The following is a 142,696-nucleotide window of genomic DNA, read 5'->3' as shown; positions in this document are numbered from 1 at the left end:
CAGAGAACCAGGTCAGCAGAGCTGTTGTAGAGCCAGAGAACCAGATCAGCAGAGCTGCTCTGTAGCCTAAGAACTAGGTCAGCAGAGCTGCTCTAGAGCCAGAGAACAAGTTCAGCAGAGCTGCTGTAGAGCCAGAGAAACAACGCTGAGCAGAGCTGATTTAAAGGGAGAAAACCAGGTCAGCAGAGCTGCTTTAGAGCCAGAGAACCAGGCCAGCAGAGCTGCTCTAGAGCCAGAGAACCAGGTCAGCAGAGCTGCTGTAGAGCCAGAGAAACCAGGTCAGTAGAGCTGCTCTAGAGGGAGAGAACCACAACAGCAGAGCTGCTCTAGAGGGAGAGAACCAGGTCAGCAAAGCTGCTCTAGAGCCAGAGAACCATGTCAGCAGAACTGCTTTAGAGCCAGAGAACCGGGTCAGCAGAGCTGCTTTAGAGCCAGAGAACCAGGTCAGCAGAGCTGCTGTAGAGCCAGAGAACCAAATCAGCAGAGCTGCTCTGTAGCCTAAGAACTAGATCAGCAGAGCAGCTCTAGAGCCAGAGAACCAGGTCAGCAGACCTGTTTTAGAGCCAGAGAAACCAGATCAGCAGAGCTGCTCTAGCTGACACTGACTGACTGACACTGATTGACACTGACTGACACTGACTGACACTGATTGACTGACACTGACTGACTGTCCGACATTGACTGACTGACACTGACTGACTGACTGACACTGACTGACTGACTGACACTGACTGACATAGACTGACACTGACTGACTACTCTCTACTACTCTACTACTCACTCTCTACTACTCTCTCTACTACTCACTCTCTACTACTCACTCTCTACTACTCTCTACTGCAGAGCCGCTCTAGAGCCAGAGAACCAGGTCAGCAGAGCTGCTTTAGAGCCAGAGAACCAGGTCAGCAGATCTGCTTTAGAGGGAGAGAACTAGGTCAGCAGAGCTACTTTAGAGCCATAGAAACAGGTCAGCAGAGCTGCTCTAGATGCCAAGAACCAGGTCAGCAGAGCTGCTGTAGAGCCAGAGAAACCAGGTCAGCAGAGCTGCTGTAGAGCCAGAGAAACCAGGTCAGCAGAGCTGCTTTAGAGCCAGAGAACCAGGTCAGCAGAGCTGCTCTAGAGCCATAGAACCAGGTCAGCAGAGCTGATCTAGAGGCAGAGAACCAGGTCAGCAGAGCTGCTCTAGAACCAGAGACCCAGGTCAGCAGAGCTGCTCTAGAGCCAGAGACCCTGGTCAGCAGAGCTGCTCTAGAGGCCGAGAACCAGGTCAGCAGAGCTGCTGTAGAGCCAGGGAAACCAGGTCAGCAGAGCCGTTGTAGAGCCAGAGAACCAAGTCAGCAGAGCTGCTCTAGAGCCTAAGAAGCAGGTCAGCAGAGATGCTCTAGAACCAGAGACCCAGGTCAGCAGAACTGCTCTAGAGCCAGACACCCTGGTCAGCAGATCTGCTCTAGAGGCCGAGAACCAGGTCAGCAGAGCTGCTGTAGAGCCAGAGAAACCAGGTCAGCAGAGCTGCTGTAGAGCCATAGAACCAGGTCAGCAGAGCTGATCTAGAGGCAGAGAACCAGGTCAGCAGAGCTGCTCTAGAAAACGAGGCCCAGGTTAGCAGAGCTGCTCTGGAGCCAGAGACCCTGGTCAGCTGAGCTGCTCTAGAGGCCGAGAACCAGATCAGCAGAGCTGCTGTAGAGCCAGAGAAACCAGGTCAGCAGAGCTGCTGTAGAGCCAGAGAAACCAGGTCAGCAGAGCTGCTCTAGAGCCATAGAACCAGGTCAGCAGAGCTGCTGTAGAGCCAGAGAAACCAGCTCAGCAGAGCTGCTCTAGAGCCAGAGAACCAGGTCAGCAGAGCTGCTCTAGAGGCAGAGAACCAGGTCACCAAAGCTGCTTTAGAGGGAGAGAACCAGGCCAGCAGAGCTGCTTTGGAGCCAGAGAACCAGGTCAGCAGAGCTGCTCTAGAGCCAGAGAAACCAAGTCAGCAGAGCTGCTTTAGAGCGAGAGAACCAGATCAGCAGAGCTGCTTTAGAGCCAGAGAACCAGGTCAGCAGAGCTGCTCTAGAGCCAGAGAACCAGGTCAGCAGAGCTGCTTTAGAGCCATAGAACCAGGTCAGCAGAGCTGCTCTAGAGGCAGAGAACCAGGTCAGTAGAGCTGATTTAGAGGGAGAGAACCAGGTCAGCAGAGCTGCTTTAGAGCCAGAGAACCAGGTCAGCAGAGCTGCTCTAGAGCCAGAGAACCAGGTCAGCAGAGCTACTTTAGAGCCAGAGAACCAGGTCAGCAGAGCTGCTCTAGAGCCAGAGAACCAGGTCAGCAGAGCTGCTGTAGAGCCAGAGAAACCAGGTCAGTAGAGCTGCTTTAGAGCGAGAGAACCAGGTCAGCAGAGCTGCTTTAGAGGGAGAGAACCAGGTCAGCAGAGCTGCTTTAGAGCCAAGGGATCAGGTAAGCAGAGCTGCTCTAGAGCCAGAGAACCAGGTCAGCAGAACTGCTTTAGAGCCTAAGAACTAGGTCAGCAGAGCTGCTCTAGAGCCAGAGAACCAGGTCAGCAGAGCTGCTGTAGAGCCAGAGAAACCAGCTCAGCAGAGCTGCTTTAGAAGGAGAGAACCAGGTCAGCAGAGCTGCTTTAGAGCCAGAGAACCAGGCCAGCAGAGCTGCTCTAGAGCCAGAGAACCAGGTCAGCAGAGCTGCTGTAGAGCCAGAGAAACCAGGTCAGTAGAGCTGCTCTAGAGGGAGAGAACCGGGTCAGCAGAGCTGCTCTAGAGGGAGAGAACCAGGTCAGCAAAGCTGCTCTAGAGCCAGAGAAACATGTCAGCAGAGCTGCTTTAGAGCCAGAGAACCAGGTCAGCAGAGCTGTTGTAGAGCCAGAGAACCAGATCAGCAGAGCTGCTCTGTAGCCTAAGAACTAGGTCAGCAGAGCTGCTCTAGAGCCAGAGAAACCAGGTCAGCAGAGCTGCTGTAGAGCCAGAGAAACCAGGTCAGCAGAGCTGCTCTAGAGCCAGAGAACCAGGTCAGCAGACCTGCTGTAGAGCCAGAGAAACCAGCTCAGCAGAGCTGCTCTAGAGCCAGAGAACCAGGTCAGGAGAGCTGCTCTAGAGGCAGAGAACCAGGTCACCAAAGCTGCTTTAGAGGAAGAGTACCAGGCCAGCAGAGCTGCTTTGGAGCCAGAGAACCAGGTTAGCAGAGCTGCTCTAGAGCCAGAGAAACCAAGTCAGCAGAGCTGCTTTAGAGCGAGAGAACCAGATCAGCAGAGCTGCTTTAGAGCCAGAGAACCAGGTCAGCAGAGCTGCTCTAGAGCCAGAGAACCAGGTCAGCAGAGCTGCTTTAGAGCCATAGAACCAGGTCAGCAGAGCTGCTCTAGATGCAGAGAACCAGGTCAGAAGAGCTGATTTAGAGGGAGAGAACCAGGTCAGCAGAGCTGCTTTAGAGCCAGAGAACCAGGTCAGCAGAGCTGCTCTAGAGCCAGAGAACCAGGTCAGCAGAGCTACTTTAGAGCCAGAGAACCAGGTCAGCAGAGCTGCTCTAGAGCCAGAGAACCAGGTCAGCAGAGCTGCTGTAGAGCCAGAGAAACCAGGTCAGTAGAGCTGCTTTAGAGCGAGAGAACCAGGTCAGCAGAGCTGCTTTAGAGGGAGAGAACCAGGTCAGCAGAGCTGCTTTAGAGCCAAGGGATCAGGTCAGCAGAGCTGCTCTAGAGCCAGAGAACCAGGTCAGCAGAACTGCTTTAGAGCCTAAGAACTAGGTCAGCAGAGCTGCTCTAGAGCCAGAGAACCAGGTCAGCAGATCTGCTGTAGAGCCAGAGAAACCAGCTCAGCAGAGCTGCTTTAGAGGGAGAGAACCAGGTCAGCTGAGCTGATTTAGAGGGAGAAAACCAGGTCAGCAGAGCTGCTTTAGAGCCAGAGAACCAGGCCAGCAGAGCTGCTCTAGAGCCAGAGAACCAGGTCAGCAGAGCTGCTGTAGAGCCAGAGAAACCAGGTCAGTAGAGCTGCTCTAGAGGGAGAGAACCACAACAGCAGAGCTGCTCTAGAGGGAGAGAACCAGGTCAGCAAAGCTGCTCTAGAGCCAGAGAACCATGTCAGCAGGACTGCTTTAGAGCCAGAGAACCGGGTCAGCAGAGCTGCTCTAGAGCCAGAGAACCAGGTCAGCAGAGCTGCTCTAGAGGCAGAGAACCAGGTCACCAAAGCTGCTTTAGAGGGAGAGAACCAGGCCAGCAGAGCTGCTTTGGACCCAGAGAAAACGGTCAGCAGAGCTGCTCTAGAGCCAGAGAAACCAAGTCAGCAGAGCTGCTTTAGAGCGAGAGAACCAGATCAGCAGAGCTGCTTTAGAGCCAGAGAACCAGGTCAGCAGAGCTGCTCTAGAGCCAGAGAACCAGGTCAGCAGAGCTGCTTTAGAGCCATAGAACCAGGTCAGCAGAGCTGCTCTAGAGGCAGAGAACCAGGTCAGTAGAGCTGATTTACAGGGAGAGAACCAGGTCAGCAGAGCTGCTTTAGAGCCAGATAACCAGGTCTGCAGAGCTGCTCTAGAGCCAGAGAACCAGGTCAGCAGAGCTACTTTAGAGCCAGAGAACCAGGTCAGCAGAGCTGCTCTAGAGCCAGAGAACCAGGTCAGCAGAGCTGCTGTAGAGCCAGAGAAACCAGGTCAGTAGAGCTGCTTTAGAGCGAGAGAACCAGGTCAGCAGAGCTGCTTTAGAGGGAGAGAACCAGGTCAGCAGAGCTGCTTTAGAGCCAAGGGATCAGGTCAGCAGAGCTGCTCTAGAGCCAGAGAACCAGGTCAATAGAACTGCTTTAGAGCCTAAGAACTAGGTCAGCAGAGCTGCTCTAGAGCCAGAGAACCAGGTCAGCAGAGCTGCTGTAGAGCCAGAGAAACCAGCTCAGCAGAGCTGCTTTAGAGGGAGAGAACCAGGTCAGAAGAGCTGCTGTAGAGCCAGAGAAACCAGGATAGTAGAGCTGCTCTAGAGGGAGAGAACCGGGTCAGCAGAGCTGCTCTAGAGGGAGAGAACCAGGTCAGCAAAGCTGCTCTAGAGCCAGAGAAACATGTCAGCAGAGCTGCTTTAGAGCCAGAGAACCAGGTCAGCAGAGCTGTTGTAGAGCCAGAGAACCAGATCAGCAGAGCTGCTCTGTAGCCTAAGAACTAGGTCAGCAGAGCTGCTCTAGAGCCAGAGAACCAGGTCAGCAGAGCTGCTGTAGAGCCAGAGAAACAAAGCTGAGCAGAGCTGATTTAGAGGGAGAAAACCAGGTCAGTAGAGCTGTTTTAGAGCCGTAGAACCAGGCCAGCAGAGCTGCTCTAGAGCCAGAGAACCAGGTCAGCAGAGCTGCTGTAGATCCAGAGAAACCAGGTCAGTAGAGCAGCTCTAGAGGGAGAGAACCACAACAGCAGAGCTGCTCTAGAGGGAGAGAACCAGGTCAGCAAAGCTGCTCTAGAGCCAGAGAACCATGTCAGCAGAACTGCTTTAGAGCCAGAGAACCGGGTCAGCAGAGCTGCTCTAGAGCCAGAGAACCAGGTCAGCAGAGCTGCTCTAGAGGCAGAGAACCAGGTCACCAAAGCTGCTTTAGAGGGAGAGAACCAGGCCAGCAGAGCTGCTTTGGAGCCAGAGAACCTGGTCAGCAGAGCTGCTCTAGAGCCAGAGAAACCAAGTCAGCAGAGCTGCTTTAGAGCGAGAGAACCAGATCAGCAGAGCTGCTTTAGAGCCAGAGAACCAGGTCAGCAGAGCTGCTCTAGAGCCAGAGAACCAGGTCAGCAGAGCTGCTTTAGAGTCATAGATCCAGGTCAGCAGAGCTGCTCTAGAGGCAGAGAACCAGGTCAGTAGAGCTGATTTAGAGGGAGAGAACCAGGTCAGCAGAGCTGCTTTAGAGCCAGAGAACCAGGTCAGCAGAGCTGCTCTAGAGCCAGAGAACCAGGTCAGCAGAGCTACTTTAGAGCCAGAGAACCAGGTCAGCAGAGCTGCTCTAGAGCCAGAGAACCAGGTCAGCAGAGCTGCTCTAGAGCCAGAGAACCAGGTCAGCAGAGCTGCTGTAGAGCCAGAGAAACCAGGTCAGTAGAGCTGCTTTAGAGCGAGAGAACCAGGTCAGCAGAGCTGCTTTAGAGGGAGAGAACCAGGTCAGCAGAGCTGCTTTAGAGCCAAGGGATCAGGTCAGCAGAGCTGCTCTAGAGCCAGAGAACCAGGTCAGCAGAACTGCTTTAGAGCCTAAGAACTAGATCAGCAGAGCTGCTCTAGAGCCAGAGAACCAGGTCAGCAGAGCTGCTTTAGAGGGAGAGAACCAGGTCAGCAGAGCTGCTTTAGAGCCAGAGAACCAGGCGGGCAGAGCTGCTCTAGAGCCAGAGAACCAGGTCAGCAGAGCTGCTGTAGAGCCAGAGAAACCAGGTCAGTAGAGCTGCTCTAGAGGGAGAGAACCGGGTCAGCAGAGCTGCTCTAGAGGGAGAGAACCAGGTCAGCAAAGCTGCTCTAGAGCCAGAGAAACATGTCAGCAGAGCTGCTTTAGAGCCAGAGAACCAGGTCAGCAGAGCTGTTGTAGAGCCAGAGAACCAGATCAGCAGAGCTGCTCTGTAGCCTAAGAACTAGGTCAGCAGAGCTGCTCTAGAGCCAGAGAACCAGGTCAGCAGAGCTGCTGTAGAGCCAGAGAAACAACGCTGAGCAGAGCTGATTTAGAGGGAGAAAACCAGGTCAGCAGAGCTGCTTTAGAGCCAGAGAACCAGACCAGCAGAGCTGCTCTAGAGCCAGAGAACCAGGTCAGCAGAGCTGCTGTAGAGCCAGAGAAACCAGGTCAGTAGAGCTGCTCTAGAGGGAGAGAACCACAACAGCAGAGCTGCTCAAGAGGGAGAGAACCAGGTCAGCAAAGCTGCTCTAGAGCCAGAGAACCATGTCAGCAGAACTGCTTTAGAGCCAGAGAACCGGGTCAGCAGAGCAGCTTTAGAGCCAGAGAACCAGGTCAGCAGAGCTGCTGTAGAGCCAGAGAACCAAATCAGCAGAGCTGCTCTGTAGCCTAAGAACTAGATCAGCAGAGCAGCTCTAGAGCCAGAGAACCAGGTCAGCAGACCTGTTTTAGAGCCAGAGAAACCAGATCAGCAGAGCTGCTCTAGCTGACACTGACTGACTGACACTGATTGACACTGACTGACACTGACTGACACTGATTGACTGACACTGACTGACTGTCCAACATTGACTGACTGACACTGACTGACTGACTGACACTGACTGACTGACTGACTGACACTGACTGACATAGACTGACACTGACTGACTACTCTCTACTACTCTACTACTCACTCTCTACTACTCTCTCTACTACTCACTCTCTACTACTCACTCTCTACTACTCTCTACTGCAGAGCCGCTCTAGAGCCAGAGAACCAGGTCAGCAGAGCTGCTTTAGAGCCAGAGAACCAGGTCAGCAGATCTGCTTTAGAGGGAGAGAACTAGGTCAGCAGAGCTACTTTAGAGCCATAGAAACAGGTCAGCAGAGCTGCTCTAGAGGCCAAGAACCAGGTCAGCAGAGCTGCTGTAGAGCCAGAGAAACCAGGTCAGCAGAGCTGCTGTAGAGCCAGAGAAACCAGGTCAGCAGAGCTGCTTTAGAGCCAGAGAACCAGGTCAGCAGAGCTGCTCTAGAGCCATAGAACCAGGTCAGCAGAGCTGATCTAGAGGCAGAGAACCAGGTCAGCAGAGCTGCTCTAGAACCAGAGACCCAGGTCAGCAGAGCTGCTCTAGAGCCAGAGACCCTGGTCAGCAGAGCTGCTCTAGAGGCCGAGACCCAGGTCAGCAGAGCTGCTGTAGAGCCAGAGAAACCAGGTCAGCAGAGCTGCTGTAGAGCCAGAGAAACCAGGTCAGCAGAGCTGCTCTAGAGCCAGAGAACCAGGTCAGCAGAGCTGCTTTACAGCCATAGAAACAGGTCAGCAGAGCTGCTCTAGAGCCAGAGAACCAGGTCAGCAGAGCAGCTCTAGAGGCAGAGAACCAGGTCACCAAAGCTGCTTTAGAGGGAGAGAACCAGGTCAGCAGAGCTGCTTTGGAGCCAGAGAACCAGGTCAGCAGAGCTGCTCTAGAGCCAGAGAAACCAAGTCAGCAGAGCTGCTTTAGAGCGAGAGAACCAGATCAGCAGAGCTGCTTTAGAGCCAGAGAACCAGGTCAGCAGAGCTGCTCTAGAGCCAGAGAACCAGGTCAGCAGAGCTGCTGTAGAGCCAGAGAAACCAGGTCAGTAGAGCTGCTTTAGAGCGAGAGAACCAGGTCAGCAGAGCTGCTTTAGAGCCAGAGAACCAGGTCAGCAGAGCTGCTCTAGAGCCAGACAACCAGGTCAGCAGAGCTGCTTTAGAGCCAGAGAGCCAGGTCAGCAGAGCTGCTTTAGAGGGAGAGAACTAGGTCAGCAGAGCTACTTTAGAGCCATAGAAACAGGTCAGCAGAGCTGCTCTAGAGGCCGAGAACCAGGTCAGCAGAGCTGCTGTAGAGCCAGAGAAACCAGGTCAGCAGAGCTGCTGCAGAGCCAGAGAAACCAGGTCAGCAGAGCTGCTTTAGAGCCAGAGAACCAGGTCAGCAGAGCTGCTCTAGAGCCAGACAACCAGGTCAGCAGAGCTGCTTTAGAGCCATAGAACCAGGTCAGCAGAGCTGATCTAGAGGCAGAGAACCAGGTCAGCAGAGCTGCTCTAGAACCAGAGACCCAGGTCAGCAGAGCTGCTCTAGAGCCAGAGACCCTGGTCAGCAGAGCTGCTCTAGAGGCCGAGACCCAGGTCAGCAGAGCTGCTGTAGAGCCAGAGAAACCAGGTCAGCAGAGCTGCTGTAGAGCCAGAGAAACCAGGTCAGCAGAGCTGCTCTAGAGCCAGAGAACCAGGTCAGCAGAGCTGCTTTAGAGCCATAGAAACAGGTCAGCAGAGCTGCTCTAGAGCCAGAGAACCAGGTCAGCAGAGCAGCTCTAGAGGCAGAGAACCAGGTCACCAAAGCTGCTTTAGAGGGAGAGAACCAGGTCAGCAGAGCTGCTTTGGAGCCAGAGAACCAGGTCAGCAGAGCTGCTCTAGAGCCAGAGAAACCAAGCCAGCAGAGCTGCTTTAGAGCGAGAGAACCAGATCAGCAGAGCTGCTTTAGAGCCAGAGAACCAGGTCAGCAGAGCTGCTCTAGAGCCAGAGAACCAGGTCAGCAGAGCTGCTTTAGAGCCATAGAACCAGGCCAGCAGAGCTGCTCTAGAGGCAGAGAACCAGGTCAGTAGAGCTGATTTAGAGGGAGAGAACCAGGTCAGCAGAGCTGCTTTAGAGCCAGAGAACCAGGTCAGCAGAGCTGCTCTAGAGCCAGAGAACCAGGTCAGCAGAGCTAATTTAGAGCCAGAGAACCAGGTCAGCAGAGCTGCTCTAGAGCCAGAGAACCAGGTCAGCAGAGCTGCTGTAGAACCAGAGAAACCAGGTCAGTAGAGCTGCTTTACAGCGAGAGAACCAGTCAGCAGAGCTGCTTTAGAGGGAGAGAACCAGGTCAGCAGAGCTGCTTTAGAGCCAAGGGACCAGGTCAGCAGATCTGCTCTAGAGCCAGGGAACCAGGTCAGCAGAACTGCTTTAGAGCCATAGAACCGGGTCAGCAAAGCTGCTTTAGAGTCAGAGAGCCAGGTCAGCAGAGCAGTTGTAGAGCCAGAGAACCAGGTCAGCAGAGCTGCTCTAGAGCCTAAGAACTAGGTCAGCAGAGCTGCTCTAGAGCCAGAGAACCAGGTCAGCAGAGCTGCTGTAGAGCCAGAGAAACCAGCTCAGCAGAGCTGCTTTAGAGGGAGAGAACCAGGTCAGCAGAGCTGCTTTAGAGCCAGAGAACCAGGCCAGCAGAGCTGCTCTAGAGCCAGAGAACCAGGTCAGCAGAGCTGCTGTAGAGCCAGAGAAACCAGGTCAGTAGAGCTGCTTTAGAGGGAGAGAACCGGGTCAGAAGAGCTGCTCTAGAGGGAGAGAACCAGGTCAGCAAAGCTGCTCTAGAGCCAGAGAACCATGTCAGCAGAGCTGCTTTAGAGCCAGAGAACCAGGTCAGCAGAGCTGTTGTAGAGCCAGAGAACCAGATCAGCAGAGCTGCTCTAGACCCAGAGAACCAGGTCAGCAGATCTGCTTTAGAGCCATAGAACCAGGTCAGCAGAGCTGCTCTAGAGGCAGAGAATGAAGTACTGGGAATTTTAAGCCCAGCGGTGCAGGGGAACACACCCTAAGACTTCGGGTTCTTCCTGTTTCAGACCTACAGAAACACAGAGTGTTCTAGGTGAAGTCAAGGATCGATTTATTGGCTGCAGACCAATTACAGGTATCCGAGAAGCACAACACAATGTATGTTCTCAGGAGACTGCTTAAAGTTACAGAAACGGGCTTCTCCTTAAATACAAAATATCATGCTTCAGGCATACATTCCTTGTTTTACGATATGGTCATCTACATGTATCCATTACAAACGAAAAGGCAGAGTCATGATGACCATCCCACATTCCAGTTTAGCCAGCCCACAATTATTTACCCAGCGAGGCTCAGATCCCACATTAGATATCAACAGGCCCCAATAAACACGGGCATCTCCTGTTTGTAAAACAAGCCATAAAGCAGGAAGAGTCAGGTGTGAAAGAGATTAGCCGGAGGCTTGTGTGGGATGAAAAGGCTTTATGGTGTGTCAAACCCTGATGCTAATCACAGGTGGCCGTAGGACGGGGAGCTCGTGAGACCGGACTGAACTGGGGCAGCGGAGCCAAGCTGCACAGGTCACAGAGAAGTCAAACAGAAAGTACAAGTGTTCTAAAGGCCCATACATGCTCGTAATGTGTAGCCTATGTGAGGGCAGCCATAGGATGGCCACCGCTCTAAGATGGAACCCACGAAGTCAATGTATAATATCGTATACTCAGTGCATTTATCGCTAAAACGTTATACAAAGCGCTTGTACATACCGCATTGACCATTCGCGGTTCGCTAATACCGGGATAGACTGGGGTAGGGCCCTGCCTTCCACGCGGTCCCAAATTCTAAAGTACCACAAGAACCAGGTCAGTAGAGCTGATTTAGAGGGAGAGAACCAGGTCAGCAGAGCTGCTTTAGAGCCAGAGAACCAGGTCAGCAGAGCTGCTCTAGAGCCAGAGAACCAGGTCAGCAGAGCTACTTTAGAGCCAGAGAACCAGGTCAGCAGAGCTGCTGTAGAGCCAGAGAAACCAGGTAAACAGAGCCGTTGTAGAGCCAGAGAACCAAGTCAGCAGAGCTGCTCTAGAGCCTAAGAAGCAGGTCAGCAGAGCTGCTCTAGAACCAGAGACCCAGGTCAGCAGAACTGCTCTAGAGCCAGAGACCCTGGTCAGCAGAGCTGCTCTAGAGGCCGAGAACCAGGTCAGCAGAGCTGCTGTAGAGCCAGAGAAACCAGGTCAGCAGAGCCGTTGTAGAGCCAGAGAACCAAGTCAGCAGAGCTGCTCTAGAGCCTAAGAAGCAGGTCAGCAGAGCTGCTCTAGAATCAGAGACCCAGGTCAGCAGAACTGCTCTAGAGCCAGAGACCCTGGTCAGCAGAGCTGCTCTAGAGGCCAAGAACCAGGTCAGCAGAGCTGCTGTGGAGCCAGAGAAACCAGGTCAGCAGAGCTGCTGTAGAGCCATAGAACCAGGTCAGCAGCGCTGATCTAGAGGCAGAGAACTAGGTCAGCAGAGCTGCTCTAGAAAACGAGGCCCAGGTCAGCAGAGCTGCTCTAGAGCCAGAGACCCTGGTCAGCTGAGCTGCTCTAGAGGCCGAGAACCAGATCAGCAGAGCTGCAGTAGAGCCAGAGAAACCAGGTCAGCAGAGCTGCTGTAGAGCCAGAGAAACCAGCTCAGCAGAGCTGCTCTAGAGCCAGAGAACCAGGTCAGCAGAGCTGCTCTAGAGGCAGAGAACCAGGTCACCAAAGCTGCTTTAGAGGGAGAGAACCAGGCCAGCAGAGCTGCTTTGGAGCCAGAGAACCAGGTCAGCAGAGCTGCTCTAGAGCCAGAGAAACCAAGTCAGCAGAGCTGCTTTAGAGCGAGAGAACCAGATCAGCAGAGCTGCTTTAGAGCCAGAGAACCAGGTCAGCAGAGCTGCTCTAGAGCCAGAGAACCAGGTCAGCAGAGCTGCTTTAGAGCCATAGAACCAGGTCAGCAGAGCTGCTCTAGAGGCAGAGAACCAGGTCAGTAGAGCTGATTTAGAGGGAGAGAACCAGGTCAGCAGAGCTGCTTTAGAGCCAGAGAACCAGGTCAGCAGAGCTGCTCTAGAGCCAGAGAACCAGGTCAGCAGAGCTACTTTAGAGCCAGAGAACCAGGTCAGCAGAGCTGCTCTAGAGCCAGAGAACCAGGTCAGCAGAGCTGCTGTAGAGCCAGAGAAACCAGGTCAGTAGAGCTGCTTTAGAGCGAGAGAACCAGGTCAGCAGAGCTGCTTTAGAGGGAGAGAACCAGGTCAGCAGAGCTGCTTTAGAGCCAAGGGATCAGGTCAGCAGAGCTGCTCTAGAGCCAGAGAACCAGGTCAGCAGAGCTGCTGTAGAGCCTAAGAACTAGGTCAGCAGAGCTGCTCTAGAGCCAGAGAACCAGGTCAGCAGAGCTGCTGTAGAGCCAGAGAAACCAGCTCAGCAGAGCTGCTTTAGAGGGAGAGAACCAGGTCAGCAGAGCTGCGTTAGAGCCAGAGAACCAGGCCAGCAGAGCTGCTCTAGAGCCAGAGAACCAGGTCAGCAGAGCTGCTGTAGAGCCAGAGAAACCAGGTCAGTAGAGCTGATCTAGAGGGAGAGAACCGGGTAAGCAGAGCTGCTCTAGAGGGAGAGAACCAGGTCAGCAAAGCTGCTCTAGAGCCAGAGAAACATGTCAGCAGAGCTGCTTTAGAGCCAGAGAACCAGGTCAGCAGAGCTGTTGTATTGCCAGAGAACCAGATCAGCAGAGCTGCTCTGTAGCCTAAGAACTAGGTCAGCAGAGCTGCTCTAGTGCCAGAGAACCAGGTCAGCAGAGCTGCTGTAGAGCCAGAGAAACAAAGCTGAGCAGAGCTGATTTAGAGGGAGAAAACCAGGTCAGCAGAGCTGCTTTAGAGCCAGAGAACCAGGCCAGCAGAGCTGCTCTAGAGCCAGAGAACCAGGTCAGCAGAGCTGCTGTAGAGCCAGAGAAACCAGGTCAGTAGAGCTGCTCTAGAGGGAGAGAACCACAACAGCAGAGCTGCTCTAGAGGGAGAGAACCAGGTCAGCAAAGCTGCTCTAGAGCCAGAGAACCATGTCAGACGAACTGCTTTAGAGCCAGAGAACCGGGTCAGCAGAGCTGCTTTGGAGCCAGAGAACCAGGTCAGCAGAGCTGCTCTAGAGCCAGAGAAACCAAGTCAGCAGAACTGCTTTAGAGCGAGAGAACCAGATCAGCAGAGCTGCTTTAGAGCCAGAGAACCAGGTCAGCAGAGCTGCTCTAGAGCCAGAGAACCAGGTCAGCAGAGCTGCTTTAGAGCCATAGTACCAGGTCAGCAGAGCCGCTCTAGAGGCAGAGAACCAGGTCAGTAGAGCTGATTTAGAGGGAGAGAACCAGGTCAGCAGAGCTGCTTTAGAGCCAGAGAACCAGGTCAGCAGAGCTGCTCTAGAGCCAGAGAACCAGGTCAGCAGAGCTACTTTAGTGCCAGAGAACCAGGTCAGCAGAGCTGCTCTAGAGCCAGAGAACCAGGTCAGCAGAGCTGCTGTAGAGCCAGAGAAACCAGGTCAGTAGAGCTGCTTTAGAGCGAGAGAACCAGGTCAGCAGAGCTGCTTTAGAGAGAGAGAACCAGGTCAGCAGAGCTGCTTTAGAGCCAAGGGATCAGGTCAGCAGAGCTGCTCTAGAGCCAGAGAACCAGGTCAGCAGAACTGCTTTAGAGCCTAAGAACTAGGCCAGCAGAGCTGCTCTAGAGCCAGAGAACCAGGTCAGCAGAGCTGCTGTAGAGCCAGAGAAACCAGCTCAGCAGAGCTGCTTTAGAGGAAGAGAACCAGGTCAGCAGAGCTGCTTTAGAGCCAGAGAACCAAGCCAGCAGAGCTGCTCTAGAGCCAGAGAACCAGGTCAGCAGACCTGCTGTAGAGCCAGAGAAACCAGGTCAGTAGAGCTGCTCTAGAGGGAGAGAACCGGGTCAGCAGAGCTGCTCTAGAGGGAGAGAACCAGGTCAGCAAAGCTGCTCTAGAGCCAGAGAAACATGTCAGCAGAGCTGCTTTAGAGCCAGAGAACCAGGTCAGCAGAGCTGTTGTAGAGCCAGAGAACCAGATCAGCAGAGCTGCTCTGTAGCCTAAGAACTAGGTCAGCAGAGCTGCTCTAGAGCCAGAGAACCAGGTCAGCATAGCTGCTGTAGAGCCAGAGAAACAAAGCTGAGCAGAGCTGATTTAGAGGGAGAAAACCAGGTCAGCAGAGCTGCTTTAGAGCCAGAGAACCAGGCCAGCAGAGCTGCTCTAGAGCCAGAGAACCAGGTCAGCAGAGCTGCTGTAGAGCTAGAGAAACCAGGTCAGTAGAGCTGCTCTAGAGGGAGAGAACCACAACAACAGAGCTGCTCTAGAGGGAGAGAACCAGGTCAGCAAAGCTGCTCTAGAGCCAGAGAACCATGTCAGCAGAACTGCTCTGTAGCCTAAGAACTAGATCAGCAGAGCAGCTCTAGAGCCAGAGAACCAGGTCAGTAGACCTGTTTTAGAGCCAGAGAAACCAGGTCAGCAGAGCTGCTCTAGCTGACACTGACTGACTGACACTGATTGACACTGACTGACACTGATTGACTGACACTGACTGACACTGATTGACTGACACTGACTGACTGTCCGACATTGACTGACTGACACTGACTGACTGACTGACACTGACTGACATAGACTGACACTGACTGACTACTCTCTACTACTCTACTACTCACTCTCTACTACTCTCTCTACTACTCACTCTCTACTACTCACTCTCTACTACTCTCTACTGCAGAGCCGCTCTAGAGCCAGAGAACCAGGTCAGCAGAGCTGCTTTAGAGGGAGAGAACCAGGTCAGCAGAGCTGCTTTAGAGCCAGAGAACCAGGTCAGCAGAGCTGCTTTAGAGGGAGAGAACTAGGTCAGCAGAGCTACTTTAGAGCCATAGAAACAGGTCAGCAGAGCTGCTCTAAAGGCCGAGAACCAGGTCAGCAGAGCTGCTGTAGAGCCAGAGAAACCAGGTCAGCAGAGCTGCTGTAGAGCCAGAGAAACCAGGTCAGCAGAGCTGCTTTAGAGCCAGAGAACCAGGTCAGCAGAGCTGCTCTAGAGCCAGACAACCAGGTCAGCAGAGCTGCTTTAGAGCCATAGAACCAGGTCAGCAGAGCTGATCTAGAGGCAGAGAAGCAGGTCAGCAGAGCTGCTCTAGAACCAGAGACCCAGGTCAGCAGAGCTGCTCTAGAGCCAGAGACCCTGGTCAGCCGAGCTGCTCTAGAGGCCGAGACCCAGGTCAGCAGAGCTGCTGTAGAGCCAGAGAAACCAGGTCAGCAGAGCAGCTGTAGAGCCAGAGAAACCAGGTCAGCAGAGCTGCTCTAGAGCCAGAGAACCAGGTCAGCAGAGCTGCTTTAGAGCCATAGAAACAGGTCAGCAGAGCTGCTCTAGAGCCAGAGAACCAGGTCAGCAGAGCTGCTCTAGAGGCAGAGAACCAGGTCACCAAAGCTGCTTTAGAGGGAGAGAACCAGGTCAGCAGAGCTGCTTTGGAGCCAGAGAACGAGGCCAGCAGAGCTGCTCTAGAGCCAGAGAAACCAAGTCAGCAGAGCTGCTTTAGAGCGAGAGAACCAGATCAGCAGAGCTGCTTTAGAGCCAGAGAACCAGGTCAGCAGAGCTGCTCTAGAGCCAGAGAACCAGGTCAGCAGAGCTGCTTTAGAGCCACAGAACCAGGCCAGCAGAGCTGCTCTAGAGGCAGAGAACCAGGTCAGTAGAGCTGATTTAGAGGGAGAGAACCAGGTCAGCAGAGCTGCTTTAGAGCCAGAGAACCAGGTCAGCAGAGCTGCTCTAGAGCCAGAGAACCAGGTCAGCAGAGCTACTTTAGAGCCAGAGAACCAGGTCAGCAGAGCTGCTTTAGAGCCAGAGAACCAGGCCAGCAGAGCTGCTCTAGAGCCAGAGAACCAGGTCAGCAGAGCTGCTGTAGAGCTAGAGAAACCAGGTCAGTAGAGCTGCTCTAGAGGGAGAGAACCACAACAACAGAGCTGCTCTAGAGGGAGAGAACCAGGTCAGCAAAGCTGCTCTAGAGCAGAGAACCATGTCAGCAGAACTGCTCTGTAGCCTAAGAACTAGATCAGCAGAGCAGCTCTAGAGCCAGAGAACCAGGTCAGTAGACCTGTTTTAGAGCCAGAGAAACCAGGTCAGCAGAGCTGCTCTAGCTGACACTGACTGACTGACACTGATTGACACTGACTGACACTGATTGACTGACACTGACTGACACTGATTGACTGACACTGACTGACTGTCCAACATTGACTGACTGACACTGACTGACTGACACTGACTGACATAGACTGACACTGACTGACTACTCTCTACTACTCTACTACTCACTCTCTACTACTCTCTCTACTACTCACTCTCTACTACTCACTCTCTACTACTCTCTACTGCAGAGCCGCTCTAGAGCCAGAGAACCAGGTCAGCAGAGCTGTTTAGAGGGAGAGAACCAGGTCAGCAGAGCTGCTTTAGAGCCAGAGAACCAGGTCAGCAGAGCTGCTTTAGAGCCAGAGAACCAGGTCAGCAGAGCTGCTTTAGAGGGAGAGAACTAGGTCAGCAGAGCTACTTTAGAGCCATAGAAACATGTCAGCAGAGCTGCTCTAGAGGCCGAGAACCAGGTCAGCAGAGCTGCTGTAGAGCCAGAGAAACCAGGTCAGCAGAGCTGCTGTAGAGCCAGAGAAACCAGGTCAGCAGAGCTGCTTTAGAGCCAGAGAACCAGGTCAGCAGAGCTGCTCTAGAGCCAGACAACCAGGTCAGCAGAGCTGCTTTAGAGCCATAGAACCAGGTCAGCAGAGCTGATCTAGAGGCAGAGAACCAGGTCAGCAGAGCTGCTCTAGAACCAGAGACCCAGGTCAGCAGAGCTGCTCTAGAGCCAGAGACCCTGGTCAGCAGAGCTGCTCTAGAGCCAGAGAAACCAGGTCAGCAGAGCTGCTTTAGAGCCAGAGAACCAGGTCAGCAGAGCTGCTCTAGAACCAGACAACCAGGTCAGCGGAGCTGCTTTAGAGCCATAGAACCAGGTCAGCAGAGCTGATCTAGAGGCAGAGAACCAGGTCAGCAGAGCTGCTCTAGAACCAGAGACCCAGGTCAGCAGAGCTGCTGTAGAGCCAGAGAAACCAGGTCAGCAGAGCTGCTCTAGAGCCAGAGAACCAGGTCAGCAGAGCTGCTTTAGAGCCATAGAAACAGGTCAGCAGAGCTGCTCTAGAGCCAGAGAACCAGGTCAGCAGAGCTGCTCTAGAGGCAGAGAACCAGGTCACCAAAGCTGCTTTAGAGGGAGAGAACCAGGTCAGCAGAGCTGCTTTGGAGCCAGAGAACCAGGTCAGCAGAGCTGCTCTAGAGCCAGAGAAACCAAGTCAGCAGAGCTGCTTTAGAGCGAGAGAACCAGATCAGCAGAGCTGCTTTGGAGCCAGAGAACCAGGTCAGCAGAGCTGCTCTAGAGCCAGAGAACCAGGTCAGCAGAGCTGCTTTAGAGCCACAGAACCAGGCCAGCAGAGCTGCTCTAGAGGCAGAGAACCAGGTCAGTAGAGCTGATTTAGAGGGAGAGAAACAGGTCAGCAGAGCTGCTTTAGAGCCAGAGAACCAGGTCAGCAGAGCTGCTCTAGAGCCAGAGAACCAGGTCTGCAGAGCTGCTCTAGAGCCAGAGAACCAGGTCAGCAGAGCTGCTGTAGAGCCAGAGAAACCAGGTCAGTAGAGCTGCTTTACAGCGAGAGAACCAGTCAGCAGAGCTGCTTTAGAGGGAGAGAACCAGGTCAGCAGAGCTGCTTTAGAGGGAGAGAACCAGATCAGCAGAGCTGCTTTAGAGCGCCAGAGAACCAGGTCAGCAGAGCTGCTGTAGAGCCAGAGAAACCAGGTCAGTAGAGCTGCTTTACAGCGAGAGAACCAGTCAGCAGAGCTGCTTTAGAGGGAGAGAACCAGGTCAGCAGAGCTGCTTTAGAGCCAAGGGACCAGGTCAGCAGAGCTGCTCTAGAGCCAGGGAACCAGGTCAGCAGAACTGCTTTAGAGCCATAGAACCGGGTCAGCAAAGCTGCTTTAGAGTCAGAGAGCCAGGTCAGCAGAGCAGTTGTAGAGCCAGAGAACCAGGTCAGCAGAGCTGCTCTAGAGCCTAAGAACTAGGTCAGCAGAGCTGCTCTAGAGCCAGAGAACCAGGTCAGCAAAGCTGCTCTAGAGCCAGAGAACCATGTCAGCAGAACTGCTCTGTAGCCTAAGAACTAGATCAGCAGAGCAGCTCTAGAGCCAGAGAACCAGGTCAGTAGACCTGTTTTAGAGCCAGAGAAACCAGGTCAGCAGAGCTGCTCTAGCTGACACTGACTGACTGACACTGATTGACACTGACTGACACTGATTGACTGACACTGACTGACACTGATTGACTGACACTGACTAACTGTCCGACATTGACTGACTGACACTGACTGACTGACTGACACTGACTGACATAGACTGACACTGACTGACTACTCTCTACTACTCTACTACTCACTCTCTACTACTCTCTCTACTACTCACTCTCTACTACTCACTCTCTACTACTCTCTACTGCAGAGCCGCTCTAGAGCCAGAGAACCAGGTCAGCAGAGCTGCTTTAGAGGGAGAGAACCAGGTCAGCAGAGCTGCTTTAGAGCCAGAGAACCAGGTCAGCAGAGCTGCTTTAGAGCCAGAGAACCAGGTCAGCAGAGCTGCTTTAGAGGGAGAGAACTAGGTCAGCAGAGCTACTTTAGAGCCATAGAAACAGGTCAGCAGAGCTACTCTAGAGGCCGAGAACCAGGTCAGCAGAGCTGCTGTAGAGCCAGAGAAACCAGGTCAGCAGAGCTGCTGTAGAGCCAGAGAAACCAGGTCAGCAGAGCTGCTTTAGAGCCAGAGAACCAGGTCAGCAGAGCTGCTCTAGAGCCAGACAACCAGGTCAGCAGAGCTGCTTTAGAGCCATAGAACCAGGTCAGCAGAGCTGATCTAGAGGCAGAGAACCAGGTCAGCAGAGCTGCTCTAGAACCAGAGATCCAGGTCAGCAGAGCTGCTCTAGAGCCAGAGACCCTGGTCAGCAGAGCTGCTCTAGAGGCCGAGACCCAGGTCAGCAGAGCTGCTGTAGAGCCAGAGAAACCAGGTCAGCAGAGCTGCTGTAGAGCCAGAGAAACCAGGTCAGCAGAGCTGCTCTAGAGCCAGAGAACCAGGTCAGCAGATCTGCTTTAGAGCCATAGAAACAGGTCAGCAGAGCTGCTCTAGAGCCAGAGAACCAGGTCAGCAGAGCTGCTCTAGAGGCAGAGAACCAGGTCACCAAAGCTGCTTTAGAGGGAGAGAACCAGGTCAGCAGAGCTGCTTTGGAGCCAGAGAACCAGGTCAGCAGAGCTGCTCTAGAGCCAGAGAAACCAAGTCAGCAGAGCTGCTTTAGAGCGAGAGAACCAGATCAGCAGAGCTGCTTTAGAGCCAGAGAACCAGGTCAGCAGAGCTGCTCTAGAGCCAGAGAACCAGGTCAGCAGAGCTGCTTTAGAGCCACAGAACCAGGCCAGCAGAGCTGCTCTAGAGGCAGAGAACCAGGTCAGTAGAGCTGATTTAGAGGGAGAGAACCAGGTCAGCAGAGCTGCTTTAGAGCCAGAGAACCAGGTCAGCAGAGCTGCTCTAGAGCCAGAGAACCAGGTCAGCAGAGCTACTTTAGAGCCAGAGAACCAGGTCTGCAGAGCTGCTCTAGAGCCAGAGAACCAGGTCAGCAGAGCTGCTGTAGAGCCAGAGAAACCAGGTCAGTAGAGCTGCTTTACAGCGAGAGAACCAGTCAGCAGAGCTGCTTTAGAGGGAGAGAACCAGGTCAGCAGAGCTGCTTTAGAGCCAAGGGACCAGGTCAGCAGAGCTGCTCTAGAGCCAGGGAACCAGGTCAGCAGAACTGCTTTAGAGCCATAGAACCTGGTCAGCAAAGCTGCTTTAGAGTCAGAGAGCCAGGTCAGCAGAGCAGTTGTAGAGCCAGAGAACCAGGTCAGCAGAGCTGCTCTAGAGCCTAAGAACTAGGTCAGCAGAGCTGCTCTAGAGCCAGAGAACCAGGTCAGCAGAGCTGCTGTAGAGCCAGAGAAACCAGCTCAGCAGAGCTGCTTTAGAGGGAGAGAACCAGGTCAGCAGAGCCGCTTTAGAGCCAGAGAACCAGGCCAGCAGAGCTGCTCTAGAGCCAGAGAACCAGGTCAGCAGAGCTGCTGTAGAGCCAGAGAAACCAGGTCAGTAGAGGTGCTTTAGAGGGAGAGAACCGGGTCAGAAGAGCTGCTCTAGAGGGAGAGAACCAGGTTAGCAAAGCTGCTCTAGAGCCAGAGAACCATGTCAGCAGAGCTGCTTTAGAGCCAGAGAACCAGGTCAGCAGAGCTGTTGTAGAGCCAGAGAACCAGATCAGCAGAGCTGCTCTGTAGCCTAAGAACTAGGTCAGCAGAGCTGCTTTAGAGCGAGAGAACCAGATCAGCAGAGCTGCTTTAGAGCCAGAGAACCAGGTCAGCAGAGCTGCTCTAGAGCCAGAGAACCAGGTCAGCAGAGCTGCTTTAGAGCCATAGAACCAGGTCAGCAGAGCTGCTCTAGAGGCAGAGAATGAATTACTGGGAATTTTAAGCCCAGCCGTGCAGGGGAACACACCCTAAGACTTCGGGTTCTTCCTGTTTCAGACCTACAGAAACACAGAGTCTTCTAGGTGAAGTCAAGGATCGATTTATTGGCTGCAGACCAATTACAGGTATCCGAGAAGTACAACACAATGTATGTTCTCAGTAGACTGCTTAAAGTTACAGAAACGGGCTTCTCCTTAAATACAAAATATCATGCTTCAGGCATACATTCCTTGTTTTACGATATGGTCATCTACATGTATCCATTACAAACGAAAAGGCAGAGTCATGATGACCATCCCACATTCCAGTTTAGCCAGCCCACAATTATTTACCCAGCGAGGCTCATATCCCACATTAGATATCAACAGGCCCCAATAAACACGGGCATCTCCTGTTTGTAAAACAAGCCATAAAGCAGGAAGAGTCAGGTGTGAAAGAGATTAGCCGGAGGCTTGTGTGGGATGAAAAGGCTTTATGGTGTGTCAAACCCTGATGCTAATCACAGGTGGCCGTAGGACGGGGAGCTCGTGAGACCGGACTGACCTGGGGCAGCGGAGCCAAGCTGCACAGGTCACAGAGAAGTCAAACAGAAAGTACATGTGTTCTAAAGGCCCATACTTGCTCGTAATGTGTAGCCTATGTGAGGGCAACCATAGGATGGCCACCGCTCTAAGATGGAACCCAACGAAGTCAATGTATAATATCGTATACACAGTGCATTTATCGCTAAAACGTTATACAAAGCGCTTGTACATACCGCATTGACCATTCGCGGTTTGCTAATACCGGGATAGACAGGGGTAGGGCCCTGCCTCCCACGCGGTCCCAAATTCTAAAGTACCACAGACCCTCCTTTTGCCCTTACATAGGCAATAACTATATTCACATCAATCCGAGTGTAGGTCAATATTCACGAAGTCATGGAGATGTTGCTGTAGCATCATCCTATTACTTAGCTCGTCCCTCGATACAGGTTTCCTTACACATAATGTAGCACAGAGGCCACATATCGCAGGAGCACACTGTATGCACAGACAGAACAGGAAAAGAATGGCTAAGATCATTCCAATGACCATCAGAATCTTCCAACCCCAGGCAGATATCAGTTCCCAGAACCACCCCACCAGTGACCAATCTCCTTTATCCACGTGTATGGATTCAGATATTTTATGCAGTTTGGAGATGGCTTGATAAACTGTTGGAGCGTTATCTGGTATGAAAATGCAACAGCTAGATTGGATAACCTTACATACCCCACCGCGGTCTGCAAGTATGACGTCTAGAACCATACGGTTCTGCAAAGTCATGAGGCGATCCGCTTGGAGCTCAGCTGTCAAATTACCAAGGGCACCAGCCGTTACATTAACGGTGGATTCAACCACACGAGTCAGTTGTCTCAGGTTCCTACTATTGACCATAGGTCCCCAAAAAGGCAGGAAACCCAAAAAGAAGTCTCCTGCTTCCTGACCGGCAGTATTATCCTTACTAATCACTCCTCTCACAACTCTGGTTTTGTGATAGTCAGAGGCAGCAGTAAATGTTGGCGGTAGCAAATTTGCAATATAACATGTGCCCGAGAAATCAGGGGGCAACCATGTATATGCTCGGTCGTTGCAGACAAAATAGGTACCCTTGGCAGCCAAAAGCGCAGGGGAAAACTGCGATGGAAAAGTGTACGTTTCAGTACAGTCACTTCTCCCCAGTTGAGCTCTTGGATTCTGACCATTACCTTGTAAACAGAACCGACCCATGTGGGGTACGACCCAAATTGGGGATGAGATTTTTCGCTGTCTTTCACCCAGACTAATGCTATACCCCGTCACGTTCCACCCTACATATGCTCTCAATTCATCCTTGGGAATAGATGAGTACGCGTCGGTATCTCTGCTCATATCGGCAACTCCTTTCATTAAAGCTTTATTATTGGTGCTAGGTCTGATGGAACGGGGTTGTCGCGGGGAGTAGGCATCTAATGCAAAAACGAACATGGTCTGGAATGCCCATGACGATCCATTGTAACTAAACGGCAGCACTAGATAAGGAATACCCTTATTAATGGTATGTGGCATTAACCCACACACCCAGCAATTGGTTGTATTCATGACTAGTTGGTGCTGGTGCAGGAGCTGAATAAACGAGTTGTTTACAAACTCTGATCGTCTAGCTTTTTTTTTTTTGTTGAAACATTTTTATTGTTTTCCAAATCAACAATTACTGTTCATTACACAGCGTGGCCCTGTGTCCAAAAGGAGTATCGTCCCTCCTAACCCCAACTCGTTCCCACCCCTCCCCACCCCCATGACAGTGTGCCTTCGTCCCCTGCCTCTCCCCCGATGTGCCCCCCCTTCCAAGGAAATCATGTACGGACGCTCAATCCCTCTCTGTGCAAGCAGATCTTCCCTCTTGTCCAGGCCTCTGGTATGTGTCCAAGGACCTCCTTCCTTCCTATCACTTCTTATTCCCCAGTCCCCCTCGCCTCTTGCCTATCTGACGTGCTCCCTCCGTCCCCTACCTCAGATATCAACCCCTGGAGTTCCACCACCAACGCTTCCCATGCCCTGGCCGTCGCTAGCGCCTTCTCATCGTCTCTTCTAAGAGCCAACTGCACTCGGAGCGTACCCTCCGCCCCCGCCCATCTCACTAACGCTGCCCTCCACCGCAAAAAGCTAGCCCCCCCCCCTAGATTTCCAGTGCATGGTCAATTCTCTCTTGGCCAGTATCAACCCCAGATCATAGAACTTGCTAGTGACCTTCGTGCGACGGGTGTGGGGAAACCATAGCAACAAGCAGGCCCCCATCTCTGGAGTAATAGAGCGGTCTGTCACCTGATTCAAGCAGTCCACTACCTCAGCCCAATAGTCGCCCAACTGCGAACAGGCCCAAAACATGTGGCGAAAATCTGCCCCCTCTCCTCCAAATCGTGGACATGGAGAGTGTGCCCCTCCGAAATATTGCAAGACCTTGGCCGGCGTCAGATACGCCCTGTGTAACGTGAAAAACTGAACTAGCTGAAACCGTGCATTCCTTGTTCCCTTCCAGGCCCTCCGCACTAGCGTGGACCATGTGGTCTCAGGGATCGCTTTCCCGAGGTCCGCTTCCCACTTTCCCCTCAGAGCATCCAGAGGGTGCAAGCCCTCCGTCGACAATCTTCGATACAGGCAAGTAATGGCCTTGGTCGTCCCCGCTGCCATCATGACATATTGGCAACCCGCTGCAGTCGGCGGTTCCGACAGCCCCATATTCCAGTGTTTCTGGAGGCTCGCCACCAAGGCCGCATGAAGCAAAAAGTCCCCCCGCGGGAGCCCGTAGGCATCCTGCAAGTCCTGGAAGGACAGTAACACACCGTCCCGGAAGAGGTCCCCTACCATCTGTACTCCCAGCTCCTCCCAAACCGCTAGCCCGGACCAATCACCCCCATGCGGGAGCGCTGTACACATCCCCAGGGGGATTTCCGGGGCGTATGGGCGGACTATGGCTGCCCGCCTCTGACACCTATTCCAACACTGCCGTAGTGTACGCTCCTCCAGGGTTAGCTGAGTTAAGTCCAGTCGCTGCTGGAGAACCATAAAAGCCAGCACATGCCGCGGGATCAGCCTGTCCTGCGGGCCATCCGGGCCTCTACACTCCCGGGCCACCGCCTGCGTAAGCCACTGAAGTTGGGCCGCCAAATAGTACCATTCAAAATCGGGGGCTGCCAGGCCCCCCTCCGCTCGTGGCCGCCGCAACGTGGCGAGCGCCACCCGTCTCCTTCCCGAACCCCAAATGAAGCCCGTCGAAAGCGCCCGCAGTCGCGCAAAATACGACGCCGGGATCCATATAGGAAGTGTGCGGAAAAAATAGAGAAGGCGTGGCAGCACCACCATTTTCAGCAACGCCACCCTCCCGGCACACGAGAGCGGGAGTGTACTCCAAAACCCCATACTACCCCGCAGACCGCGAAGTGCTCTGCCAACATTCCCTTCCAACAAATCTGCCTATGTATGATAAATGTTAACCCCCAGGCAGCGCAAACAGCTGCCTTCCCACCGGATTCGTCCCCCCGTCTGCGGTGTCCCGCCGCCCTGTGACAACGGAAACAAACACGTCTTACCCCAATTGACCTTCAGTCCGGACATGCGGCCGAACTCCTTCAACAGGGCGACCGCTCCACTTAACGCATCAGTCGCATCCCTCAAAAACAGCAGCAGGTCATCTGCATACAGGGAGATATAATGGGCGTCCCCACTCAGGGAGACTCCGGAATAGGCACATCTCCGTCGGGCGTGAGCCGCCAGAGGTTCAACAGCCAGCGCGAACAACAAGGGGGAGAGAGAACAGCCCTGCCTCGTCCCCCTCCGCACGTGGTATGAGGCCGAAATAGTAGCCCCCGTCTTCACCCGGGCCGTGGCACCACTATATAGCAAGGTGGTCCAACGTACAAAGTCCTCCCCCAAACCGAACTCCCGCAGCACTCGATACAAATATGGCCACTCCACACTATCAAAGGCCTTTTCTAAGTCGACCGACAGTGTGCAGGCCTCCGGGTATTCATCTCGGTCCAGTTCCATCACCCGCAGCAGCCGCCGAATAGAGGTGGCCGTGCTGCGCCGCGGAATGAAGCCTGCCTGATCCGGGTGGATTAAGGCGGTCATATGGGTCAAGAGGCGCAACGCCAACACTCTGCTCAGAATTTTGTAGTCCACTGTCAGCATAGAGAGCGGGCGGTACGCTGTGCGCGCACCCGCCTCCCCACCGGGTTTCAGCAAAGGTATCACGATCGCCTCCCGAGCGGAGGCGGGCAACTGCCCCAACCCCCATGCCTCGCTATACAGGGCCTGCAGCTGCTGTGCCAGCAGATCCGGGTAGGCCGAATAAAACTCGTCGGGCAAACCATCCGCCCCCGGGGTCTTTCGACGGGCCATATGCCTAATTGCCCCTCGGATCTCGCTCAGCGATATTATGCCCCCAAGGTCTTTCCCAATGTCCGGATCCAATCGAGGCAGGCGGGCTTCCAACAAAAAATCAACCAGGCCTTCAGGTTCCCGCTTCATAGTACTATCATATAACCCAGCATAATAGCTGGCGAACCGCATATTAATCCCCACCTGGGAATAGACCGGCACCCCCCCTTCCTCTACCAGGGAGAGTATTGGATCACCGCGCGCCGCCGGGTTTGCCAACCACGCCAGGAGGGATCCAACCTTATCCCTTTCCGCCTGCGCTCGCACGAGATAAGTTTTATGATCATAACAACGAAGCTGCTCCATTCGGACCGCCACGCTCTCCCGCGCCTCTACAACCGTAGTCACCTCGCCGTCCCCTTCCTGATGCACCGGCTCCGCCAGCCGCAACCGTGCCTCCGCTCCGTCCACCTCTTTTAACAAGGCCTTCCGCACCCCGGCCGTGGATGAGATGCAAACCCCCCGGACGACCGCCTTAAACGCGTCCCAGTCCGTCGCTCGGCTCGCCGCCGTCCCTGAATTATGCCCAAAGTACTGTACTATACAGTCACTAACCTCAGCCCGGAATACCGGGTCCTCTAGCAGCAAGGGGTTAAGGCGCCAAGTAGGAATCGCCTGCCTCTGCCTGGACCATTGCAGCATCCCCACGCAGGGGTTATGGTCCGATATGGTCCTGGCTAAATATTCACTATGCCGCATCAGAGGCTGAACATCCGGTGAACATAATATGCCATCCAATCGGACGTGCAACTAATGAGGGGCCGAGTAGAATAAATAATCCCTGTCTTGTGGGTGGTGGGTACGCCACGTGTCCACCAAGCACCAAGTAGCCTGCCAGGCCTGCCTACTTTTGGCCACCCGACAAACCACCGACTGTGCAAGGGGCGGATGGGACCTGTCCATCTCAACATCCATCACTGAATTGAAATCTCCACCCAACACCACCGCCCCCGTTAAATACTCCGCCAGCTGACCCGACAGTCTGGAAAAGAACGCGGCCTGGTCCACATTAGGGGCATACACACTACACAAAGCTATATCCCTCCCATCCAGCCGCCCCTGCACTGCCACAAACCTGCCCTCCGGGTCCACTATCGTCCTCAAAGGCTGGAAAGGGACCCCCGCCCTCACCCAGATCAGGGCACCCCGGGCAAACTTCGAGAAAGTTGTGTAATACAATTGACCCCTCCAGCGTCTATGCAGCGCCTTGCCCTCCTCTCTATCTAAGTGGGTTTCTTGGAGGAATGCCACCTGGACCCCTCTCCGCACTAAGTACGCGTGGACTTTATGTCTCTTCACCATAGAGGTGAGCCCCCTCACATTCCAAGTCATAAATCGCAATTCAGGTGGGGTCCCCATCCCATCGTTGAACCAACCACCCATTTCGGGCCCTCCGAGGCACACTGTCAAACCCCATAAACCCCGCAACCACCCAACTCCCCGAACTCCCTCCCCTCCCCAGAACAGGTGCTAAACCGCAGTAACCCATCCAAATACTACCCCCAACAGCAACCAAACTCTCTGGTAGCCACCAGAGTCTCACTATGTCCGTGAGGTTGAGGTGGCGGCTCACTGCCAGACGGGCTTGACGATAGTCCTCATCAAAGCATCCCTGCCCAGTCTCAACCAGTTCACCCCCAGCGCTCCGCTCCTTTCAGGCCCCCCCACTCTCCCCTCCAGGCCCCTCAGCCGCAGAGCCCCATCCCATATCATATCAGTTCCCCCCCTAACCCTGCATGGCCCAGCCCGGCCTCACTTTCAAAACACCCCAGCTCCACACTGTCTGTGCCCTCCAGACCAGGGCCCGAAAGCGCCCCAAACCTTCAAGCGTCCAGCAACTCATCAGCAGTCCCAGGAGTAACATCAGGTATCATCTCCGCCTCCTCTTCAGCGCCATCAGAGTGGGAGTCCTCAGTGCCCTTCCGGGAGCCCGAATCCTCGCTGGGCTGGGAGGCCACCGCCCCGGAGATCACGGAGACCGCTCGCAGAGCAGCCCGCCGCTCCAATACCGTCTGGGAGGCACCGGGTGAGCGGACCCTCGTCTGCCGTGCTTTATTACGTCTGCTGCGACGGGGCTTTGCCAGCGTTCCCGGCAGTCTCTCTCCATCCGTGTGCGCCGCTGCGCGGGTCCTGGCCGATTCCAGCCAACTCCAGGCCTCTGCGGGGTCAGTGAAGAAGGATGTTGCACCGTCCAGTACCACTCTGAGGCGGGCCGGGAACAACAAGGAGTACTGCAGCCCCTCCTCCCGTAGCGCCTTCTTCACCGCCTGAAAGGAGGAGCGTCTGCGTTGGACCTCCATGGGATAGTCCGGGTAAATGGAAACCAGGACATTCTGCACCTGGAAGGGGCCCATCGTCCGAGCCCTCTGTAGGATAATGTCTCGATCCCTGTAGTGCAGCAGTCGGGCCACCACCGGCCTTGGCGGACGGCCCGGATCCGGGGGACGAGCAGGCACCCTATGCGCCCTCTCCAAGGTGTAGAACCGGGTGAGCCCCTCCGGCGCCACCACCTCCTGCAGCCAGGTCTCCAGAAAGGTCAGCATGTCACCCCCTTCAATCTTTTCCGGCAGCCCCACCACTCGAATGTTATTGCGGCGGTTACGCCCTTCCGCGTCCTCGGCCCTCTTTTCCAGTACCACGACCCTCCGCAGGAGATCCGCCGTCAGGCCCTCCGTCACCTTCTGGGCTGGAGCCATCGAGTCCAATCTGTCCTCCGTTTGCTTGACCCTATCCGCCAGCTCCCTGTGGTCCGCCCGAAGCAGCCCCAGATCCGTGGACACTTGGGCAATGTCAGCCTGCAACGCCGACTTCGTGTCCGCTATGGCCTGCAGGATTTGTTCCAGCTGCCGTTGTTGGAGGCCCACCGCGGCGTCCGCACTCGTTCCGCCCTCCCGGCCAGCGACAGTGTCCCCCGCCGGATCCGCTGGGTTCCCTCCCAGCTTGGGACGCGGTTTGCCCATGTTTCGGAGCCTGACTCTCGTAATCCGGCGTAAGGCCTAGTCCCCGAGGCAGCGGCTAGCACCCGGGCCCAGTGTGCCCCACGACCTCTGCAGGGACCCTCTTCGCACTGCCTCCGGTCAATTCCCCAGCCGGGGTGTCCCTGCCGTCCTCCCTGGGGCACCACGATGTGCTAGGGCCTCACCGCACACCAGTGGCCGCAGTCTCCGCCGGGTCGGGGGATCTATCCTAAAATCAGCTCCTCAGGCCTGCCGCCCCAGGTCAGACAGCTCCGCACCACAGTGTCTCCCGCAGGACCAGTCGTCTCCCTTGTGGCCCCGTACGCCTACCAGATCCACCGAGTCCGCTGTCTCCTCTTCGGCGCCAGGGTCCTCGCCCCGACCGCAAGCCCAGCTCCTTCCTCCTGTGTGCCGCTCCACCACCATGCAGCCTCCGCTGCCAGTGCCAGCCAGGGATCCGCTGCGCCGAACCTCCCGCTGCGGGTATTCTCCGCCTCCTTCCGCTGCCCACCAGCGTTCGACCGGCACTTCCGGATTTGCCAGCCAGGTTCCCCGCACTTCCGGGCGGCCTCCAGTGTACTGTGGGCCGCGGCTGCCCGTCCCCTCGCAGGCCGCCCAAGATGGCCGGCCGCCACCCGCTTCCGCCGCGTTTGTAATCGCGGCTCCAGCTCTCGGCGCCGCGATCCTTGCTCTCGGCCCGCTCCAGGGGCACAGACCAGGTGGGGGAAGCCCTCCAGGAGCTCCGGAGCGCCGGGGCACCACGCTTCACAGGATTTTGGCCGGGCTGGATGCGGAGCTCTTTGCTCACGCGTCCATGCCCGTCGGCTGCCAAGCCACGCCCCCCAACTCTGATCGTCTAGCTTGTTCGTGTTCAGGCAGAGGGTGGAAAGAGTGTGAGGAGACAGTAGGAGGAGGTATAGGCTGTACAGTGGGTGCAATGGGCTCCTGAGAGGAGAAGAATACAAATCCTACAGTAAACACCATCATACTACATAGTATAAACAAACATAATAATATAAAACGTTTGCTCTTCATTATTTTACATATTTTCGCTTTAAAGTTCATTTCCTCAGCGAGTCTCTCCATCTTGAAAAACTCCATCCTCTAATCGTGCCGCTCGCGGCGGGTGAGTATCTTCTGCTGAGGAGTACGCCTGTCGGTCCAGGGAACGCCCTAGACCAACCAGAACCGTTGACCTAACGTCTCCGGCCTGTACCCCAAAGTCTTGGCACCGCGACCCTGCGGCTGAACCCGGATGGTGGTTCGAAAAACAAAAATCAAGAAAGTCCTTCAGATGGGAGAGCTATGATATCCAAAAAAATAGTAAGGGAAGGGAATTTTTATTTGTCCATTGGCCTTGGTCTCAGGTTGTAGCGGTTTCTACCAGCTACTGTCTGGTCTTGAAACAAGAGTTCAGGCTCTGTGGTGTCCAATCGAATTGACGGTGGCACAGCTTCTTGTAAAATATCGTCACTCTCTTGTGCTGAAGTTGTGCCTCTTACGCGTGCATCACTCAATGGTACAAAACGGGGTACAGTGTCTGTTTCAGAATCAGCGATACCCTCCTGGACCCACTGGTCATATGGTAGAGGCAAAGGGATCCTCTTGCAGTGGGCGCCGTGAATCCAATTCTTCTTCCCCTTTACTCGAACAGCTGACCTTGTCGACAGAAGTACGAGGTGAGGGCCAATCCAACGGGGCTCATCGTTGCTCTTCCGCTGGAAGTTCTTTACAAGAACCCACGTGCCAGGGTCGATAGGGTGTCCTGGAGCTTCAGAGGCCGGGAGGAGAGTATCATGCACCTGTTGGTGTAAAACACGCAATTTAGCCGTAAAATTCACACAGATAATCAAGCAGTACTGGGTGTTCGATTTCGCTGAATTTCGTCGGTCTTGGCACACCCCATACATTGGCCGGGCGGCCAAAAACCACCTCATATGGACTGAGTCCCACTCGTGAGTGCACAGTCATTCTGGTGGATAGGAGTGCTAGAGGCAGAGCGTCAGGCCATTTAAGACCGGTGCTCGCCTGGATTTTGGCTAGTTTGAGCTTTAGAGTGCCATTGTAGCACTCTACTAAACCAGCTGATTGGGGGTGATTTGCAGCGTGAAACTTTTGCTTTATCCCTAATCCCTCACACACATTCTTCATCACTCGACCCACAAACTCACTCCCATTATCACTCCACACCATTCTTGACATTCCAAACCTAGGGAAAAATTCCTATCACAAGGGCTTTGGCTGTGGATAAAGCAGTGTTGTCTTTCAGGGGATATGCTTCTATCCATTTTGAAAAAGCCCAAACAACAACCAATACATATTTCAAGTTGTTGCACCTTTCCATGTGGATAAAATCTAGCTGCAAAACTTCAAATGGATATGATGGAGGCCCAAAATGACCAGCTGGAGTTGGGGTTCCCCTACCAGCGTTGTATTTCAAACATACCATACAATTCTTGACCACATTCTCTGCACACTTGGGAATTCCAGCATTCTGCCATACTGGGGCCAACAACTTACAGATTCCTTTCATACTGATATGTGCCATTCCATGTGCCATAGTAACCACTGGAAGCACATATGCATCAGGTAACAACCATCGCCGATGTTCTGACAACTCAACCCAACAACCATTCTCATCTAATTTACCCGTACTTTCTCTCCACTTGCTCAACTCTTTCTCTGTGGCTTCAGCTTGAAGGGACTTCACACTCTCTATCGTGTTTTCACACATTCCAACATTACCAACCCATCTTGCAGGGCCCGCAACATACATTCGAGTCTTCACATCTTTTGCTGTTTCTTTCGCGATTTCATCAGCAAATGCATTACCACGACCAACATCATCAGTGACTTTCTTGTGCGCACTGCATTTCATAATCGCAACTTGTAACGGTAGGGTCAGTGACTCAAGGAGATCATTCACCAACTTGCCATTCTGAATTTTAGCTCCATGCGAAGTCAGGAATCCACGTTCTTTCCACAATCGCCCAAAACTATGAGCCACGCCAAAGGCGTACTGGCTATCAGTATATATGTTCACTTTCATTCCTTCAGACAACACGCATGCTCTTGTAAGGGCAATTAATTCTGCTGCTTGAGCCGAATTATGTGGCACTCGTGCAGTTTCAACGATCGTGTGCAAAGTCGTGATAGCATATGCAGCAGTGGTATCACCATTCGGAAGCTTGAAACACGAACCATCCTCCCATAAGGTCCCATCACACTCAGTCAGGGGAGTATCTTTAAGATCTATTCTCCCTTTTGTCTCTTCTTCTGTTCTGAACAGACAATCATGTTGCTCAAGCTCATCTAGGTCTGCTGGAATCGGCAATAATGTAGCTGGATTCAACGTGTTGCATCTCTTTATGTGTATATGATTTGCTAACAGTGTCAATTCATATCCTGACAATCGCGCACTAGTTAAGTGCTGTGTCTTGGTCCTGTTTAACAATGTGTCCACAGCATGTGGAACCATAACAATCAATGTATTATCCATCACTAGTCCAGCAGACTGTCGAATAGACATAGCTGCTGCAGCTGTAGCTCTCAGACAACTTGGCAATGCCCTAGCTACCGGGTCCAAGGTTGACGAAAAATATGCGCATGGACGCGGTCTGTCGCCAAAAGGCTGTGTTAACACTGATAATGCGCAACCATCTTTTTCATGAACATACAATGTAAAAGGCTTGCTGTAGTCAGGGGTACCCAACACAGGAGCTGAACATAATGCATCACGCAATTCCAAAAAACTTTTCTGACACTCTTCAGACCATGGGATAGGATTCGGTGTGTCTTTACATGTTAGTGCTAACAAAGGTTTTGCCAGCAAAGAAAAATTCGGTATCCAGTGCCTACAGTATGAAGTAATGCCTAAGAAAGCACGCACTTCTCTCTGTGTTCTTGGCACGCTCAATTGTGCAATGGCTTGAATTCTTTCTGGGGTCAGTTTCCTTCCCTCCTTCGATAAGAGATGACCTAAGTAGGTCACTTCTTGTCGACAATATTGCAGTTTTGAGAGAGACACTTTGTGATGGAAGGCAGACAAATGACGCAACAATGACAATGTAGCTTCTTTACAGATCTTTTCAGTATCCGTGGCGATTAGTAAATCGTCAACGTACTGAATGAGGATAGCGCCACTAGGTAAAACAAGTGCATCAAGCTGCGCTTTTAAAGCTTGACTGTATATTGATGGACTTTCACAGTAGCCCTGGGGTGCGCGTTTAAAGCGGAAGCTTCGGCCTCCTAGACTGAAGCCAAAAATGTCTCTGCTCTCCTCTGCAATTGGGATGCTAAAGAAAGCATTCTTTAAATCGATCACTGAGAACCATGCAGCGGAGGCTGGAATCATAGTTACAAGGCAGTTATATCAGGGACAACTGGAAACTGTGGCACAACAATCTTATTTACCTCTCTAAGATCAATCACAAATCTGTAAACAGGTGGCTGTGAAGGGTCCGTTCGTTTTAAGACAGGTAAAACAGGACTATTGCAAACGTTGCCTCTTGTCTCTTCAATTACACCCTTTTTAATCAAATCACTGACAATTGCTAACAATGCTTTCTGACCTTCATTGGAGATCTTGTACTGGGGAATACGTGGCAATCTGACATTGGCTTTCAAAGTGACCACGTATGGCGGTATTTCCAAGAGACCCACATCATTGGGACCAGTAGCCCAAAGGACATCCGGAAGGGATGACAATTCAGGTGGCATTGCATTCTTAGACAAATACATCGGGGAAATCACTTCTTTACCTAATGTAAGTTGTACTCCTGAGGGAGAACAATATAGCGTTGCATGCAATCTTTTCAATAAATCCAATCCTAACAAATTTTCACCACAACCTGTCGTTAGGATGAAGGGTGCTTTTAGCTCGCAAGGTCCAACAGAAAGTGGCATAGGACTAGAAATCGGGTTTCTAACTGGGGCGCCAGAAAAACCTACTGAAACGTTCATTTCGCCAGACAAAGGCGCGCCAGGGAGTTTTGAATGCATAATTGAACTCTTTGCAGCACCAGTGTCCAGCAGAAAGGACTCTGTTACACCCGCTGTAGTCACTTTAACATATGGTCCGCTCTGATCCACTGGTACTGAAACAACTCCCTCTCTCTGTCTATGGCTGTCCTAGTAATCATTACCTTCCACATTGTCGTCTTCTGCATAATAATCATTATTATAGTACTGAGCTGTATTACCAGTAGCATTGGCTTGCTGATCAAAGCTATTTATCGTATTTTGAGGCGGAAGAGGACGCGCGTTCTGGGGAGCATTTCCACGCCCTCTACCTCTAGGAGCCTGCTGACCACCTCTACCTCTTGCGCCATACGCATTACTAGTACGCTGTATTAATTTAGGACAGCTATACTTGAAATGACCTTCCTCTCTGCAATATGAACATTGATTGGGACCTACAGGAATACGTGGTTGATAATACCCATTCATTTGCTGGTTATTCTGAAATTGTTGGGGCTGCTGATAGATACCTTGGGTTTGCCTATAATTATTCTGTCCTCCACGTGGCGGATAAGCCTGCTGTAAAAGGACCTTCGTTTTCAGTTCTTTCGTTTTCTTGTCTGTTCTATCTTTCTCGTCTTTATCTCTATTTTCATAATACTGTGCAGTAGCCAGTATTTGCGCTGAAGAGGAAACAGCCCAAGAACTCTCTGAATCTTTTAATTTCTTACACAACTCGGGAAGTAGATTCTGCACAAATTTATCAACAAATAACCGTTGGCCACCTTCAGTACTCATGTCTTGACCACTATGGTCGATAAACGTTTCTTCAAACCTTGTAAAGAAATCGGACACTGTCTCATCTTTCTTCTGCTTACATGCGGATAGTTTATCCCAATTCACGCGCATCGCGGGCATTAAAGTTTTCATGTAGGTAATAATTCTACCAGGGAGGTCTGCTACCAAAGGGTCAGGCTTCGCGCCACCAACTTTGCCAGCGTCTGCAGCAATAATATTAGCCCATGTGCCCCCTAGTTCTGCAGCATGATCCGTATTACGGATGGATCCCCATAAAGGCTGTGGAACAACATTCCCGAACAACATATCTATGTCAGCCAGATTCATGACACACGATTCTGCAGTTTGTGATAACTCCTTATAATATCCTGCAGGGTTTTTACGGGGGTCAGGCAATGTCTGCTTAAGTGCTAACACTTCAGAACGCTTCCATGGAACATGTACCCAAACACGCTGAAAATGAGCTGGAGCAGCAACAATATTTCGAGCGGCATCAGCCGCAACGGCTTCCTTCCATACCGGAGGGACTTCTCTCATAGGGTATTGTCGCACTTTTCCCTTTTTCCCCACAGGGAATTCCTGTTCGAACAATGATTGTTGACAATCGCCATTCCTGAAGGACAGTAAAGTCGCAACTGCTCTATCTACATCGGGACCCACAATTGTACCTTTTTCGAAATCAAACCGCATTCGACATAACTCCTGCGGGTTTTGGTTTGAACCATGATCCTCCAATTCCTCACAGAGGAATTCACACATTTTGTCAAAGACATACCTCTGTTTTGGGGCATCCCATTGGTGGAAAACGTTAACAACTGATTCCACATTATAGAGTGAAGGGAAACCAATCCACCTACGCGCCAGATGATCCAGTACGTCTTTCTCTTCAGGATTAGGCAGCTGACTACGCAACTGCTTACGTTGTAAACCAGGGGTCATGCTAGATGACCCAAAGAGAGGCGACATTAAACTAGTAACTACATTAGCTAGACGTTGTCGTGCTGAAGGAGAAGTTGAGGCGAAAACGGGGGGATAGACAGAGGGAAGGAAAGCGGATTCAGATACAGGTACCTGGGTAGTGTAAGAAAGAGAGCCAGGGGAGGCAGCTGATGTGCTAGGCAAAGTCGCAGGAAGCGCGGGGGCAACAGGTAACAAAACTGGCGGCCCTTGGGAGGGCTGCACTGTAGGAATAGGAGCCAGCTGAGGAGGAGCTGGCGGTTGTGGGAAGGCTTGCGGCATATTTACTGGAGGCTGCACATTTACGAGCTGTGGAGGCGCTGTGGCATTTTGCGCATACGGGGGTGGCGAACTTAGCAAATGGGACATTAGGGAATCCTTTTCTATCTCTTTTGTCTCATCGTGCACAAGGGGTGACAAAACAGGGTAACATCTATCGATCCCTAGTTTGCGCTGTCTATGTAACTGTTCATTCATTTGTTCCTCCTCATTATCTTTAAATTGCACAGCTGCTTGCATCATTGACATACCTCTTTCTCTCTTATTCCTTTTCGCTAGCTTAATTTCCTTCTGTTTGGCTTCCTTTCGCCATAGGCGGAAAGAATCAAACATCGCCGGCCAGGCTTTCTTTTTAAACAATTTAACTTCCAAATTATCTAAGATATCTGTATCGAAACTACCATTTTGGGGCCATTTCAAAACACCGTCCTTTCTGGTGTATCGGATCCATACTTCATTATATGCAATGGGGCCCACGCCATGTTTTACTTAAAGCTCATAAGTTGGAGTTCCAATTGGAGGAACCGGGCACGAATCCTCTAACTGGGAATCCCTTCTACAACCCAAACAAAACAATCTTCCAAATACACTAGAACCAGGCATCTTCGCTCACTAGTCTAGTTTCAAACTTCAAAGGATTATCAAATATGATAGTCTTGTGAATACACGAGTCCTCTGGCTTTGGCGCTTGCAAGCTCCAAATCAAAATGATCCCGAAGGATACCAAATTCCCGAAGGATACCAAACAAACTGGGAGACGCTCCACTTATACTTAACTGAATATTGATGATCGATGACGTCACCAGAAGACTCTCTCGATTGTTTCGCTCTACCAAAATCGTCAAGGGTCCAAAACAGGGCGATTAATCAGAGCAGCAGTCCTTCGTAGCCGTCGGGACGCGGAGAACCTCGCAGAAAAGACTTTCGGACCACGTCGACATGCAGGGGTCGATGAAGTGGCGGCCTTCCTCCGGAATTTCCACACAAAGCTCCTCACGAACCTCTGGCTTGGACTGGTACCGCTGAAATCGTCCCGAGTTGGGCGCCAACTGAAGTACTGGGAATTTTAAGCCCAGCGGTGCAGGGGAACTCACCCTAAGACTTCGGGTTCTTCCTGTTTCAGACCTACAGAAACACAGAGTCTTCTAGGTGAAGTCAAGGATCGATTTATTGGCTGCAGACCAATTACAGGTATCCGAGAAGTACAACACAATGTATGTTCTCAGGAGACTGCTTAAAGTTACAGAAACAGGCTTCTCCTTAAATACAAAATATCATGCTTCAGGCATACATTCCTTGTTTTACGATATGGTCATCTACATGTATCCATTACAAACGAAAAGGCAGAGTCATGATGACCATCCCACATTCCAGTTTAGCCAGCCCACAATTATTTACCCAGCGAGGCTCAGATCCCACATTAGATATCAACAGGCCCCAATAAACACGGGCATCTCCTGTTTGTAAAACAAGCCATAAAGCAGGAAGAGTCAGGTGTGAAAGAGATTAGCCGGAGGCTTGTGTGGGATGAAAAGGCTTTATGGTGTGTCAAACCCTGATACTAATCACAGGTGGCCGTAGGACGGGGAGCTCGTGAGACCGGACTGACCTGGGGCAGCGGAGCCAAGCTGCACAGGTCACAGAGAAGTCAAACAGAAAGTACATGTGTTCTAAAGGCCCATACATGCTCGTAATGTGTAGCCTATGTGAGGGCAACCATAGGATGGCCACCGCTCTAAGATGGAACCCACGAAGTCAATGTATAATATCGTATACACAGTGCATTTATCGCTAAAACGTTATACAAAGCGCTTGTACATACCGCATTGACCATTCGCGGTTCGCTAATACCGGGATAGACAGGGGTAGGGCCCTGCCTCCCACGCGGTCCCAAATTCTAAAGTACCACAAGAACCAGGTCAGTAGAGCTGATTTAGAGGGAGAGAACCAGGTCAGCAGAGCTGCTTTAGAGCCAGAGAACCAGGTCAGCAGAGCTGCTCTAGAGCCAGAGAACCAGGTCAGCAGAGCTACTTTAGAGCCAGAGAACCAGGTCAGCAGAGCTGCTCTAGAGCCAGAGAACCAGGTCAGCAGAGCTGCTGTAGAGCCAGAGAAGCCAGGTCAGTAGAGCAGCTTTAGAGCGAGAGAACCAGTCAGCAGAGCTGCTTTAGAGGGAGAGAACCAGGTCAGCAGAGCTGCTTTAGAGCCAAGGGACCAGGTCAGCAGAGCTGCTCTAGAGCCAGGGAACCAGGTCAGCAGAACTGCTTTAGAGCCATAGAACCGGGTCAGCAAAGCTGCTTTAGAGTCAGAGAGCCAGGTCAGCAGAGCAGTTGTAGAGCCAGAGAACCAGGTCAGCAGAGCTGCTCTAGAGCCTAAGAACTAGGTCAGCAGAGCTGCTCTAGAGCCAGAGAACCAGGTCAGCAGAGCTGCTGTAGAGCCAGAGAAACCAGCTCAGCAGAGCTGCTTTAGAGGGAGAGAACCAGGTCAGCAGAGCTGCTTTAGAGCCAGAGAACCAGGCCAGCAGAGCTGCTCTAAAGCCAGAGAACTAGGTCAGCAGAGCTGCTTTAGAGCCAGAGAACCCAGTCAGCAGAGCTGTTGTAGAGCCAGAGAACCAGATCAGCAGAGCTGCTCTGTAGCCTAAGAACTAGGTCAGCAGAGCTGCTCTAGAGCCAGAGAACCAGGTCAGCAGAGCTGCTGTAGAGCCAGAGAAACAAAGCTGAGCAGAGCTGATTTGGAGGGAGAGAACCAGGTCAGCAGAGCTTTTAGAGCCAGAGAACCAGGCCAGCAGAGCTGCTCTAGAGCCAGAGAACCAGGCCAGCAGAGCTGCTGTAGAGCCAGAGAAACCAGTTCAGTAGAGCTGCTTTAGAGGGAGAGAACCGGGTCAGCAGAGCTGCTCTAGAGGGAGAGAACCAGGTCAGCAAAGCTGCTCTAGAGCCAGAGAACCATGTCAGCAGAACTGTTTTAGAGCCATAGAACCGGGTCAGCAGAGCTGCCTTAGAGCCAGAGAACCAGGTCAGCAGAGCTGCTGTAGAGCCAGAGAACCAGATCAGCAGAGCTGCTCTGTAGCCTAATAACTAGGTCAGCAGAGCAGCTCTAGAGCCAGAGAACCAGGTCAGCAGACCTGCTGTAGAGCCAGAGAAACCAGGTCAGCAGAGCTGCTCTAGCTGACACTGACTGACTGACACTGATTGACACTGATTGACACTGATTGACTGACTGACACTGATTGACTGACACTGACTGACTGTCCGACACTGACTGACTGACACTGACTGACTGACTGACACTGACTGACACAGACTGACACTGACTGACTACTCTCTACTACTCTACTACTCACTCTCTACTACTCTCTCTACTACTCACTCTCTACTACTCACTCTCTACTACTCTCTACTGCAGAGCCGCTCTAGAGCCAGAGAACCAGGTCAGCAGAGCTGCTTTAGAGGGAGAGAACCAGGTCAGCAGAGCTGCTTTAGAGCCAGAGAACCAGGTCAGCAGAGCTGCTCTAGAGCCAGAGAAACCAGGTCAGCAGAGCTGCTTTAGAGGGAGAGAACCAGATCAGCAGAGCTGCTTTAGAGCGCCAGAGAACCAGGTCAGCAGAGCTGCTCTACAGCCAGAGAACCAGGTCAGCAGAGCTGCATTAGAGCCATAGAACCAGATCAGCAGAGCTCCTCTAGAGGCAGAGAACCAGGTCAGCAGACCTACTGTAGAGCCAGAGAAACCAGGCCAGCAGAGCTGCTCTAGCTGACACTGACTGACTGACACTGATTGACACTGACTGACCCTGATTGACTGACACTGACTGACACTGATTGACTAACACTGACTGACTGTCCGACATTGACTGACTGACACTGACTGACTGACTGACACTGACTGACACAGACTGACACTGACTGACTACTCTCTACTACTCTACTACTCACTCTCTACTACTCTCTCTACTACTCACTCTCTACTACTCACTCTCTACTACTCTCTACTGCAGAGCCGCTCTAGAGCCAGAGAACCAGGTCAGCAGAGCTGCTTTAGAGGGAGAGAACCAGGTCAGCAGAGCTGCTTTAGAGCCAGAGAACCAGGTCAGCAGAGCTGCTTTAGAGCCAGAGAACTAGGTCAGCAGAGCTGCTTTAGAGGGAGAGAACCAGGTCAGCAGAGCTGCTCTAGAGCCAGACAACCAGGTCAGCAGAGCTGCTTTAGAGCCATAGAACCAGGTCAGCAGAGCTGATCTAGAGGCAGAGAACCAGGTCAGCAGAGCTGCTCTAGAACCAGAGACCCAGGTCAGCAGAGCTGCTCTAGAGCCAGAGACCCTGGTCAGCACAGCTGCTCTAGAGGCCGAGAACCAGGTCAGCAGAGCTGCTGTAGAGCCAGAGAAACCAGGTCAGCAGAGCTGCTGTAGAGCCAGAGAAACCAGGTCAGCAGAGCTGCTCTAGAGCCAGAGAACCAGGTCAGCAGAGCTGCTTTAGAGCCATAGAAACAGGTCAGCAGAGCTGCTCTAGAGGCAGAGAACCAGGTCACCAAAGCTGCTTTAGAGGAAGAGAACCAGGTCAGCAGAGCTGCTTTGGAGCCAGAGAACCAGGTCAGCAGAGCTGCTCTAGAGCCAGAGAAACCAAGTCAGCAGAGCTGCTTTACAGCGAGAGAACCAGATCAGCAGAGCTGCTTTAGAGCCAGAGAACCAGGTCAGCAGAGCTGCTCTAGAGCCAGAGAACCAGGTCAGCAGAGCTGCTTTAGAGCCATAGAACCAGGTCAGCAGAGCTGCTCTAGAGGCAGAGAACCAGGTCAGTAGAGCTGATTTAGAGGGAGAGAACCAGGTCAGCAGAGCTGCTTTAGAGCCAGAGAACCAGGTCAGCAGAGCTGCTCTAGAGCCAGAGAACCAGGTCAGCAGAGCTACTTTAGAGCCAGAGAACCAGGTCAGCAGAGCTGCTCTAGAGCCAGAGAACCAGGTCAGCAGAGCTGCTGTAGAGCCAGAGAAACCAGGTCAGTAGAGCTGCTTTAGAGTGAGAGAACCAGGTCAGCAGAGCTGCTTTAGAGGGAGAGAACCAGGTCAGCAGAGCTGCTTTAGAGCCAAGTGACCAGGTCAGCAGAGCTGCTCTAGAGCCAGAGAACCAGGTCAGCAGAACTGCTTTAGAGCCATAGAACCGGGTAAGCAAAGCTGCTTTAGAGTCAGAGAACCAGGTCAGCAGAGCTGTTGTAGAGCCAGATAACCAGGTCAGCAGAGCTGCTCTAGAGCCAGAGAACCAGGTCAGCAGAGCTGCTGTAGAGCCAGAGAAACCAGCTCAGAAGAGCTGCTTTAGAGGGAGAGAACCAGGTCAGCAGAGCTGCTTTAGAGCCAGAGAACCAGGCCAGCAGAGCTGCTCTAGAGCCAGAGAACCAGGTCAGCAGAGCTGCTGTAGAGCCAGAGAAACCAGGTCAGTAGAGCCGCTTTAGAGGGAGAGAACTGGGTCAGCAGAGCTACTCTAGAGGGAGAGAACCAGGTCAGCAAAGCTGCTCTAGAGCCAGAGAACCATGTCAGCAGAGCTGCTTTAGAGCCAGAGAACCAGGTCAGCAGAGCTGTTGTAGAGCCAGAGAACCAGATCAGCAGAGCTGCTCTATAGCCTAAGAACTAGGTCAGCAGAGCTGCTCTAGAGCCAGAGAACCAGGTCAGCAGAGCTTCTGTAGAGCCAGAGAAACAAAGCTGAGCAGAGCTGATTTAGAGGGAGAGAACCAGGTCAGCAGAGCTTTTAGAGCCAGAGAACCAGGCCAGCAGAGCTGCTCTAGAGCCAGAGAACCAGGTCAGCAGAGCTGCTGTAGAGCCAGAGAAACCAGGTCAGTAGAGCTGCTCTAGAGGGAGAGAACCACGTCAGCAGAGCTGCTCTAGTGGGAAAGAACCAGGTCAGCAAAGCTGCTCTAGAGCCAGAGAACCATGTCAGCAGAACTGCTTTAGAGCCATATAACCGGGTCAGCAGAGCTGCTTTAGAGCCAGAGAACCAGGTCAGCAGAGCTGCTGTAGAGCCAGAGAACAAGATCAGCAGTGCTGCTCTGTAGCCTAATAACTAGGTCAGCAGAGCAGCTCTAGAGCCAGAGAACCAGGTCAGCAGACCTGCTGTAGAGCCAGAGAACCAGGTCAGCAGAGCTGCTCTAGAGGCAGAGAACCAGGTCACCAAAGCTGCTTTAGAGGGAGAGAACCAGGTCAGCAGAGCTGCTTTGGAGCCAGAGAACCAGGTCAGCAGAGCTGCTCTAAAGCCAGAGAAACCAAGTCAGCAGAGCTGCTTTACAGCGAGAGAACCAGATCAGCAGAGCTGCTTTAGTGCCAGAGAACCAGGTCAGCAGAGCTGCTCTAGAGCCAGAGAACCAGTTCAGCAGAGCTGCTTTAGAGCCATAGAACCAGGCCAGCAGAGCTGCTCTAGAGCCAGAGAACCAGGTCAGCAGAACTACTTTAGAGCCAGAGAACCAGGTCAGCAGAGCTGCTCTAGAGCCAGAGAACCAGGTCAGCAGAGCTGATGTAGAGCCAGAGAAACCAGGTCAGTAGAGCTGCTTTAGAGCGAGAGAACCAGGTCAGCAGAGCTGCTTTAGAGGGAGAGAACCAGGTCAGCAGAGCTGCTTTAGAGCCAAGGGACCAGGTCAGCAGAGCTGCTCTAGAGCCAGAGAACCAGGTCAGCAGAACTGCTTTAGAGCCATAGAACCGGGTCAGCAAAGCTGCTTTAGAGTCAGAGAACCAGGTCAGCAGAGCTGTTGTAGAGCCAGATAACCAGGTCAGCAGAGCTGCTCTAGAGCCAGAGAACCAGGTCAGCAGAGCTGCTGTAGAGCCAGAGAAACCAGCTCAGCAGAGCTGCTTTAGAGGGAGAGAACCAGGTCAGCAGAGCTGCTTTAGAGCCAGAGAACCAGGCCAGCAGAGCTGCTCTAGAGCCAGAGAACCAGGTCAGCAGAGCTGCTGTAGAGCCAGAGAAACCAGGTCAGTAGAGCTGCTTTAGAGGGAGAGAACCGGGTCAGCAGAGCTGCTCTAGAGGGAGAGAACAAGGTCAGCAAAGCTGCTCTAGAGCCAGAGAACCATGTCAGCAGAGCTGCTTTAGAGCCAGAGAACCAGGTCAGCAGAGCTGTTGTAGAGCCAGAGAACCAGATCAGCAGAGCTGCTCTGTATCCTAAGAACTAGGTCAGCAGACCAGCTCTAGAGACAGAGAACCAGGTCAGCAGACGTGCTGTAGAGCCAGAGAAACCAGGTCAGCAGAGCTGCTTTAGAGGGAGAGAACCAGGTCAGCAGAGCTGCTCTAGAGGGAGAGAACCAGGTCAGCAAAGCTGCTCTAGAGCCAGAGAACCATGTCAGCAGAACTGCTTTAGAGCCATATAACCGGGTCAGCAGAGCTGCTTTAGAGCCAGAGAAACAAAGCTGAGCAGAGCTGATTTAGAGGGAGAGAACCAGGTCAGCAGAGCTTTTAGAGCCAGAGAACCAGGCCAGCAGAGCTGCTCTAGAGCCAGAGAACCAGGTCAGCAGAGCTGCTGTAGAGCCGGAGAAACCAGGTCAGTAGAGCTGCTCTAGAGGGAGAGAACCACGTCAGCAGAGCTGCTCTAGAGGGAGAGAGCCAGGTCAGCAAAGCTGCTCTAGAGCCAGAGAACCATGTCAGCAGAACTGCTTTAGAGCCATAAAACCGGGTCAGCAGAGCTACTTTAGAGCCAGAGAACCAGGTCAGCAGACCTGCTGTAGAGCCAGAGAACCAGATCAGCAGTGCTGCTCTGTAGCCTAATAACTAGGTCAGAAGAGCAGCTCTAGAGCCAGAGAACCAGGTCAGCAGACCTGCTGTAGAGCCAGAGAAACCAGGTCAGCAGAGCTGCTCTAGCTGACACTGACTGACACTGATTGACTGACACTGACTGACACTGATTGACTGACACTGACTGACTGTCCGACACTGACTGACTGACACTGACTGACTGACTGACACTGACTGACACAGACTGACACTGACTGACTACTCTCTACTACTCTACTACTCACTCTCTACTACTCTCTCTACTACTCACTCTCTACTACTCACTCTCTACTACTCTCTACTGCAGAGCCGCCCTAGAGCCAGAGAACTAGGTCAGCAGAGCTGCTTTAGAGGGAGAGAACCAGGTAAGCAGAGCTGCTTTAGAGCCAGAGAACCAGGTCAGCAGAGCTGCTCTAGAGCCAGAGAAACCAGGTCAGCAGAGCTGCTTTAGAGGGAGAGAACCAGATCAGCAGAGCTGCTTTAGAGCACCAGAGAACCAGGTCAGCAGAGCTGCTCTACAGCCAGAGAACCAGGTCAGCAGAGCTGCATTAGAGCCATAGAACTAGATAAGCAGAGCTCCTCTAGAGGCAGAGAACCAGGTCAGCAGAGCTGATTTAGAGGGAGAGAACCAGGCCAGCAGAGCTGCTTTAGAGCCAGAGAGCCAGGTCAGCAGAGCTGCTCTAGAGCCAGAGAACCAGGTCAGCAGAGCTGCTCTAGAGCCAGAGAACCAGGTCAGCAGAGCTGCTTTAGAGCTATAGAACCAGGTCAGCAGAACTGCTCTAGAGCCTTAGAACCAGTTCAGCAGAGCTGCTCTAGAGCCAGAGAACCAGGTCAGCAGAGCTGATGTAGAGCCAGAGAAACCAGGTCAGTAGAGCTGTTTTAGAGGGAGAGAACCAGGTCAGCAGAGCTGCTTTAGAGGGAGAGAACCAGGGCATCAGAGCTGCTTTAGAGTCAAGGGACCAGGTCAGCAGAGCTGCTTGAGAGCCAGAGAACCAGGTCAGCGAGACTTCTTTAGAGCCATAGAACTGGGTCAACAGAGCTGCTTTAGAGCCAGAGAACCAGGTCAGCAGAGCTGTTGTAGGGCCAGAGAACCAGGTCAGCAGAGCTGCTCTAGAGCCTAAGAACTAGGTCAGCAGAGCTGCTCTAGAGCCAGAGAACTAGGTCAGCAGCGCTGCTGTAGAGCCAGAGAAACCAACTCAGCAGAGCTGCTTTAGAGGGAGAGAACCAGGTCAGCAAAGCTGCTCTAGAGCCAGAGAACCATGTCAGCAGAACTGCTTTAGAGCCATATAACCGGGTCAGCAGAGCTACTTTAGAGCCAGAGAACCAGGTCAGCAGACCTGCTGTAGAGCCAGAGAACCAGATCAGCAGTGCTGCTCTGTAGCCTAATAACTAGGTCAGAAGAGCAGCTCTAGAGCCAGAGAACCAGATCAGCAGACCTGCTGTAGAGCCAGAGAAACCAGGTCAGCAGAGCTGCTCTAGCTGACACTGACTGACACTGATTGACTGACACTGACTGACACTGATTGACTGACACTGACTGACTGTCCGACACTGACTGACTGACACTGACTGACTGACTGACACTGACTGACACAGACTGACACTGACTGACTACTCTCTACTACTCTACTACTCACTCTCTACTACTCTCTCTACTACTCACTCTCTACTACTCACTCTCTACTACTCTCTACTGCAGAGCCGCCCTAGAGCCAGAGAACCAGGTCAGCAGAGCTGCTTTAGAGGGAGAGAACCAGGTCAGCAGAGCTGCTTTAGAGCCAGGGAACCAGGTCAGCAGAGCTGCTCTAGAGCCAGAGAAACCAGGTCAGCAGAGCTGCTTTAGAGGGAGAGAACCAGATCAGCAGAGCTGCTTTAGAGCGCCAGAGAACCAGGTCAGCAGAGCTGCTCTATAGCCAGAGAACCAGGTCAGCAGAGCTGCATTAGAGCCATAGAACCAGATAAGCAGAGCTCCTCTAGAGGCAGAGAACCAGGTCAGCAGAGCTGATTTAGAGGGAGAGAACCAGGCCAGCAGAGCTGCTTTAGAGCCAGAGAGCCAGGTCAGCAGAGCTGCTCTAGAGCCAGAGAACCAGGTCAGCAGAGCTGCTCTAGAGCCAGAGAACCAGGTCAGCAGAGCTGCTTTAGAGCTATAGAACCAGGTCAGCAGAACTGCTCTAGAGCCTTAGAACCAGGTCAGCAGAGCTGCTCTAGAGCCAGAGAACCAGGTCAGCAGAGCTGATGTAGAGCCAGAGAAACCAGGTCAGTAGAGCTGTTTTAGAGGGAGAGAACCAGGTCAGCAGAGCTGCTTTAGAGGGAGAGAACCAGGGCATCAGAGCTGCTTTAGAGTCAAGGGACCAGGTCAGCAGAGCTGCTTGAGAGCCAGAGAACCAGGTCAGCGAGACTTCTTTAGAGCCATAGAACTGGGTCAACAGAGCTGCTTTAGAGCCAGAGAACCAGGTCAGCAGAGCTGTTGTAGGGCCAGAGAACCAGGTCAGCAGAGCTGCTCTAGAGCCTAAGAACTAGGTCAGCAGAGCTGCTCTAGAGCCAGAGAACTAGGTCAGCAGCGCTGCTGTAGAGCCAGAGAAACCAGCTCAGCAGAGCTGCTTTAGAGGGAGAGAACCAGGTCAGCAGAGCTGCTTTAGAGCCAGAGAACCAGGCCAGCAGAGCTGCTCTAGAGCCAGCAAACCAGGTCAGCAGAGCTGCTGTAGAGCCAGAGAAACCAGGTCAGTAGAGCTGCTTTAGAGGGAGAGAACCAGGTCAGCAGAACTGTTCTAGACGGAGAGAACCAGGTCAGCAAAGCTGCTCTAGAGCCAGAGAACCATGTCAGCAGAACTGCTTTAGAGCCATAGAACCGGGTCAGCAGAGCAGCTCTAGAGACAGAGAAGCAGGTCAGCAGAGCTGTTGTAGAGCCAGAGAACCAGATCAGCAGAGCTGCTTTAGAGGGAGAGAACCAGGTCAGCAGAGCTGCTCTAGCTTACACTGACTGACTGACACTGACCAATTGACACTGACTTACACTGATTGGCTGACACTGACTGACACTGATTGACTGACAACGACTGACACTGATTGACTGACACTGACTGACTGACCGACACTGACTGAACACTGACTGACACTGATTGACACTGACTGACTGTCCGACACTGACTGACTGACACTGACTGACTGACTGACACAGACTGACACTGACTGACTACTCTCTACTACTCTACTACTCACTCTCTACTACTCTCTCTACTACTCACTCTCTACTACTCACTCTCTACTACTCTCTACTGCAGAGCCACTCTAGAGCCAAAGAACCAGGTCAGCAGAGCTGCTTTAGAGGGAGAGAACCATGTCAGCAGAGCTGCTCTAGAGCTAGAGAAACCAGGTCAGCAGAGCTGCTTTAGAGGGAGAGAACCAGATCAGCAGAGCTGCTTTAGAGCGCCAGAAAACCAGGTCAGCAGAGCTGCTCTAGAGCCAGAGAACCAGGTCAGCAGAGCTGCATTAGATCCATAGAAACAGATCAGCAGAGCTCCTCTAGAGGCAGAGAACCAGGTCAGCGAGACTGCTTTAGAGCCATAGAACCGGGTCAGCAGAGCTGCTTTAGAGCCAGAGAACCAGGTCAGCAGAGCTGTTGTAGAGCCAGAGAACCAGGTCAGCAGAGCTGCTCTAGAGCCTAAGAACTAGGTCAGCAGAGCTGCTTTAGAGCCAGAGAACCAGGTCAGCAGAGCTGCTCTAGAGCCAGAGAACCAGGTCAGCAGAGCTACTTTAGAGCCAGAGAACCAGGTCAGCAGAGCTGCTCTAGAGCCAGAGAACCAGGTCAGCAGAGCTGCTGTAGAGCCAGAGAAGCCAGGTCAGTAGAGCTGCTTTAGAGCGAGAGAACCAGTCAGCAGAGCTGCTTTAGAGGGAGAGAACCAGGTCAGCAGAGCTGCTTTAGAGCCAAGGGACCAGGTCAGCAGAGCTGCTCTAGAGCCAGGGAACCAGGTCAGCAGAACTGCTTTAGAGCCATAGAACCGGGTCAGCAAAGCTGCTTTAGAGTCAGAGAGCCAGGTCAGCAGAGCAGTTGTAGAGCCAGAGAACCAGGTCAGCAGAGCTGCTCTAGAGCCTAAGAACTAGGTCAGCAGAGCTGCTCTAGAGCCAGAGAACCAGGTCAGCAGAGCTGCTGTAGAGCCAGAGAAACCAGCTCAGCAGAGCTGCTTTAGAGGGAGAGAACCAGGTCAGCAGAGCTGCTTTAGAGCCAGAGAACCAGGCCAGCAGAGCTGCTCTAGAGCCAGAGAACCAGGTCAGCAGAACTGCTGTAGAGCCAGAGAAACCAGATCAGTAGAGCTGCTTTAGAGGGAGAGAACCGGGTCAGCAGAGCTGCTCTAGAGGGAGAGAACCAGGTCAGCAAAGCTGCTCTAGAGCCAGAGAACCATGTCAGCAGAGCTGCTTTAGAGCCAGAGAACCCAGTCAGCAGAGCTGTTGTAGAGCCAGAGAACCAGATCAGCAGAGCTGCTCTGTAGCCTAAGAACTAGGTCAGCAGAGCTGCTCTAGAGCCAGAGAACCAGGTCAGCAGAGCTGCTGTAGAGCCAGAGAAACAAAGCTGAGCAGAGCTGATTTAGAGGGAGAGAACCAGGTCAGCAGAGCTTTTAGAGCCAGAGAACCAGGCCAGCAGAGCTGCTCTAGAGCCAGAGAACCAGGCCAGCAGAGCTGCTGTAGAGCCAGAGAAACCAGTTCAGTAGAGCTGCTTTAGAGGGAGAGAACCGGGTCAGCAGAGCTGCTCTAGAGGGAGAGAACCAGGTCAGCAAAGCTGCTCTAGAGCCAGAGAACCATGTCAGCAGAACTGTTTTAGAGCCATAGAACCGGGTCAGCAGAGCTGCTTTAGAGCCAGAGAACCAGGTCAGCAGAGCTGCTGTAGAGCCAGAGAACCAGATCAGCAGAGCTGCTCTGTAGCCTAATAACTAGGTCAGCAGAGCAGCTCTAGAGCCAGAGAACCAGGTCAGCAGACCTGCTGTAGAGCCAGAGAAACCAGGTCAGCAGAGATGCGCTCTAGCTGACACTGACTGACTGACACTGATTGACACTGACTGACACTGATTGAATGACACTGACTGACTGTCCGACACTGACTGACTGACACTGACTGACTGACTGACACTGACTGACACAGACTGACACTGACTGACTACTCTCTACTACTCTACTACTCACTCTCTACTACTCTCTCTACTACTCACTCTCTACTACTCACTCTCTACTACTCTCTACTGCAGAGCCACTCCAGAGCCAGAGAACCAGGTCAGCAGAGCTGCTTCAAAGGGAGAGAACCAGGTCAGCAGAGCTGCTTTAGAGCCAGAGAACCAGGTCAGCAGAGCTGCTCTAGAGCCAGAGAAACCAGGTCAGCAGAGCTGCTTTAGAGGGAGAGAACCAGATCAGCAGAGCTGCTTTAGAGCGCCAGAGAACCAGGTCAGCAGAGCTGCTCTACAGCCAGAGAACCAGGTCAGCAGAGCTGCATTAGAGCCATAGAACCAGATCAGCAGAGCTCCTCTAGAGGCAGAGAACCAGGTCAGCAGACCTGCTGTAGAGCCAGAGAAACCAGGTCAGCAGAGCTGCTCTAGCTGACACTGACTGGCTGACACTGATTGACACTGACTGACACTGATTGACTGACACTGACTGACACTGATTGACTAACACTGACTGACTGTCCGACATTGACTGACTGACTGACACTGACTGACACAGACTGACACTGACTGACTACTCTCTACTACTCTACTACTCACTCTCTACTACTCTCTCTACTACTCACTCTCTACTACTCACTCTCTACTACTCTCTACTGCAGAGCCGCTCTAGAGCCAGAGAACCAGGTCAGCAGAGCTGCTTTAGAGCCAGAGAACTAGGTCAGCAGAGCTGCTATAGAGGGAGAGAACCAGGTCAGCAGAGCTACTTTAGAGCCATAGAAACAGGTCAGCAGAGCTGCTCTAGAGGCCGAGAACCAGGTCAGCAGAGCTGCTATAGAGCCAGAGAAACCAGGTCAGCAGAGCTGCTGTAGAGCCAGAGAAACCAGGTCAGCAGAGCTGCTTTAGAGCCAGAGAACCAGGTCAGCAGAGCTGCTCTAGAGCCAGACAACCAGGTCAGCAGACCTGCTGTAGAGCCAGAGAACCAGATCAGCAGTGCTGCTCTGTAGCCTAATAACTAGGTCAGAAGAGCAGCTCTAGAGCCAGAGAACCAGGTCAGCAGACCTGCTGTAGAGCCAGAGAAACCAGGTCAGCAGAGCTGCTCTAGCTGACACTGACTGACACTGATTGACTGACACTGACTGACACTGATTGACTGACACTGACTGACTGTCCGACACTGACTGACTGACACTGACTGACTGACTGACACTGACTGACACAGACTGACACTGACTGACTACTCTCTACTACTCTACTACTCACTCTCTACTACTCTCTCTACTACTCACTCTCTACTACTCACTCTCTACTACTCTCTACTGCAGAGCCGCCCTAGAGCCAGAGAACCAGGTCAGCAGAGCTGCTTTAGAGGGAGAGAACCAGGTCAGCAGAGCTGCTTTAGAGCCAGAGAACCAGGTCAGCAGAGCTGCTCTAGAGCCAGAGAAACCAGGTCAGCAGAGCTGCTTTAGAGGGAGAGAACCAGATCAGCAGAGCTGCTTTAGAGCGCCAGAGAACCAGGTCAGCAGAGCTGCTCTACAGCCAGAGAACCAGGTCAGCAGAGCTGCATTAGAGCCATAGAACTAGATAAGCAGAGCTCCTCTAGAGGCAGAGAACCAGGTCAGCAGAGCTGATTTAGAGGGAGAGAACCAGGCCAGCAGAGCTGCTTTAGAGCCAGAGAGCCAGGTCAGCAGAGCTGCTCTAGAGCCAGAGAACCAGGTCAGCAGATCTGCTCTAGAGCTATAGAACCAGGTCAGCAGAACTGCTCTAGAGCCTTAGAACCAGTTCAGCAGAGCTGCTCTAGAGCCAGAGAACCAGGTCAGCAGAGCTGCTGTAGAGCCAGAGAACCAGGTCAGCAGAGCTGCTTTAGAGCTATAGAACCAGGTCAGCAGAACTGCTCTAGAGCCTTAGAACCAGTTCAGCAGAGCTGCTCTAGAGCCAGAGAACCAGGTCAGCAGAGCTGATGTAGAGCCAGAGAAACCAGGTCAGTAGAGCTGTTTTAGAGGGAGAGAACCAGGTCAGCAGAGCTGCTTTAGAGGGAGAGAACCAGGGCATCAGAGCTGCTTTAGAGTCAAGGGACCAGGTCAGCAGAGCTGCTTGAGAGCCAGAGAACCAGGTCAGCGAGACTTCTTTAGAGCCATAGAACTGGGTCAACAGAGCTGCTTTAGAGCCAGAGAACCAGGTCAGCAGAGCTGTTATAGGGCCAGAGAACCAGGTCAGCAGAGCTGCTCTAGAGCCTAAGAACTAGGTCAGCAGAGCTGCTCTAGAGCCAGAGAACTAGGTCAGCAGCGCTGCTGTAGAGCCAGAGAAACCAGCTCAGCAGAGCTGCTTTAGAGGGAGAGAACCAGGTCAGCAAAGCTGCTCTAGAGCCAGAGAACCATGTCAGCAGAACTGCTTTAGAGCCATATAACCGGGTCAGCAGAGCTACTTTAGAGCCAGAGAACCAGGTCAGCAGACCTGCTGTAGAGCCAGAGAACCAGATCAGCAGTGCTGCTCTGTAGCCTAATAACTAGGTCAGAAGAGCAGCTCTAGAGCCAGAGAACCAGGCCAGCAGACCTGCTGTAGAGCCAGAGAAACCAGGTCAGCAGAGCTGCTCTAGCTGACACTGACTGACACTGATTGACTGACACTGACTGACACTGATTGACTGACACTGACTGACTGTCCGACACTGACTGACTGACACTGACTGACTGACTGACACTGACTGACACAGACTGACACTGACTGACTACTCTCTACTACTCACTCTCTACTACTCACTCTCTACTACTCTCTACTGCAGAGCCGCCCTAGAGCCAGAGAACCAGGTCAGCAGAGCTGCTTTAGAGGGAGAGAACCAGGTCAGCAGAGCTGCTCTAGAGCCAGAGAACCAGGTCAGCAGAGCTGCTCTAGAGCCAGAGAAACCAGGTCAGCAGAGCTGCTTTAGAGGGAGAGAACCAGATCAGCAGAGCTGCTTTAGAGCGCCAGAGAACCAGGTCAGCAGAGCTGCTCTACAGCCAGAGAACCAGGTCAGCAGAGCTGCATTAGAGCCATAGAACCAGATAAGCAGAGCTCCTCTAGAGGCAGAGAACCAGGTCAGCAGAGCTGATTTAGAGGGAGAGAACCAGGCCAGCAGAGCTGCTTTAGAGCCAGAGAGCCAGGTCAGCAGAGCTGCTCTAGAGCCAGAGAACCAGGTCAGCAGAGCTGCTCTAGAGCCAGAGAACCAGGTCAGCAGAGCTGCTTTAGAGCTATAGAACCAGGTCAGCAGAACTGCTCTAGAGCCTTAGAACCAGGTCAGCAGAGCTGCTCTAGAGCCAGAGAACCAGGTCAGCAGAGCTGATGTAGAGCCAGAGAAACCAGGTCAGTAGAGCTGTTTTAGAGGGAGAGAACCAGGTCAGCAGAGCTGCTTTAGAGGGAGAGAACCAGGGCATCAGAGCTGCTTTAGAGTCAAGGGACCAGGTCAGCAGAGCTGCTTGAGAGCCAGAGAACCAGGTCAGCGAGACTTCTTTAGAGCCATACAACTGGGTCAACAGAGCTGCTTTAGAGCCAGAGAACCAGGTCAGCAGAGCTGTTGTAGGGCCAGAGAACCAGGTCAGCAGAGCTGCTCTAGAGCCTAAGAACTAGGTCAGCAGAGCTGCTCTAGAGCCAGAGAACTAGGTCAGCAGCGCTGCTGTAGAGCCAGAGAAACCAGCTCAGCAGAGCTGCTTTAGAGGGAGAGAACCAGGTCAGCAGAGCTGCTTTAGAGCCAGAGAACCAGGCCAGCAGAGCTGCTCTAGAGCCAGCAAACCAGGTCAGCAGAGCTGCTGTAGAGCCAGAGAAACCAGGTCAGTAGAGCTGCTTTAGAGGGAGAGAACCAGGTCAGCAGAACTGTTCTAGACGGAGAGAACCAGGTCAGCAAAGCTGCTCTAGAGCCAGAGAACCATGTCAGCAGAACTGCTTTAGAGCCATAGAACCGGGTCAGCAGAGCAGCTCTAGAGACAGAGAACCAGGTCAGCAGAGCTGTTGTAGAGCCAGAGAACCAGATCAGCAGAGCTGCTTTAGAGGGAGAGAACCAGGTCAGCAGAGCTGCTCTAGCTTACACTGACTGACTGACACTGACCAATTGACACTGACTTACACTGATTGGCTGACACTGACTGACACTGATTGACTGACAACGACTGACACTGATTGACTGACACTGACTGACTGACCGACACTGACTGAACACTGACTGACACTGATTGACACTGACTGACTGTCCGACACTGACTGACTGACACTGACTGACTGACTGACACAGACTGACACAGACTGACACTGACTGACTACTCTCTACTACTCTACTACTCACTCTCTACTACTCTCTCTACTACTCACTCTCTACTACTCACTCTCTACTACTCTCTACTGCAGAGCCACTCTAGAGCCAAAGAACCAGGTCAGCAGAGCTGCTTTAGAGGGAGAGAACCATGTCAGCAGAGCTGCTCTAGAGCTAGAGAAACCAGGTCAGCAGAGCTGCTTTAGAGGGAGAGAAACCAGGTCAGCAGAGCTGCTTTAGAGGGAGAGAACCAGATCAGCAGAGCTGCTTTAGAGCGCCAGAAAACCAGGTCAGCAGAGCTGCTCTAGAGCCAGAGAACCAGGTCAGCAGAGCTGCATTAGATCCATAGAAACAGATCAGCAGAGCTCCTCTAGAGGCAGAGAACCAGGTCAGCGAGACTGCTTTAGAGCCATAGAACCGGGTCAGCAGAGCTGCTTTAGAGCCAGAGAACCAGGTCAGCAGAGCTGTTGTAGAGCCAGAGAACCAGGTCAGCAGAGCTGCTCTAGAGCCTAAGAACTAGGTCAGCAGAGCTGCTTTAGAGCCAGAGAACCAGGTCAGCAGAGCTGCTCTAGAGCCAGAGAACCAGGTCAGCAGAGCTGCTTTAGAGCCACAGAACCAGGCCAGCAGAGCTGCTCTAGAGGCAGAGAACCAGGTCAGTAGAGCTGATTTAGAGGGAGAGAACCAGGTCAGCAGAGCTGCTCTAGAGGCAGAGAACCAGGTCAGTAGAGCTGATTTAGAGGGAGAGAACCAGGTCAGCAGAGCTGCTTTAGAGCCAGAGAACCAGGTCAGCAGAGCTGCTCTAGAGCCAGAGAACCAGGTCAGCAGAGCTACTTTAGAGCCAGAGAACCAGGTCAGCAGAGCTGCTTTAGAGCCAGAGAACCAGGTCAGCAGAGCTGCTCTAGAGCCAGAGAACCAGGTCAGCAGAGCTACTTTAGAGCCAGAGAACCAGGTCAGCAGAGCTGCTCTAGAGCCAGAGAACCAAGTCAGCAGAGCTGCTGTAGAGCCAGAGAAACCAGGTCAGTAGAGCTGCTTTAGAGGGAGAGAACCAGGTCAGCAGAGCTGCTTTAGAGCCAAGGGATCAGGTCAGCAGAGCTGCTCTAGAGCCAGAGAACCAGGTCAGCGGAACTGCTTTAGAGCCTAAGAACTAGGTCAGCAGAGCTGCTCTAGAGCCAGAGAACCAGGTCAGCAGATCTGCTGTAGAGCCAGAGAACCAGCTCAGCAGAGCTGCTTTAGAGGGAGAGAACCAGGTCAGCAGAGCTGCTTTAGAGCCAGAGAACCAGGCCAGCAGAGCTGCTCTAGAGCCAGCAAACCAGGTCAGCAGAGCTGCTGTAGAGCCAGAGAAACCAGGTCAGTAGAGCTGCTTTAGAGGGAGAGAACCAGGTCAGCAGAACTGTTCTAGACGGAGAGAACCAGGTCAGCAAAGCTGCTCTAGAGCCAGAGAACCATGTCAGCAGAACTGCTTTAGAGCCATAGAACCGGGTCAGCAGAGCAGCTCTAGAGACAGAGAACCAGGTCAGCAGAGCTGTTGTAGAGCCAGAGAACCAGATCAGCAGAGCTGCTTTAGAGGGAGAGAACCAGGTCAGCAGAGCTGCTCTAGCTTACACTGACTGACTGACACTGACCAATTGACACTGACTTACACTGATTGGCTGACACTGACTGACACTGATTGACTGACAACGACTGACACTGATTGACTGACACTGACTGACTGACCGACACTGACTGAACACTGACTGACACTGATTGACACTGACTGACTGTCCGACACTGACTGACTGACACTGACTGACTGACTGACACAGACTGACACAGACTGACACTGACTGACTACTCTCTACTACTCTACTACTCACTCTCTACTACTCTCTCTACTACTCACTCTCTACTACTCACTCTCTACTACTCTCTACTGCAGAGCCACTCTAGAGCCAAAGAACCAGGTCAGCAGAGCTGCTTTAGAGGGAGAGAACCATGTCAGCAGAGCTGCTCTAGAGCTAGAGAAACCAGGTCAGCAGAGCTGCTTTAGAGGGAGAGAAACCAGGTCAGCAGAGCTGCTTTAGAGGGAGAGAACCAGATCAGCAGAGCTGCTTTAGAGCGCCAGAAAACCAGGTCAGCAGAGCTGCTCTAGAGCCAGAGAACCAGGTCAGCAGAGCTGCATTAGATCCATAGAAACAGATCAGCAGAGCTCCTCTAGAGGCAGAGAACCAGGTCAGCGAGACTGCTTTAGAGCCATAGAACCGGGTCAGCAGAGCTGCTTTAGAGCCAGAGAACCAGGTCAGCAGAGCTGTTGTAGAGCCAGAGAACCAGGTCAGCAGAGCTGCTCTAGAGCCTAAGAACTAGGTCAGCAGAGCTGCTTTAGAGCCAGAGAACCAGGTCAGCAGAGCTGCTCTAGAGCCAGAGAACCAGGTCAGCAGAGCTACTTTAGAGCCAGAGAACCAGGTCAGCAGAGCTGCTCTAGAGCCAGAGAACCAGGTCATCAGAGCTGCTGTAGAGCCAGAGAAGCCAGGTCAGTAGAGCTGCTTTAGAGCGAGAGAACCAGTCAGCAGAGCTGCTTTAGAGGGAGAGAACCAGGTCAGCAGAGCTGCTTTAGAGCCAAGGGACCAGGTCAGCAGAGCTGCTCTAGAGCCAGGGAACCAGGTCAGCAGAACTGCTTTAGAGCCATAGAACCGGGTCAGCAAAGCTGCTTTAGAGTCAGAGAGCCAGGTCAGCAGAGCAGTTGTAGAGCCAGAGAACCAGGTCAGCAGAGCTGCTCTAGAGCCTAAGAACTAGGTCAGCAGAGCTGCTCTAGAGCCAGAGAACCAGGTCAGCAGAGCTGCTGTAGAGCCAGAGAAACCAGCTCAGCAGAGCTGCTTTAGAGGGAGAGAACCAGGTCAGCAGAGCTGCTTTAGAGCCAGAGAACCAGGCCAGCAGAGCTGCTCTAGAGCCAGAGAACCAGGTCAGCAGAGCTGCTGTAGAGCCAGAGAAACCAGATCAGTAGAGCTGCTTTAGAGGGAGAGAACCGGGTCAGCAGAGCTGCTCTAGAGGGAGAGAACCAGGTCAGCAAAGCTGCTCTAGAGCCAGAGAACCATGTCAGCAGAGCTGCTTTAGAGCCAGAGAACCCAGTCAGCAGAGCTGTTGTAGAGCCAGAGAACCAGATCAGCAGAGCTGCTCTGTAGCCTAAGAACTAGGTCAGCAGAGCTGCTCTAGAGCCAGAGAACCAGGTCAGCAGAGCTGCTGTAGAGCCAGAGAAACAAAGCTGAGCAGAGCTGATTTAGAGGGAGAGAACCAGGTCAGCAGAGCTTTTAGAGCCAGAGAACCAGGCCAGCAGAGCTGCTCTAGAGCCAGAGAACCAGGTCAGCAGAGCTGCTCTAGAGCCAGGGAACCAGGTCAGCAGAACTGCTTTAGAGCCATAGAACCGGGTCAGCAAAGCTGCTTTAGAGTCAGAGAGCCAGGTCAGCAGAGCAGTTGTAGAGCCAGAGAACCAGGTCAGCAGAGCTGCTCTAGAGCCTAAGAACTAGGTCAGCAGAGCTGCTCTAGAGCCAGAGAACCAGGTCAGCAGAGCTGCTGTAGAGCCAGAGAAACCAGCTCAGCAGAGCTGCTTTAGAGGGAGAGAACCAGGTCAGCAGAGCTGCTTTAGAGCCAGAGAACCAGGCCAGCAGAGCTGCTCTAGAGCCAGAGAACCAGGTCAGCAGAGCTGCTGTAGAGCCAGAGAAACCAGATCAGTAGAGCTGCTTTAGAGGGAGAGAACCGGGTCAGCAGAGCTGCTCTAGAGGGAGAGAACCAGGTCAGCAAAGCTGCTCTAGAGCCAGAGAACCATGTCAGCAGAGCTGCTTTAGAGCCAGAGAACCCAGTCAGCAGAGCTGTTGTAGAGCCAGAGAACCAGATCAGCAGAGCTGCTCTGTAGCCTAAGAACTAGGTCAGCAGAGCTGCTCTAGAGCCAGAGAACCAGGTCAGCAGAGCTGCTGTAGAGCCAGAGAAACAAAGCTGAGCAGAGCTGATTTAGAGGGAGAGAACCAGGTCAGCAGAGCTTTTAGAGCCAGAGAACCAGGCCAGCAGAGCTGCTCTAGAGCCAGAGAACCAGGCCAGCAGAGCTGCTGTAGAGCCAGAGAAACCAGTTCAGTAGAGCTGCTTTAGAGGGAGAGAACCGGGTCAGCAGAGCTGCTCTAGAGGGAGAGAACCAGGTCAGCAAAGCTGCTCTAGAGCCAGAGAACCATGTCAGCAGAACTGTTTTAGAGCCATAGAACCGGGTCAGCAGAGCTGCTTTAGAGCCAGAGAACCAGGTCAGCAGAGCTGCTGTAGAGCCAGAGAACCAGATCAGCAGAGCTGCTCTGTAGCCTAATAACTAGGTCAGCAGAGCAGCTCTAGAGCCAGAGAACCAGGTCAGCAGACCTGCTGTAGAGCCAGAGAAACCAGGTCAGCAGAGCTGCGCTCTAGCTGACACTGACTGACTGACACTGATTGACACTGACTGACACTGATTGCCTGACACTGACTGACTGTCCGACACTGACTGACTGACACTGACTGACTGACTGACACTGACTGACACAGACTGACACTGACTGACTACTCTCTACTACTCTACTACTCACTCTCTACTACTCTCTCTACTACTCACTCTCTACTACTCACTCTCTACTACTCTCTACTGCAGAGCCACTCCAGAGCCAGAGAACCAGGTCAGCAGAGCTGCTTCAAAGGGAGAGAACCAGGTCAGCAGAGCTGCTTTAGAGCCAGAGAACCAGGTCAGCAGAGCTGCTCTAGAGCCAGAGAAACCAGGTCAGCAGAGCTGCTTTAGAGGGAGAGAACCAGATCAGCAGAGCTGCTTTAGAGCGCCAGAGAACCAGGTCAGCAGAGCTGCTCTACAGCCAGAGAACCAGGTCAGCAGAGCTGCATTAGAGCCATAGAACCAGATCAGCAGAGCTCCTCTAGAGGCAGAGAACCAGGTCAGCAGACCTGCTGTAGAGCCAGAGAAACCAGGTCAGCAGAGCTGCTCTAGCTGACACTGACTGGCTGACACTGATTGACACTGACTGACACTGATTGACTGACACTGACTGACACTGATTGACTAACACTGACTGACTGTCCGACATTGACTGACTGACTGACACTGACTGACACAGACTGACACTGACTGACTACTCTCTACTACTCTACTACTCACTCTCTACTACTCTCTCTACTACTCACTCTCTACTACTCACTCTCTACTACTCTCTACTGCAGAGCCGCTCTAGAGCCAGAGAACCAGGTCAGCAGAGCTGCTTTAGAGCCAGAGAACTAGGTCAGCAGAGCTGCTATAGAGGGAGAGAACCAGGTCAGCAGAGCTACTTTAGAGCCATAGAAACAGGTCAGCAGAGCTGCTCTAGAGGCCGAGAACCAGGTCAGCAGAGCTGCTATAGAGCCAGAGAAATCAGGTCAGCAGAGCTGCTGTAGAGCCAGAGAAACCAGGTCAGCAGAGCTGCTTTAGAGCCAGAGAACCAGGTCAGCAGAGCTGCTCTAGAGCCAGACAACCAGGTCAGCAGAGCTGCTTTAGAGCCATAGAACCAGGTCAGCAGAGCTGATCTAGAGGCAGAGAACCAGGTCAGCAGAGCTGCTCTAGAACCAGAGACCCAGGTCAGCAGAGCTGCTCTAGAGCCGGAGACCCTGGTCAGCAGAGCTGCTCTAGAGGCCGAGAACCAGGTCAGCAGCGCTGCTGTAGAGCCAGAGAAACCAGGTCAGCAGAGCTGCTGTAGAGCCAGAGAAACCAGGTCAGCAGAGCTGCTCTAGAGCCAGAGAACCAGGTCAGCAGAGCTGCTTTAGAGCCATAGAAACAGGTCAGCAGAGCTGCTCTAGAGGCAGAGAACCAGGTCACCAAAGCTGCTTTAGAGGAAGAGAACCCGGTCAGCAGAGCTGCTTTGGAGCCAGAGATCCAGGTCAGCAGAGCTGCTCTAGAGCCAGAGAAACCAAGTCAGCAGAGCTGCTTTACAGCGAGAGAACCAGATCAGCAGAGCTGCTTTAGAGCCAGAGAACCAGGTCAGCAGAGCTGCTCTAGAGCCAGAGAACCAGGTCAGCAGAGCTGCTTTAGAGCCATAGAACCAGGTCAGCAGAGCTGCTCTAGAGGCAGAGAACCAGGTCAGTAGAGCTGATTTAGAGGGAGAGAACCAGGTCAGCAGAGCTGCTTTAGAGCCAGAGAACCAGGTCAGCAGAGCTGCTCTAGAGCCAGAGAACCAGGTCAGCAGAGCTACTTTAGAGCCAGAGAACCAGGTCAGCAGAGCTGCTCTAGAGCCAGAGAACCAGGTCAGCAGAGCTGCTGTAGAGCCAGAGAAACCAGGTCAGTAGAGCTGCTTTAGAGCGAGAGAACCAGGTCAGCAGAGCTGCTTTAGAGGGAGAGAACCAGGTCAGCAGAGCTGCTTTAGAGCCAAGTGACCAGGTCAGCAGAGCTGCTCTAGAGCCAGAGAACCAGGTCAGCAGAACTGCTTTAGAGCATTAGAACCGGGTCAGCAAAGCTGCTTTAGAGTCAGAGAACCAGGTCAGCAGAGCTGTTGTAGAGCCAGATAACCAGGTCAGCAGAGCTACTCTAGAGCCAGAGAACCAGGTCAGCAGAGCTGCTGTAGAGCCAGAGAAACCAGCTCAGAAGAGCTGCTTTAGAGGGAGAGAACCAGGTCAGCAGAGCTGCTTTAGAGCCAGAGAACCAGGCCAGCAGAGCTGCTCTAGAGCCAGAGAACCAGGTCAGCAGAGCTGCTGTAGAGCCAGAGAAACCAGGTCAGTAGAGCCGCTTTAGAGGGAGAGAACTGGGTCAGCAGAGCTGCTCTAGAGGGAGAGAACCAGGTCAGCAAAGCTGCTCTAGAGCCAGAGAACCATGTCAGCAGAGCTGCTTTAGAGCCAGAGAACCAGGTCAGCAGAGCTGTTGTAGAGCCAGAGAACCAGATCAGCAGAGCTGCTCTGTAGCCTAAGAACTAGGTCAGCAGAGCTGCTCTAGAGCCAGAGAACCAGGTCAGCAGAGCTTCTGTAGAGCCAGAGAAACAAAGCTGAGCAGAGCTGATTTAGAGGGAGAGAACCAGGTCAGCAGAGCTTTTAGAGCCAGAGAACCAGGCCAGCAGAGCTGCTCTAGAGCCAGAGAACCAGGTCAGCAGAGCTGCTGTAGAGCCAGAGAAACCAGGTCAGTAGAGCTGCTCTAGAGGGAGAGAACCACGTCAGCAGAGCTGCTCTAGTGGGAGAGAACCAGGTCAGCAAAGCTGCTCCAGAGCCAGAGAACCATGTCAGCAGAACTACTTTAGAGCCATATAACCGGGTCAGCAGAGCTGCTTTAGAGCCAGAGAACCAGGTCAGCAGAGCTGCTGTAGAGCCAGAGAACAAGATCAGCAGTGCTGCTCTGTAGCCTAATAACTAGGTCAGAAGAGCAGCTCTAGAGCCAGAGAACCAGGTCAGCAGACCTGCTGTAGAGCCAGAGAACCAGGTCAGCAGAGCTGCTCTAGAGGCAGAGAACCAGGTCACCAAAGCTGCTTTAGAGGGAGAGAACCAGGTCAGCAGAGCTGCTTTGGAGCCAGAGAACCAGGTCAGCAGAGCTGCTCTAGAGCCAGAGAAACCAAGCCAGCAGAGCTGCTTTACAGCGAGAGAACCAGATCAGCAGAGCTGCTTTAGTGCCAGAGAACCAGGTCAGCAGAGCTGCTCTAGAGCCAGAGAACCAGTTCAGCAGAGCTGCTTTAGAGCCATAGAACCAGGCCAGCAGAGCTGCTCTAGAGGCAGAGAACCAGGTCAGTAGAGCTGATTTAGAGGGAGAGAACCAGGTCATCAGAGCTGTTTTAGAGCCAGAGAACCAGGTCAGCAGAGCTGCTCTAGAGCCAGAGAACCAGGTCAGCAGAGCTACTTTAGAGCCAGAGAACCAGGTCAGCAGAGCTGCTCTAGAGCCAGAGAACCAGGTCAGCAGAGCTGCTGTAGAGCCAGAGAAACCAGGTCAGTAGAGCTGCTTTAGAGCGAGACAACCAGGTCAGAAGAGCTGCTTTAGAGGGAGAGAACCATGTCAGCAGAGCTGCTTTAGAGCCAAGGGACCAGGTCAGCAGAGCTGCTCTAGAGCCAGAGAACCAGGTCAGCAGAACTGCTTTAGAGCCATAGAACCGGGTCAGCAAAGCTGCTTTAGAGTCAGAGAACCAGGTCAGCAGAGCTGTTGTAGAGCCAGATAACCAGGTCAGCAGAGCTGCTCTAGAGCCAGAGAACCAGGTCAGCAGAGCTGCTGTAGAGCCAGAGAAACCAGCTCAGCAGAGCTGCTTTAGAGGGAGAGAACCAGGTCAGCAGAGCTGCTTTAGAGCCAGAGAACCAGGCCAGCAGAGCTGCTCTATAGCCAGAGAACCAGGTCAGCAGAGCTGCTGTAGAGCCAGAGAAACCAGGTCAGTAGAGCTGCTTTAGAGGGAGAGAACCGGGTCAGCAGAGCTGCTCTAGAGGGAGAGAACCAGGTCAGCAAAGCTGCTCTAGAGCCAGAGAACCATGTCAGGAGAGCTGCTTTAGAGCCAGAGACCCAGGTCAGCAGAGCTGTTGTAGAGCCAGAGAACCAGATCAGCAGAGCTGCTCTGTCGCCTAAGAACTAGGTCAGCAGAGCTGCTCTAGAGCCAGAGAACCAGGTCAGCAGAGCTGCTGTAGAGCCAGAGAAACAAAGCTGAGCAGGGCTGATTTAGAGGTAGAGAACCAGGTCAGCAGAGCTTTTAGAGCCAGAGAACCAGGCCAGCAGAGCTGCTCTAGAGCCAGAGAACCAGGTCAGCAGAGCTGCTGTAGAGCTAGAAGAACCAGGTCAGTAGAGCTGCTCTAGAGGGAGAGAACCACGTCAGCAGAGCTGCTCTAGAGGGAGAGAACCAGGTCAGCAAAGCTGCTCTAGAGCCAGAGAACCATGTCAGCAGAACTGCTTTAGAGCCATATAACCGGGTCAGCAGAGCTGCTTTAGAGCCAGAGAACCAGGTCAGCAGAGCTGCTGTAGAGCCAGAGAACCAGATCAGCAGTGCTACTCTGTAGCCTAATAACTAGGTCAGCAGAGCAGCTCTAGAGCCAGAGAACCAGGTCAGCAGACCTGCTGTAGAGCCAGAGGAACCAGGTCAGCAGAGCTGCTCTAGCTGACACTGACTGACTGACACTGTTTGACGCTGACTGACACTGATTGACTGACACTGACTGACACTGATTGACTGACACTGACTGACTGACTGACACTGACTGACTGACTGACACTGACTGACACTGACTGACACTGACTGACTACTCTCTACTACTCTACTACTCACTCTCTACTACTCTCTCTACTACTCACTCTCTACTACTCACTCTCTACTACTCTCTACTGCAGAGCCGCTCTAGAGCCAGAGAACCAGGTCAGCAGAGCTGCTTTAGAGCCAAAGAACCAGGTCAGCAGAGCTGCTCTAGAGCCAGAGAAACCAGGTCAGCAGAGCTGCTTTACAGGGAGAGAACCAGATCAGCAGAGCTGCTTTAGAGCGCCAGAGAACCAGGTCAGCAGAGCTGCTCTACAGCCAGAGAACCAGGTCAGCAGAGCTGCATTAGAGCCATAGAACCAGATCAGCAGAGCTCCTCTAGAGGCAGAGAACCAGGTCAGCAGAGCTGATTTAGAGGGAGAGAACCAGGCCAGCAGAGCTGCTTTAGAGCCAGAGAACCAGGTCAGCAGAGCTCCTCTAGAGCCAGAGAACCAGGTCAGCAGAGCTGCTCTAGAGCCAGAGAACCAGGTCAGCAGAGCTGCTTTAGAGCTATAGAACCAGGTCAGCAGAAATGCACTAGAGCCTAAGAACCAGGTCAGCAGAGCTGCTCTAGAGCCAGAGAACCTGGTCACCAGAGCTGCTGTAGAGCCAGAGAAACCAGGTCAGTAGAGCTGTTTTAGAGGGAGAGAACCAGGTCAGCAGAGCTGCTATAGAGGGAGAGAACCAGGTCAGCAGAGCTACTTTAGAGCCATAGAAACAGGTCAGCAGAGCTGCTCTAGAGGCCGAGAACCAGGTCAGCAGAGCTGCTATAGAGCCAGAGAAATCAGGTCAGCAGAGCTGCTGTAGAGCCAGAGAAACCAGGTCAGCAGAGCTGCTTTAGAGCCAGAGAACCAGGTCAGCAGAGCTGCTCTAGAGCCAGACAACCAGGTCAGCAGAGCTGCTTTAGAGCCATAGAACCAGGTCAGCAGAGCTGATCTAGAGGCAGAGAACCAGGTCAGCAGAGCTGCTCTAGAACCAGAGACCCAGGTCAGCAGAGCTGCTCTAGAGCCGGAGACCCTGGTCAGCAGAGCTGCTCTAGAGGCCGAGAACCAGGTCAGCAGCGCTGCTGTAGAGCCAGAGAAACCAGGTCAGCAGAGCTGCTGTAGAGCCAGAGAAACCAGGTCAGCAGAGCTGCTCTAGAGCCAGAGAACCAGGTCAGCAGAGCTGCTTTAGAGCCATAGAAACAGGTCAGCAGAGCTGCTCTAGAGGCAGAGAACCAGGTCACCAAAGCTGCTTTAGAGGAAGAGAACCCGGTCAGCAGAGCTGCTTTGGAGCCAGAGATCCAGGTCAGCAGAGCTGCTCTAGAGCCAGAGAAACCAAGTCAGCAGAGCTGCTTTACAGCGAGAGAACCAGATCAGCAGAGCTGCTTTAGAGCCAGAGAACCAGGTCAGCAGAGCTGCTCTAGAGCCAGAGAACCAGGTCAGCAGAGCTGCTTTAGAGCCATAGAACCAGGTCAGCAGAGCTGCTCTAGAGGCAGAGAACCAGGTCAGTAGAGCTGATTTAGAGGGAGAGAACCAGGTCAGCAGAGCTGCTTTAGAGCCAGAGAACCAGGTCAGCAGAGCTGCTCTAGAGCCAGAGAACCAGGTCAGCAGAGCTACTTTAGAGCCAGAGAACCAGGTCAGCAGAGCTGCTCTAGAGCCAGAGAACCAGGTCAGCAGAGCTGCTGTAGAGCCAGAGAAACCAGGTCAGTAGAGCTGCTTTAGAGCGAGAGAACCAGGTCAGCAGAGCTGCTTTAGAGGGAGAGAACCAGGTCAGCAGAGCTGCTTTAGAGCCAAGTGACCAGGTCAGCAGAGCTGCTCTAGAGCCAGAGAACCAGGTCAGCAGAACTGCTTTAGAGCATTAGAACCGGGTCAGCAAAGCTGCTTTAGAGTCAGAGAACCAGGTCAGCAGAGCTGTTGTAGAGCCAGATAACCAGGTCAGCAGAGCTACTCTAGAGCCAGAGAACCAGGTCAGCAGAGCTGCTGTAGAGCCAGAGAAACCAGCTCAGAAGAGCTGCTTTAGAGGGAGAGAACCAGGTCAGCAGAGCTGCTTTAGAGCCAGAGAACCAGGCCAGCAGAGCTGCTCTAGAGCCAGAGAACCAGGTCAGCAGAGCTGCTGTAGAGCCAGAGAAACCAGGTCAGTAGAGCCGCTTTAGAGGGAGAGAACTGGGTCAGCAGAGCTGCTCTAGAGGGAGAGAACCAGGTCAGCAAAGCTGCTCTAGAGCCAGAGAACCATGTCAGCAGAGCTGCTTTAGAGCCAGAGAACCAGGTCAGCAGAGCTGTTGTAGAGCCAGAGAACCAGATCAGCAGAGCTGCTCTGTAGCCTAAGAACTAGGTCAGCAGAGCTGCTCTAGAGTCAGAGAACCAGGTCAGCAGAGCTTCTGTAGAGCCAGAGAAACAAAGCTGAGCAGAGCTGATTTAGAGGGAGAGAACCAGGTCAGCAGAGCTTTTAGAGCCAGAGAACCAGGCCAGCAGAGCTGCTCTAGAGCCAGAGAACCAGGTCAGCAGAGCTGCTGTAGAGCCAGAGAAACCAGGTCAGTAGAGCTGCTCTAGAGGGAGAGAACCACGTCAGCAGAGCTGCTCTAGTGGGAGAGAACCAGGTCAGCAAAGCTGCTCCAGAGCCAGAGAACCATGTCAGCAGAACTACTTTAGAGCCATATAACCGGGTCAGCAGAGCTGCTTTAGAGCCAGAGAACCAGGTCAGCAGAGCTGCTGTAGAGCCAGAGAACAAGATCAGCAGTGCTGCTCTGTAGCCTAATAACTAGGTCAGCAGAGCAGCTCTAGAGCCAGAGAACCAGGTCAGCAGACCTGCTGTAGAGCCAGAGAACCAGGTCAGCAGAGCTGCTCTAGAGGCAGAGAACCAGGTCACCAAAGCTGCTTTAGAGGGAGAGAACCAGGTCAGCAGAGCTGCTTTGGAGCCAGAGAACCAGGTCAGCAGAGCTGCTCTAGAGCCAGAGAAACCAAGCCAGCAGAGCTGCTTTACAGCGAGAGAACCAGATCAGCAGAGCTGCTTTAGTGCCAGAGAACCAGGTCAGCAGAGCTGCTCTAGAGCCAGAGAACCAGTTCAGCAGAGCTGCTTTAGAGCCATAGAACCAGGCCAGCAGAGCTGCTCTAGAGGCAGAGAACCAGGTCAGTAGAGCTGATTTAGAGGGAGAGAACCAGGTCATCAGAGCTGCTTTAGAGCCAGAGAACCAGGTCAGCAGAGCTGCTCTAGAGCCAGAGAACCAGGTCAGCAGAGCTACTTTAGAGCCAGAGAACCAGGTCAGCAGAGCTGCTCTAGAGCCAGAGAACCAGGTCAGCAGAGCTGCTGTAGAGCCAGAGAAACCAGGTCAGTAGAGCTGCTTTAGAGCGAGACAACCAGGTCAGAAGAGCTGCTTTAGAGGGAGAGAACCATGTCAGCAGAGCTGCTTTAGAGCCAAGGGACCAGGTCAGCAGAGCTGCTCTAGAGCCAGAGAACCAGGTCAGCAGAACTGCTTTAGAGCCATAGAACCGGGTCAGCAAAGCTGCTTTAGAGTCAGAGAACCAGGTCAGCAGAGCTGTTGTAGAGCCAGATAACCAGGTCAGCAGAGCTGCTCTAGAGCCAGAGAACCAGGTCAGCAGAGCTGCTGTAGAGCCAGAGAAACCAGCTCAGCAGAGCTGCTTTAGAGGGAGAGAACCAGGTCAGCAGAGCTGCTTTAGAGCCAGAGAACCAGGCCAGCAGAGCTGCTCTATAGCCAGAGAACCAGGTCAGCAGAGCTGCTGTAGAGCCAGAGAAACCAGGTCAGTAGAGCTGCTTTAGAGGGAGAGAACCGGGTCAGCAGAGCTGCTCTAGAGGGAGAGAACCAGGTCAGCAAAGCTGCTCTAGAGCCAGAGAACCATGTCAGGAGAGCTGCTTTAGAGCCAGAGAACCAGGTCAGCAGAGCTGTTGTAGAGCCAGAGAACCAGATCAGCAGAGCTGCTCTGTCGCCTAAGAACTAGGTCAGCAGAGCTGCTCTAGAGCCAGAGAACCAGGTCAGCAGAGCTGCTGTAGAGCCAGAGAAACAAAGCTGAGCAGGGCTGATTTAGAGGTAGAGAACCAGGTCAGCATAGCTTTTAGAGCCAGAGAACCAGGCCAGCAGAGCTGCTCTAGAGCCAGAGAACCAGGTCAGCAGAGCTGCTGTAGAGCCAGAAGAACCAGGTCAGTAGAGCTGCTCTAGAGGGAGAGAACCACGTCAGCAGAGCTGCTCTAGAGGGAGAGAACCAGGTCAGCAAAGCTGCTCTAGAGCCAGAGAACCATGTCAGCAGAACTGCTTTAGAGCCATATAACCGGGTCAGCAGAGCTGCTTTAGAGCCAGAGAACCAGGTCAGCAGAGCTGCTGTAGAGCCAGAGAACCAGATCAGCAGTGCTACTCTGTAGCCTAATAACTAGGTCAGCAGAGCAGCTCTAGAGCCAGAGAACCAGGTCAGCAGACCTGCTGTAGAGCCAGAGAACCAGGTCAGCAGAGCTGCTCTAGAGGCAGAGAACCAGGTCACCAAAGCTGCTTTAGAGGGAGAGAACCAGGTCAGCAGAGCTGCTTTGGAGCCAGAGAACCAGGTCAGCAGAGCTGCTCTAGAGCCAGAGAAACCAAGCCAGCAGAGCTGCTTTACAGCGAGAGAACCAGATCAGCAGAGCTGCTTTAGTGCCAGAGAACCAGGTCAGCAGAGCTGCTCTAGAGCCAGAGAACCAGTTCAGCAGAGCTGCTTTAGAGCCATAGAACCAGGCCAGCAGAGCTGCTCTAGAGGCAGAGAACCAGGTCAGTAGAGCTGATTTAGAGGGAGAGAACCAGGTCATCAGAGCTGTTTTAGAGCCAGAGAACCAGGTCAGCAGAGCTGCTCTAGAGCCAGAGAACCAGGTCAGCAGAGCTACTTTAGAGCCAGAGAACCAGGTCAGCAGAGCTGCTCTAGAGCCAGAGAACCAGGTCAGCAGAGCTGCTGTAGAGCCAGAGAAACCAGGTCAGTAGAGCTGCTTTAGAGCGAGACAACCAGGTCAGAAGAGCTGCTTTAGAGGGAGAGAACCATGTCAGCAGAGCTGCTTTAGAGCCAAGGGACCAGGTCAGCAGAGCTGCTCTAGAGCCAGAGAACCAGGTCAGCAGAACTGCTTTAGAGCCATAGAACCGGGTCAGCAAAGCTGCTTTAGAGTCAGAGAACCAGGTCAGCAGAGCTGTTGTAGAGCCAGATAACCAGGTCAGCAGAGCTGCTCTAGAGCCAGAGAACCAGGTCAGCAGAGCTGCTGTAGAGCCAGAGAAACCAGCTCAGCAGAGCTGCTTTAGAGGGAGAGAACCAGGTCAGCAGAGCTGCTTTAGAGCCAGAGAACCAGGCCAGCAGAGCTGCTCTATAGCCAGAGAACCAGGTCAGCAGAGCTGCTGTAGAGCCAGAGAAACCAGGTCAGTAGAGCTGCTTTAGAGGGAGAGAACCGGGTCAGCAGAGCTGCTCTAGAGGGAGAGAACCAGGTCAGCAAAGCTGCTCTAGAGCCAGAGAACCATGTCAGGAGAGCTGCTTTAGAGCCAGAGACCCAGGTCAGCAGAGCTGTTGTAGAGCCAGAGAACCAGATCAGCAGAGCTGCTCTGTCGCCTAAGAACTAGGTCAGCAGAGCTGCTCTAGAGCCAGAGAACCAGGTCAGCAGAGCTGCTGTAGAGCCAGAGAAACAAAGCTGAGCAGGGCTGATTTAGAGGTAGAGAACCAGGTCAGCAGAGCTTTTAGAGCCAGAGAACCAGGCCAGCAGAGCTGCTCTAGAGCCAGAGAACCAGGTCAGCAGAGCTGCTGTAGAGCTAGAAGAACCAGGTCAGTAGAGCTGCTCTAGAGGGAGAGAACCACGTCAGCAGAGCTGCTCTAGAGGGAGAGAACCAGGTCAGCAAAGCTGCTCTAGAGCCAGAGAACCATGTCAGCAGAACTGCTTTAGAGCCATATAACCGGGTCAGCAGAGCTGCTTTAGAGCCAGAGAACCAGGTCAGCAGAGCTGCTGTAGAGCCAGAGAACCAGATCAGCAGTGCTACTCTGTAGCCTAATAACTAGGTCAGCAGAGCAGCTCTAGAGCCAGAGAACCAGGTCAGCAGACCTGCTGTAGAGCCAGAGGAACCAGGTCAGCAGAGCTGCTCTAGCTGACACTGACTGACTGACACTGTTTGACGCTGACTGACACTGATTGACTGACACTGACTGACACTGATTGACTGACACTGACTGACTGACTGACACTGACTGACTGACTGACACTGACTGACACTGACTGACACTGACTGACTACTCTCTACTACTCTACTACTCACTCTCTACTACTCTCTCTACTACTCACTCTCTACTACTCACTCTCTACTACTCTCTACTGCAGAGCCGCTCTAGAGCCAGAGAACCAGGTCAGCAGAGCTGCTTTAGAGCCAAAGAACCAGGTCAGCAGAGCTGCTCTAGAGCCAGAGAAACCAGGTCAGCAGAGCTGCTTTACAGGGAGAGAACCAGATCAGCAGAGCTGCTTTAGAGCGCCAGAGAACCAGGTCAGCAGAGCTGCTCTACAGCCAGAGAACCAGGTCAGCAGAGCTGCATTAGAGCCATAGAACCAGATCAGCAGAGCTCCTCTAGAGGCAGAGAACCAGGTCAGCAGAGCTGATTTAGAGGGAGAGAACCAGGCCAGCAGAGCTGCTTTAGAGCCAGAGAACCAGGTCAGCAGAGCTCCTCTAGAGCCAGAGAACCAGGTCAGCAGAGCTGCTCTAGAGCCAGAGAACCAGGTCAGCAGAGCTGCTTTAGAGCTATAGAACCAGGTCAGCAGAAATGCACTAGAGCCTAAGAACCAGGTCAGCAGAGCTGCTCTAGAGCCAGAGAACCTGGTCACCAGAGCTGCTGTAGAGCCAGAGAAACCAGGTCAGTAGAGCTGTTTTAGAGGGAGAGAACCAGGTCAGCAGAGCTGCTATAGAGGGAGAGAACCAGGTCAGCAGAGCTACTTTAGAGCCATAGAAACAGGTCAGCAGAGCTGCTCTAGAGGCCGAGAACCAGGTCAGCAGAGCTGCTATAGAGCCAGAGAAATCAGGTCAGCAGAGCTGCTGTAGAGCCAGAGAAACCAGGTCAGCAGAGCTGCTTTAGAGCCAGAGAACCAGGTCAGCAGAGCTGCTCTAGAGCCAGACAACCAGGTCAGCAGAGCTGCTTTAGAGCCATAGAACCAGGTCAGCAGAGCTGATCTAGAGGCAGAGAACCAGGTCAGCAGAGCTGCTCTAGAACCAGAGACCCAGGTCAGCAGAGCTGCTCTAGAGCCGGAGACCCTGGTCAGCAGAGCTGCTCTAGAGGCCGAGAACCAGGTCAGCAGCGCTGCTGTAGAGCCAGAGAAACCAGGTCAGCAGAGCTGCTGTAGAGCCAGAGAAACCAGGTCAGCAGAGCTGCTCTAGAGCCAGAGAACCAGGTCAGCAGAGCTGCTTTAGAGCCATAGAAACAGGTCAGCAGAGCTGCTCTAGAGGCAGAGAACCAGGTCACCAAAGCTGCTTTAGAGGAAGAGAACCCGGTCAGCAGAGCTGCTTTGGAGCCAGAGATCCAGGTCAGCAGAGCTGCTCTAGAGCCAGAGAAACCAAGTCAGCAGAGCTGCTTTACAGCGAGAGAACCAGATCAGCAGAGCTGCTTTAGAGCCAGAGAACCAGGTCAGCAGAGCTGCTCTAGAGCCAGAGAACCAGGTCAGCAGAGCTGCTTTAGAGCCATAGAACCAGGTCAGCAGAGCTGCTCTAGAGGCAGAGAACCAGGTCAGTAGAGCTGATTTAGAGGGAGAGAACCAGGTCAGCAGAGCTGCTTTAGAGCCAGAGAACCAGGTCAGCAGAGCTGCTCTAGAGCCAGAGAACCAGGTCAGCAGAGCTACTTTAGAGCCAGAGAACCAGGTCAGCAGAGCTGCTCTAGAGCCAGAGAACCAGGTCAGCAGAGCTGCTGTAGAGCCAGAGAAACCAGGTCAGTAGAGCTGCTTTAGAGCGAGAGAACCAGGTCAGCAGAGCTGCTTTAGAGGGAGAGAACCAGGTCAGCAGAGCTGCTTTAGAGCCAAGTGACCAGGTCAGCAGAGCTGCTCTAGAGCCAGAGAACCAGGTCAGCAGAACTGCTTTAGAGCATTAGAACCGGGTCAGCAAAGCTGCTTTAGAGTCAGAGAACCAGGTCAGCAGAGCTGTTGTAGAGCCAGATAACCAGGTCAGCAGAGCTACTCTAGAGCCAGAGAACCAGGTCAGCAGAGCTGCTGTAGAGCCAGAGAAACCAGCTCAGAAGAGCTGCTTTAGAGGGAGAGAACCAGGTCAGCAGAGCTGCTTTAGAGCCAGAGAACCAGGCCAGCAGAGCTGCTCTAGAGCCAGAGAACCAGGTCAGCAGAGCTGCTGTAGAGCCAGAGAAACCAGGTCAGTAGAGCCGCTTTAGAGGGAGAGAACTGGGTCAGCAGAGCTGCTCTAGAGGGAGAGAACCAGGTCAGCAAAGCTGCTCTAGAGCCAGAGAACCATGTCAGCAGAGCTGCTTTAGAGCCAGAGAACCAGGTCAGCAGAGCTGTTGTAGAGCCAGAGAACCAGATCAGCAGAGCTGCTCTGTAGCCTAAGAACTAGGTCAGCAGAGCTGCTCTAGAGTCAGAGAACCAGGTCAGCAGAGCTTCTGTAGAGCCAGAGAAACAAAGCTGAGCAGAGCTGATTTAGAGGGAGAGAACCAGGTCAGCAGAGCTTTTAGAGCCAGAGAACCAGGCCAGCAGAGCTGCTCTAGAGCCAGAGAACCAGGTCAGCAGAGCTGCTGTAGAGCCAGAGAAACCAGGTCAGTAGAGCTGCTCTAGAGGGAGAGAACCACGTCAGCAGAGCTGCTCTAGTGGGAGAGAACCAGGTCAGCAAAGCTGCTCCAGAGCCAGAGAACCATGTCAGCAGAACTACTTTAGAGCCATATAACCGGGTCAGCAGAGCTGCTTTAGAGCCAGAGAACCAGGTCAGCAGAGCTGCTGTAGAGCCAGAGAACAAGATCAGCAGTGCTGCTCTGTAGCCTAATAACTAGGTCAGCAGAGCAGCTCTAGAGCCAGAGAACCAGGTCAGCAGACCTGCTGTAGAGCCAGAGAACCAGGTCAGCAGAGCTGCTCTAGAGGCAGAGAACCAGGTCACCAAAGCTGCTTTAGAGGGAGAGAACCAGGTCAGCAGAGCTGCTTTGGAGCCAGAGAACCAGGTCAGCAGAGCTGCTCTAGAGCCAGAGAAACCAAGCCAGCAGAGCTGCTTTACAGCGAGAGAACCAGATCAGCAGAGCTGCTTTAGTGCCAGAGAACCAGGTCAGCAGAGCTGCTCTAGAGCCAGAGAACCAGTTCAGCAGAGCTGCTTTAGAGCCATAGAACCAGGCCAGCAGAGCTGCTCTAGAGGCAGAGAACCAGGTCAGTAGAGCTGATTTAGAGGGAGAGAACCAGGTCATCAGAGCTGCTTTAGAGCCAGAGAACCAGGTCAGCAGAGCTGCTCTAGAGCCAGAGAACCAGGTCAGCAGAGCTACTTTAGAGCCAGAGAACCAGGTCAGCAGAGCTGCTCTAGAGCCAGAGAACCAGGTCAGCAGAGCTGCTGTAGAGCCAGAGAAACCAGGTCAGTAGAGCTGCTTTAGAGCGAGACAACCAGGTCAGAAGAGCTGCTTTAGAGGGAGAGAACCATGTCAGCAGAGCTGCTTTAGAGCCAAGGGACCAGGTCAGCAGAGCTGCTCTAGAGCCAGAGAACCAGGTCAGCAGAACTGCTTTAGAGCCATAGAACCGGGTCAGCAAAGCTGCTTTAGAGTCAGAGAACCAGGTCAGCAGAGCTGTTGTAGAGCCAGATAACCAGGTCAGCAGAGCTGCTCTAGAGCCAGAGAACCAGGTCAGCAGAGCTGCTGTAGAGCCAGAGAAACCAGCTCAGCAGAGCTGCTTTAGAGGGAGAGAACCAGGTCAGCAGAGCTGCTTTAGAGCCAGAGAACCAGGCCAGCAGAGCTGCTCTATAGCCAGAGAACCAGGTCAGCAGAGCTGCTGTAGAGCCAGAGAAACCAGGTCAGTAGAGCTGCTTTAGAGGGAGAGAACCGGGTCAGCAGAGCTGCTCTAGAGGGAGAGAACCAGGTCAGCAAAGCTGCTCTAGAGCCAGAGAACCATGTCAGGAGAGCTGCTTTAGAGCCAGAGAACCAGGTCAGCAGAGCTGTTGTAGAGCCAGAGAACCAGATCAGCAGAGCTGCTCTGTCGCCTAAGAACTAGGTCAGCAGAGCTGCTCTAGAGCCAGAGAACCAGGTCAGCAGAGCTGCTGTAGAGCCAGAGAAACAAAGCTGAGCAGGGCTGATTTAGAGGTAGAGAACCAGGTCAGCATAGCTTTTAGAGCCAGAGAACCAGGCCAGCAGAGCTGCTCTAGAGCCAGAGAACCAGGTCAGCAGAGCTGCTGTAGAGCCAGAAGAACCAGGTCAGTAGAGCTGCTCTAGAGGGAGAGAACCACGTCAGCAGAGCTGCTCTAGAGGGAGAGAACCAGGTCAGCAAAGCTGCTCTAGAGCCAGAGAACCATGTCAGCAGAACTGCTTTAGAGCCATATAACCGGGTCAGCAGAGCTGCTTTAGAGCCAGAGAACCAGGTCAGCAGAGCTGCTGTAGAGCCAGAGAACCAGATCAGCAGTGCTACTCTGTAGCCTAATAACTAGGTCAGCAGAGCAGCTCTAGAGCCAGAGAACCAGGTCAGCAGACCTGCTGTAGAGCCAGAGGAACCAGGTCAGCAGAGCTGCTCTAGCTGACACTGACTGACTGACACTGTTTGACGCTGACTGACACTGATTGACTGACACTGACTGACACTGATTGACTGACACTGACTGACTGACTGACACTGACTGACTGACTGACACTGACTGACACTGACTGACTACTCTCTACTACTCTACTACTCACTCTCTACTACTCTCTCTACTACTTACTCTCTACTACTCACTCTCTACTACTCTCTACTGCAGAGCCGCTCTAGAGCCAGAGAACCAGGTCAGCAGAGCTGCTTTAGAGCCAAAGAACCAGGTCAGCAGAGCTGCTCTAGAGCCAGAGAAACCAGGTCAGCAGAGCTGCTTTACAGGGAGAGAACCAGATCAGCAGAGCTGCTTTAGAGCGCCAGAGAACCAGGTCAGCAGAGCTGCTCTACAGCCAGAGAACCAGGTCAGCAGAGCTGCATTAGAGCCATAGAACCAGATCAGCAGAGCTCCTCTAGAGGCAGAGAACCAGGTCAGCAGAGCTGATTTAGAGGGAGAGAACCAGGCCAGCAGAGCTGCTTTAGAGCCAGACAACCAGGTCAGCAGAGCTCCTCTAGAGCCAGAGAACCAGGTCAGCAGAGCTGCTCTAGAGCCAGAGAACCAGGTCAGCAGAGCTGCTTTAGAGCTATAGAACCAGGTCAGCAGAACTGCACTAGAGCCTAAGAACCAGGTCAGCAGAGCTGCTCTAGAGCCAGAGAACCTGGTCACCAGAGCTGCTTTAGAGCCAGAGAAACCAGGTCAGTAGAGCTGTTTTAGAGGGAGAGAACCAGGTCAGCAGAGCTGCTTTAGAGGGAGAGAACCAGGGCATCAGAGCTGCTTTAGAGCCAAGGGACCAGGTCAGCAGAGCTGCTTGAGAGCCAGAGAACCAGGTCAGCGAGACTGCTTTAGAGCCATAGAACCGGGTCAACAGAACTGCTTTAGAGCCAGAGAACCAGGTCAGCAGAGCTGTTGTAGGGCCAGAGAACCAGGTCAGCAGAGCTGCTCTAGAGCCTAAGAACTAGGTCAGCAGAGCTGCTCTAGAGCCAGAGAACTAGGTCAGCAGCGCCGCTGTAGAGCCAGAGAAACCAGCTCAGCAGAGCTGCTTTAGAGGGAGAGAACCAGGTCAGCAGAGCTGCTTTAGAGCCAGAGAACCAGGCCAGCAGAGCTGCTCTAGAGCCAGCAAACCAGGTCAGCAGAGCTGCTGTAGAGCCAGAGAAACCAGGTCAGTAGAGCTGCTTTAGAGGGAGAGAACCAGGTCAGCAGAACTGTTCTAGAGGGAGAGAACCAGGTCAGCAAAGCTGCTCTAGAGCCAGAGATCCATGTCAGCAGAACTGCTTTAGAGCCATAGAACCGGGTCAGCAGAGCTACTTTAGATCCAGAAAACCAGGTCAGCAGAGCTGTTGTAGAGCCAGAGAACCAGATCAGCAGAGCTGCTCTGTATCCTAAGAACTACGTCAGCAGAGCAGCTCTAGAGACAGAGAACCAGGTCAGCAGACGTGCTGTAGAGCCAGAGAAACCAGGTCAGCAGAGCTGCTTTAGAGGGAGAGAACCAGGTCAGCAGAGCTGCTCTAGAGGGAGAGAACCAGGTCAGCAAAGCTGCTCTAGAGCCAGAGAACCATGTCAGCAGAACTGCTTTAGAGCCATATAACCGGGTCAGCAGAGCTGCTTTAGAGCCAGAGAAACAAAGCTGAGCAGAGCTGATTTAGAGGGAGAGAACCAGGTCAGCAGAGCTTTTAGAGCCAGAGAACCAGGCCAGCAGAGCTGCTCTAGAGCCAGAGAACCAGGTCAGCAGAGCTGCTGTAGACCCAGAGAAACCAGGTCAGTAGAGATGCTCTAGAGGGAGAGAACCACGTCAGCAGAGCTGCTCTAGAGGGAGAGAACCAGGTCAGCAAAGCTGCTCTAGAGCCAGAGAACCATGTCAGCAGAACTGCTTTAGAGCCATATAACCGGGTCAGCAGAGCTACTTTAGAGCCAGAGAACCAGGTCAGCAGACCTGCTGTAGAGCCAGAGAACCAGATCAGCAGTGCTGCTCTGTAGCCTAATAACTAGGTCAGAAGAGCAGCTCTAGAGCCAGAGAACCAGGTCAGCAGACCTGCTGTAGAACCAGAGAAACCAGGTCAGCAGAGCTGCTCTAGCTGACACTGACTGACACTGATTGACTGACACTGACTGACACTGATTGACTGACACTGACTGACTGTCCGACACTGACTGACTGACACTGACTGACTGACTGACACTGACTGACACAGACTGACACTGACTGACTACTCTCTACTACTCTACTACTCACTCTCTACTACTCTTCTACTACTCACTCTCTACTACTCACTCTCTACTACTCTCTACTGCAGAGCCGCCCTAGAGCCAGAGAACCAGGTCAGCAGAGCTGCTTTAGAGGGAGAGAACCAGGTCAGCAGAGCTGCTTTAGAGCCAAAGAACCAGGTCAGCAGAGCTGCTTTAGAGGGAGAGAACCATGTCAGCAGAGCTGCTCTAGAGCCAGAGAACCATGTCAGCAGAGCTGCTTTAGAGCCAGAGAACCAGGTCAGCAGAGCTGTTGTAGAGCCAGAGAACCAGATCAGCAGAGCTGCTCTGTAGCCTAAGAACTAGGTCAGCAGAGCTGCTCTAGAGTCAGAGAACCAGGTCAGCAGAGCTTCTGTAGAGCCAGAGAAACAAAGCTGAGCAGAGCTGATTTAGAGGGAGAGAACCAGGTCAGCAGAGCTTTTAGAGCCAGAGAACCAGGCCAGCAGAGCTGCTCTAGAGCCAGAGAACCAGGTCAGCAGAGCTGCTGTAGAGCCAGAGAAACCAGGTCAGTAGAGCTGCTCTAGAGGGAGAGAACCACGTCAGCAGAGCTGCTCTAGTGGGAGAGAACCAGGTCAGCAAAGCTGCTCCAGAGCCAGAGAACCATGTCAGCAGAACTACTTTAGAGCCATATAACCGGGTCAGCAGAGCTGCTTTAGAGCCAGAGAACCAGGTCAGCAGAGCTGCTGTAGAGCCAGAGAACAAGATCAGCAGTGCTGCTCTGTAGCCTAATAACTAGGTCAGCAGAGCAGCTCTAGAGCCAGAGAACCAGGTCAGCAGACCTGCTGTAGAGCCAGAGAACCAGGTCAGCAGAGCTGCTCTAGAGGCAGAGAACCAGGTCACCAAAGCTGCTTTAGAGGGAGAGAACCAGGTCAGCAGAGCTGCTTTGGAGCCAGAGAACCAGGTCAGCAGAGCTGCTCTAGAGCCAGAGAAACCAAGCCAGCAGAGCTGCTTTACAGCGAGAGAACCAGATCAGCAGAGCTGCTTTAGTGCCAGAGAACCAGGTCAGCAGAGCTGCTCTAGAGCCAGAGAACCAGTTCAGCAGAGCTGCTTTAGAGCCATAGAACCAGGCCAGCAGAGCTGCTCTAGAGGCAGAGAACCAGGTCAGTAGAGCTGATTTAGAGGGAGAGAACCAGGTCATCAGAGCTGCTTTAGAGCCAGAGAACCAGGTCAGCAGAGCTGCTCTAGAGCCAGAGAACCAGGTCAGCAGAGCTACTTTAGAGCCAGAGAACCAGGTCAGCAGAGCTGCTCTAGAGCCAGAGAACCAGGTCAGCAGAGCTGCTGTAGAGCCAGAGAAACCAGGTCAGTAGAGCTGCTTTAGAGCCAAGGGACCAGGTCAGCAGAGCTGCTCTAGAGCCAGAGAACCAGGTCAGCAGAACTGCTTTAGAGCCATAGAACCGGGTCAGCAAAGCTGCTTTAGAGTCAGAGAACCAGGTCAGCAGAGCTGTTGTAGAGCCAGATAACCAGGTCAGCAGAGCTGCTCTAGAGCCAGAGAACCAGGTCAGCAGAGCTGCTGTAGAGCCAGAGAAACCAGCTCAGCAGAGCTGCTTTAGAGGGAGAGAACCAGGTCAGCAGAGCTGCTTTAGAGCCAGAGAACCAGGCCAGCAGAGCTGCTCTATAGCCAGAGAACCAGGTCAGCAGAGCTGCTGTAGAGCCAGAGAAACCAGGTCAGTAGAGCTGCTTTAGAGGGAGAGAACCGGGTCAGCAGAGCTGCTCTAGAGGGAGAGAACCAGGTCAGCAAAGCTGCTCTAGAGCCAGAGAACCATGTCAGGAGAGCTGCTTTAGAGCCAGAGAACCAGGTCAGCAGAGCTGTTGTAGAGCCAGAGAACCAGATCAGCAGAGCTGCTCTGTCGCCTAAGAACTAGGTCAGCAGAGCTGCTCTAGAGCCAGAGAACCAGGTCAGCAGAGCTGCTGTAGAGCCAGAGAAACAAAGCTGAGCAGGGCTGATTTAGAGGTAGAGAACTAGGTCAGCAGAGTTTTTAGAGCCAGAGAACCAGGCCAGCAGAGCTGCTCTAGAGCCAGAGAACCAGGTCAGCAGAGCTGCTGTAGAGCCAGAAGAACCAGGTCAGTAGAGCTGCTCTAGAGGGAGAGAACCACGTCAGCAGAGCTGCTCTAAAGGGAGAGAACCAGGTCAGCAAAGCTGCTCTAGAGCCAGAGAACCATGTCAGCAGAACTGCTTTAGAGCCATATAACCGGGTCAGCAGAGCTGCTTTAGAGCCAGAGAACCAGGTCAGCAGAGCTGCTGTAGAGCCAGAGAACCAGATCAGCAGTGCTACTCTGTAGCCTAATAACTAGGTCAGCAGAGCAGCTCTAGAGCCAGAGAACCAGGTCAGCAGACCTGCTGTAGAGCCAGAGGAACCAGGTCAGCAGAGCTGCTCTAGCTGACACTGACTGACTGACACTGTTTGACGCTGACTGACACTGATTGACTGACACTGACTGACACTGATTGACTGACACTGACTGACTGACTGACACTGACTGACTGACTGACACTGACTGACACTGACTGACTACTCTCTACTACTCTACTACTCACTCTCTACTACTCTCTCTACTACTCACTCTCTACTACTCACTCTCTACTACTCTCTACTGCAGAGCCGCTCTAGAGCCAGAGAACCAGGTCAGCAGAGCTGCTTTAGAGCCAAAGAACCAGGTCAGCAGAGCTGCTCTAGAGCCAGAGAAACCAGGTCAGCAGAGCTGCTTTACAGGGAGAGAACCAGATCAGCAGAGCTGCTTTAGAGCGCCAGAGAACCAGGTCAGCAGAGCTGCTCTACAGCCAGAGAACCAGGTCAGCAGAGCTGCATTAGAGCCATAGAACCAGATCAGCAGAGCTCCTCTAGAGGCAGAGAACCAGGTCAGCAGAGCTGATTTAGAGGGAGAGAACCAGGCCAGCAGAGCTGCTTTAGAGCCAGAGAACCGGGTCAGCAGAGCTCCTCTAGAGCCAGAGAACCAGGTCAGCAGAGCTGCTCTAGAGCCAGAGAACCAGGTCAGCAGAGCTGCTTTAGAGCTATAGAACCAGGTCAGCAGAACTGCACTAGAGCCTAAGAACCAGGTCAGCAGAGCTGCTCTAGAGCCAGAGAACCTGGTCACCAGAGCTGCTGTAGAGCCAGAGAAACCAGGTCAGTAGAGCTGTTTTAGAGGGAGAGAACCAGGTCAGCAGAGCTGCTTTAGAGGGAGAGAACCAGGGCATCAGAGCTGCTTTAGAGCCAAGGGACCAGGTCAGCAGAGCTGCTTGAGAGCCAGAGAACCAGGTCAGCGAGACTGCTTTAGAGCCATAGAACCGGGTCAACAGAACTGCTTTAGAGCCAGAGAACCAGGTCAGCAGAGCTGTTGTAGGGCCAGAGAACCAGGTCAGCAGAGCTGCTCTAGAGCCTAAGAACTAGGTCAGCAGAGCTGCTCTAGAGCCAGAGAACTAGGTCAGCAGCGCCGCTGTAGAGCCAGAGAAACCAGCTCAGCAGAGCTGCTTTAGAGGGAGAGAACCAGGTCAGCAGAGCTGCTTTAGAGCCAGAGAACCAGGCCAGCAGAGCTGCTCTAGAGCCAGCAAACCAGGTCAGCAGAGCTGCTGTAGAGCCAGAGAAACCAGGTCAGTAGAGCTGCTTTAGAGGGAGAGAACCAGGTCAGCAGAACTGTTCTAGAGGGAGAGAACCAGGTCAGCAAAGCTGCTCTAGAGCCAGAGATCCATGTCAGCAGAACTGCTTTAGAGCCATAGAACCGGGTCAGCAGAGCTACTTTAGATCCAGAGAACCAGGTCAGCAGAGCTGTTGTAGAGCCAGAGAACCAGATCAGCAGAGCTGCTCTGTATCCTAAGAACTACGTCAGCAGAGCAGCTCTAGAGACAGAGAACCAGGTCAGCAGACGTGCTGTAGAGCCAGAGAAACCAGGTCAGCAGAGCTGCTTTAGAGGGAGAGAACCAGGTCAGCAGAGCTGCTCTAGAGCCAGAGAACCATGTCAGCAGAACTGCTTTAGAGCCATATAACCGGGTCAGCAGAGCTGCTTTAGAGCCAGAGAAACAAAGCTGAGCAGAGCTGATTTAGAGGGAGAGAACCAGGTCAGCAGAGCTTTTAGAGCCAGAGAACCAGGCCAGCAGAGCTGCTCTAGAGCCAGAGAACCAGGTCAGCAGAGCTGCTGTAGACCCAGAGAAACCAGGTCAGTAGAGATGCTCTAGAGGGAGAGAACCACGTCAGCAGAGCTGCTCTAGAGGGAGAGAACCAGGTCAGCAAAGCTGCTCTAGAGCCAGAGAACCATGTCAGCAGAACTGCTTTAGAGCCATATAACCGGGTCAGCAGAGCTACTTTAGAGCCAGAGAACCAGGTCAGCAGACCTGCTGTAGAGCCAGAGAACCAGATCAGCAGTGCTGCTCTGTAGCCTAATAACTAGGTCAGAAGAGCAGCTCTAGAGCCAGAGAACCAGGTCAGCAGACCTGCTGTAGAACCAGAGAAACCAGGTCAGCAGAGCTGCTCTAGCTGACACTGACTGACACTGATTGACTGACACTGACTGACACTGATTGACTGACACTGACTGACTGTCCGACACTGACTGACTGACACTGACTGACTGACTGACACTGACTGACACAGACTGACACTGACTGACTACTCTCTACTACTCTACTACTCACTCTCTACTACTCTCTCTACTACTCACTCTCTACTACTCACTCTCTACTACTCTCTACTGCAGAGCCGCCCTAGAGCCAGAGAACCAGGTCAGCAGAGCTGCTTTAGAGGGAGAGAACCAGGTCAGCAGAGCTGCTTTAGAGCCAGAGAACCAGGTCATCAGAGCTGCTCTAGAGCCAGAGAAACCAGGTCAGCAGAGCTGCTTTAGAGGGAGAGAACCAGATCAGCAGAGCTGCTTTAGAGCGCCAGAGAACCAGGTCAGCAGAGCTGCTCTACAGCCAGAGAACCAGGTCAGCAGAGCTGCATTAGAGCCATAGAACCAGATAAGCAGAGCTCCTCTAGAGGCAGAGAACCAGGTCAGCAGAGCTGCTTTAGAGGGAGAGAACCAGGGCATCAGAGCTGCTTTAGAGTCAAGGGACCAGGTCAGCAGAGCTGCTTGAGAGCCAGAGAACCAGGTCAGCGAGACTTCTTTAGAGCCATAGAACTGGGTCAACAGAGCTGCTTTAGAGCCAGAGAACCAGGTCCGCAGAGCTGTTGTAGGGCCAGAGAACCAGGTCAGCAGAGCTGCTCTAGAGCCTAAGAACTAGGTGAGCAGAGCTGCTCTAGAGCCAGAGAACTAGGTCAGCAGCGCTGCTGTAGAGCCAGAGAAACCAGCTCAGCAGAGCTGCTTTAGAGGGAGAGAACCAGGTCAGCAGAGCTGCTTTAGAGCCAGAGAACCAGGCCAGCAGAGCTGCTCTAGAGCCAGCAAACCAGGTCACCAGAGCTGCTGTAGAGCCAGAGAAACCAGGTCAGTAGAGCTGCTTTAGAGGGAGAGAACCAGGTCAGCAGAACTGTTCTAGACGGAGAGAACCAGGTCAGCAAAGCTGCTCTAGAGCCAGAGAACCATGTCAGCAGAACTGCTTTAGAGCCATAGAACCGGGTCAGCAGAGCAGCTCTAGAGACAGAGAACCAGGTCAGCAGAGCTGTTGTAGAGCCAGAGAACCAGATCAGCAGAGCTGCTTTAGAGGGAGAGAACCAGGTCAGCAGAGCTGCTCTAGAGGGAGAGAACCAGGTCAGCAAAGCTGCTCTAGAGCCAGAGAACCATGTCAGCAGAACTGCTTTAGAGCCATATAACCGGGTCAGCAGAGCTGCTTTAGAGCCAGAGAAACAAAGCTGAGCAGAGCTGATTTAGAGGGAGAGAACCAGGTCAGCAGAGCTTTTAGAGCCAGAGAACCAGGCCAGCAGAGCTGCTCTAGAGCCAGAGAACCAGGTCAGCAGAGCTGCTGTAGACCCAGAGAAACCAGGTCAGTAGAGATGCTCTAGAGGGAGAGAACCACGTCAGCAGAGCTGCTCTAGAGGGAGAGAACCAGGTCAGCAAAGCTGCTCTAGAGCCAGAGAACCATGTCAGCAGAACTGCTTTAGAGCCATATAACCGGGTCAGCAGAGCTACTTTAGAGCCAGAGAACCAGGTCAGCAGACCTGCTGTAGAGCCAGAGAACCAGATCAGCAGTGCTGCTCTGTAGCCTAATAACTAGGTCAGAAGAGCAGCTCTAGAGCCAGAGAACCAGGTCAGCAGACCTGCTGCAGAACCAGAGAAACCAGGTCAGCAGAGCTGCTCTAGCTGACACTGACTGACACTGATTGACTGACACTGACTGACACTGATTGACTGACACTGACTGACTGTCCGACACTGACTGACTGACACTGACTGACTGACTGACACTGACTGACACAGACTGACACTGACTGACTACTCTCTACTACTCTACTACTCACTCTCTACTACTCTCTCTACTACTCACTCTCTACTACTCACTCTCTACTACTCTCTACTGCAGAGCCGCCCTAGAGCCAGAGAACCAGGTCAGCAGAGCTGCTTTAGAGGGAGAGAACCAGGTCAGCAGAGCTGCTTTAGAGCCAGAGAACCAGGTCATCAGAGCTGCTCTAGAGCCAGAGAAACCAGGTCAGCAGAGCTGCTTTAGAGGGAGAGAACCAGATCAGCAGAGCTGCTTTAGACCGCCAGAGAACCAGGTCAGCAGAGCTGCTCTACAGCCAGAGAACCAGGTCAGCAGAGCTGCATTAGAGCCATAGAACCAGATAAGCAGAGGTCCTCTAGAGGCAGAGAACCAGGTCAGCAGAGCTGCTTTAGAGGGAGAGAACCAGGGCATCAGAGCTGCTTTAGAGTCAAGGGACCAGGTCAGCAGAGCTGCTTGAGAGCCAGAGAACCAGGTCAGCGAGACTTCTTTAGAGCCATAGAACTGGGTCAACAGAGCTGCTTTAGAGCCAGAGAACCAGGTCAGCAGAGCTGTTGTAGGGCCAGAGAACCAGGTCAGCAGAGCTGCTCTAGAGCCTAAGAACTAGGTGAGCAGAGCTGCTCTAGAGCCAGAGAACTAGGTCAGCAGCGCTGCTGTAGAGCCAGAGAAACCAGCTCAGCAGAGCTGCTTTAGAGGGAGAGAACCAGGTCAGCAGAGCTGCTTTAGAGCCAGAGAACCAGGCCAGCAGAGCTGCTCTAGAGCCAGCAAACCAGGTCACCAGAGCTGCTGTAGAGCCAGAGAAACCAGGTCAGTAGAGCTGCTTTAGAGGGAGAGAACCAGGTCAGCAGAACTGTTCTAGACGGAGAGAACCAGGTCAGCAAAGCTGCTCTAGAGCCAGAGAACCATGTCAGCAGAACTGCTTTAGAGCCATAGAACCGGGTCAGCAGAGCAGCTCTAGAGACAGAGAACCAGGTCAGCAGAGCTGTTGTAGAGCCAGAGAACCAGATCAGCAGAGCTGCTTTAGAGGGAGAGAACCAGGTCAGCAGAGCTGCTCTAGAGGGAGAGAACCAGGTCAGCAAATCTGCTCTAGAGCCAGAGAACCATGTCAGCAGAACTGCTTTAGAGCCATATAACCGGGTCAGCAGAGCTGCTTTAGAGCCAGAGAAACAAAGCTGAGCAGAGCTGATTTAGAGGGAGAGAACCAGGTCAGCAGAGCTTTTAGAGCCAGAGAACCAGGCCAGCAGAGCTGCTCTAGAGCCAGAGAACCAGGTCAGCAGAGCTGCTGTAGACCCAGAGAAACCAGGTCAGTAGAGATGCTCTAGAGGGAGAGAACCACGTCAGCAGAGCTGCTCTAGAGGGAGAGAACCAGGTCAGCAAAGCTGCTCTAGAGCCAGAGAACCATGTCAGCAGAACTGCTTTAGAGCCATATAACCGGGTCAGCAGAGCTACTTTAGAGCCAGAGAACCAGGTCAGCAGACCTGCTGTAGAGCCAGAGAACCAGATCAGCAGTGCTGCTCTGTAGCCTAATAACTAGGTCAGAAGAGCAGCTCTAGAGCCAGAGAACCAGGTCAGCAGACCTGCTGTAGAACCAGAGAAACCAGGTCAGCAGAGCTGCTCTAGCTGACACTGACTGACACTGATTGACTGACACTGACTGACACTGATTGACTGACACTGACTGACTGTCCGACACTGACTGACTGACACTGACTGACTGACTGACACTGACTGACACAGACTGACACTGACTGACTACTCTCTACTACTCTACTACTCACTCTCTACTACTCTCTCTACTACTCACTCTCTACTACTCACTCTCTACTACTCTCTACTGCAGAGCCGCCCTAGAGCCAGAGAACCAGGTCAGCAGAGCTGCTTTAGAGGGAGAGAACCAGGTCAGCAGAGCTGCTTTAGAGCCAGAGAACCAGGTCATCAGAGCTGCTCTAGAGCCAGAGAAACCAGGTCAGCAGAGCTGCTTTAGAGGGAGAGAACCAGATCAGCAGAGCTGCTTTAGACCGCCAGAGAACCAGGTCAGCAGAGCTGCTCTACAGCCAGAGAACCAGGTCAGCAGAGCTGCATTAGAGCCATAGAACCAGATAAGCAGAGGTCCTCTAGAGGCAGAGAACCAGGTCAGCAGAGCTGCTTTAGAGGGAGAGAACCAGGGCATCAGAGCTGCTTTAGAGTCAAGGGACCAGGTCAGCAGAGCTGCTTGAGAGCCAGAGAACCAGGTCAGCGAGACTTCTTTAGAGCCATAGAACTGGGTCAACAGAGCTGCTTTAGAGCCAGAGAACCAGGTCAGCAGAGCTGTTGTAGGGCCAGAGAACCAGGTCAGCAGAGCTGCTCTAGAGCCTAAGAACTAGGTGAGCAGAGCTGCTCTAGAGCCAGAGAACTAGGTCAGCAGCGCTGCTGTAGAGCCAGAGAAACCAGCTCAGCAGAGCTGCTTTAGAGGGAGAGAACCAGGTCAGCAGAGCTGCTTTAGAGCCAGAGAACCAGGCCAGCAGAGCTGCTCTAGAGCCAGCAAACCAGGTCACCAGAGCTGCTGTAGAGCCAGAGAAACCAGGTCAGTAGAGCTGCTTTAGAGGGAGAGAACCAGGTCAGCAGAACTGTTCTAGACGGAGAGAACCAGGTCAGCAAAGCTGCTCTAGAGCCAGAGAACCATGTCAGCAGAACTGCTTTAGAGCCATAGAACCGGGTCAGCAGAGCAGCTCTAGAGACAGAGAACCAGGTCAGCAGAGCTGTTGTAGAGCCAGAGAACCAGATCAGCAGAGCTGCTTTAGAGGGAGAGAACCAGGTCAGCAGAGCTGCTCTAGAGGGAGAGAACCAGGTCAGCAAAGCTGCTCTAGAGCCAGAGAACCATGTCAGCAGAACTGCTTTAGAGCCATATAACCGGGTCAGCAGAGCTGCTTTAGAGCCAGAGAAACAAAGCTGAGCAGAGCTGATTTAGAGGGAGAGAACCAGGTCAGCAGAGCTTTTAGAGCCAGAGAACCAGGCCAGCAGAGCTGCTCTAGAGCCAGAGAACCAGGTCAGCAGAGCTGCTGTAGACCCAGAGAAACCAGGTCAGTAGAGATGCTCTAGAGGGAGAGAACCACGTCAGCAGAGCTGCTCTAGAGGGAGAGAACCAGGTCAGCAAAGCTGCTCTAGAGCCAGAGAACCATGTCAGCAGAACTGCTTTAGAGCCATATAACCGGGTCAGCAGAGCTACTTTAGAGCCAGAGAACCAGGTCAGCAGACCTGCTGTAGAGCCAGAGAACCAGATCAGCAGTGCTGCTCTGTAGCCTAATAACTAGGTCAGAAGAGCAGCTCTAGAGCCAGAGAACCAGGTCAGCAGACCTGCTGTAGAACCAGAGAAACCAGGTCAGCAGAGCTGCTCTAGCTGACACTGACTGACACTGATTGACTGACACTGACTGACACTGATTGACTGACACTGACTGACTGTCCGACACTGACTGACTGACACTGACTGACTGACTGACACTGACTGACACAGACTGACACTGACTGACTACTCTCTACTACTCTACTACTCACTCTCTACTACTCTCTCTACTACTCACTCTCTACTACTCACTCTCTACTACTCTCTACTGCAGAGCCGCCCTAGAGCCAGAGAACCAGGTCAGCAGAGCTGCTTTAGAGGGAGAGAACCAGGTCAGCAGAGCTGCTTTAGAGCCAGAGAACCAGGTCATCAGAGCTGCTCTAGAGCCAGAGAAACCAGGTCAGCAGAGCTGCTTTAGAGGGAGAGAACCAGATCAGCAGAGCTGCTTTAGACCGCCAGAGAACCAGGTCAGCAGAGCTGCTCTACAGCCAGAGAACCAGGTCAGCAGAGCTGCATTAGAGCCATAGAACCAGATAAGCAGAGCTCCTCTAGAGGCAGAGAACCAGGTCAGCAGAGCTGCTTTAGAGGGAGAGAACCAGGGCATCAGAGCTGCTTTAGAGTCAAGGGACCAGGTCAGCAGAGCTGCTTGAGAGCCAGAGAACCAGGTAAGCGAGACTTCTTTAGAGCCATAGAACTGGGTCAACAGAGCTGCTTTAGAGCCAGAGAACCAGGTCCGCAGAGCTGTTGTAGGGCCAGAGAACCAGGTCAGCAGAGCTGCTCTAGAGCCTAAGAACTAGGTCAGCAGAGCTGCTCTAGAGCCAGAGAACTAGGTCAGCAGCGCTGCTGTAGAGCCAGAGAAACCAGCTAAGCAGAGCTGCTTTAGAGGGAGAGAACCAGGTCAGCAGAGCTGCTTTAGAGCCAGAGAACCAGGCCAGCAGAGCTGCTCTAGAGCCAGAAAACCAGGTCAGCAGAGCTGCTGTAGAGCCAGAGAAACCAGGTCAGTAGAGCTGCTTTAGAGGGAGAGAACCAGGTCAGCAGAACTGTTCTAGACGGAGAGAACCAGGTCAGCAAAGCTGCTCTAGAGCCAGAGAACCATGTCAGCAGAACTGCTTTAGAGCCATAGAACCGGGTCAGCAGAGCAGCTCTAGAGACAGAGAACCAGGTCAGCAGAGCTGTTGTAGAGCCAGAGAACCAGATCAGCAGAGCTGCTTTAGAGGGAGAGAACCAGGTCAGCAGAGCTGCTCTAGCTTACACTGACTGACTGACACTGACCAATTGACACTGACTGACACTGATTGGCTGACACTGACTGACACTGATTGACTGACACTGACTGACACTGATTGACTGACACTGACTGACTGACCGACACTGACTGAACACTGACTGACACTGATTGACACTGACTGACTGTCCGACACTGACTGACTGACACTGACTGACTGACTGACACAGACTGACACTGACTGACTACTCTCTACTACTCTACTACTCACTCTCTACTACTCTCTCTACTACTCACTCTCTACTACTCACTCTCTACTACTCTCTACTGCAGAGCCACTCTAGAGCCAAAGAACCAGGTCAGCAGAGCTGCTTTAGAGGGAGAGAACCATGTCAGCAGAGCTGCTCTAGAGCCAGAGAAACCAGGTCAGCAGAGCTGCTTTAGAGGGAGAGAAACCAGGTCAGCAGAGCTGCTTTAGAGGGAGAGAACCAGATCAGCAGAGCTGCTTTAGAGCGCCAGAAAACCAGGTCAGCAGAGCTGCTCTAGAGCCAGAGAACCAGGTCAGCAGAGCTGCATTAGAGCCATAGAAACAGATCAGCAGAGCTCCTCTAGAGGCAGAGAACCAGGTCAGCGAGACTGCTTTAGAGCCATAGAACCGGGTCAGCAGAGCTGCTTTAGAGCCAGAGAACCAGGTCAGCAGAGCTGTTGTAGAGCCAGAGAACCAGGTCAGCAGAGCTGCTCTAGAGCCTAAGAACTAGGTCAGCAGAGCTGCTCTAGAGCCAGAGAACTAGGTCAGCAGCGCTGCTGTAGAGCCAGAGAAACCAGCTCAGCAGAGCTGCTGTAGAGGGATAGAACCAGGTCAGCAGAGCTGCTTTAGAGCAAGAGAACCAGGCCAGCAGAGCTGCTCTAGAGCCAGCAAACCAGGTCAGCAGAGCTGCTGTAGAGCCAGAGAAACCAGGTCAGTAGAGCTGCTTTAGAGGGAGAGAACCAGGTCAGCAGAACTGCTCTAGAGGGAGAGAACTAGGTCAGCAAAGCTGCTCTAGAGCCAGAGAACCATGTCAGCAGAACTGCTTTAGAGCCATAGAACCGGGTCAGCAGAGCTGCTTTAGAGCCAGAGAACCAGGTCAGCAGAGCTGTTGTAGAGCCAGAGAACCAGATCAGAAAAGCTGCTCTGTATCCTAAGAACTAGGTCAGCAGAGCAGCTCTAGAGACAGAGAACCAGGTCAGCAGACCTGCTGTAGAGCCAGAGAAACCAGGTCAGCAGAGCTGCTTTAGAGCCATAGAACCGGGTCAGCAGAGCTACTTCAGAGCCAGAGAACCAGGTCAGCAGACCTGCTGTAGAGCCAGAGAAACCAGGTCAGCAGAGCTGCTTTAGAGGGAGAGAACCAGGTCAGCAGAGCTGCTCTAGCTTACACTGACTGACTGACACTGACCAATTGACACTGACTGACACTGATTGGCTGACACTGACTGGCACTGATTGACTGACACTGACTGACACTGATTGACTGACACTGACTGACTGACCGACACTGACTGAACACTGACTGACACAGACTGACACTGACTGACTACTCTCTACTACTCACTCTCTACTACTCTCTCTACTACTCTCTACTACTCTACTTCTCTCTTCTACTCACTCTCTACTACTCACTCTACTTCTCTCTACTACTCACTCTCTACTACTCTCTACTATTCACTCTACTACTCACTCTCTACTACTCACTCGCTACTACTCTCTACTACTCACTCTCTACTACTCACTCTCTACTACTCTCTACTACTCACTCTACTACTCTCTACCACTCACTCTCCACTACTCTACTACTCACTCTCTACTACTCTCTCTCTACTACTCACTCTCTTCTACTCAGTCTACTACTCTCTACTACTCACTCTCTACTACTCACTCTCTACTATTCACTCTCTACTACTCACTCTCTACTACTTGCTCTCTACTACTCTCTACTTCTCACTCTCCCCTTCTCGCTCTCTACTACTCTCTACTACTCACTCTCTACTACTCACTCTCTGCTACTCTACTTCTCTCTCTACTACTCTCTACTACACACTCTCTACGACTCACTCTACTTCTCTCTCTACTACTCACTCCCTACTACTCTCTACTATTCACTCTACTTCTTTCTTCTACTCACTCTCTACTACTCTACTACTCACTCTCTACTACTCTCTCTCTACTACTCTCTACTACTCACTCTCTACTACTCACTCCCTACTACTCGCTCTCTACTACTCATTCTCCACTACTCACTCTCTACTACTCGCTCTCAACTACTCTCTACTACTCACTCTACCACTCACTCTCTACTACTCTACTACTCTCTACTACTCTCTACTTCTCACTCTCTACTACTCTCTCTACTACTTACTCTCTACTACTCACTCTACTACACACTCTACTACTTGCTCTCTACTACTCTCCACTACTCACTCTCTACTACTCGCTCTACTACTCACTCTCTACTACTCACTCTCTACTACTCCACTACTCTCTACTACTCACTCTACTACACACGCTTTACTACTATACTACTCTCTACTACTCTCTCTACTACTCACTCTCTTCTACTCAGTCTACTACTCTCTACTACTCACTCTCTACTACTCACTCTCTACTATTCACTCTCTACTACTCACTCTCTACTACTCGCTCTCTACTACTCTCTATTGCTCACTCTCCCTTTCTCGCTCTCTACTACTCTCTGCTACTCACTCTCTACTACTCACTCTCTGCTACTCTACTTCTCTCTCTACTACTCTCTACTACTCACTCTCTACGACTCACTCTACTTCTCTCTCTACTACTCACTCTCTACTACTCTCTACTATTCACTCTACTTCCTTCTTATACTCACTCTCTACTACTCTACTACTCACTCTCTACTACTCTCTCTCTACTACTCTCTACTACTCACTCTCTACTACTCGCTCTCTACTACTCATTCTCCACTACTCACTCTCTACTACTCCCTCTCAACTACTCTCTACTACTCACTCTACCACTCACTCTCTACTACTCTACTACTCTCTACTACTCTCTACTTCTCACTCTCTACTACTCTCTCTACTACTTACTCTCTACTACTCACTCTACTACACACTCTCTACTACTTGCTCTCTACTACTCTCCACTACTCACTCTCTGCTTCTCGCTCTACTACTCACTCTCTACCACTCACTCTCTACTACTCCACTACTCTCTACTACTCACTCTACTACACACGCTTTACTACTCTACTACTCTCTACTACTCTCTCTACTACTCACTCTCTACTACTCACTCTCTACTACTCTTTACTACTCACTCTGTACTACTCTCTACTACTCACTCTCTACAACTCTATTACTCTCTACTACTCTCTACTACTCACTCTCTACTACTCTCTATCTGCTACTCTCTCCTACTCGCTCTCTACTACTCACTCTACTACTCACTCTCTACTACTCACTCTCTACTACTCTCTACTACTCACTCTCTACTACTCTCTACTACTCCCTCTCTGCTACTCACACACTACTTCTCACTGTACTACTCTCTACTGCTCACTCTCTGCTACTCTCTCTACTACTCTCTACTACTCTCTACTACTCACTCTCTACTCTCTACCTCTCTACCTCTCTCTTACTCTCTCTACTACTCTCTACACCTCTACCTCTCTACACCTCTACCTCTCTACCTCTACCTCTAACTCTCTACATCTACACCTCTACCTCTACACCTCTCTATACATGCATATGCATTTATATATATGTATGTGTATATATATACATACATATAAACATATATATAATCCGCATATCTATATAAATACAAATATAAATGCATATATACATATGCATACATATGCATGTTATGTACATGAAAGTTTGAAAAACACTAATACAAGCAAAGCTAAAAAGCTACCTAATTACAAACAGAATTGCTTTAACTTAAACGAGGGCGAGACGTATTGCATTTTCAATGCTTGTTTACTTTGGTTCCATCAAGAAGGCATTCAGATGTGTCACACATTTGCCATAAATTCTGAATGTTAGCACTCTAGTTGCTCATTAGATCACTGTAGTAAAGCTACTGCTCACCAGGGAAGTCTGCTGCTGGTATTGAAAGTGCATGTTTCAGTCTGCATGTCAGAATCTTTTAATGAAATAGAAGAGGATTTGAGAAGTCACTCAAAATGTGCACTAATTTTTCTTTCTGAAGCACTAATCATACTTTCTATGGCAAAATGAACCCCCTAATTTTGTTCCTTTTTTAAATTAAATGTTTTAAGAGTTACCACTTTATTCCAATCAAGATGGCTTCAGGTGTGCCATACGTTTGTCATAAGTAGGACTGTTAGCGCTCTAGTTGTTCTTTAGAACACTCTGGGAAGCTGCAGTAGAACACAAAGGAATCAACTGACAGTCTCTGACCTTGTTGGATGTACATGTTTTACTGAGAATGTCAGACTTCATTCTCACATGACTGAGAAAGATAATGTGAATTTACAGAATATATGCTCTCAGTTTAGCTTATAGATCACCTTCCAAACTCGGTGGGAAAAGCATGAGAAAATAGTTTTCTTTCAAACATGATTCATGATATCCCTGCAGAAGGCTTTTTCACATGGTAAAAAGACCTTAGAACACACCACAATTCCTAAAATGAGTATGGTACCATCAACAAATGATTTATAATGTAACTAAAGTCTTAAAACCTTCTATTAACTGCAGTGCTTTCTAATGAGGTGCTATCATGTATATTGGTCCCAAGATGGCTGCCAACACTTCTTGGATGAAGTGCTGACAGCCAATCAGATCTCACGATGAGATGTGTGGTTAGGCTCCGCCCAGATATATCTATGATTTTACTTTTGATTTTCTCAGCAACTACTGAATGGATTTACACCATTTAACCAAAAGGCACGAGTGTGAACCAAGGGTTACCTCTTAGCCAAATTTCGTGTAATTCCGTTCAGCAGTTTGGGCTGCAGCTGCGATTAACGGTTCCTATGGAAAATTGCATGGGGAAAACACGTTTTGGGACCCCCCTTTTTTCTCGGCCCCCGCTTGACGAATCACCCCAAGACTTTCAGGATAGGAGTGGACCGGAGCGCCCCACCAGTTTTGAAAAATTCACGAAGATTCATCAACCGGCGCCAAAGTTATTCCAAATAGCATGTTGCGGATTTCCTATGGATAAAAGGTCCTAGCTACCAACTGGCGACCGCCAGTAGGTAATATAATATATATCTATATATATATATATATTTATATATATTCGCTGAAAAAACCATAGGTTTCAGAGGCGTTATAGTTAGCTGGACTTTTCACTCGTACAAAACCATTGAAATTCCCCTGTTATGATTAGTTCAGCTAACTATAACTCGCGCGCCCGCAATGCACTGCTGATGACGTCACATATTACATCACTCATGACATGGTCAGTGACATCACTGATGACATCTCAAATGACATCACTGATTACATCATCCAGTGAATGTGTGTTTTTCTGAAAACTAAATGTGTTTTATATATGTATATCTCAAGGTCGATGGAAGAATAAATGGGTATATAAGTGTCTAAATGGATGATTTGTTTTTGAAAAATTGATTGTATAACTGACTGATTAAGTGTATCTTAGTGAATATATGGCTTAGTGAGTAATGTTTAAATATGTAAATATCTGTATCAGTCTCTCACTTTGTGTATAAGTGGCTGCATGGGTTGGTGAGTAGCTACATGAGTGTCTATATAGGTTATTAGTTGGTTTTTTGAGTATCAGTATGAGTGTCTGTATGGTTCGGTGGGGGTATTACGTAGTGCATAGGTGCATGAATGAGTGACTCACTGTTTGTATGTGTTGAAGACAGCATGTGTGCAGGACTGTATGGGTGGATGAGTGTGTGCATGGGTGTGTTAGTGAATTAATGACTGTCTCAATAGTGTCTTTATGAATAACTACATATGTTTTAAACTAGTATATGTGACTATTGGTGTATATAAGTGAGTATATGTGAGAGTGAGAGATTGGAAGAGTTCCTGTATGAATAAGTATGGGTTTCTATAAGTGATTGTTTAAAAGACTAAGTATGTGCACGTTTCTGTATAAGTAAGTGTGGTGGTGTATGTATAACTGTATATGCAGTAAATGAATGAATGAATGAAATAATATTTATAGAGCGCGTGGTTACCCGGAGACATCCCAGCGCTAGCAGGCACTTGGTAAGGAACAAAAGAATTACTGGGAGAGAAAGGTTTTCACCAATTTTCTGAACATAAGATGATCTGGTTCAGAACGTAAATGTAGTGGAATACTGTTCCACAGTTTGGCCCCATTATATGAAAACATTCGACCTCCACTGCGAGCACGTTTGATCTTAGGCACACCAATTAAACCTTTACTCCCTGACCTGAGATTACGATTGGGGACATATCGTTGATTCCAAGAGCGGATCAGGGGTGGTCCCCTTCCTGCCAAGGATTTATGGATACTACAGAGTGCTTTAAATTGTACTCCTTGCTGGACCGGAAGCCAGTGTAGAATATCAAGGGCCGGCTTAGCCGAGGACCGTTTAGGAATGTTCATCAGCATGCGAGCTGCACAATTCTGTACAATTTGAAGTCTTTTAATTGTGGCCAAAGGGGCTCCAAGGTAGATCGCATTGGCGTAATCCAGCCGCGACAGTACAATGGCTTGTACAAGTAAATGTCTTGGCAGTACCTTTCTAAATCTTCTGAGCAATCCGTAACAGTTCGCTGCTACTTTACGCGATTGTACTTTAAAATCTAGGTTACAATCCATCCAAACTCCTAGACTCTTAACGCAACTCTTTGGGACCGGGGAGGGCACCCAAGCAATTGGGCCACAGATGGTGAATATCAGAGGGAGCGGATTTCTCAAAGAGCATAAGCTCAGTTTTAGAACCATTGAGCTTCAAGAAGGAACTGCTCATCCAATCAAAGACCGTCTGAAGGCAAGTTGCCAAATCAGGGTCTAAATGATTTGGTTGTTTCAAGGAGACGATCAATTGAGTATCGTCGGCATAAGAAAACACCTGTATCCCAAATGGGTGGATGGTTTCTGCCAGCGAACTCATATAAACATTAAACATCGTGGGGCTCAGGGAGGATCCCTGAGGAACCCCACAGATCAACGGGATAGACTTAGATGACCAATCTCCTTCAAACACCGAAAAAAAAACTATTTTGAAGAAATGATTGGAGCCACCTAAGAGCCAGCCCAGTCACTCCAGCAGCCCTCAGTCTCTGAAGTATGAGATGATGGTTGACAGTATCAAAGGCTGCGCTGCGGTCCAGAAGGATAAGCGCAGCGCAGCCTCCACTGTCAAGAGTTTTCCTAATGTCTCCTGTAGCCGCCAGTATAGCCGTTTCTGTTCCCTGTTGCGGTCTAAAACCGGTCTGGGTAACATGCAGACGATTATTATTTTCCAAAAATGCAGATAAACTCCTGTTAATATATTTCTCTGCTAATTTACTGACCCCTCGCAGCAGGGAAATAGGGCGATAGTTTCCCCAGTTCCCTGGATCAAGATTAGATTTTTTTAAAAGGGCCTTAACTCTCGCATGTTTCCATTGATCAGGCACAATCCCAGTTACGAGCGACGAATTTATACAATCCAATATAACAGGTGACACTACTTCAACAGCTTTTTGAAGGACACTGGGGGGGCAACGTCCAGAGGAGAACCTGATTTAAGTTCTTTCAGTAATCTTTGTAAGGTCTGGAGGTCCAGTGGGGGGAATTCCTCCAGTAGTGTAGTGAGGGGAAAAAGATTAACTCCACCACCTGATCCCTCTATTTGTGGACTATAAGCCAGTGGAAAAGAATTATAGATAGTCCGAACTTTTCCTGCAAAAAAGTCCGCAATTTGGTCACACCGCAGTTGCGCATTGTCTGTATTGTCTGTATTGGTAACAACAGTAGGTGGGGTGAGAAGGTTGTTTGCAATTTTAAATACCTCCCGCGGGGTATTTGCAGAGACAATCTTTCCCTGATAATAGAGAGCTTGGGCAGTTTTAATTTCCTTTTTGTATATTTTAATAGCTTAGCGATATTTAAGTTTACTCGTTACTGAAAAGTCCTTCCTCCAAAGTCTCTCATGTTTTTACAGATTTGTTTAAGCTGACGAAGATTGTGGGAATACCATAAGTTTTGTTTTGTTCCCACTTTTTCTGATATTTTGACTTTAGGAAGAACAGAATTAAGTGCCTGCTCGATCCACCTATTAAAATTTTCATTAGCCACAATGGGATTGAGATGAGGTATAGGAATAGTATCATTCAATTTACTGATAAAATTGTCTAATGGAAGTTTTGACCATTGACGGGTAATTTTTATAGTTCTAGCGGTTCGGGTATTTGCCTTAAATAACCTAAAACTGAAAGGAAGTAGGAAATGATCGGACCAAGGAATAGGGACCACATCTTCTACTAAAAGCTGGTCTATGTTAGTAAATATAGGATCAAGCGTATGACCTTTGACATGAGTTGGGCTATTCCCTTTCAATAAAAGTTGAAACATGGCCAATTCTTCGACTAATTCTTGGGTGGAAGCTGAAGAGTAATCATCAAAATGTAAATTAAAATCACCCAAAATCGTGAAATTGGGGGTTGAGGCGGCAAAATTTGCCGCCATCTCCGGAAGATCCTTCTTAAAGCATCCAAGAGGGCCAGGCGGACGGTATACAAGAAGCCCTGAAAAAGTGAATGTGGATGCTAAATCAATCACAAAGGAAAGACTTTCGCAATCAGGGAGTAGGTTAACGGTAGATCTATAGACCAAATTAGTTTTATATATGGATGTTTATAAATGGATGTTTGATTCTTTATTACCATGAGTGACTATGTGTGTGAGTAACTCTATGGATGAGTGGCGTTGTGTAACAGGACGTATAGGTGTATGAGTACATATGATGAGTGAGTACATGTATGAGTGACTGTATAGGACTGTTGGTGAATGAGTGGATGTGTATGTGGATCTTAGAATTACTGAATAGGTTGTTCTAACTGGTATTGGTATGTCCATTGTTTTGAAAATTTTAGTTTCTATTTTTGAATGTGTGTATCAAAGGTTATATTAGGGTGAGAGGAGGTCTGCCACTCTATCACAAGGATGATGTCATTAATGATGTCATCAGTGATGTCATTTGAGATGTCATCTGTGATGTCATGAGTGATGTCACTGACCATGTCATCAGCAGTGCATTGCAGGCGCGCGAGTTATAGCTAGCTGAACTAACTATAACGGGGGAATTTCAATGGTTTTGTACGAGTGAAAAGACCAGCTAACTATAACGCCCCTGAAACCTATGGTTTTTTCAGTGAATTTCTAAGGTTTTTTAAATGCTAACTCCTAACTATAACGTGCCTGAAACCTATGTTTTTTTCAGTGAATTTCAAAGGTTTTTTAAATGCTAATTTCTAACTATGCCTACAGAGATAGGACATGTGAAGAAAGAAGAAAAAACGCACAGGAAGAAAAAAAAGAAATGCAGAAAGAATCAACAGAAGTCCTCAAAGACGAAGAAAAGTGCAGGAAGAAGGATAATGTGCAGAAAGAACAAACAGAAGAGCAGAAAGAAGCCTTGTTGCAAAATCATCCTGTACCCTCAACTTTTTCAGACGGATACTGGTGGTAACTGAGTCTGACTAACCAGTCCTAGAGCCAGTGCTATGTTAAAAGACACTCAGAATACAGTGAAAACACCTACATACACTAGGGAACACTATGCGTTGGGGTCCCCCTGTGATCAGCATGACCTCCTCTGTAAGCCCCTAGTATATAATAGGACAGGGGGATTAAAACTACCTCTTAAGACGCGCCAAAGGGCGTGTTTGCACATGTCACCTCAGGCCCCGTCCCCTCCCTTCCCCACTGTGTAAATACGCCCTGTGGCCGTTTTAAGTTGGGAGATTAAGTCCCCTTGACTCCTGAGGGTCCCTAGGGTCCAACTAGACCACTAGGTACCTCCAGTAAGCGCCATAGAGCTGCGTTGCAGAGAAACCCCCTCACGGTTAATAAAACACACATCCACCGCCGGATGTGTAATACTTTTAATTTTACTCTCTGGAAAGGAGACGAACCTCACTTGAGAGTCACAGCGCACTCCTGGCTGAGCCCAATGCTGTGTTACACCCACCAGTGCCCGCTGAGTGCCACACACCTCTGTGTTGTATTCCACCAGCTAGTGCGTATGCTATGACACTCTCTAGCCCATGTGCACTGTAACACCACAACGTGAATATGCCATGCCACACTTGCCTTCGCACGGGTTATATTGCCCCATCTAACGTGCCTTCCTCGATGCCTATGCTATAACGCACAGCGCTATGCCATACATATTACAATCTGGGATCCATATCTTTGTCACAGTGCATATGCAATGTTACACTCCCCAGCATATATTTTATATTACAACTTTAGAGACTAGTTAGGTTACACAACACTGCCCTGTGCATATTACACTCCAAGGCGCATATCGCATAGCACGCGCTAGTGCCTGTGCTATCTCGCGCTCTCCAATGAATCTGTCATTGCGCACAATGTATTGCATATTATATTTCACGCCCCGGTTCATCTTATATCACACTTTTTGGTGCATAGTTTATACCATACACTATATCTAGTTTTCATTTTCAATCGTGCTCTCAGGACTATGTTCTATATAACACTGCGTTCACCTACCCTTTTCATGGGCATTACATTTTGCGATGGGGGGTGGAGGGTCAGTGGGTGTTTCTGCCAAGTGAGCCCGGAGTCACAGTCACAAACGTCCTCTTCTTCCTGAATAAAAGTGAGATTATGCTGCATACTTGTTCATATTTTAAGTAGTTCGCACAGACACACATTTTAAAGACAATAAAGTTCCTAATACCCACCTTCTCTGAACAGTTAGCTTGCTGCCCCATCCACCTCCTCCCTATCCTCTGTTGTCTGAATCCATGGACTAGCCTCCTCCCTCCTGCCATGCATGGTCTGATGTGCTGCCACTGCCATCCATTTATCATGATGTACCAGTCCACTCCTCCTGCCCTCCATTGCCCAATTCTATGCCCCATCATTGACCTCCTGCCTAGCCTCTGTGCTTAGCTTGCTGCCCCTATTCTCCTTCCCCCTGCCCTCCGATGTCTTTGTGCATGCCCCTGCTCCATCCTTTTTGCCCACCATGTTCCATGGACCTGTCACTCCTATCTACTCTGAGTGTTCTGTTGAGCTGCCACTCCCCTCCCACCTGCCTAGCATTGTCAGATGACTGTAACCTGTCCCTGCCACCTCCACCCTGCCTGTCCACATGCCATGCCCCTATCCCCTTCCTCCTGTCCTCCATGGTCCAGTTTACTGCCACACCCTTCTGCCCTCCCTGGTCTGTTGTGTTGCAACTGCTCCTCCTGCCTGCCCCACGCGGTCTGTTGTGAGGCCCCTTCCCCTGAACTCTCTTGTCTGTGCCCAGGTCCTGACCCTCCCTTCTATCCTCCATGGTCCTTTGTGCATGCCCCTGCACCCTCCTTCTTGCCCATCATAGCCATTGTGCTGCCACTAACCCTCCCGCTTGCCATGCATGGTCTTCTGTGCTGCCACAGCCCCTCCCACCTTCCTGTGTGGTCAGCTAGTTGCCCCTGACCCCCTCCCACCTTCCCTCCATGGTCTGTGTGTATACCATCATAGTCTCACTGTTGCTCTCCATGGTGTGTCTTGTTTCTAGTGCCCATCCTGCCTGACCTCCATGGAGATCTTGCTGCTCCTGCCCTGCCCCTTGCCCCCAGCACTCTGTTTCGATGTGCAGACCCCTATTCCCTCCCTCCTGGCTTGTCTGTTCCATTGTAATGCCCCTGATCCGTCCCTCCTGCCCTTTATGGTCTGTTATGCTGCAGCTTTCTCTCCTGTCTGTCCATTATGGTCAGCTAGCTACCATTGCCTCTTTCCCCTCTGTTCTCTGTTGTCCATGTGCATGGTCCTGTGCCCTCTTGCTTTCTATGGATTGTTGTACTGCACTCCCGTCCCGCATGCCCTGTGTGGTGTATTGTGCTGCTGCAAACCCTGATGCCTGCCCTGCAGGGTCAGTTTGGTGCACCTCTCCATGCCCCTTCTGTCCTCTGTTATCCGAGTCCATGTCCCTACCCCAATTCCTCCTGCCTTCCATGATCCAATGTACCATACTTGCGAACATTTTGAACTTGGTAAGAGGGAGATTTTGAAAAAAAACTGGGGTATTGATTTTCCCCTTTGAGTTACATTGAAAAAGAGGAGATTGTAGACAGGAGACAGATCAAATAAAGCCCATTTGAGCTTAAAAACATTGGACGTTTCCTGGCCGAAACGGGTCTGTTGGCATGTATGGTTGTACTACCACTGCCTCTTCCTTCTGCCCACAATGGTCTATTATATTGCCACAGCCTCTCTTGCCAGTCCTGTATTGTTGGTTTGTTGCCTCTGCCCCCCTTTCCACTGCCCTCCATAGTCTGTTGTGCTGCCACTGCCTTCCTGCCTGCCCAGTGTGGTCAAATTGTTGCCTCTGCACCCTCCTAACTGCCTTCAATTTTCAGAGTCCGTGCCCCTGGCCTCTGCCTCTCAACAGTATCCTAATGAACAACTAGATTGCTAACATTCTATATTATTACAAAAGTGTAGAACGCCTGACGTCATCTTGATGTAATCAAAACTGTAATACCTAGAGCATTTCCTTTAGAAATTACATATATGAGAGGGTCTTATTTGCATCAAAATTATGGTTAGTGCTCTAAAAATCTAAAATGAGGACATACTTTCTGAGTTTTCAAATAGCGACAAAGCACTTTTAAATTATTTGTTATCTTTATGTTTTTTTATCCAGTTGACCACTTGATTAAATGTTGCACTTAGGGGAGAGGATGTGGTGTTACTTCCAGAGCTGCAGACTTTGCAACTGGGGAACCAGGTTAGAGTTTCTGCTTCAGCTCAACATTCCGTGATTCTGGTCAAATCACTTAATCTCCCCATGTCTACAACCAAAATGAATTTGATCTTGTGTGATGTAACCAATGCTCATGTAAAGCACTCCAATACCTGACAAGTCTGCACTATATAAAACTGCAAAAACACAAAAAATAAGTGTTTTGCACACTTCTATCATTGGGTTACCTGTGGGCTACATCTGGGTGATATTTGTGCTGCATTTGGGCTCTTTTGTCTCTGGTGGCCATCTTGGGAGATTTATGTGTTATGAAGTTTCCTAATTTCCTCATTTACTGCAGTCTCCTCAGTAGGAAATGCTTTCAGTTTTTTACTTTGATTCCATCAAGAAGGTATTCAGATATGTCACACATTTGCCATAAAGTCTGAATGTTAGCACTCTAGTTGCTCATTAGATCACTGTAGTAAAGATACTGCTCACCACGGAAGTCTGCTGCTGGTATTAAAAGTGCATGTTTCAGTCTGCATGTCAGAATTTTTTCATGAAATAGAAGAGGATTTGAGAAGTCACTCAAAATGTGCCCTAATTTTTCTTTCTTCAGCACTAATCATAATTTCTATGGCAAAATGAACCCCCTCATTGTGTTCCTTTTTAAATTAAATGTATCTGAAAGAAACACGTTAGTTAGATTCCCCACCTTAGAATATCCCAAGGTGTCAGGCTGGATCCGGACAGATTTTTCATCAGCAATACCCCTTGCGCGTCGCTAGGCGTCGTCAGCGGCTCCGCGTCCGTCGTCGGCATCGTGTGCCGGAATGACGTTGTCGGAGTACTTAGACGCCGCCCTCGCGCGCTGACGTCAGTTCTTCTTTTTTCCACGCCAGACAGCGCCGATCCGGGAAGAGCTTACCCCTTTAGTCACTTTTTGACTAAAACTTTTTGGACTCTTTTGTCTACTCGATTCGAACTGGTGCCGGTAGGATGCCTGGTTTTAAAGCCTGTGACTCCTGTCATCGACTGATGTCGGTGACGGACCACCACTGCCGGTGCCTTTACTGCCTGGGGGCCGACCACGATGCGGAGTTGTGCCTCGACTGCCAGGCCTTGACCTCGAAGGCTAGGCGGGAGCGGTCCCGTAAGCTTCTCGAGCTCCGACACTCGGCTCCGTGCCGTTCACGGTCTCGGTCCAGGAGGAGGTCGAAGAACCGGTCACGGAGCCGCAGCCACCACCACCGCTCGTCGGGATCGAAGTCTTCGGGTAAGTCGAAGCATGCTAAGAAATCGAAGAGGCGACACCGCTCTTCGGACTCCCCTCGCCGGTCGCGCAACTCGGTCGAGGGTCCGGGTGGTACCACCCCCGCGGCTCCGACGGAGCCGCAGGAGCCGCGTCCGTCCCCACACCCACCGGTCCCTGGGACTGACGCGACTCCGGCGGAGATCAGTGCCTTCCTCTCGGCCATGAGGGGCCTGGCTCCGCGGGCTCGACTGGGTGACCTAGCGTGCCGGCGGCTCCGGCCCCGGCGCCGTCGTCGACTTCGGTCCCGACGCCGCAGGTCCCCGTGGGATCCAGGCCTGGGTCCACCCCCGGCGCCGTCTCCAGACTACGCCGTTCCCCGGTTCAGCCCCGGTCCGGGCCCGGCGCCGCAGCCGACGCCGATGGATGACAATTTCATCTACCGTCCGGCTCCGATTATTCCCCCTGTTTATCAGGAATCGGATGACGGGGGCGACTGGGAGGGGTCTGAGGACCCTCTGGCCATGCAGGCCATCTTATCTCAGGACTGGGCAGATGAGCTGGGGGATGCCAGTGGTCTGGACACCTCCCCGGACACTAGTTTCATCTCTCCTCCGACTGTGGCTTCGGAGGAAGGTGCTGCATTTTCAGTGGTGCTGCGCAAGGCGGCCGAAGCCCTTGGGATGGAGCTGCCTGCTGTGGCCGTGAGAACTAACCTCCTCACTGAAGTGCTTCAACCGTCAGCAAGCTCCTCGGAGCCTCTGCTGCAGTTCAATGAGGCACTAGTGGACGTTCTGAAGGGCACCTGGTCCAAGCCCTCCACAGTACCTAATGTGGATCGGAACGTGGCCCGGCGCCACCACCCTGCTCCGGGCGACCCCAGTTTTCTGTCCCAACATCCCACGCCCGAGAGCCTGGTTATCCAGGCCTCTACTTCCCAATCCTCCTTCCCGTCCACTCCCCCGGATCGGGAATCCAAGAGGCTGGAGCAGTTCGGTAAGAAGCTGTTCTCTTCCCTTAGTTTGGGACTGCGGTCCTTGAACACCGCTTGCCTCTTGGACTGTTATTCCCACTCTCTGTGGGATACGGTGGAGGACGTGCTGCCCCAGTGTCCGGAGGAGGCCCGGACGCGGCTCGCCCAGGCTCTTGCCGACGGGCGGGATGCAGCACGACATGCTATTCGATGTGGACTAGACACTACGGACTCGCTGGGAAGGGCAATGTCAACCACGGTGGCGCTCCGCCGCCACTCCTGGCTGCGATCCACGTCTTTCTCAGGGGATGTCCAGAGCACCCTCATGGATATGCCCTTTGATGGCACTCGCCTTTTTGGCGAGAAGGCGGCTAGTGCGCTGGTGCGCTTCAAGGACTCCAGGGCTACGGCCAAGTCCTTGGGCCTCTCGGGGCCGCGACCGCAAACTTCCGCCTTTCGTCCCTTTCTTGACCAAGGAAGGGGCGCCCCCTCACGTCCGCCTAGCCACTGGCCGCAGATCCAACCTGCACGCGGACGTGGATTCCGCCGATGCGGTACTGGGGGTCAACGTGTCGGTCAGTCCACATCACCCCCGGCAGCATCCGCCTCAAAGCCCTCTTAGTCCGTGCTTTCAGGCCCATTCCACGCCAGTGGGAGGCAGAGTTCGCCATCACCTGCTCCACTGGCGTTCCATCACGTCGGACAGGTGGATGCTGCAAATCGTCCGAAGGGGCTACTCCCTCCCCTTCGAGACGACCCCTCCAGCCATGCCACCGCAGTGCCACCACATGTCGGGGGATCACTTGAATCTTCTACGGGAGGAAGTTGCAGCCCTCTTGGCCAAGGGGGCCGTCGAGCGCGTTCCTGGTCCAGAAGTAGGTCGTGGTTGCTATTCCCACTACTTTCTAGTTCCCAAGAAGGGCAAAGGGGGCCTACGCCCTATCTTGGACCTCAGGAGCGTCAACGCCTTCCTCCGGAAGGAGACGTTCAAGATGCTTACCCTAGCTCAGGTTCTGGCTGCCCTGGATCGAGGAGACTGGATGGTAGCGTTGGACTTGCAGGACGCTTATTTTCACATTCCCGTCCTGCCGGCCCACCGACGTTACCTGCGGTTCACGGTGGGTCAGGAGAATTTTCAGTTCACGGTGCTCCCCTTCCGCCTCACCAGTGCCCCTCGGGTGTTCACGAAAGTGATGGCGGTGGTCGCAGCTCATCTGTGCAGATCAGGAGTTCCAGTCTTCCCCTATCTCGACGACTGGCTGTTCAAGGCGGGCTCGCCCCAGCAAGTCGTCTCCCACCTCCAGACTACGGCTGACCTGCATTTGCTGGGGTTCGCCATCAATGTGCCAAAGTCGCATCTGAGTCCCTCCCAGAAGCTCCTTTTCATCGGGCGGTTCTGGACTGGGCGCAGTTCCGGGCTTATCCTCCAGAGCAGCGGGTCCGGGATATTCAGGCTCTGATTCCCATCTTTCAGCCTCTATCCCGGGTTTCGGTCAGGTTGGTGCTGCAGCTTCTGGGTCTGATGGCCTCCTGCATCCTGTTAGTGCATCACGCCAGGTGGCGAATGTGGGCTCTGCAGTGGGACCTGAAGTTTCAGTGGGCCTAGCATCGGGGCAACCTGTCCGACCATGTCTTGATCTCGGAGGGCAATGCAAAACAGTTGCAGTGGTAGCTCACGAACCGCGATTGGGTCAGCGGCAGATCCCTCTCCCTACCCCACCCGGGGCACGTAGTGGTGACGGATGCGTCCCTCCTGGGATGGGGGGGCCACATGGGGGAGGCAGAGATCAGAGGACTCTGGTCTCCGGCGGAGTCTCGGCTCCATATCAACCTTTTGGAGCTGAGAGCGATCCGACTTGCATTGAAGGCATTCCTTCCCATTGTCCGGGGAAGTGTGGTGCAGGTGTTCACGGACAACACCACCGCCACGTGGTATTGCAACAAACAGGGCGGGGAGGCTCTGCGCCTCTGGACATGGCTGGAACATCAGGGCATCACCCTGGTGGTTCAACATCTGACGAACTCAGCCGCCGGTGCATGATGGATCACGAATAGCGTCTCAACTCGGACGTGGCGCAAGGCCTCTTTCGGCAGTGGGGAGAGCCTTTGTTAGATCTATTCGCCACTGAAGAGAACGCGCAATGTCAGCTGTTCTGCGCGTTGGAGTTTCCAAGGCGGCACTCGCTCGGGGACGCTTTTCGTCACGAGTGGAGTTGCGGTCTGTTGTATGCCTTTCCGCCTATACCACTTCTGCCCATGGTGCTGAAGAAGATCAGGCGCGACCGGGCCCAAGTCATCTTGGTGGCTCCGGATTGGGCACGAAGGTACTGGTATCCCAAGCTACTCAGTCTGTCAATCGATCCCCCGATGTGACTGCCTCTTCAGGGGGACCTTCTGTCGCAGCAGCAGGGGACGGTCCTCCACCCGAACCTGTCCAGTGTCCACCTTCATGCGTGGAGATTGAGCGGCAACAGTTGATGCCATTTGACTTGCCTCCTGAAGTCTGCGATGTGATTCTGGCAGCCAGGCGTCCCTCCACTAAAACGGTGTACGCCTGTAGGTGGAACAAATTTGTGGCATGGTGCACATCAAAGGCTGTGGGTCCCCTTTCCGCACCTCTTTCTGAGGTTCTACTCTTCCTTCATTCTTTGGCCCAGCAGGGATCTGCTCTGGACACTCTTAATGGTTATCTTTCTGCTATCTCTGCCTTCCTTCGGCTTCCTGATCAGCCTTCTCTCTTCAAATCCCCTGTTGTTGCTCGATTCCTTAAGGACATTACTCACATGTTTCCTCCTGTCCCTTTCGTAATGCCTCAGTGGGATTTGAATCTTGTTTTGACATATCTGATGTGCGCTCCCTTTGAGCCACTTCATTATTGTCCTCTTCATCTCTTGACGCTTAAGACTGCTTTCCTGGTAGCCATCACCTCTGCTAGAAGGGTGAGTGAGCTCCAGGTTCTTTCTTCTAAGCCTCCTTTCCTTTCTATTCATCCGGACAAGGTTGTGCTCTGCACTCGCCCTTCCTTCCTTCCTAAGGTTGTGACTGCCTTTCACATCGGGCAGTCTGTTACGCTGCCCACCTTCTTTCCGCCTCCGCATCCCTCGAAAGAGGAAGAGCGGCTCCACCGTCTGGACCCAAAACTTGCGCTCTCCTTCTATCTGGACCGCACAAAACAGTTCCAGGTGGATGACCAACTCTTCGTTGGCTACATGGGCGCTAAGAAGGGGTGGGGTGTACACAAGCGGACCATCTCTCGGTGGGTCGTTTTGTGCATCAAAGCTTGTTACTCCTTAGCTTAAAAGGAACCTCCTGTTGGGCTGAGGGCCCATTCCACTCGGGCCACGGCGGCGACGACTGCCCTGGGTCGGGGAGTCCCATTGCAGGACATTTGTCAGGCAGCAGCGTGGGCCTCGCTGCACACGTTTGCCAAGCATTATTGCCTGTACAGCCCAGTCTGGAGAGACGGCTTCTTTGGCCGTTCTGTTCTCCAGGACTTTCTGGTGTGATCTTGGTTCGCAGACCCACCATCGGGGTTGGTATTGCTGAAGTATCTATTCTAAGGTGAGGAATCTAACTAACGTGTTTCTTTCAGATGAACAAGTTACTTACCTTCGGTAACGATGAATCTGTAAGAAACATTAGTTAGTTAGATTCCTCACCGACCCACCCATCCACCTCGTTCTGCGAACCGACATCTAGGGTTAAGGTTATCCTTTTCAGGGCCCTAGACTTTTTTGGCACCAGTGTCGGTCTCTTGCATGGCTCTGCGTTCCTGGCGCGGAAAGCTATGTACAAGAACTGACGTTAGTGCGCGAGGGCGGCGTCTAAGTACTCTGACGGCGTCATTCCGGCGCACGACGCCGACGACGGACGCGGAGCCGCAGACGACGCCTAGCGACGTGCAAGGGATATTGCTGACGAAAAATCTTTCCGGATCCAGCCTGACGCCTGGGGATATTCTAAGGTGAGGAATCTAACTAACTAATGTTTCTTACAGATACATCGTTACCGAAGGTAAGTAACTTGTTCTTTAAGTGTTACCAGTTTATTCCAATCAAGATGGCTTCAGGTGTGCCATACTTTTGTCATAAGTAAGACAGTAAGCGCTCTAGTTGTTCTTAAGAACACTCTGGGACAGTCTGTCATTGGGCTATACTTGGGCTACATCTGGGTGATATTTGGGCTACATTTGGGCTCTTTTGTCTCTGGTGGCCATCTTGGGAGACTTATTTGTAATGATGTTTCCTAATTTCCTCATTTACTGCAGTCTCCCCAGTAGGAAATACTTTCAGTTTTTTACTTTGGTTCCATCAAGAAGGCATTCAGATGTGTCACACATTTGCCATAAATTCTGAATGTTAGCACTCTAGTTGCTCATTAGAACACTAGAGTAAAGCTACTGCTCACCAGGGAAGTCTGCTGCTGGTATTCAAAGTGTATGTTTCACTCTGCATGTCAGAATTTGTTTATGAAATAGAAGAGGATTTGAGAAGTCAAAATGTGCCCTAATTTTTCTTTCTGCGGCGCTAATCATAATTTCTATGGCAAAATGAACCCCCTCATTTTGTTCCTTTGCAAATTAAATGTTTTAAGTGTTACCACTTTATTCCAATCAAGATGGCTTCAGGTGTGCCATACTTTTGTCATAAGTAAGACTGTTAGCGCTCTAGTTGTTCGTAAGAACACTCTGGGACATTCTGTCATTGGGCTATACTTTGGCTACATCTGGGTGATATTTGTGCTACATTTGGGCTCTTTTGTCTCTGGTGGCCATTTTGGGAGACTTATTTGTTATGAAGTTTCCTAATTTCCTCATTTACTACAGTCTCCTCAGTAGGAAATACTTTCAGTTTTTTTCTTTGATTCCATCAAGAAGGCATTCAGATGTGTCACACATTTGCCATAAATTCAGAATGTTAGCACTCTAGTTGCTCATTAGATCACTGTAGTAAACCTACCGGTCACCAGGGAAGTCTGCTGCTGGTATTGAAAGTGCATGTTTCAGTCTGCATGTCAGAATTTTTTAATGAAATAGAAGAGGATTTGAGAAGTCACTCAAAATGTGCCCTAATTTTTCTTTCTGCAGCACAAATCCTACTTTCTATGGCAAAATGAACCCCTCATTTTGTTCCTTGTTAAATTAAATGTTTTAAGAGTTACCACTTTATTCCAATCAAGATGGCTTCAGGTGTGCAATACGTTTGTCATAAGTAGGACTGTTAGCGCTCTAGTTGTTCTTTACAACACTCTGGGAAGCTGCAGTAGAACACAAAGGAATCAACTGACAGTCTCTGCCCTTGTTGGATGTACATGTTTTACTGAGAATTTCAGACTTCATTCTCACATGGCTGAGAAAGATAATGTGCTCTCAGTTTAGCTTATAGATCACCTTCCAAACCACTGTGGGCAAAGCATGAGAAAATAGTTTTCTCTCAAACATGAGTCATGATATCACAGCAGAAGGCTTTTTCACATGGTAAAATCACCTTAGAACACACCACAATTCCTAAAATGAGTATGGTACCATCAACAAATGATTTATAATGTAACTAAAGTTGTAAAACCTTCTATTAACTGCAATGCTTTTTAATGAGGTGCTATCATGTATATTGGTCCCAAGATGGCTGCCAACACTTCATGGATGAAGTACTGACAGCCAATCAGATCTCACGATGAGATATGTGGTTAGGCTCCGTCCAAATATATATGTGATTTTGATTTTGATTTTCTCAGGAACTACTGAACTGATTTACACCATTTAAGCAAAAGGCACGACTCTGAACCAAGGTCTACCTTTCTGCCAAATTTGGTGTAATTCCGTTCAGCAGTTCGGGCTGTAGCTGCGGCTAAAGCTCTTATGGGAAATTGCATGGGGAAAACACGTTTTGGGACCCCCCTTTTTTCTCAGCCCCCGCTACACGAATCATCCCAAGGCTTTCAGGATAGGAGCGGACCGGAGCTGGCCAAAAGTTTTGAAAATTTCGCGAAGATTCGTCAACAGGCGCCAAAGTTATTCCAAATAGAATGTTGCGGATTTCCTATGGAAAATAGGTCCAAACTATAACTACCTACTGGCGACCGCCAGTGGGTAATATATATATATATATATATATATAAGCCAACAAAATGCCCCTACTTTAAGAAGCATACAAGGAGCACTCTGGGTCTGCAAATCTTTATTTCACTTCGCATGACGCGTTTCGTCAAGGCTGACTTTTTCAAATGCTGTTTGAAGTGAAAAGAGGTTTTTTGGTTATCGATGTCTTTTAAGCCTCACAGGGCTCCTCCTTCGCAGTTTCAGCAAGGAAGGACTGCATTTGCAAGCAGTACCTCCTAACAGTTCTTGGCCGCCATCTTTGAGTGGTTCGTTATCATAGTACCCTCATAGTGATGTTGTCAGGGTAATTGCTCTTTAAGTAAACTTCCATCGAGTGATGGGAAATTAAAAATTGCATCAAAGATCGCGCTTGACCACTGCAGATTTCATCCGAGAGTCCCATCTATATATATATATATATATTACCTACTGGCGGTCGCCAGTAGGTAGTTATAGTTAGGACCCTGTTTCCATAGGAAAACCGCAACATTCTATTTTGAATAACTTTGGCGCCGGTCGACGAATCCTCGCGAAATTTTCAAAATAGGTGGGGCGCTGCGCTGCGCTCCTACCCTGAAAGTCTCGGGGGGATTCGTCAAGCGGGGGCTGAGATAAAAGGGGGGTCCCAAAACACGTTTTTCCCATGCATTTTTCCATAGGACCTTTAGACACAGCTACAGCCCGAACGGCTGAACAGAGTTCCTTGAAATTTGGCAGAGAGGTAGTCTGCAGGTCAAGGAAGTGCCTTTTGTAGGTTTGGTGTAAATCTGTTCAGTAGAAAATAGCCTTTAAATCAATATATATATCTGAGCCAGCTTACGGTGCGCTTACGGTGCGCTTACCGTACGCGTACGGTGACGTGCGCGATTCTGATTGGCTGTTCAATCTAAGTAAACATTCGAATCGGTCGAAACCAGGAAGCGGCGGCCGCCATTTTCTCTCTCGCACTCTGAGGGGGGCAGCATAAACAAAGTCAAAAAACATCTAAAGGGGTAGTATATTTAGTTCTTAACCACCCAGCATCGATATAGGTGTCCCCCAAAAACCCCCAAGGCCAAAAAAACTATTTTAATTTTTTTCGAAAAATCGCCGATTACGCTTACCGTACGCGTACGGTTAAAATTATTTAAAAATTATCCACACTTTCCCCACCCCGTGTGCAAATGGTGCCCGAAGGTCACCATTTGTGCATGGCATATATATTTCAAGGAAACTAAAAATGAATACCTCTCATAACGAAGCACATAATATGTCCCCCATGTGCGCACGGTGCGCGAAGCACATCGTGCGTACATGGCCCATCCCGCGTAACGTGGGCACGCGGTGCGCGCAGCGCACCGCGTGACCACCGTGCGTGCACGGCACTAACTGCGTAAAGTGGGCGCGCGGTGCGCGAAGCGCACCGCGTGCTCACTGTGCGCGCACGGTGCGTGAAGCGCACCGTGCGCGCACGGAACGAACTGCGTTAACTGGGCGCGCACGCCACGAATGGCGTAAAGTAACTTAGCATTTAAAAAAACGTACAAATTCACTGAAAAAACCATAGGTTTCACACACGTTATAGTTAGGAATTAGCATTTAAAAAACCTTGCAAATTCACTGAAAAAACCATAGGTTTCACACAAGTTATAGTTAGCTGTACATTTCACTCGTAAAAAACCAATGACATTCCCCCGTTATAGTTAGTGCAGGCAACTATAACTCACGCGACCGCAATCCTCTGCTGATGACATATGTGTCTTTATGAAAAAAAAATATTTGTAATATATGTAAAGCTAAAATTTAATGGAAGAAGACATGGGCAAATAAGTGTCTAAATACAGTATTAGCATCAGCAAAGCATTGCGGTCGCGTGAGTTATAGTTGCCTGCACTAACTATAACGGGGGAATTTCATTGGTTTTTTACGAGTGAAATGTACAGCTAACTATAACTTGTGTGAAACCTATGGTTTTTTCAGTGAATATATATATATATATATATATATATATATATATATATCTCTCTCTTACCGTTGTGCGGTACTCACCCCAAACCCTCCCGCACCTCCACGCGGACCATCATAGCCCGTGTTCTTAAATCTTAGTAGTGGATGTGTAAATTACATTTAGCAAAGTGATTTACAGTATCTCTGTCTGCCTTTGTGAGGAGTTCCTTGTACATATTTTCCTGTGTGCACATCTCTCTATCTGAACATCCATCTACTTCGGCATCTATATATATATATAAATTGGATATGAACTTTTCCCCATGCACAGCCTATCCCGACCAAGTGTATCCTGGGACCTGTGGTTTAGATCTACAACTACAGAGGGCGTGCACACAGTCAATCATGGGGCTGGGCTCTCAAACCAATGGGAGCACAGCAGGACATTCAAAGGTGCGGGCGGAGCAGTACCATGAATACAGAGGCATCTGAAGAAGGCGATAGTGCCGAAATGCATAATGCCTTATAGTCCTAATAAATGGCTTCATATTTGAACTCCCCGAGTGGCCTCTTACCTTTCGTGATTGGAGGGGTGTGTCTGGATATAAATATATATATATATATATATATATATATATATATATATATATATATGACGATTCACCAAACGGCCCAAACGGAGAGCGCACTATCGCATAGCGGGTGTCAATGTCGAGAACGGGCCAGTCCTCGTAATCAATTTTCCACCAACTTCCTCAAAAAGGAACCACTGCACACCAAGGGAGTTGTATACTTTCAGGATTGCTTTAATTTCTCGTGCAATTAGACACCAACCTCCACCACCAACGTTTTTGAGCTTTGTCTTTGTAACAATATCTTTATTTTCAATGGCCAAATATACTCTCAGCAGTGTGGTACAGCTATGGGAGTTTCATTTTCTCCGAGCTACGCCAACCTGACCATGGGGTGGTGGGAGAAACTAACAGCTTGGAGAGAGGAAAACGAAGCATATACCTCAAAAACGGAACTATGGTTACGTTATATTGACGATTTATTCCTCATTTGGAGTGGCAGCTTAAATGAATTTGAGGAATGTATGAACATTTTAAACAAGAATGAAATAAGCCTACAGTTCACTCACAATATCAGTGATCAAGAAATTCAATTTCTGGATGTAACTGTATATATAGAAAATCAAGAAATTAAAACTAAATTGTATAGAAAACCAACAGAGACGAACAGTATCTTACATGGCAAAAGTTTCCATCCACCCCAACTGAAAAAGAGCATTCCATATGGGGAATTTTTGCGTATGAGACGCAATTGCTCTGACGATCTAACAATGGAACAAATATTTAAAGAAACAGCATCAAGATTCCAACAAAGAGAATACAGCGAGAAAGACATAAAACAGGGTCAAGAAAGAGCAAGAGCAATTCCACGAGAACAGACCCTGCAACACCACAAGGTACATATAGAGGAGAATGCCGCTATCCGAGTGATCTTGACGTACAGTAAAGAAAATTACCAAATCATAGATATCCTAAAAAAACATTGGAACATCTTGAGGAAGGACCCAGACATTGGACCAAAAATTGGCAATCAACCAAGTATTTCATATCGCAAAGCACCTTCCCTAAAGGACAAATTGGTAAAGAGCCACATGACAACCGTCAAAAAATCAAAAAATTGGTTGGATACCAAACAGACAGGCTTTGTACGCTGCAACACATGCAAAGCATGTAAACACGGCATGAACATGAAACAAGCAACGGATTTCATGGGAAACACATTTAACATCAGTGAAAGGATTACTTGTGAATCCACGTATGTGGTATATGTCATTGTCTGTGGGTGTGGACTCTGGTACATAGGGAGTACCATCTGCCCACTAAAGAAAATAATTCTGGAACACTTGAGAGCTGTACAAAACAATGATACCAACTATGCAATTGCGAAACATCAAGAAACTCACAGAGACAACATGAAACAAAACATAAGATACTTTGGGTTGACGACTGTCCCCAAAAATGAACGCGGAGGAAACAGAACTTTGAAACTACGTAGACTAGAATCCAAAATGATAATACGTTTTAAGACAAAGGCCCCCTTTGGTCTCAACGGAAATGAAGAGCTACACAGTCACCTATGAACCTGCTACACAACATGATCTGATTATAAATTTATGGTTAAGAGCATTCACACAAGATCCCTGTATCCGTAATCATTTGAAGAAACACATAAAGTATTCCTATAGGCACTAAGCCGGCAATACCAGCAGGAATCATGCACTAAGCAATTATTACATAATCCATGGTTGTGATAAATAGTAAATCATTTGACTACACACCATGGCTATAACAAAGAGTAATTTAATCAATCACATACCATGCTAAGTGAATACACATCTCACAAAATTGTTCACTAAATATACATACTTAATGTGAACAACTTACAATCACGTATACAATGTTCTTCTCTTAACAGAGACATTAATACACAATCCACTTAGGAATATACTTTCGAATGAATATTTGGTACAACTTGAATGTAACTACAATTCCCACAATTCCTCCTAATGGTGAAAATGGGTATTAGTATAAATAAACAACATTGAAGACAGACTCACGCACCGTGAGCAAGACCAATTTTGGTTGAAACGCGTTGGTGGTGGAGGTTGGTGTCTAATTGCACGAGAAATTAAAGCAATCCTGAAAGTATACAACTCCCTTGGTGTGCAGTGGTTCCTTTTTGTGGAAGATGGTGGAAAAAAAAAAAATATATATATATATATATATATATATATTCACTGAAAAAAACATAGGTTTCAGGCACGTTATAGTTAGGAATTAGCATTTAAAAAACCTTAGAAATTCACAGAAAAAAACATAGGTTTCAGGGGCGTTATAGTTAGCTGGACTTTTCACTCGTACAAAACCATTGAAATTCCCCCGTTATTGTTAGTTCAGCTAACTATAACTCGCGCGCCCGCAATGCACTGCTGATGACGTCACATATTACATCACTCATGACATGGTCAGTGACATCACTCATGACATCACTGATGACTTCTCAAATGACATCACTGATGACATCATCCAGTGAATGTGTGTTTTTCTGAAAATTACATATGTTTTATATATGTATATCTCAAGGTCGATGGAAGAATAAATGGGTATATAAGTGTCTAAATGGATGATTTGTTTTTGAAAAATTGATTGTATAACTGACTGATTAAGTGTATCTTAGTGAATACATGGCTTAGTGAGTAATGTTTAAATGTGTAAATATCTGTATCAGTCTCTCACTTTGTGTATAAGTGGCTGCATGGGTTGGTGAGTAGCTACATGAGTGTCTATATAGGTTATTAGTTGGTTTTTTGAGTATCAGTATGAGTGTCTGAGTGTCTGTATGGTTCGGAGGGGGGTATTACGTAGTGCATAGGTGCATGAATGAGTGACTCACTGTTTGTATGTGTTGAAGACAGCATGTGTGCAGGACTGTATGGGTGGATGAGTGTGTGCATGGGTGTGTTAGTGAGTGATAGACTGTCTCAATAGTGTCTTTATGAGTAACTACATATGTTTTAAACTAGTATATGTGACTATTGGTGTATATAAGTGAGTATATGTGAGAGTGAGAGATTGAAAGAGTTCCTGTATGAATAAGTATGTGTTTCTATAAGTGATTGTTTAAAAGACTAAGTATGTGTAAGTTTCTGTAGAAGTAAGTGTGGTGGTGTGTGTATAACTGTATATGCAAGTAAATGGATGTTTGATTCTTTATTAGCATGAGTGACTATGTGTGTGAGTAACTCTATGGATGAGTGGCGTTGTGTAACAGGATGTATAGGTGTGTGAGTACATATGATGAGTGAGTACGTGTATGAGTGACTGTATAGGACTGTTGGTGAATGAGTGGATGTGTATGTGGATCTTAGAATTACTGAATAGGTTGTTGTAACTGGTATTGGTATGTCCATTGTTTTGAACATTGTATTTTCTATTTTTGAATGTGTGTATCAAAGGTTATATTAGGGGAAGAGGAGGTCTGCCACTCTATCACAAGGATGATGTCATCAGTGATGTCATTAGTGATGTCATTTGAGATGTCATCAGTGATGTCATGAGTGATGTCACTGACCATGTCATGAGTGATGTAATATGTGACGTCATCAGCAGTGCATTGCGGGCGCGCGAGTTATAGTTAGCTGAACTAACTATAACGGGGGAATTTCAATGGTTTTGTACGAGTGAAAAGTCCAGCTAACTATAACGCCCCTGAAACCTATGTTTTTTTCTGTGAATTTCTAAGGTTTTTTAAATGCTAATTCCTAACTATAATGTGCCTGAAACCTATGGTTTTTTCAGTGAATTTCAAAGGTTTTTTAAATGCTAATTTCTAACTATGCCTACAGAGATAGGACATGTGAAGAAAGAAGCAAAAACGCACAGAAAGAAAAAAAAGAAATGCAGAAAGAAGCAACAGAAGTCCTCAAAGATGAAGAAAAGTGCAGGAAGAAGGATAACGTGCAGAAAGAACAAACAGAAGAGCAGAAAGAAGCCTTGTTGCAAAATCATCCTGTACAATCAACTTTTTCAGACGGATACTGGTGGTAACTGAGTCTGACTAACCAGTCCTAGAACCAGTGCTATGTTAAAAGACACTCAGAATACTGTGAAAACACCTACATACACTAGGGAACACTATGCGTTGGGGTCCCCCAGTGATCAGCATGACCTCCTCTGTAAGCCCCTAGTATATAATAGGGCAGGGGATTAAAACTACCTCTTAAAACGCGCCACAGGGCGTGTTTGCACACGTCACCTCAGGCCCCGTCCCCTCACTTTCCCACTGTGTAAACACGCCCTGTGGCCGTTTTAAGTTGGGAGATTAAGTCCCCTTGAATCCTGAGGGTCCCTAGGGTCCAACTAGACCACTAGGTACCTCCAGTAAGCGCCAGAGAGCTGCGTTGCAGAGAGATGTAAAAAGGGGCACGGCCTAGACCACCTCTCTGCAACGCAGCGGAGTGGTGCTTACTGGAAGCACCTGGTGGGCTAGTTGGCCCCCAGGGTCCCTCAGGATTGAAGGGGAATTATTTCCCCAACTTAAAACGCGCCACAGGGCTTGTTTGCACACGTTAACTCAGACCCCGTCCCCTCCCTTCACCACTGTGTAAACACGCCCTGTGGCCGTTTTTAGTTGGGAGATTAAGTTAATTTGAGTCCTGAGGGTCCCTAGGGTCCAACTAGCCCACTAGGTACCTCCAGTATGCGCCACAGAGCTGCATTGCAGAGAGGTGTAAAAAGTGGCACGGCCTGGACCACCTCTCTGCAACGCAGCTCAGTGGCGCTTACTGGAAGCACCTGGTGGGCTAGTTAGCCGCCAGGGGTCCTCAGGATTGAAGGGGAATTATTTCCCCAACTTAAAACGCGCCACAGGGCTTGTTTGCACACGTTAACTCAGGCCCTGTCCCCTCCCTTCACCACTGTGTAAACAAGCCCTGTGGCCGTTTTTAGTTGGGAGATTAAGTTAATTTGAATCCTGAGGGTCCCTAGGGTCCAACTAGCCCACTAGGTACCTCCAGTATGCGCCACAGAGCTGCGTTGCAGAGAGGTGTAAAAAGTGGCACGGCCTGGACCACCTCTCTGCAACGCAGCTCAGTGGCGCATACTGGAAGCACCTGGTGGGCTACTTAGCCCCCAGGGGCCCTCAGGATTGAAGGGGAATTATTTCCTCAACTTAAAACGCGCCATAGGGTGTGTTTGCACACGTCACCTCAGGCCCCGCCCCCTTCCTTCCCCACTGTGTAAACATGCCCTGTGGCCGTTTTTTAAGTTGGGAGATTAAGTCCCCTTGAATCCTGAGGATCCCTAGGGGCAAAATAGCCCACTAGGTACGTCCAGTAAGCGCCATTGCAGAGAGGTATAAAAAGGGGCACGGCCTGCACCACCTCTCTGCAACGCAGAGCAGTGGCACTTACTGGAAGCACCTGGTGGGCTAGTTGGCCCCCAGGGTCCCTCAGGATTGAAAGGGAATTATTTCCCCAACTTAAAACGCGCCACAAGGCGTGTTTGCACACGTCACCTCAGGCCCCGTCCCCTCCCTTCACCACTGTGTAAACGCGCCCTGTGGCCATTCTAAGTTGAGAGATTAAGTCCCCTTGAATCCTAAGGGTCCCTAGGGTAAAACTAGCCCACTAGGTACCTCCAGTAAGCACCACAGAGCTGCGTTGCATAGAGGTGTAAAAAGGGGCGTGGCCTCAGAACACCTGTCTGCAACGCAGCTCCCGGGCGCACACTGGAGATACCTGTTGGGCTAGTTGGCCCTCAGGGACCCTCAGTATTGAAGGGGAATTAATTCCCCAATTTACAACTGGCCAGGGGGCGCGTTTGCAGAGTGCTGCAAGGAGGGGGCGTGGCCTCCAGCGCGATGCCGGTCTTTTATTTATTTTATTTTTTTAAGAAGGAGGGCTGTGTGGCCCCCCTTCTTTTTCTAATTTACTGGCCCTGGGGACCCCATCCCCCAGGGCCTGCACCCAAATTTTTTTTGTTGAAAAAAATTAATTTGGCCCTCCCAAGGCCTTAATCGGCCCCGGGGACCCCAACCCCCGGGTCATGGCCTTTTTTTATTTTAAATTCTTTAGGAGGGGGCTGCGTTGCCCCCCTCAGGCCACTTATGGCTTCAGGGACCCCATCCCCCGGGGCCGGCCTTTGTTTATTTATTATTTTAAAAATATATATATCTATAGAAACACCTAGGACATGCTGGACAAACCGTATGTACCTATCACCATGACGATTTGATTGATATTCATTAAAAGGCGACTATGCATAGAATGAATCCACATGGAATGTATTTACACCGCTAGTGAAGCTCTGACGTGTCTGACGCCCTACCGTTCCTAATCCCGGCGCCTCCGCCGGCGGGTACTCTCCAAGTAGACACCCTTGTCGTTTATTTATACAAACATGGGTAGCTATTGACGGGCACATTTAACCCCTTCAGTGCCCATGACGAGCTGGACTCGTCATGGGCTGCGGTGGCGCTGTGCCCATGACGAGTCCAGCTCGTCATGAACTCCGCCCGCTAATACAAAGCGCGGCACTGGGCGGGGAAAGGGGCGGGCATGCAAGGGGTTAATATACAAGCACACCAAGCCATTCAAAGGGGATTCAACAAAAATTCGACCAAACTATGCAAGAAACCCCCCTCACGGTTAATAAAAAACACATCCACCGCCGGATGTGTAATACTTTTTATTTTACTCTCTGGAAAGGAGACGAACCTCACTTGAGAGTCACAGCGTGCTCCTGGCTGAGCCCAATGCTGTGTTACACCCACCAGTGCCCGCCGATTGCCTCACACCTCTTTGTTGTATTCCACCAGCTAGTGCGTATGCTATGATACTCCCTAGCCCATGTGCACTGTAACTCCACCCCGTAAATATGTCATGCCACACTTGCCTTCGCACAGGTTATATTGCCCCATCTAACGTGCCTTCCTCGATGTGTATGTTATAACGCACAGCGCTATGCCATACATATTACAATCTGGGATCCATATCTTTGTCACAGTGCATATGCAACGTTACACTCCCCAGCACATATTTTATATTACAACTTTAGAGACTAGTTATGTTACACAACACTGCCCTGTGCATATTACACTCCAAGGCGCATATCGCATAGCACGCGCTAGTGCCTTTGCTATCTCGCGCTCTCCAATGAATCTGTCATTGCGCACAATGTATTGCATATTATATTTCACGCCCGGTTCATCTTATATCACATTTTTGGTGCATAGTTTATACCATATACTACATCTAGTTTTCATTTTCAATCGTGCTCTCAGGACTATGTTCTATATAACACTGCGTCCACCTACCCTTTTCACGGGCATTACATTTTGCGATGGGGGTGGAGGGTCAGGGGGTGTTTCTGCCAAGTGAGCCCGGAGTCACAGTCACAAACGTCCTCTTCTTCCTGAATAAAAGTGAGATTATGCTGCATACTTGTTCATATTTTAAGTAGTTCGCACAGACACACATTTTAAAAACAATAGACTAGCCTCCTCCCTCCTGCCATGCATGGTCTGATGTGCTGCCACTGCCCTCCATTTAGCATGATGTACCAGTCCACTCCTCCATTGCCCAATTCTATGGCCCATCATTGACCTCCTGCTTAGCCTCTGTACTTAGCTTGCTGCCCCTATTCTCCTTCCCCCTGCCCTCCGATGTCTTTGTGCATGCCCCTGCTCCATCCTTTTTGCCCACTATGTTCCATGGACCTGCCACTCCTATCTACTCTGAGTGTTCTGTTGAGCTGCCACTCCCCTTCCACCTGCCTAGCATTGTCAGATGACTGTAACTTGTCCCTGCCACCTCCACCCTGCCTGTCCACATGCCATGCCCCTATCCCCTTCCTCCTGTCCTCCATGGTCCATTTTACTGCCACACCCTTCTGCCCTCCCTGATCTGTTGTGCTGCAACTGCTCCTCCTGCCTGCCCCGCGCGGTCTGTTGTGAGGCCCCTTCCCCTGAACTCTCTTGTCTGTGCCCAGGTCCTGACCCTCCCTTCTATCCTCCATGGTCCTTTGTGCATGCCCCTGCACCCTCCTTCTTGCCCATCATAGCCATTGTGCTGCCACTAACCCTCCCGCTTGCCATGCATGGTCTTCTGTGCTGCCATGGCCCCTCCCACCTTCCCTGTGTGGTCAGCTAGCTGCCCCTGACCCCCTCCCACCTTCCCTCCATGGTCTGTGTGTATGCCACCATAGTCTCATTGTTGCTCTCCATGGTGTGTCTTGTTTCTAGTGCCCATCCTGCCTGACCTCCATGGTCATCTTGCTGCTCCTGCCCTGCCACCTTGCCCCCAGCCCTCTGTTTCCATGTGCAGACCCCCTATTCCCTCCCTCCTGGCTTGTCTGTTCCATTGTAATGCCCCTGATCCGTCCCTCCTGCCCTTTATGGTCTGTTATGCTGCAGCTTTCTCTCCTGTCTGTCCATTATGGTCAGCTAGCTACCATTGCCTCTTTCCCATCTGTTCTCTGTTGTCCATGTGCATGGTCCTGTCCCCTCCCTATTGCTTTCTATGGATTGTTGTGCTGCACTCCCATCCCGCATGCGCTGTGTGGTGTATTGTGCTGCTGCAAACCCTGATGCCTGCCCTGTAGGGTCAGTTTGGTGCACCTCTCCATGTCCCTCCTGTCCTCTGTTGTCCGAGTCCATGTCCCTACCCCAATTCCTCCTGCCTACCATGATTCAATGTACCATACTTGCGAACATTTTGAACTTGGTAAGAGGGAGATTTTGAAAAAAAACTGGGGTATTGATTTTCCCCTTTGAGTTACATTGAAAAAGAGGAGATTGTAGACAGGAGACAGATCAAATAAAGCCCATTTGAGCTTAAAAATATTGGACGTTTCCTGGCTGAAAGGGGTCTGTTGGCATGTATGGTTGTACTACCACTGCCTCTTCCTTCTGCCCACAATGGTCTATTATATTGCCACAGCCTCTCTTGCCAGTCCTGTATTGTTGGTTTGTTGCCCCTGCCCCCCTTTCCACTGCCCTCCATAGTCTGTTGTGCTGCCACTGCCCTTCCTGCCTGCCCAGTGTGGTCAAATTGTTGCCTCTGCACTCTCCTACCTGCCTTCAAATTTTCAGAGTCCGTGCCCCTGGCCTCTGCCTCTCAACAGTATCCTAATGAACAACTAGATTGCTAACATTCAATATTTATTACAAAAGTGTGGAACGCCTGACGTCATCTTGATGTAATCAAAACTGTAATACCTAGAGTATTTCCTTTAGAAATTACATATATGAGAGGGTCTTATTTGCATCAAAATTATGGTTAGTGCTCTAAAAAACTAAAATGAGGACATATTTTCTGAGTTTTCAAATAGCGACAACGAACTTTTAAATTATTTGTAATCTTTATGTTTTTTTATCCAGTTGACCACTTGATTAAATGTTGCACCTTGGCGAGAGGATGTGGTGTTACTTCCAGAGCTGCAGACTTTGCAACTGGGGAACCAGGTTGGAGTTTCTGCTTCAGCTCAACATTCTGTGATTGTGGGCAAATCACTTAATCTCCCCATGTCTACAACCAAAATGAATTTGATCTTGTGTGATGTAACCAATGCTCATGTAAAGCATTCCAATACCTGACAAGTCTGCACTATATAAGACTGCAAATACACAAAAAATAAGTGTTTTGCACACTTCTGTCATTGGGCTACATGTGGGCTACATCTGGGTGATATTTGTGCTGCATTTAGGCTCTTTTGTGTCTGGTGGCCATCTTGGGAGATTTATTTGTTATGAAGTTTCCTAATTTCCTCATTTACTGCAGTCTCCTCAGTAGGAAATGCTTTCAGATTTTTACTTTGATTCCATCAAGAAGGTATTCAGATATGTCACACATTTGACATAAATTCTGAATGTTAGCACTCTAGTTGCTCATTAGATCACTGTAGTAAAGCTACTGCTCACCACGGAAGTCTGCTGCTGGTATTAAAAGTGCATGTTTCAGTCTGCATATCAGAATTTTTTAATGAAATAGAAGAGGATTTGAGAAGTCACTCAAAATGTGCCCTAATTTTTCTTTCTTCAGCACTAATCATCATTTCTATGGCAAAATGAACCCCCTCATTGTGCTCCTTTTTAAATTAAATGTTTTAAGTGTTACCAGTTTATTCCAATCAAGATGGCTTCAGGTGTGCCATACTTTTGTCATGAGTAAGACAGTAAGCGCTCTAGTTGTTCTTAAGAACACTCTGGGACATTCTGTCATTAGGCTATACTTGGGCTACATCTGGGTGATATTTGGGCTACATTTGGGCTCTTTTGTCTCTGGTGGCCATCTTGGGAGATTTATTTGTTATGAAGTTTACTAATTTCCTCATTTACTGCAGTCTCCTCAGTGGGAATACTTTCAGTTTTTTATTTTGGTTCCATCAAGAAGGCATTCAGATGTGTCACACATTTGCCATAAATTCTGAATGTTAGCACTCTAGTTGCTCATTAGATCACTGTAGTAAAACTACTGCTCACCAGGGAAGTCTGCTGCTGGTATTCAAAGTGCATGTTTCAGTCTGCATGTCAGAATTTGTTTATGAAATAGAAGAGGATTTGAGAAGTCAAAATGTGCCCTAATTTTTCTTTCTACAGAACGAATCATAATTTCTATGGCAAAATGAACCCCCTCATTTTGTTCCTTTGTAAATTAAATGTTTTAAGTGTTACCACTTTATTCCAATCAAGATGGCTTCAGGTGTGCAATACTTTTGTCATAAGTAAGACTGTTAGCGCTCTAGTTGTTCGTTAGAACACTCTGGGACATTCTGTCATTGGGCTATACTTGGGCTACATCTGGGTGATATTTGGGCTACATTTGGGCTCTTTTGTCTCTGGTGGCCATTTTGGGAGACTTATTTGTTATGATGTTGGTGCAGTTCAGAACACAAAATCTCCTCCTGCTTCCACGGACGGAATGATTCCACAGTCACACGCACATACACACATCACACGCTGGTGGGGCCCATAACACCAACATTCATTCTCATCAATCCTATTCGTGCCTACAGAGGGATCTTCAAATATCCCGAACTACAGTTCTTTAATTGGATAGAGTAAACCCATCTACTGATTTTACCCTAACAATTCCTCCATCCGGAGGTCAATCGGATCATTTAGTTGTTCTAGAAATTTGATGAAAAACACTTCAATTTATATATTAATCAATAAACATTTCAAGAAATAACCACCCGACACAGTTCTTCAAACAAAATTTTTCTTTATCTAATTAAATTGCAGGTTAAAATCCTAACAAATGCAATAGTATCTTTTGTCATAATTACCTATTCTGTCTAATTTGTTGTTCTCTAAGTCAGAAACTGGTCCTCAGGAATTCATCAGAGAGTCTACCGTCCCGTCCCCTACTGTCAGCGTGAAGAGTCGCATAGAGTAGCATCGATCAGGGTGCGTCTCGAGCTCATTGGGTGGTAACCTAATTTCCCTTTCTAGACTACTAATATTTATACCAAATTTTACATATTCATGTTACATTTTCTCTATTTCCAGGCTGCCTATTGGTGGAATTCAGCCTCGTCCCAAAATTTAAGAAACAATTTTAAAAGTTCTCATACGGATGATGTATAAACTAGGCGTATGGGAAAGTCGTTCCCAGGTCAGGAAAGTATCAGTCTATTGTGAATAGGTGGCTTTTGGTTCCCAGTTTGCAACATTTCTTCCGTGTTCAGGGACATTGGCATCTCGCCCAGAGTAGTCTTCATGGACCTGGTTCAGGGGTTCAAGGAGAGGACGCTACGTAGTCAGTGTAGACGCCTTCCTCCATTGTCTATTGCATGAAGTCATGTACTTTAGTGAGGATTCAGTCGGCAGCCATCTTTTAGTAGGCCGAAATAGTCAACTTAAGGTAAAAGAAACACAAAACGTAATTAATACATAGAAATGAATAAAACAATGTTATTCCCTCTCTAATACCCTTCTGTGTATGCATTTATCTAGCCATATGCGACATTTAAAGCCGTTAATGCTGATTTATTTAAGCCCAAATCACATAAACATTGCTTAAGCGAAACACATAAATTTAATATGCGTACAAACTTAGTTCACTTATTATTTTAGCCATGCAAATGCGTTCCCACATATATTCTCTTGGTTAATGAGGTTGATTAATTCAATTACCACACATTATTATTCATTAGAATTAATTCTTTAGTTGTTTTAATAAAACTTATGTAAATGGATTGGGTATACCAAAATATTTTATTTTACCCGCTCCATCAATCCCCCCTTTGGTGATTTTATCACCACCAAAACAACCCACAAATTTCAATTTTGTTTCCCCTTTTGCAGAAATTTGAAATGTCTTTTTGCTTAATGAAAATTCTGTTTCCCTTTCATCTTCTCTCTGGGTTTTATCATACATACACTCCTTCCACTCTTCCATTTCTATTTAATTGAGATCTTTTTCTGGTTTCCTTTCCCTCTTTTTGTAAATTTCTCTTTTAACCTTCTTTTTGTTTCTTCTATATCTACAACACATACATCCTAATCTAAGTAATAATAATACGATAATCACACAGGTTAACCTCTTCTGTGCCCATGACGAGATGGTCTCGTCATGGAGCACAGTCGCGCTGTGCCCATGACGAGACTATCTCGTCATGACACCCACCCACTAGGGAAACGCCAGGCACAGGAGGGGGAAAAGGCCTGGCACCCAAAGGGTTAATGGAAATAATATTTTCCCTATTATAGTGCTACCTAATTTACCTAAGAAAGCTTTTATAGCAATCATCTTATTACTAATTCTAGTCCAGATACTTTCAACCTCCAGTGGTTTTATTTCGTCATGCAATTCTGTAATATTTTTGATATAAACTTTTAGATCTCTGCTTTCGTCAGGAATATAAGTGCAACAATGTTGAACTTTCAGCATTCCACAGACTCCACCCTCTTTTGCCAATAAAATATCAAGGGCAAGTCGATTTTGCATAATCATAGCACGCATGGCAACTAATTCAGTGTTTACCAATAGAAATCCTCCAGCCGTGCTTGTTGACAAACGATCCACAATGGTGGACAGCTTCCGAATATTATTTGCATTCAAAGATATTCCCACTGCTGGTATCAAGGCTCCAAAAATATCACCTACAATTTCTAACCAAGATTCTCTTCTGCTACGCATTAGTAGGTTATTTGGTCCACTGTTTTCTACTCTATCCATGTGAAAGATTTTTGGAAAGACCAGGCCTACATAACATGTGCCATACCAATGGTCAGGCAGCCTGTAATAAGCCTTATTCCCACAAATATAATACAATCCAGGAAAAACTGGGTCTTCTCCACCTCTAAATCCCCATCCGGATGCAATGAAGTATGTATCATGACACTCACTTGTCTCTATGTATATGTAATCATACTGGGATCTTTCTCTCATGATGCATAATTTGCCTTTCTGTGGTGAATCTATAGCTATTGTTGGCCTAACATCACTTTGTGTTTCCTTATTCCCATCTATTGCCCAAATGTTTTCCCCTTCTTTACGTCCTTCCGAATTCTTGTGTATTTTCAATCTTCTCTCCTCAACCATATCCAAGAATGTTTTCTCTTCTGGTTTCAAACTACAAGTTAAATTGTTCTTAAAAATATACTCTAAGGTTAGTCCTTTAGTCTCTATTAAAATTTCTCCTAATGTATTAGCTTCTTTTGCTGGATTTAATTCTTTATTCATGGGCAATTGTCCAAGAATATTATCTATGTTAGACAAATGATACTCAAATTTTCCTACTTGATAAAATATACTAGTTAAGACGCTACATGTTATTCCATAAGTTGCTGGGAGGTGATGATAAGTCACCCCTTCTGAAACAGATGCAGGTAATTGCATGCAGACGTAGCAATCCCTCACTTCCATTGTTTTAACATATTCATACAACAATTTTGAAAACACATTACTAGAGAAATCATTTATTGATCTATCTTGATGCACATGCTCTGTGCTTGTTCTAACCGGTATTACTTTTTGTGAGTTCTTCACTATATTAGTCATATTCTCAGTATGTCCTGCTAATGTATCTAAAGTTACTTTGAAAGATATCAAAAGAGCGAGTACGCTCCAAAGAAGCACTAATAGTCCTGTACAACAGCAACATGTCTTACACCATCTTCTCATGAAGGTACATCTACTCTTATTATCATCTGTGTTAGCCATCTTGTTAGATCTAACCGTGTCTTTTGACTTAGCCTCTTCTACTCCGCCTCTTATAGCTTTTAAAGCTAAAAACTTATCAGGTTGTCCAAATATTAAAATTTTCTTATTCAATCCTGTGTATTCCTACAAGGATCGCGTGAAATTACTCAGTTTGGCCTTTCGTCGTTTTTCACTTCTTTCTCGTCATCCACATGCAGGATTTCCTGATCTTCCGCTTCTTCTCCAATGTCGGATAAGATAACTCTCAGGATTTCCCCAGTTTCTTCTTCTTTTATCAGTTTCAGCCAAGTCTCCTCTGGATTTCCTTGACTATCTGCCTCTTCTCCTTGTTCAGGCAGTGCCACGTACGTCCATTCAGGTGACTTATATTTCTGATTTGGCTTTCTTGCTCGTTTGTTTGCTTCTGACACTTCTGTTTCTCCCTCTTTCTCTGGATGCTGACTGGTTACTTCATTCACTTGTTCAGCCTCTGAGGGTTTAGCTCGTGTCAATCTGTATCTTAGTTTCTTAATTTTATTTGGCCAAATATCTCCTTTGGCGTTCCTTCTTGTTTTGCCGTCTTTGCCGTTTCTTTCCTCGATCCAAGTTCTCTTTCTCAGAACTCAACCTTCTGGTATCTCTGTTTCACTGTCTTCAGATTCTGTTTCATTTGATTTTTCTTTTTCAGAAGTCTCCCTTTCCACCTCTTGGGTTGGCCCTACTTCTGTCCCTCCTCGGCACGCAATCTTCTTGCTGACTAATTGTCCCTTCACCTATCTGGGTGTTGCAGTTCCCTAAACCTCCTCGGGGATTTTCCGCAATCTGTCCCTCTCTTTCTGCAACTGTCCCTTCTTCCTCTTCCAATATTTTCTCCGGTGGAATTTCTTCTACTCTCTCATCTGGTGTAAATGTTACTTCTGACTGGATGTTCTTTTCTTTTCTTTTCTTCTTTGTGTGTTCACCACTTGCGTTTTGCTCATCTCCAGAATCTGAAGTATCTAAAATCTGCAATCTTTTCCTCAGAATTTCCTCTCTGGGGGTCTGAACTAGTCTTGGCTTATTCTCCCCCCTTTCAGGATATTCTTTTGTTTTTATGTTCTCATTGCTTGACTCATCACTTGATTCTGATTCGTCAAAGTATTCTTTCCCAATGCCGTCTGCCGGATTTGGAACTCTCAGTGTGTGACTAGCATGTATCCAGTTTTTCAGTCCTGCACACTTCACAGCAGTTGTTGTGGTCAAGATGACCTGTCTTGGCCTTCCCCACCTTGGAACCAGGCAATTTCTTCTTCTGTGTACTTTTATCCTTACCCAATCCCCTGGGCTCAAATCATGGGCTGGTTTTTTTTCAAGTGTGGTGGCATCCGCTCCAACCTGGTGAAACACAGAATGAACTGCGTCAGCCAGGCCTTTACAGTAATCCAAAATCATGTCATCAGTTATAGTCATCAGCTTGTTGACTGGCACAAACACGTGTCTCATGGCACGTCCCATGATGATCTCATGTGGACTCAAACCTGTGGTTCTATCTGGAGTAGACCTAATGGTCATCAAAACCAGAGGCAAGACATCAGGCCATTTCAAACCTGTGGCCAAACACATTTTTCCAATTCTATTTTTGATGGTACCATTCATTTGCTCGACCACACCAGAAGCCTCTGGTCGGTACGCACAATGCAGTTTCTGTTGTACAGCCAATGCTTCACAAATTAGTTTCATGATCTCATTGTAGAAATGTCCTCCTCTGTCTGATTCAATGGTTATTGGGAACCCGTACCTTGGGATGAATTCCCTCAACAACAGCTTGGCCACTGTGATTCCATCATTTCTTCTGGTCGGGTATGCCTCCACCCACCTGGAGAACAGACAAACTACCACCAAAACATACCTCAGTTTGTTATAAGGGGGCATTTCAATGAAATCTACTTGCATTCTGGTGAAAGGTCCTCCCTCCCGACCTATGGTACCCAGACTCACCACTGTTTTTCTTCCAGGATTGTACTGCTGACATGTCAAACATCTCTGACAGAGACTCTCTGCAATCAGCCTGAATTTTGGATTATACCAGGTCTGTTTAAAGGCCCTTATCATGGCATCCCTTCCCAGATGTCCTTGGCCATGATACATCCGTGCCATGGTTGACATCATGCTATCAGGCATTACTGGTCTTCCATCCCGATAGACCCACACATGATCCTTTTCCCTGGGTGCACATCCTGCTTTTACCCACTACCTCATTTCTTCATCTACTGCCTCATCCTGCAATTGCCTCACTTCATCTCATGTTCCCACAACGTTAGTAAACATTATGGAGCAAAAAGACATTTCCTTTTCCTTAGACCGATTAATCGAATATTTGTTTCGGGCACAATACTGAGCCATGTCATTGGCAAACCGGTTTCCGGTAGTGAAGTAATCACTACATTATCCATGAGCAGCACATTTTACCACAGCCAATTCTTTGGGCATTTGTATTGCCTCAAGCAATTTTCCAACCACTTCTGCATTCCTTATGGGAGTTCCACTTGAGGTCAGGAAACCTCTTTGCAGCCATAATTGGCCGAAGTCGTGGACAACTCCGAAGCCATACTGGCTATCAGTCATCACAGTCACTCTCGCATTTCTCCCAATCTTGCATGCCTTGGTTAATGCCACTATTTCTGCTACTTGAGCGGATCTAACTCCTTTCAAGGGCGATGCCTCTATAACTGCTGAAACTGTACATACAGCATAGGCTGCACTCAACACTCCTTCTTCCGTTCTCAAACAGGATCCATCCACAAAAAACACATGATCACTCTCTGACAGTGGTAGATCTCTTATATCAGGACGAGGTTTCGTGCAGTAATCAAGTACATCCAGACAATCATGATCGGCCTCTTCTCTTATCTCCACTCTCTCTGCATCAGGCAAAAGTGTAGCTGGATTCACATTCACACATCTTTCCAGACTCACATTGTTTGCACCTAGAATGACTTTTTCATACTTAGTCAGCCGACTATGTGACATGAACTGTGTTCGACTCCTTGTTAAAAGGATCGCCACACTATGGGGTACAAACACTCTTACTGGATACCCCATCACAATTCCCTCACTCTGCTCTAGACTTCGGCATGTAGCCGCTACAGCTTTCAGACATCCTGGCCGACCTATCGCCACTGGATCTAGCATTGACGAGAAATAGGCTATTGGTCTTCTTTGTCTTCCATGTTTCTGTATCAGCACTAAAAGTGCACACCCATTTCGCTCACTACAGTATAGCTCAAACTCCTTTTCATAGTCTGGCATACCCAGTGCAGGGGCTTCACAAAGACTGTTTTTCAGCTGTTTGAATGCTGCCAATTCTTCTTTGTTCAGTTCAAGGGGGTCTTTTACCTCACTTTTTGTCAATTTTACCAATGGTTTGGCAATCAGGGAAAAATTACTTATCCACTGACGACAATAACCAACCATTCCTAGGAGCATTCTTACTTCTGTTTGGGTCATTGGAGCTCTCATTCCTCTAATGTTTCGGATTCTGTCTATGGTTACTTTTCTCAGGCCTTTCTCAATATTATGACCCAAGTATGTCACTTCCTTCTTACAGTATTGCAATTGTGTTGGAGATACCTTAAGTCCCCCATCTGCTAAATGATTTAGCAAAGCTATGGTGTCTGTTTCACAAGCCTCACGTGTCTTTAACGCCACTAGTAGGTCGTCAATATACTGGACTAAAACTGAATTCTCAGGCATGGTAAGACTTTCCAGAGATTTCTTTAACAGCTGATTGAAAATGGAAGGGCTCTCTGTGTACCCCTGTGGGATTCGGCACCATGCCAAAATACGGTTTCCAAACCGAAATGCAAAAAGTGGCTGGCTGTCATGATGCAACGGAATAGAAAAGAAAGCATGACACAAATCAATTACTGTGTACCATTCTGCATCATGTGGGATCTGATATAAAATCACTGAGGGATTTGGAACAATTGGACAACAGGAAACAACAATCTTGTTAATCTTTCTCAAATCTTGCACAATCCTGAATTTCCCACTTGGCTTTTTCAGTCCCATGATAGGCGAATTACATGGACTGCTCATTATTTCCCTCAGCACTCCTTGCTGGATCATCTTCTCAATCAAAGGGGTTACCCCGGCTATTATTTCTGGGGTCAGTCTGTATTGTGGAATGTTGGGGTAAACAGCTCCCTCTTTTACAGCGATTCTCACTGGGTCTACATTTCTCATCAGGCCTACATCTTCCCCAGTGAAGTCCCAGACCGCTGCTTTCACCGTCTGTTTCACTTCTGGGGGTAATTCATCTGGATTGAATACTGCATAGGTTCCAGCAACCTCACACTCTCGGTTAGCTATGGTCATTTTATACAGGACATCCTCGTCTGGTGTTTCAAAAGCTATTCCGTCTGGTATACAGAATATGGTGCAATTCATCTTGCACAACAAATCCCTCCCTAATAGATTCACAGGACTGGTGTCACACACCACGAATCTATGCATGTCTGAAAATTTCCCTATTCTGACCTTTACAGGATCAGTAAGGTACGTTTTAATCTGGGTGTTTGACACACCAACTACTTGGATTGTTTCATCTGAAAGAGAAAGATTTTTCACATCTGCTGATCTGACAGTGGATCGTGTAGCTCCAGTGTCTACTAAGAAAGTAATGTTTTCATCATTAACTTTCCCATCTACAAATGGTCCTGTCTGATCTATTTCTAGAGATGCGCCAAGTACGCACTCTGCTTCCTCTTTTCGGCACCATCAATAGATTTCTTCTGGCTCACTTTCGTCATTGTGCATCCAATATTGTGACACAGCGCTCGCGCGTTGCGGTTTGTTTACCTGTTCTTCATTGTAGAATCCCGTTTCCTTGCTATATCTCTGTGTACTCCAGCTCTGTGGTAAGGGTGGTTTTGGCACCTGATTCTGTAGACTAACAGCCTTCTGCTGTTGCGGCGATGGGCCACTCCCCTCACACTGCACCTGTGAATTTAATGACGGATTTTCATCATTAGCAAGAGGTGGATTTTTACACTCGGATTTCCAATGCCCTAACCTGCCACAGTTGTGACAGGGAAACTTTTTCTTGGCTTCCTCAATGTTACCCTTTCCCTTTCCTGGACCAAACTTTGATTTTATGCCTGGATTATTTGCTTGTTCTATTAGCTGAGCTTCCTGTCTCTCTGCAACTTTTACTTGAGCCCACATTGCCTTCTCTTTTAGTTTCCGCTGCTTGGCCTCAATTTCATCACTAAAGTATTTAGCATGTCTCAGGATCTCATCTATTTTCTTGCTCTGCCAGTCCACGGTGTGCTGCTTGATCATATCCCCAATCTCAGGACGCAGACCATACACAAATCTGTACACAAAATGGCTCAGGTCCTTTTCTCCCAGACTGTCATCCCCACTAAACTGTTTGAAAGCCAGAATTAGCCTCTCATAGTATGCGTGGACTGACTCTTTTGCTTCCTGATGTGTTCGATCTATTTTAACCCAATCTGTTTCTTTTGGAGGCACTTTGTTCTTCAGGAAGGCTTTAACCTGTTCATATTTCTTCATGACCTCCGGGTCTGGGGCTCCTGTTTTGGGATCTCTCGGGTATTCTTTAGTGGGCCAGTCTATGACTATCTTACATTCCGCCCACAAGTCTGCTGGCACTATTATATCAAACAAACTATTCAAATCAATCCACAGCACTTTGGATAATTTCACAAATCTGTCTACCTGTCTGTACCACTCGACCGGCTTTTCCCGTAATCTAGGGAAGTCATTTGTAACTGACAAAATGTCCTGTCTGGTCCATGGGACATGCACATATCCCCCTCCTGGAATCTCTCTCATAGGGAACTCCATTGCCACCTTCTCCTTTTCTCTCACAGGAAACGCTGGAAATGTTCTGTCTGAGATGTCATCCCGCTTCCTATACCACCTGCTCTTCCATTTGTTCCACATCTCCCCATTTCCTTAATACTGTGATTATGTCCCTAATCTGCCCTATTCTTCCTGCGGCATTCAGATTCTCAATGTCTTTTTCTGTAAAATCCACTCGATATGGCTTCTGTAAAGCTTTTACCTTGTCCATGTCAATTCCCATTTCACTGGCTATCTCTGCTAGTCTGTCATGTAAATTATTTGCTCTCCAAGTGATACTTTTACAGAGGAACAGTAGTCCCTCATTTTGGTAGTTTTTCAGCTTTTCTGTGGGAATTGTCCCTACTATCAATTCTTCTAACACCATCCTCAATTTTGCAACATCAATGGTATGTGATTCTTTTTCTTTATCCTGCAAACCTTTTAGCCAGTCATTCAAATCTTCAGTAGTTATGCTCACTGACTTTTCTGCATTCCCTGGTTCTGTCAGTCTCTGTGGTTCTAACATTGATCCCTCTACCCTTCGGCTTCTCTCAGCAGTATCGGAACAATAGAATGGAATCTTTGACACATGTAGTTCACCTTTACCCATAGCATGTTCCCAGGAACTTCCTTTCGTTTTCATCAGGGGCTGTTCTGCCTGTCTTTGGTTCACATACGGAACTGTTAGCCCATGCTCACTGTTTTTCTGCTTCTCAAAAATAGGCATAACAGGACCTATGGTCACAGGGACTGTAACTGCTTCTAGATTTTTCGTTAGTTCCCTTATTTTCTCGGTCAATTCCAAGGTGGTTTCTGCTAGTTCTCTAGAATTTTCATTCTCGACCCTATTTCCCTTTTCTCTAAGTGAATTTCTTCTTTTCACTTCTGGGGTCATAACTTCTGTTTTAATGATTCTCAGAGTTTCTCTTACTGGTGTGCCTGTGATTGGCGTTTCTGGTTCCTGTCTGTACGGAGGCGGGCTCTTGTAAAACATATCATCTAGGACATCATCATCAGTCTCATTAGCCCCATACCTCCGAGTTTCTACATGATTTCTCTTTTCTAGGCATTTTCTACCTCCACTTTCTCCTTCCGTTCTAAGAGGAAATAATCCTTCTGTCATACTGGCATCTCGACACCTTCTTATTCTATCCCTATGAGTTTCTCGATCATTTGGCCGTCCAAACATGTACCTATACCTGTTGCCATTTCTCTGTTTTTCTCGCTCCTGCATCTCATCTTCCCATTCTGTTAATGCCTCGAACTGTGTAGGCCTAGGTCGCGGATCTAAGCTCATCATCCTCTCCCGTAAGTTCCTCAATATTGCCAAATTAAAGGACCCATCCTCTGGAAACGCTAGAACTCCGTCTTCCTTTGTATACTTTGCCCAATTGTCTAACCAGATACAAGTATGATACCCATATTTCGCAACCATGAAGGATGCGGGGGTCTTTGCCGGAGGGAGTAACTGTCCTTCCCTAGTCACAATCTTCTTGTCCTTTACAAACAAATTTTTTAATTTACTGAACACAGACTTTTTCTTTCTCTCGGTGAATGATAATACATTTTTCCTGACTTTTGTGAACTCTTTAGTCTTTTCTACCACTGTACGATCTCTAATCCAATAGTAGCGCAACTCTTACTCACGCACCAATCCTGGCACGTCTACGTCACTGTCACAACCTCCAATCCTTGCGCGTCTTACACTAACGCACCAATCCTGAAGCGTCTACGTCACTGACGAGCTGTCCAATCCTTGCGCGACTCACACTAACGCACCAATCCTGGAGCATCTATGTCACTGACTAACTGTTCAATCCCAGCGCGGTCCTTCTGACGTCTATAGTCGCTGCAGCAGCTTCTGCTCCTGACTCCTGTCCTCAGTCTACCCCTCCTTTACAAAACTACGCAATAGACTTTGTTTCAATTTTACAATACTTGTTAGTTACAACGTACAAACATCTCCATTGTCTGCTCCGCTAACCACGGAATAGCAAAAGACCTTTCCCACGAGAATCCTGTTTTCCCGAGAGCAGCGCTTACCTCTGCCCTACTACAGAATTATTACGTCCGTTGGTAAAGTAGCGCATCCCTCTACTTTACCCTTCTATCATGCATCAATTGACTGTTCTCTCCGGAATTAAAACACATAGGTGCCAATTACGATCCTGTAAAAACCGGGTACGAACCGTCGGACGGAGCATATTCTCCATCCGACGCGTACCCGGTCGTCAAAATTTACAAACATGGAATTACGATTCGCACGGGAACACCATTTCCGTACGAATCGCAAAAAACCCCGACCGAACAAAATAAACATACAAATGCGATCCGGGAAAGCGCCGACCTGACGTCGGGACGCTCGCAGCCTGCCATTCACGAACCAGGAATTACGATTCGCACCGACGTCATCCCGCACGGTGAATATTTTCCGGCTGCCAAAAACTGCCGGGAAATCAGGACGACGCGAACAAGGACCACCAGTACGCGACGGACAGACAGGACGACGCGAACAAGGAGGACCAGTATGAGACAGGGCGACGCGAACAAGGAGTACCAGTACGCGACGGACAGACAGGACGACGCGATCAAGGAGGACCAGTACGCGACGGACAGACAGGACGACGCGAACAAGGAGGGCCCGTACGCGACGGACAGACATGGACCCGAACCTACGTGTCATCCCGGCCCTCATAGCAGTCGACCTCCTCTACAGGTTCGGACGCAGACGCCGCAGAAGGTCAGAACAACTAAGGGAGGGGGGAAAGTGGGGTGGGGGTGGGGGTGGCAGGACCAGGGCAGGCCACAAACCCCCCACCAAAGTCGCACAGCACACATGCCCAGGACATACCTGACTCCCATGCCCTGGTCACTACGAGGGGGTGGGGGCGTGTCCAGCTAAGCCAGCGACCGCCACAACGGAAGTCCGTCACGACGCGAACCGGCAACACAACCAGACCGGTACGTCCCGTACCCACGCCTGAAGAGCGTGGGTACGAGTTGTACCACGCCCACACCCACGTCACCCCAACAATGGCGGGACGGCTCGTACCCACGTGGCAAAGGCCTGGGTACGGCCCGCACAAGCATCACATAGCGTGGGAACGGATATGTACGGACCCTACCCCCACCCCGTATGCATGGAGCGTACCCCCACCCCAACAGTGTAAGTACGACCCGTACCCACACCTGTGTACGTATGGAGCATACCCCCACCCCAACAGTGTAAGTACGACTCGTACCCCCACCCGCGTACGTATGGAGCGTACCCCCACCCCAACAGTGTAAGTACGACCCGTACCCCCACCCGCGTACGTATGGAGCCTACCCCCACCCCAACAGTGTAAGTACGACCCGTACCCACACCCGCGTACGTATGGAGCGTACCCCCACCCCAACAGTGTAAGTACGACCCGTACCCACACCCGCGTACGTATGGAGCGTACCCCCACCCCAACAGCGTAAGTACGACCCGTACCCACACCCGCGTACGTATGGAGCGTACCCCCACCCCAACAGTGTAAGTACGACTCGTACCCCCACCCGCGTACGTATGGAGCGTACCCCCACCCCAACAGTGTAAGTACGACCCGTACCCCCACCCGCGTACGTATGGAGCGTACCCCCACCCCAACAGTGTAAGTACGACCCATACCCACACCCGCGTACGTATGGAGCGTACCCCCACCCCAACAGTGTAAGTACGACCCGTACCCACACCCGCGTACGTATGGAGCGTACCCCCACCCCAACAGTGTAAGTAAGAGACGTACCCTCACCTCGAATGCATGGAGCGTAGCCCCACCCCAACAGTGTAAGTACGACACGTACCCCCACCTCGAATGCATGGAGCGTACCCACATCCGTGTATGTCATGAGCGTACATATTGTGAAATTGGAGAGGTGGGTGCAGAGTCCTCCCAGCAGAGCTCAGACACAGGAGGGGTGGGGGCCTATCACTCCCAGCAGTGCCCTGAGACAGGAGGGGTGGGTGCCTATCACTCCCAGCAGTGCCCTGAGACAGGAGGGGTGGGTGCAGAGTCCTCCAAGCAGTGCCCTGAGACAGGAGGGGTGGGTGCAGAGTCCTCCCAGCAGTGCCCAGACACAGGAGGGGTGTGTGCAGAGTCCTCCCAGCAGTGCCCTGAGACAGGAGGGGTGGGTGCAGAGTCCTCCCAGCAGTGCCCAGACGCAGGAGGGGTGTGTGCAGAGTCCTCCCAGCAGTGCCCTGAGACAGGAGGGGTGGGTGCAGAGTCCTCCCATCAGTGCCCAGACACAGGAGGGGTGTGTGCAGAGTCCTCCCAGCAGTGCCCTGAGACAGGAGGGGTGGGTGCAGAGTCCTCCCAGCAGTGCCCTGAGACAGGAGGGGTGTGTGCAGAGTCCTCCCAGCAGTGCCCTGAGACAGGAGGGGTGTGTGCAGAGTCCTCCCAGCAGTGCCCTGAGACAGGAGGGGTGGGTGCAGAGTCCTCCCAGCAGTGCCCAGACACAGGAGGGGTGTGTGCAGAGTCCTCCCAGCAGTGCCCTGAGACAGGAGGGGTGGGTGCAGAGTCCTCCCAGCAATGCCCAGACACAGGAGGGGTGTGTGCAGAGTCCTCCCAGCAGTGCCCTGAGACAGGAGGGGTGTGTGCAGAGTCCTCCCAGCAGTGCCCTGAGACAGGAGGGGTGGGTGCAGAGTCCTCCCAGCAGTGCCCAGACACAGGAGGGGTGTGTGCAGAGTCCTCCCAGCAGTGCCCTGAGACAGGAGGGGTGTGTGCAGAGTCCTCCCAGCAGTGCCCTGAGACAGGAGGGGTGGGTGCAGAGTCCTCCCAGCAGTGCCCAGACACAGGAGGGGTGTGTGCAGAGTCCTCCCAGCAGTGCCCTGAGACAGGAGGGGTGGGTGCAGAGTCCTCCCAGCAGTGCCCAGACACAGGAGGGGTGTGTGCAGAGTCCTCCCAGCAGTGCCCTGAGACAGGAGGGGTGGGTGCAGAGTCCTCCCAGCAGTGCCCAGACACAGGAGGGGTGTGTGCAGAGTCCTCCCAGCAGTGCCCTGAGACAGGAGGGGTGTGTGCAGAGTCCTCCCAGCAGTGCCCTGAGACAGGAGGGGTGTTTGCAGAGCCCTCCCAGCAGTGCCCTGAGACAGGAGGGGTGTGTGCAGAGTCCTCCCAGCAGTGCCCTGAGACAGGAGGGGTGGGTGCAGAGTCCTCCCAGCAGTGCCCAGACACAGGAGGGGTGTGTGCAGAGTCCTCCCAGCAGTGCCCTGAGACAGGAGGGGTGGGTGCAGAGCCCTCCCAGCAGTGCCCAGACACAGGAGGGGTGTGTGCAGAGTCCTCCCAGCAGTGCCCTGAGACAGGAGGGGTGTGTGCAGAGTCCTCCCAGCAGTGCCCTCAGACATGAGGGGTGGGTGCAGAGTCCTCCCAGCAGTGCCCAGACGCAGGAGGGGTGTGTGCAGAGTCCTCCCAGCAGTGCCCTGAGACAGGAGGGGTGGGTGCAGAGTCCTCCCAGCAGTGCCCAGACACAGGAGGGGTGTGTGCAGAGTCCTCCCAGCAGTGCCCTGAGACAGGAGGGGTGGGTGCAGAGTCCTCCCAGCAGAGCTCAGACACAGGAGGGGTGGGGGCCTATCACTCCTAGCAGTGCCCTGAGACACGAGGGGTGGGTGCAGAGTCCTCCAAGCAGTGCCCTGAGACAGGAGGGGTGGGTGCAGAGTCCTCCCAGCAGTGTCCAGACACAGGAGGGGTGTGTGCAGAGTCCTCCCAGCAGTGCCCTGAGACAGGAGGGGTGGGTGCAGAGTCCTCCCAGCAGTGCCCAGACACAGGAGGGGTGTGTGCAGAGTCCTCCCAGCAGTGCCCTGAGACAGGAGGGGTGGGTGCAGAGTCCTCCCATCAGTGCCCAGACACAGGAGGGGTGTGTGCAGAGTCCTCCCAGCAGTGCCCTGAGACAGGAGGGGTGGGTGCAGAGTCCTCCCAGCAGTGCCCAGACACAGGAGGGGTGTGTTCAGAGTCCTCCCAGCAGTGCCCTGAGACAGGAGGGGTGTGTGCAGAGTCCTCCCAGCAGTGCCCTGAGACAGGAGGGGTGTGTGCAGAGTCCTCCCAGCAGTGCCCTGAGACAGGAGGGGTGTGTGCAGAGTCCTCCCAGTAGTGCCCTGAGACAGGAGGGGTGGGTGCAGAGTCCTCCCAGCAGTGCCCAGACACAGGAGGGGTGTGTGCAGAGTCCTCCCAGCAGTGCCCTGAGACAAGAGGGGTGGGTGCAGAGTCCTCCCAGCAGTGCCCAGACACAGGAGGGGTGTGTGCAGAGTCCTCCCAGCAGTGCCCTGAGACAGGAGGGGTGTGTGCAGAGTCCTCCCAGCAGTGCCCTGAGACAGGAGGGGTGGGTGCAGAGTCCTCCCAGCAGTGCCCAGACACAGGAGGGGTGTGTGCAGAGTCCTCCCAGCAGTGCCCTGAGACAGGAGGGGTGTGTGCAGAGTCCTCCCAGCAGTGCCCTGAGACAGGAGGGGTGGGTGCAGAGTCCTCCCAGCAGTGCCCAGACACAGGAGGGGTGTGTGCAGAGTCCTCCCAGCAGTGCCCTGAGACAGGAGGGGTGGGTGCAGAGTCCTCCCAGCAGTGCCCAGACACAGGAGGGGTGTGTGCAGAGTCCTCCCAGCAGTGCCCTGAGACAGGAGGGGTGGGTGCAGAGTCCTCCCAGCAGTGCCCAGACACAGGAGGGGTGTGTGCAGAGTCCTCCCAGCAGTGCCCTGAGACAGGAGGGGTGTGTGCAGAGTCCTCCCAGCAGTGCCCTGAGACAGGAGGGGTGTGTGCAGAGTCCTCCCAGCAGTGCCCTGAGGCAGGGGGGTGTGTGCAGAGTCCTCCCAGCAGTGCCCAGACACAGGAGGGGTGTGTGCAGAGTCCTCCCAGCAGTGCCCTGAGACAGGAGGGGTGGGTGCAGAGTCCTCCCAGCAGTGCCCTGAGACAGGAGGGGTGGGTGCAGAGTCCTCCCAGCAGTGCCCAGACACAGGAGGGGTGTGTGCAGAGTCCTCCCAGCAGTGCCCTGAGACAGGAGGGGTGGGTGCAGAGTCCTCCCATCAGTGCCCAGACACAGGAGGGGTGTGTGCAGAGTCCTTCCAGCAGTGCCCTGAGACAGGAGGGGTGGGTGCAGAGTCCTCCCAGCAGTGCCCAGACACAGTAGGGGTGTGTTCAGAGTCCTCCCAGCAGTGCCCTGAGACAGGAGGGGTGTGTGCAGAGTCCTCCCAGCAGTGCCCTGAGACAGGAGGGGTGTGTGCAGAGTCCTCCCAGTAGTGCCCTGAGACAGGAGGGGTGGGTGCAGAGTCCTCCCAGCAGTGCCCAGACACAGGAGGGGTGTGTGCAGAGTCCTCCCAGCAGTGCCCTGAGACAGGAGGGGTGGGTGCAGAGTCCTCCCAGCAGTGCCCAGACACAGGAGGGGTGTGTGCAGAGTCCTCCCAGCAGTGCCCTGAGACAGGAGGGGTGTGTGCAGAGTCCTCCCAGCAGTGCCCTGAGACAGGAGGGGTGTGTGCAGAGTCCTCCCAGCAGTGCCCAGACACAGGAGGGGTGTGTGCAGAGTCCTCCCAGCAGTGCCCTGAGACAGGAGGGGTGGGTGCAGAGTCCTCCCAGCAGTGCCCAGACACAGGAGGGGTGTGTGCAGAGTCCTCCCAGCAGTGCCCTGAGACAGGAGGGGTGGGTGCAGAGTCCTCCCAGCAGTGCCCAGACACAGGAGGGGTGTGTGCAGAGTCCTCCCAGCAGTGCCCTGAGACAGGAGGGGTGGGTGCAGAGTCCTCCCAGCAGTGCCCAGACACAGGAGGGGTGTGTGCAGAGTCCTCCCAGCAGTGCCCTGAGACAGGAGGGGTGTGTGCAGAGTCCTCCCAGCAGTGCCCTGAGACAGGAGGGGTGTGTGCAGAGTCCTCCCAGCAGTGCCCTGAGGCAGGGGGGTGTGTGCAGAGTCCTCCCAGCAGTGCCCAGACACAGGAGGGGTGTGTGCAGAGTCCTCCCAGCAGTGCCCTGAGACAGGAGGGGTGGGTGCAGAGTCCTCCCAGCAGTGCCCAGACACAGGAAGGGTGTGTGCAGAGTCCTCCCAGCAGTGCCCTGAGACAGGAGGGATGTGTGCAGAGTCCTCCCAGCAGTGCCCTGAGACAGGAGGGGTGGGTGCAGAGTCCTCCCAGCAGTGCCCAGACGCAGGAGGGGTGTGTGCAGAGTCCTCCCAGCAGTGCCCTGAGACAGGAGGGGTGGGTGCAGAGTCCTTCCAGCAGTGCCCAGACACAGGAGGGGTGTTTGCAGAGTCCTCCCAGCAGTGCCCTGAGATAGGAGTGGTGTGTGCAGAGTCCTCCCAGCAGTGCCCTGAGACAGGAGGGGTGGGTGCAGAGTCCTCCCAGCAGTGCCCAGACACAGGAGGGGTGTGTGCAGAGTCCTCCCAGCAGTGCCCTGAGACAGGAGGGGTGGGTGCAGAGTCCTCCCAGCAGTGCCCTGAGACAGGAGGGGTGGGTGCAGAGTCCTCCCAGCAGTGCCCAGACACAGGAGGGGTGTGTGCAGAGTCCTCCCAGCAGTGCCCTGAGACAGGAGGGGTAGGTGCCCATCACTCCCAGCAGTGCCCATGGAACGCAAAGGGTGGAGTAGTCACAGATACCATGCCCACAAATGTCAGTCAGGTGCACAAAGACCCTGCAGTACATGTACCACATGTGTGCGAGGCTGGGAGTATACGCATGCATAGCGCAGAAAAGAAAACATGTACACATGAAGTCATGTCAATAGGCCACATACACAAGTACAATGACTACCAAGGATGCCACGAATGATGCAGGTGGAGACATCGCTCAGCATGCATGTGCAAAGGTGAAGGACTACATCACACACCCAGCTAATGGACACACAGCTCTGTGCCAAAGTCAGGGGACACCCTGCAGGGAAGAAGTCAGGGTACACAGAGGAAGGAATACACCTTGGGACAATTGCAACATGCAGCAACTGCTCACATGAATGGAGAAAGGTAGCTAACACCGTGTGATGGCACACAGATCCCAGGGTCCCCCCTATGAGCAGCACACTACTACATTTCCCACACACCCAACACATGACCAACACCCACAACCATGTAGCAGCCCCACCAACAGCAATGCCAGCAATGCAGGAGTGTTCCAAGGGCAAAAAATAAATAGCTTTATTCAGCATGAGGAAAAAACTAGTATGACGTAAGTCCAATATTAACAAAGGCCATGGGCAGTCCAGGAGTCCCAGCTGGATGGGGGACACAGTGGGATGCGTGCCCCCTAGCTTGCCTGCACAGTTACAATCCGTTGTCTTCCACAGGGGTGAGGGCATCATGTGGGGGGGAAGAAACAGGCACCACAGGGACAGGAGGGTGAAGGGTAGGCGTCGTGGGTTCAGGGATGGAGGACTCCACCACAGGGGGTGGGGCAGGGCCAAAGGCGGAGGCCAGGATCTCGCTGCACACCTTAGCAAGGTCCTCCAGGGACTCCCCTGCACCCGAAGGAACCACAGGCCCCAAGGAGGGGGGGGGGGGGGTCAGAGGGATGGGTCGCAGCGCCACTGGGGGAGGGTGTGGACAGGGGGGGGGACTCAAGCACCCTGACCGGGGACCTCCTTGACCGCTTGCGGGGTGGTGTCACTGTGGGGCTCAGGGACAGAGCGGCCATGAAGGAGTCTTTGGGGGAGATGTGGCCAGGAGAGCTGAGGGGAGGGGATTTGGAGGGAGTGGATAGGGTGGAATGCGGACTCCCACTCTGGCTGCGTGTCACACGTTTGCCCCCCGACCCAGTGGGTGTGCCTACTGCACCCTGTGTGTGCGTGTCAGGAGGTGTGCGGCGGACCTTCCCTGCTGGTGTGGTGCCTGTGTCTGTTGTGGTGGGTGCATGCTTACGTCTGGGTGTATGTGGGACAGGCATGGGAGTGGGAAGTGTGGAAGGAGCAGGGGTAGGGGGTGGGACGTAGCGCTGCAGGAGACCCACTGCTGCAGTCAGTGTGGAGTCTATGGACCTCAGCAAGTTGTGTTGGTCAGCCTGCGATGAATGAATGCCCTCCAAGTATGCCTCCATGTTGTTGAGGACCTGGCTGTGGCCATGGAGGACATTAAGGATCGCAGTCTGACCAATCTGCAACTGCCGCTGGATGTCCACAGACTCAGCATTGGCGGCAGCAGTGGAGACAGGGGCAGGGGGTGCGGTGCCTGGCAGGAAGGAGACATGTGGTGACCGGGCACGTTGGGAAGGGACACAAGCACGTGGGAAGCGGCTGATGGCAATGGAGGGGGCGGTGCCAGATGTAGGGCTGCTGTCAGATGGTGGTGCAGCCACCGCCCACTCGGAGAGATCATCCTCGGACCCGTCAGCTTCATACTCTGTTGTGCCAGTCGACAGGTCCCCGGGTTCACTCTCCTCCGCCTCAGTCCCACTCGAAGTGCCAGCCCCGATGTCACCGCTGGCACTGGTGCTCGGTCCCTCCGCGCCGTCTGTGTCCATGTCTCCCTCCGTGTCCCCCGACGATGCTGTGGGCAGGGTGAAGAGACAGAAAGTAATCATACACCTGTATACATATGTCACATGAGTACAATCTACGTAGGTTACAGTGCATAGCCTGAAACAAAGGATGAGTTACAACTACAAAACAAGGTACATACGTAGGCCCTGCAAGACACAGTTGTGTGACCCACCATGCCATGGAAAAACTATGGAGAGCATGACACAATAGCAAATGAGATGACATGCTATTCTGACTGAGGAGCAAGGCCCTGGGGACAATACAGCACTGCATCTGCACCACACAGCGTGGCAGGAAATTGGGATGAGCAGGGACCAAATCCAGGAACTAGAGGCACATGCAGCATAGGTAATACTGAGAACATGCCCACCCTGACTGGCACGCTGCACCTTGAGTGTATGTCCAGACAAACATCACACACTGGCCAGTCCGAGCAAGGAGATGACAGGTCTTGACATGTAGGCCATGGCCACCCCACCCACCCCCTACATGAGACAAATCTGTGGAGACACAGGAAGCACTTACATCTCTTAGTCTGGGTGAAATACACATGGGATGCAATAATTCAAGATTGCACACCAAATACCCAAGGTGCCCCTGTCCAAAGAATCATGTACAAATGGGCATCATCAGATGATTGCTACAAGACACACAGGCAATGGCCACCGTGAGTATGTACTTGGAAATTCAGGTCAGGCTGGACAGTGGACACTTGTAATACATCTCACGTCAAGAAACATGGTGCCAGGGGACAATGGCACAGACCACAACCTATGCTGTAGACACAGAGATTGTCGACATTCTCGGATTACACACATGATACCTAGGAAAAGATGCCCCTGGGGACAGTAGTGGCCACACAACTCCATGCTCCTGAATGGAAATGACTGCAACACACGCTAACATCCCTGCACTATGCGTAACGCACACTCATGCACATCATGTCACAGGCCACCACATGAGACATGCCTGCTGGAAGGCCTCGCACTCAAGAGATTAACTCCCATGTCTGAAATCAGCATTAGTGCCAACTGACATGGAACCCACAAGTCCAGAACTGGACAGGGCACAGGCAAGGTCACTAAACCTGTTACACACCACCCCCACACATGATGCTGCAGGCACTGTACACTTGGAGAAGGTGTCAGGCTACATAACTTTGTGATGGAGTGACTACACAGAGACCAGGGAACACATTGCAAGGTGGGGAAGGGAGGCAGGAGAGGCCTGCAACAGTGTGGGTAACAGGATCTGCACAGCACCATAAACCCTGGAAGTGTATCCATGGAACAGTGCACTTACAAATGCTGATGAAACACAACAAACACACACATGTACCTACCCCCTTCCGGCTGCTGCATGTCCTGTAGACGCCTGTCCAAGTCAGGAAAGACCACCGCCAGCACACGTTTCTGGATGTGGGAGAGACGGCCGCGCCCGCGGTTCTTGTGGCTCTCAGGTGAGTCCCCCAGCAGGAGCCGTGCGATCCTCCGCGTCCAGCACCGGATATCCTGCCAGCGTTTCCTCACCTGGGACAGGTGCCGCCTCCGACCATCCGCACTCCTCACGGCGCTGACGGCGTCCAACCATATCTGCTCCTTGGCAGAGGCGTCTACCTGTGAGGATGAACAAGTGACACTACATCAATACACCTTGCACATGTCACGGGGACACAGATTAGAACACATTTGCTGTTTACAACAAGGCATAGTATGCATCCAACGCATTGCACCTTTGTCATAGGGACATGATCCTGTGGGGGAAGGCCAAAAGCAGTACGTGCCATTGAAAGGACACAGGTGGAATGAGGGCAACTACACAATCAATGATCCAGGCTCACACTGTGCATCACACCCACCCCTCCTGTCTCAGGGCATTGCTGGGAGTGATAGGCCCCCACCCCTCCTGTCTCAGGGCATTGCTGGGAGTGATAGGCCCCCACCCCTCCTGTCTCAGGGCACTGCTGGGAGGACTCTGCACACACCCCTCCTGTCTCAGGGCACTGCTGGGAGTGATAGGCACCCACCCCTCCTGTCTCAGGGCACTGCTGGGAGTGATAGGCACCCACCCCTCCTGTCTCAGGGCACTGCTGGGAGTGATAGGCCCCCACCCCTCCTGTCTCAGGGCACTGCTGGGAGGACTCTGCACACACCCCTCCTGTCTCAGGGCATTGCTGGGAGTGATAGGCCCCCACCCCTCCTGTCTCAGGGCACTGCTGGGAGGACTCTGCACACACCCCTCCTGTCTCAGGGCACTGCTGGGAGTGATAGGCACCCACCCCTCCTGTCTCAGGGCACTGCTGGGAGTGATAGGCACCCACCCCTCCTGTCTCAGGGCATTGCTGGGAGTGATAGGCCCCCACCCCTCCTGTCTCAGGGCACTGCTGGGAGGACTCTGCACACACCCCTCCTGTCTCAGGGCACTGCTGGGAGTGATAGGCACCCACCCCTCCTGTCTCAGGGCACTGCTGGGAGTGATAGGCACCCACCCCTCCAGTCTCAGGGCACTGCTGGGAGACATCAGGCATTCCCCCCCCCTGGGTCCCCCCCTACAGTACATAGCATGTGTGTCACACCTGGACACAATGGCAGAAGTCACAGTCACTAAAAAGGGACACAGTCTGTGCCAGTGGACACTGAACTCACCTGATAACCTGGTCGCCCATACAGCATGGGGTACCGTGGGAGGATCACATCCACCAAAGCCATGTTCTCCTCCAGGGTGAATGGCTGTGACCTCTCCACAGCCCTTGACATGGTTCCAGGGAATCAGTAGCAGCAGCTGGGTCGTGGAATACA

This window comes from Triturus cristatus, chromosome 1_1 (assembly GCF_964204655.1).
Source record: "Triturus cristatus chromosome 1_1, aTriCri1.1, whole genome shotgun sequence".
Taxonomy (NCBI): Eukaryota; Metazoa; Chordata; class Amphibia; order Caudata; family Salamandridae; genus Triturus; species Triturus cristatus.
The sequence above is the reverse complement of the archived record's forward strand: the minus strand, read 5'-3'. Positions refer to the sequence as shown.